Genomic DNA, 144,179 nt, shown 5'->3' with positions numbered 1-144,179 from the left:
AACACAAGTTTCGGAAAGAATCCTATGTGTAATATTTCATCATCTGATTTGAAGACTCACGCTAGCTGGGCGATGGCTCTGTCCAGGTGGCGCCTCATCCTTTCTTGACATGACTTGATGGCTTCCACTTCCTATTTGCGATGTAAATAAACAGAAATAGAAACGCCTTACTTCTTGTATCCAGCTGTACACACGACTCCACTCCCTCTGCTCCTTCAACGTTACCTTTATGAGGTCTTTCTCCACGTCGTCATGTACCAGATCGATGGACATCCGCTTCTCTCTGTGGTACAAACACTCTTGAGACACCTATTGACAAAGTGATTATGACTAAAAACACGTTGAGGTGGTTGTGTCACTCAATATGCGCCGTTCTCCTTCATTGTGACATTCAAAAAGCCGAGGAGGTAATTTGAGCAGAACGCTCTCCCACCCTTTGTGTAAAGTCGGCGTCCCTGCGTAGAGCAATACATCAGCGGCGTTCTCATGCTTCAGTTACCTGGAGACGTCTCCGGCCACATGATCTGAGCCGAGGAAGGTGCCTGTGTCACCAGATCTCGGGCCAGATTACTCACTCTGGGTGAAACAGATTACCAGAGGTCGATCTAATTAGGACACTGACCCCTCAAAGGTGTTGTGAGGGGCCGTCGGATCCCGTTGTCACAACCAAACTGGAAACCCTATCGTCCAAACTGCTTCACCACAGACACAGAGACTCACCCGGTGTTATGCATGATTGATAATGTGTGCGAGCGTGTTAAGACTACAATGCAAATGTGATTTTATGTAGATATTCCCTGCAAATCCTCAAAATTCAGACACACACACACACACACATACACTAAATTAGTGTGCATCCCTCCCAGCCTCACCTGAAGGGGCCCGGTGGTCTCGGCCAGGGCTCTCTCCAGCCTCCTCTTCACCTCATTGAGAGACGCTATCTCTGTCACCATGTTGTCGATCTCGTGGGTGAGCTCCGACCTCCAGAAGACGATATCGTTGAGTCTCTCGCCGATGTTCTTGCTGCTGGTCTCCTGGCTTCTCCTGGTCAGCTGCTCTTTGTCCTGCATCAGCCGGATGGTGTCTCTCCTCAGCCTCTCTGCGCTGTTCCGGGACGACTCGGACTCCCAGTAGTTGGTCTGGTTGGACTTGTGCCAGTCGTCCGGGGTGTAGCGGGTGCTCATCGCTGTCCGGTTGGACGGGTAGAACATGGTGTGGGCTCGGACCAGGTCCAGATTCTCTCTCTGCCTGGAGGCGGAGATCGGGGCCGCGCCGCTGCTCTTGTAGTAGCTGTTGGTTCTCCACAGGTTGGCCGACGGATTCACGGCAGGATGAGTGTTGCGGTAGCTGGACGCCATGGTGGAGATGGCCGGGAGGAAGTGGCTGGTTTTTGGCCGAGCATATGTGGCAGTGAGAGTTGATCCAATCAGCTCCATTTCTGAATCCTCAAGCAGTGCCACTGGGTTCAACACATAGAAAACAGTCTAATAATAATCATGTACAAGGTAAAAAACATTTAGTTATTTATCTATTAAAGCTCCATACGTAAAAATGAATCAAATATAATCAGAAAAACTAAATAAAGTGACTCATAAGGAATTGAAACAGAAGAAAATGGTCTTACCAAGATGATCAGAGCTTCTCCTGTTCCGCCGGCCGGCTCTCGGTTGTCTGTACCTGGAAATGAGCTCAAGAACGCACTAAAGGTAGACTGACATGCATAATAGATGGGCAAGTTTGCAAGTCATTCATTCAGCCGGCCAATGGCGATGCCCGGTCCTGGGCTGCAGGAGTCCGCCCGTCCAAGATTTCTGTTGACACAGAAGCAGTTGCCACAGGTTACTGCAACACTCGGCCTGGGATTTTCAAATTAATGGCGAGCAGGTGCTTTTATTTTGTTTCGAGTAGATACAGTGGGATTACAGAGGGACAGATGAGATGTTTTTCTGTTTGTAATTTTTTTTTTTTCCTATGTTCAAATATTCCCAAATATGCTTATTGGCTCTGCAACTCCAAATAGGCCAACTCTGATCTTTTTTCCTAAAATGGACAACAGAGAACAACGGAGAGAAATGCAGACAGCAAAAGGCAATGATCGGATTTCTGTGTTTCCATCCTCCCCCATAGATCCTTGGAGTTTTCAGTTCTGCACCGTGCTCCTGTCCTTCTATCTTTTCCTCTGAATAACCTTTACTCCTCGATTGAATCTCAAAGTGGGTTAAACAAACAAAGGTGAAACAAGGAAACACATTTTATTATGATATTATAATGAAAACATGTTGCGTAGTTCAGTTTTACAGTTTTAGCGCTCACCTACCTGCCGATGTCTTGTTAGAAGCAGAGCAATCTGAGCTTTGTCTTCGACCCGGCAGCATCAGATTGCTGTCATGCTGAGCACCACGCCGTCTGTATGGATTACAGTCGCCTGCTTAATGATTCATGCCACAGGAAGAGTCCACACAAACCCCTGTAGCACAGAATAATAATCTGTGTTGTGTTACCTACCATTGGAGCTGAGGATCGTTTACACTAATCTGTTCTGAAGGGCTGAGGCTGGACAGACGATAGCCTGGTTTCCACGACACAGACGAGCAGAGCTGTAGCCAGGAGTTACTCAGCTGCTCTATTCAATTCTCACCAGAACAAAATCTACATGTGTTATTGTTTATTTGGGTGTTGCTAACACAGGCTACTCATTATTTGACCTACGAGTTCATATTGGTTTGTGCATATATGTATTTAACAGTGTTATCACAATGTGTTTTGCACAACACTGAAATGTGAGATCAGCTCTAAGTGATACTTGTGACTCTGTTGAATGTTTTAGTTTAACTAGCATCATTAAAACCCTAAAATATGTGACCTTCCTACAGGTGCTACTAAGTATTCAGCTCGTTATCTTGTGCAATTTTTATCGAAGCCACATTTAAAGATTCCTCCACATTTCACATAAAAAGGTCCAGTTTGTTTTCTGGCCCAATACAATGGGAATCTGAGATGAGAATTGGAAAAAATATAAAGTAAAATTGCAAGGATAAAGCCGTAATTATAGGTGTAATTTTAGATGGGGGGTATTAAAATGAGGAATGCAGTGAAATGAAATACTTCATCTTTTGGCTCATCAGCGCAACATTATCATAAGTATCAGCACTTAATTGTTTCAGAGGAATGAACCACATGGACCACCTGCCTCTTCTGTTGTTTGCTGGTTATTTCTTGAATTTTCTTTTTCTTCTTCTTCTTCTCAAATTCTTCACCTTATATGATATTACTTTTCACAAAAACCTTGGTCTTTCAAATATGATTGTAAAGAGGATTCTGACCACTTGCCACAGCGTGCAGTGTAATTTCCAACTCTCTAATAACGGCTGTGGGATTGACCTGCAGGTTAGCGCTCGGCGGCGGCTTCAAAGCGGCTCCGTGCACTATTTAGCAGCTCGCGGCGATGCCACTATTGTCCTGAACGTGGAGGTTTAGATTTAGAATGGAATGAGATGCCGTTGCTCCACCCCTGCGGCCCTGGCATCACTTAACATGGCTAAGTTGAAAAAGACCCCCCCTCCCTACATGCCAGCCTGACCTCAGCCACTATAAATACGGCGGAAGAAGCATGAAAAGCCAACCCCTCGTATGAAGTTCCTCCCGTGCAGAGAGCTGCCAGTGTCCCCTGGAAAAGAGCTTCCTAAAGATGTTACAGGGGCCTATATGTGCTCCTGCCTTGTGGCCCATGAGAGCATGTTGTGAACTACTGCATTAGTGGAGAAGTCTGAGAGAGCACGGTGACATAGAAGTGAAGGGTGCAACGCTCAGAGGAATGAAAACAAAGAACTTTCTTATCGTTGGCCTTAAATGTACATTTTCTAAGGAACGGTGTTGCCGTGGTGATCTCTGACGGCCGCACAGGGACTCTCTGTTCTCCCCGAGACTTTGTGGGTTTTTCTCTGGGTACTCCTACTTCCTCTCGCGCCAGCCTGAGTTTTCGTAGTGGAGTTTGTCCCGCCTCCTGAAGTCTGATCCGGAAAATCTCCTGCTGCGATCTGTGAATCTTTCTCACCCAATTTTTTAAGACATTTTCCAGAGTTCATGTCTGAAAGCGCTCCATCCACCCCTGCACCATGGAGACCATATCTGTACAGCCGTTAGTTTGAGAGTGAAAAGTGAACCGAGCAGGAAAGGACACGTATCATTACTTCTAGACGTTTATGTCACATGATGTCTGGGACCTTTGATTTTTCTCTTTTTTGGCTCAGATGAGACAAAACAATGAATCTGCAGTTAGTGATTTCATGTGACCGCTCACAGAGGCTCGGTTTTTAAGGATTGTTCGATGAGTGAGGACTTGAGACGTCTCTCCGGCTCGGATACATGTTCACAAACTGTGTTTGACGTTGAAATATGTCATGTCCTCTTCAAATATGACAATAAGTACGTTCTTCAGCCTCCTTCCCTGACACTGAGTAACCCCTCAGTATTAGGACTGCCAAATATAAACATGAGAACTCTGCACTCGTAATGAAGCTGCCAGACGCCATCAAGCAGAGATTGATGCTTTGCAGCGTTCGCTCTCAACTCTTCTACTAAATTATGTTCAGAAATAAAAAACCTGCTTCCAAAACAAACACTTCCCTGCTGCTCTCGTTCAGCTGCAACACTCAGGGAACACGTAGCTGCCCAGGAATGACTCCACTTTCTCACTGATTAAAAAAGCAGAGAATCTCACGGCCTTAAAAAAAAAACACATCAACAGCTCTGTCATAACTTTCCATATGAGGACACACACACACACACACATAGACACACACACAGACACACACACAGACGTTCCCTAAGGCCTTGACACATCCCTCACTTTTCACCAATGACCTTCAGCTTATCAGGTAAGAACAGACAAGTGTAGAGGGGTCACACGTGTTTTCTCAACATTCCCAACCAATGGGAGTCCTTGTCTATCCCCCCCCCTTTTCACTTGGACCTGACTCACTTCCTGCCACTCTGGTCACCATGCCACAGTTTCCTCGCCACGCTCGCTCGCTCCTCTGACTCTGAAGGTTTAAACGTTGTTGAACGGACCTGCAGCATTCTCCTGTGCTCCTGTCCAATTACACAGGGCATCGGTTTCCCTTCATGAATTCTGGATGGGCCCATTGCCGAGGAGGGCGGCCACACCTGGAGAGGAAGTGACCCATCAAATCTGATGACAGCATTAGAGATCTCCCACCGAGATAATGGGGGCGTCCAGATGGGTGAATCCCAGGAGCCTCCTCTCATCTCAGGGTCATTTGAGATGGGCGGCTGCGTTGTGTGACTGGTTCACTGTTGTCGCCATGATACATTGTGCGTCTGTCCTTTGCCCATTGTGACACAGAGGCCTTCTTTTCTCCGAGTCCTGAATCAACTTGACCATGGGAGCCAATAAAAAATGTTCTGAGCAATTCCCTCACAGAGGTGGAGCAGAAACGCAGCAGAAACCGTGGAGACAAACGAACCTCTTTGTTATTGATGCTGCAATTTAATCATTTTCTTATCTAATTCAATTTGATCTCAGAAAAAACAAATGAAGATTGTGTTCTCACATTAATTTCGGGCGGATGTTAATGGAATAATCAGAGCTGCTCAGATTTAAAAAGGCTTCAAGTGGTTTTCTAGGAGACGTAATGATTCCTGGAGTGTTTTGTTTTTGAGGTTGTTGTTTCTTTTCATTCGGAGCTCACATCTTACATTTCGTGGTAAAACCATAAGTGTGTTTTGTCTATTTTGTTCATCGGCAAAGGAGGTGATACATTTTCTTTGTTTTTTGTTTTTTAGTTGAGCAGAATTACGCATAAACCACTCCACCAAATTCGGTGGAGGGGCGGGGCATGTCCCACGGAATATTCCATTTATATTTAGAGTGAATACAGATAAAGAAGCAGATGCAGAGTTTTTATCTCTTTGAAATGGATCATAAATAAAAATAAAGATGTTTTCTTTAAACAATTAGGCACTGTGGTTAATACCTTTGCTGTGACAGTGAGTATTTATCAAACACGTGTAAGTTGGTCTTTGTCGTTAGAGTAGTACACAATAAGAAGAATACACACTATCCTCAGGTGTATCCTTTCAGAGGATCCGGATTCATATACACACAGAAGTTGCGTAGCAATAAGAAGCCAACAGTGTGCGTGTTTGTGTGAGGTTGCATGGTAACTCTACTGTGTCTGTAGCCTCTGAGCCAGCAGCTACTCTCTGAGCTTTATTATATTACCTACACAAAGGAGGCAAATGGATTGTGTATCGGATACTCAGACGGAGGAAGCAGCCTCCAGACAGACAGTGAGGCAGCAGAGGATGAATGTGCCTGTGAACCGTCGCTGAGGACAACATCACTGCTCCTTCACACACAGGAGAGAGATGACTCAGCCGTTCTACATTTTAAATTCCACGTCATTAGCATTCGACCCTCAGTGCCTGTGGGATGGGGGTTAAGAAATGTCGCCATTCTACCTCAGTATTTGTATGGACTGTATATGAAGATGGAAGAAGCATCATCCATAAAATGATGCCAAAATTGACGTCATTTGAAGCCAGGGGAGCTGCGGTATCGCCAATGCACGCACTTGACAAATTGTGAGTCAGTCAATCATGATGTTTCACACTGTTTTTATAGCATCAAATATCTAATTAAAACCAAACTTATCGGAAATCCTCATTTGACGTGTAGCTTGACCCTTTAGATTGGTCCATGTCCCATCTGTGGACACGGAGGAGTTGATCTCAGCCACCAGGAAGTGATTGAGAATCTTTGGCTTCACTTTCAGGAAGCTGCCATGTCGTTTCATCTTTGTGTTTTTTAACTGCAGCATAAACTGAACTGCAGCAGACGGAGGTGCGTGGCTCTTGTGGCGGCCTGGCTGTCATGTGATGGTGCCCCGGTGGGTGGTGCTGGGATGGACTCTGGCCACCCCGCCCCCACCCCCCAAATCTGTGATCAAGGCTCCCAGTCCCAAACTTCCAGAGTGGGACGAGCGGGCCATGAATGCGCGGCTTTGTCCGGTCCGTGGTCATCACATTCCACTGGAGCCACTGTGTGGCGTGCAGCAGAGCGTAGGAGAGGGCAGGACAGGGCAGGAGGACAGGGCAGGAGACAAGAGGACAGGGCAGGAGAGAGGACAGGGCAGGAGAGAGGACAGGGCAGGAGACAGGAGGACAGGGCAGGAGAGAGGAGGACAGGACAGGAGAGAGGAGGACAGGGCAGGAGAGAGGAGGACAGGGCAGGAGAGAGGAGGACAGGGCAGGAGAGAGGAGGACAGGGCAGGAGAGAGGAGGCCTGGAGATGAAACGCTGACTAGAATCTGACTACGAATACGATACGACTGAAATAAGTTGGAGAGAACAAGACAGACGAAACAATCCTCTCAATAGAATCATAAAAAAGTTTTTTCTTCTTCTTCTTTGTTACAGTAAATTCTACAAAATCAAAACCAGAGCTTCAAGATGGTTTCAGAAATATCTGATTCATAATCATCATTTCAGCGGACCACAGCCTTAGTTTCTTACAACTATTCACGGATGCATCATAGATATAGTGTATAGATGCAGCTTCATCAGTATTTTTCACAGTTATATGAACTAATTGCAACATGGCGATCATTTCAAAGATGTGGTTTACCGCCATTTACGTAGAGAGGAAGCAATCATTTCTTTGAACTCATGGTGAATCTCACTGAGACGATGACTTTAGCACAAACAATTCCCAACAGTGCATCTCAGCAGAAGTTCGTAGAATCAGTTTCCTGACGTAAAATCAAGTTTTTCTGGCATTTCACATTTGTTTTGTCACTGGTGTTTGCCTCTGATCCAGTGTTGTATTGTGTTGTTTGTGTTGTGCTATATTGTTGAAGAGTTGCTCGATGTAGCTTCATCGTTGTTCTATAGTCTTCTGCATTACTGCCCCCTGGTGGACTGGAGTGGAGCAGAATGTTGTTCACATGTCAGCGTGCTAATTTGCTTCATCCTCCCTGGTCCAGTCTGCAGGAACTTTTTTGTTTCTTCAAAAATGTCCTGTTACTTGTGGCCTGTTACTTGCAGCTTAAGACGATCTCCATTCTCTAAACCCTCATTGTTGTAAAAGACAGCACCTCTACTGGTCATTCACTGGAAACGTTCCTGCAAGAGGGACGTTTTATTTGCACTAACGCCTCATTCTTTGCCTGCATGGGTTGGAAGGTATGAGTCAGCAGCATTGGCAGAATACTTGCTCCCGATACAGAGAAATCCCACAGAACTGCTGAATGATGACTTTCCATTAACACCTCCACTGCTGTGTGTTCCCTTCCACCGCTGCTTCTGTCTGCAGATCTTTCTCCTTGGAAAAAAATCCAAGCTGTTATAAGTTTAACACATGTATGAGGGTTTGTTTAAAGCCCTCAGAGTGTCTGTAAAATCCAGTTTAACAATGTGCATTGAGTTCACACAACTGGTTTGTTGCTTGTAATTCAGGCTATTTTGGGCCAAACGTTTATAAAGGGGAGAGAGAGGTCCAATGTTTCCATGCTGAGTCAGGAGTTGAATTATTCACCCTGGGCGTGGGGATCGCTCTCACTCACATACCTCCGACCCAAATTTGGGGAAATGCAGCTCGCGCTCGTCATCTCGGCGAAGCAGCGAGGGAGCACGGCTGAGAGAAACCTCAGCTCGTTACACGGTGACTCACCCGCATGCAAGTGATGGTCAGATGAATATCTGGAGCCTTAATCATGAGGAAAGAACCCGACGTTCCTCTTATGAGCGGAGGCGGGGGTGAGAGGAGTCATGTTCAACATGTGGCCGGCTGATGTGAGAGACAAGGAGAGAAGAGGAAGGAAAGAAAGGATGCAAGGGTCAAGTCCTGATGCCTCCACTTGCTTTGACTTGTCCCCTCCCCCCCATCACTCCCTTTAAACGCTCATTAAATGTCCCATCTGCTCCAGCAGGTCGTCGTCCACGTCCTCTCACACAGAGACGTGTTTGGTCAGCGGCAATGGGAGACGGTGCACAGCTGGATCTCGGCAGCATGGGAAAGAGGAACTGGGTCCAGCTGGACTCTGTGACCATCTCCACTAACCGTCATTCACGGGCGTCCAAACTAGGGTTGCAAAATTCAGGGAATATTCAAAGTTGGAAACTTTCCATGGGAAATAACGGGAATTAACGGGAATAAACTGGAAATGTTGTGGGTAACTTATACTAACTGTATTTACCTTGTCATATACAGACATAAATATAAACATTTTGTTTTGTCATAGGCTGATTTGAGCCCTGAGGAAACTTTGGGCACTTGACTATATGCTTCTGCATCGTTGTGTCATTCTTAACATAGGTCTTTGCACAGTATTTGCAAATGTACACAGCCTTTCCTTCTACATTGGATGGGGTGAAATGTCTCCACACATGAGATAGTGCACGTGGCATTGTTCTGTAGAATAAGATGAGAAAAAAGTTTGTAAAAAAACACTAATTCAATGCCAGAGATATAAATAGTTAGCCAAACAATTGGAATCGTCTGTAAACATATTTTACAATTGATGGATAAATGAATGGAAATAGTCTAGATGAACAGATGAACAATCCTCAATCAGCATGCTAATATATTTTCCCAAGTAATATCATGGAAACATACCTGACTAGTCCTGCACACTACAGCAGGCCTCAATAGCCCTGCTGTAGAGTGAAGGATGCTGGGAGTTATCTGTGCATGTGATGGAAGAATGCACAGTGGAGGGTTGAAACTCAACGTGCAGCGTGTGCTGCATTCCATACATCTTTAAAATAGAGTTTTGAATGACGTTTTTATTGCTCTGCGTTTAATTTGCATAGTTTTGTTTTTTTCAAAATTCCCAAAATTCCCGAGCTTAATATTCCCGTGGAAACTTTCCGCCGCTTTGCAACCCTAGTCCAAACACACCAGCGTCTCTGAGCGGAGACGTTTGCTCACTGGAGGCAGAGCAGCTCCACTGTTCTTCTCTGGCAGGAAAGTCATCAGGTTTCTGCTGATGTCTTTATTTGGAAGCATTGGGAGTTTTTATTTTATCACTAGTTGTTTCAACATTGACTCGCGGAGTCGCTGCCAGCAGAGTGTGGGAGCGGAGGCAGGTGCAACTGCAGAGTTTGTGGAAGCGTTTGTTAGAACCACAGAGTTTTAGAGCCACGTTGAAAAAGAAGTTCTGATGTCACAGGGAAAGAATCCTAATTTTATTAAAATAATACGCATTTATTGTCGAGAAAATCGAGTTTCCGACTTTCTACTGTACTACTCTACTACTTTATACTTGTTATACTACTTCTTTATACTTATACGATAATTTAGTTACGTAGAATTCAAACTTTTTTGGTAATATTGCAATCGTAGGTTTGAGATAACAAGCCCTATAGAATTTGATCTATTGATTATGCTTTAGGAAACACTCTGCTCTGTGTGTGTAGTTACTACTGTACAAACTAGGAAACACACAGTGAAATGAATTCTCCCCCCCATGAAGAAGAGGCTCCACAAGCAGAAAGTTTGACTTGATCTTGCGATCACGTGTACTTTAGCTATACACACATTCAACATATACACAGCTGCGGCCACTGCATTCCCCAGGCGTGCGTTCTCTTTGCGTCCCACCAAAGGTCAGAGTTCATCAAGTGAGATATCAGATGGATTCGATGGTATGTCCTCGTGCCTTTGGAGAGAGACACACCCTGCTGCAGCTATGTTATGACGTCTAGTTAGACTTAGAGGATTCATACTTAACATTATAATGATTCTGTTTTGGGTTTAGAGCAGTTTACCCTCCAGGTGACCTCTGGGTAACTAGTTTAATAATCGTGTGTTGTATCACTTTTGTCCATCACAGCTGCCTTTCTCCTGAGTAAATGTAACAGTGTGACCATGAAACTACTTGTTTTTCAGAAAATATGATTGAATGGGCTCTAATTTGTGCGACACACACACACACAGACACACACAGACACACACACACACCCTGTCTGAATTCCTCCTCAGTAGTTCCGTCCCAACAAAAGGCCAAGGAAGATTCTGTTTTGCTGCTACAAGGCGGATAATGGCGTTTAAAACCATGGCGTTTTTGTTCAGAGGCATTTAGAGCCCCCCCGCCCCTCCCTCTCCCTCTGAAATGCCGAAGGCATCTGGTTGACAGCTCCTCACAAGCTTCCAAATTGTTCTCCTTCTCCCAAATTTGGACCGAAGCAGAATGGAACTATTGTTAGTGTAAGTAGCCGACATGAGAGAAATTAATTTATCTCTGCTGGCAACTCCATCGTCTCATAGATGGATGCAAATGGAACTTTTCCACCTTATTTTCTGGGCCCTGGGAAGTTGGACGTAGTGTTTATCAGGATCAAACCGGGGGTAACTGGTTTGGCGTCCGTGTTGCCAGGGTATCATAATAAATGGAGCAGGCATGTGACAATTATGGGCGTCATGGTTCCCAATTCTGGCACCACACGGCGAGCTGAGCTGTGAAAATGTCTCGGTGGAATTCCAAGTGGCAGCTTCTTCAGCCACTTCTCTCCTCTGTCAAATCCCCGAACCCCCCCGAGCGCCATCATGTCCCTCGTTACCCGCCGTTCTGACCGTGGTTGTGATGATTTGTGATGTGTGTCCATGTCAGGTGTACACGCCACGTGAAGGGGGGGGGGGTCCCGCGAGCTGCGAGTCGGCCCCTCGCGTGGATCTGGTGAACGAGGGTCTCGTGTGCGGAGTGGATGGGCCGCGGCAGCTGGGAATGCACATTGACCTCAATGGGAGGAGCCAAGGTCAGCAAAAGTGAGGTCAGAGGAAAGGTCAGACCTGTCGCTCTGTGCCTAGAAGTCAGAGCTTCACCCACTGTAGAGACATGTCACACATTCTGTCACATGGGAAGGAGATTTTAAGGAAATCTGTAGATCTTTATTTTCAAATCAAAATCTGTTTATTGAAGGATTTTCAATATATATAAGTGCAATGCTGAATGGACATTACAGAGACAGGAGGTAAACATGAGTACAACCATCAACACCAATGTGTCCACACAGACATGAAGTGGGCAATATAACTTCAGGAAAAAAGAAAACAAAAAAAAAAAAAAAAAAACAACACAAGGTAACAACAGAAAAAGAAAAACAGAAAAAAAACAAATGCAACGTTATGCAGAAAAGAAAGAGAATATATCAAATAAAATCCCTTCCCAGTCACTGCCGATACACTACAATAATATGAGCACATTGTCACGTCTAGAGCCTGCGCTAAAAATAAGCATAAGCAAAGAGTACATAGTGTTATTAAGCTGCACCTAATGGCCAGGTTTTCACAACTTTATCAACTGGATTGCAATAAGAAAAGGACCCCACGCCTTCTGAAATCTCCCACTTGAGAGCTTAAGCGAGTATCTAACCTTCTCCAATTTTAAGCAGGACATGATTTCTTCTAGCCATTGTGCGTGAGTGGGGGAGGAGGCATCGTAGATCTTTATTTTAATGGCCACGAAAGAAATAACCTGTGGAAGGATCTGATTCTCAATAGATCACCAACAAACATGCACAAGGCTTCCTCCAGAGCTGAACTGTTAAACATTTGTAAAAATCCAGATATAACTCATAAGATCTTGTCGTTGTTTCAGTATCTCCTCTCCTTGTCCTCTCCACGGCTGCTGCCCCGGCTCCGACTCTGCTTCTGTGGTGAACTCTGTTGTTCTACACAGTTTATTTCCATGCAGCGTCTGCGGCGACCACCCAGCTCCTCAGACCTCCGCACGCTGCTGCACGCCGGAGCGGGAAGCCGAGCCCGGGGCCTTCCATGTGTTACTACCTCTACTCCTCTTACCCTGCAGCCCGGCCATCACGTGACCACATAGCTGACGGTGCCTGGTGAGGACACAGGGGCACAGCTGCACCCGGGGACTGGATTTCACCCCCTCTCCCTCCCTACTCCCCCTCTGCAGACACCACCATCAGTGGGGAGCCTGTGCTCGGTCGCCTGCAGTCGTTCTGCGGCTGTGACGACTCATTATGGTGGAGTGATATGAGGGGAGGGGTCTCTCCGCTCAGCCAGTTCCATGCATTCATGCGTCTGCTCGGCTGGATGCACGGCCACCGACGCAACAAGCGTTTCCAGATGTGGTGTGCAGAGGCGTGCAGGAGTGTTCAGCAGCAGACAAATGTCACACAGCTTTCCCAGCATGTTGAAATACTGCATCTATGGTTTGGGCTCGTTTCATTGTCCAGAGATTAGACAACAGGAGGTCAGCACTGTCACTTTAGAGAAAGAAGGTTCTTGGTTTGGCCTCTGGAGTTTGAATGTTCTCCCTGTGTCTGCATTAGAGTATGTCGACCCTGTGATGGACTGGGAACCTGTCCAGCGTGAACGGCCTCTTGCTTGTATCAGTGCACAGTCGACACATACATGGACCCCCAAGAAAGTGCATCAAAACGTTCATATATTTAATTTCCAGAGATATAGATTTAGAGAGATATATTTCGTGCAATGTTTCACAAACTAACAAGATAATAACTAGATTTATGTAGAGTTGCAGACCTCCACCGTGGCCCAGCAATGTCCTTACATTTTAGTCAAAATTCATGAATTGTTCCCTGTGAAAAAGTAAATAAAACACCCTCAGAATGTTAAAGTAAATTATATTTCAGCACTGCATGACCCCATACCCTATAAATATCATGCAATGCGTCATAAACTTACTAGATAATAACTAGAACTACATAGAGTTGCAAACCTCCACCATGGCCCAACAGTGTCCTTAAATTAAGCCGCACCAAATTCCACACACTCATAGTTATCAGTCCTCTTTTCATCAAAGTTCATGAATTGTTCCCTGTGAAAATGTAAATAAAACACCCTCAGAATGTTAAAGTAAATTAAACATAAAAACGTTCATATTTCAGCACTGCATGACCCCATACCCTATAAATATCATGCAATGCGTCATAAACTTACTAGAAAATGACTAGAACTACATAGAGTTGCATACCTCCACCATGGCCCAACAGTGTCCTTAAATTAAGCTGCACCAAATTCCACACACTCATAGTTATTAGTCGTCTTTTCAACAAAGTTCATGAATTATTCTGTGTGAAAATGTAAATAAATCATCTTCAGAATGTTAAAGTAAATTAAACATTAAATCCTAGCTCCACTCCCAGATTTAAAGTGATCTTCTCTGACACACATCACATCCGTCCACCAAGTTTCTTGCTTTAGCTTCTTCAGAATCTTGCTAACAAACAAAACCACAAAAACAAAGAGACGGGGGTGAAAAATCTTTATTTGACTGACGTTCATATATTTTATTTCCAGAGATATAGATTTAGAGAGATATATATCGTGCAATGTTTCACAAACTAACAAGATAACTAGAACTATGTAGAGTTTCAGACCTCCACCGTGGCCCAACAATGTCCTTAAAACACCCTCAGAATGTTAAAGTAAATTAAATCATTAAATCTTAGATCCACACCCGAATTTATAGGGATCTTCTCTGACGCATATCACAAGTTTCATGCTTTAGCTTCTGCAGAATCTTGCCTACAAACAAACCGACCACAAAAACAAAGAGACAGGGTTGAAAAATCTTTATTTGACTGATTCAACAAATGAATGAATGACTGATTGATAATCTTCAGAACACATACATGTGCTGTTGCTTTGATAATCAGCAGACCCCTGTTGCTGTTACTATCCTGTAACAACAGACACACACACACTCGTCCGTGACACTTTCCCAGTGAGTGATGAACGTGTGACAGCCCGACGCCGCACGCCGCAGCCGATTGGCCTGAGAGCCCAGTGGTCCCAGCCTGAACTGTATCTGTGTACGAGAGTGTAATCGTGATCACTGCAGCGGCGCAGGAAACAAATCACACAGTCCTCTCCTGTCCTTAGAAGGTCTGCAGGCGGGGGTGCTGCTGCTGCTCCAGTGTTTGCCTCTATGAGAGATTTGCTGCTGCTCTGTTTATTAGCTGGAGGTTTTTTTATTTGAGCCGTGTACAGCAGCCCAGTGCCCCCTGTCTGCTGCAGGCACACAAAGAGCTGCTGTGTCACAGTTTAAACCGAACCATCCTCCCAATCTGCTTCCATCTGCCAGGGAATGATGAGCCGGACCCGCCCGGGCGACTCCCTCCCACCTGGCAAATTGATATCATACCACGATCCCACTGTGGCTGCTCTGGTCTCAGTCTGCAGACGCTGCTACCTTCAAAAATGATTTAGCAAACTGGTGCACGCTCATTTCTCTGTGCACATCAGGATTCAGCGAAAGCAGCTATGATGTAATGCAGATATATGTCCTTTGGGCGTGGCTCCTGTCGCCATTAGGGGGTGGGGACAGGCCTGCAGGAGCCTTAATGGACAATCCGGAGGAGACGTGGGACAAGGACGGGACGTAGAGGACATATGTCTGTCTGTCTGGATGGTGGAAGGGAGATAAGAAGGAGGAAGAATGAGGGAGATAGAGAACTCAGAAATGAGGAACCAGAAATTATCTGATAATAATAGATACTGTGATAGGAGACATGAGAGAAAATCACTGTGCACATCAGGATTCAGCGAAAGCAGCAATGATGTAATGCAGATATATTAAAGTGCTCTTTTTTCCCCCTCACCCCTCCGTCCTTTGGGCGTGGCTCCTGTGGGCTTTATGGACAATCCGGAGGAGAGGTGGGACGAAGGAGGGGACGTAGAGGACATATGTCTGTCTGGATGGTGGAAGGAAGATAAGAAGGAGGAAGAATGAGGGAGATAGAAAAAAGTGACAAAAAGAACCAGAAATATCTGATAATAATAGATACTGTGATAGGAGACATGAGAGAAAATCAAAAGGGCTGCAAAGTGCGTCCTGTCCCATGTGAGGTGTCCCTGCTGCTGCATGTTGTCCCTCTGCAGGGACGAGTGGGACACTGCTCCCTTTGTCCGCTGCCTCCTCGTTGCTTTGTGGACTATTTCAGCCACGTCCTGCAGATCATGCAGAGGCTTTTACTGTCTGACAATGTTTGGCTCTCGAACGCCGTGCGAGGAGTCGAAGGAGGACAATTAGAGAGAGAGAGGGAGAGAGGGAGAGAGAGGAGGGGAGAGGATGCCAAGGAAGGGACGTTCTTTACAGGAGGAGAGAGGGAGCCCAGGGAGAGAAGAGGGGTAGACATAATGGGGAGAGGGAGGTTTGGACTCGGAGAGGAGACGGCAAGAGAAGTGAAAACAGAACCCAGAGGTTGGATTCGGGAGCAAAGTGTCCCGGAGCTACCTGCTCTGTCATTAGAGGAGTAATGAGGAGCAGCCAGGGCCGAGGCGTCCTCCTCCTCCCTGGGACAACACGCTCGCTCACAAAGGAGGACAGTGTTTACAGGTTGAATACACAACAAGGAGCTTTGATGAATGCAATTAAAAAAAACGACTCTGTTCCATAATTAGAACGAGGTGACTCATCTGCACCTGTAGGGAATCTGCACGCACGCACAGAAAGTTCTCATCCTGCAGTGAACTTTCATTTATGATGTTCAGTCAAAGTTAAAAGTGAAGAGAACTGTAAAAGTTTACTCTCACAGATGCATTACATCAGGTTTGTGGCCTTTTTATTCCTGACTTGCTGTTGTTGTTGTTCGAACTGAATATAAAGGACAAAGAGCATTCGCCCTTTAAGATCTAATTTCCTCAGTCTAAATCCTTCTCTTGCTTTTCCCCTCGACTCATAAAACAGAGGAGAGAGAGAGTGAATCCTCTCATACTGCACGTCACATGACACAGTTTTATATAAAAGTTCTGTTTCCTGAGGTGCAGTTGATGCCAAACTTCGGTTTTAGCCAAAGCGTAATTGGATCACTCAACTGTTTCCAAGCCGCATTATTTCTTTTGGCCTTCAGGTTGTTGCAAATACAAATTTTTTAAATTTAAAAGTCTAATTCTTGCTCGGTAAAGTTCATCCCATTCCCAAAAGTGAAGCCGTAGCATCTCAATCACTTGCTGCAGGATCTGGTATCAACCCCGTCTCCTCCATGTCAGTGGACGGGATAAAACTAAAACTAAAATAGTCCAAGTCAAGGGTCAGGTAAGTTTAGTTTGAATTACTTATGTGATGCAGTAAAAATTATGTGAAACGTCATGATTGACAGCTGAGACTGGAAAAACTTTTATTTCCCAATGTCAAACTAATCCCTTAAAAGTAGAAAATAATCATTATATATCAAACACATGTTCTGATTGGTCCGGCTCTGTGGATATTTTCCCGTAACGAGGTGAGTACCTTACGAAGCCAGACAGAACAATTTGATTTCTTTAGTAAATTGAGAATAGTCCCAGGACGGTGCGACGGCTGCTCAGACGACAGCTCCTGGAACATTCCTCTTAAAGTCTTTAAAACTGGTTTCACATCAACCAGCTGCAGAGAGAGTGTTTCTGATGAAGTGTCACGCCACTTAAAATAAGTGCAGTGGATGTTTTTATTTGAAACCGCGGCCGGAGAAATGGAAAGTCTGCATCTTCCCCATGTGTGTGCTTGTGTTTGAAATAAGAGCTGTTTGCTAAAGAGGAAGGTTGTGACCTCACATGTACTCCCATCAGTCCACACTGCAGAGACACCCGGGCCAATTGAAATGTCAATAACACAAACCTCCACATCCCAACTGCTGATTTGAATACAATAGAAATATGTTTCTAACAATAACCGAGGCCTAAACAAGATGTTTCAAGATGTTTTCATCACTCGCTCTCGGGCTGATGCCTCCAGGAATGCTGCTGGACTTTACTGGTGCCAGTTCTGGTAACACCCAAAGCATCCGAGGCATTCCAGGCTGGGTGGGCTCGCAATTTATAAATACACCCCCCAAACATGTCCGAAATTCACTGTGGGGTTTTTATTGCAAGCCACGAGGTTTGCCGCCTAAATAATACGAAGAGGACGCTGGTGTTTTGTTTTGTTGGCGTTGATCATGTTGTTCAGCGGCCAGCAGGCGACAGGAAATCAGACAGGTAGACCCAACAGTCAGAGTCATCGTGATTTATGCTGCCTGAACATTTACAGCCGCTGGAATGTGATCCTGGATTTATGCAAATATGCGTCCCATGCAGACGCATTATTCAGCTCAAGTATAGGAGCTGTTTATGTTGTGAAAGGTCACATCTCCGACCTCGCTGCAACGACTCAATCAGTTTAAAGGAGAGGTTCACATTTCTTTTTGAGAAACTCTATTCTGATCCGGCGCTCAAATGCCATTTGTATATAGAAATAGTGAGTGAGGCCACGTTCGTTTGAGTTCCTGTTTGTGCCGTGAGGTTTCCACTGCTGCAATGAAAGGCTAAATGTAGCTTAGCATAGCTTGCATACAACTTTTTTAAGTAGTATTAAGTAAGAGCAGTGTACATGTTATTATTATTATTATATTTACTATTATTGTTATATATACTGTTGCTGCCATTATTACTATATACTGCTATTATATTGGTATAATTACTATCATATATAAATATATATTATGTTATATTATATACTATATATACTGTGCTATTTTTATATACTGTCTAACAATAACATTACCATCATATCATCAGTACTATTACCATCATCTTGCCACTGCACCTTATCTACCTATTTATCTTGTGTTTTTGTTTTTAATCTTTCTACCTCCATATTTTTTATTTTATTCTATTGTATTGTATTTTATTGTATTCGAATATACCGGCTGCTATGACGACTTAATTTCCCTTTGGGGATGAATGAAGTAATCTATCCAGCTATCTATCTATCTATCTATCTATCTATCTATCTATCTATCTATCTATCTATCTATCTATCTATCTATCTATCTATCTATCTATCTATCTATCTATCTATCTATCTATCTATCTATCTATCTATCTATCTATCTATCTATCTATCTATCTATCTATCTATCTATCTATCTATCTATCTATCTATCTATCTATCTATCTATCTATCTATCTATCTATCTATCTATCTATCTATCTATCTATCTATCTATCTATCTATATATCTATCTATCTATCTATCTATCTATCTATCTATCTATCTATCTATCTATCTATCTATCTATCTATCTATCTATCTATCTATCTATCTATCTATCTATCTATCTATCTATCTATCTATCCAGAGAATAAAGTTGATATATATATCTATCTATCTATCTATCTATCTATCTATCTATCTATCTATCTATCTATCTATCTATCTATCTATCTATCTATCTATCTATCTATCTATCTATCTATCTATCTATCTATCTATCTATCTATCTATCTATCTATCTATCTATCTATCCATCCATCCATCCATCCATCCATCCATCCATCCATCCATCCATCCATCCATCCATCCATCCATCCATCCATCCATCCATCTATCTATCTATCTATCTATCTATCTATCTATCTATCTATCTATCTATCTATCTATCTATCTATCTATCTATCTATCTATCTATCTATCTATCTATCTATCTATCTATCTATCTATCTATCTATCAGTCTTGAAGAACAAATCTTTGCATGTGAACCGTCTCCGATTATTTATCTGTTGCTAAATATATGTCCTGCGGTTGAATATTAACTTCCACAATCAAATGTCTGTGTTATTTTCTTCTCAATTTGATTATATAATTCAATTCTGAGTATTTGCCGACTGCTTATTCAAACCAACAAAGCATAAACATCCTGAGCAGAATGTGAATCCCTCTGAGGCCGGATCGAAGTCCGTGCTCATTACCTGGCGGCCGGCCTCTGCAGTGAAAACCTCTCTCTTCCACACTCCAACTTTCCAGTGTCTAAATGTCTTTTACTGCCACTTTGCACTTAGCGACCGCACTTTTTCCATCGCTATGGCAAACCACGCGCGGAGCCTGCAGTCCTCTGGTGATGCACGGCCGGGATTTGCCAGCCAGGAGTTCGCTGGCTGTGGCTTAATGGCTCTTTAATCCGCCAGGGCCTGTCAGTCAACCTGGGGCCGGCTCGGTTTGCTGAGCAAATGTCAGGGATTATGAATCAAGCCTATAAACGGTCATTAATGCTCCATTTTCAAGGTCCTGATGCAGAAACACAATAGACGGCAAAGTCAGAACGAATTCTCCGTCTCACACACACTAGAACTACACCTTTGGATTTGAATTGCCGTGGATGAATGTTAAGCCCCTGAACCCCTGTGGAGGAGGATGGAAAAGAAATCCCATTAAGTTCCGGCCTCGTCATCCACATACACTCAGCTAGTCCTTCAGATGGAACGACTTCTCGGGGCAAACCCAGTGATTCAGCACCGCATCCTACAGGAAATCCCTGAGAGCAGCACCGGGGAGCGACTCCAGAATCCAGAGGCAGGTCACAGACGTGTGGGATTAACCCGTGAGACTCTGGGATTTCAGCGTCTCTCTCTCTCTCACCGGCTCTCGTCCACAGTGTCACGATGGCGAAATGGAGATATCGGCCTTTTTAGGCTTTTATCTCAGCAATTTGATTTAGCGTCTTCAGTACTTGACCTTTCCTCTGAATCTGTGTCCCGGCGACAGTCTGTCTCGTGTGTCACTTTCACGACTTGTGAAGCAGACGACCGTTTTACCTTCACGTCTCCTTTTGTCCTCTTTTCAGAAAATGCCTCTTTTACAGTTATACAACATGCTTTGTATTTCATTACCAGAGCAACGGCTGAACCTGCTCCTCGGCATTTGCAAATACTGAAAGACCGTAAAGTTATGCAGCATCTCAGCAGTCGTAAGCTGACATTAATTAAAAATTTGGGAAGGTGGAGCGATGCCAGAGCCGAGGATTTCGGATTCAGCCGCACACACATGCACGTGAAAAAACAAACGCCAGAGGGAAAAGGGAGGTGCAGATGATGGAGAGTCCATTTCCTTACGTTTTTAAAAAATCCCCAGCCCAGCTTCTTTCAGTCAGAGGGAGAGAATGTTCGAGGGCACGCCCGTGTTTTCTGTAAATATATCAGGTCTCCTCCGGGCGACCACCTCCTCCCAGAGGGCAGAAGATGGAGCCCCGGCCACGAGCCCCCCCTCCCCATCCGAGCTTCCTCCCGGGGCAGGAAGCTGACCCTCTCCACCCTGCGAGGGAGGAAGAGGAGGGTGTCGGCCTGCTCCCCTTCGACTGACAGCAGGAAACGGTTGGAGGAAACTGAGAGGAATTGTGTATTTGGGTAGCGGCCGGGCGGATGTGTTGTGTCAGTGAAGCTGGAGCACGTCAGGACTCTGCGACCTCACATTCCAAAGACACTCACTGTCTAATCATTCCATATCTACAACTCAACAAGTGGTTTAACAGCTTTTTCTTTTAAATGGGAGGTCTCTCCTGGCTACAACTTTTTTATTTCATACACGTTTTGGTCCGGAAATTTAAATTCCCTGCCAAACAAAACCCTTCAAGCCGAGAACAATCCGTCCAGTCACGGGCCGGAGAAGCAGGTTTTTCAGAAACACCAACACTGCTTGAAAGTGGTTAAAAAAAAAATCAAAAGGCTTTACACTCCAGTGTTGACTTAAACAGGAGCGACAGGCAGCTCTTTATATCCAACATACCAGCGCCCACCACATTACCAAGTGCCATTATTATAATCACATCCAGCTCTGCTCCGTGGATTCCTCGGCACGCCAGCATCCAAGGCCTCACTGCACCGGGTGTCAGGTCTGAACCCGGCTTCGCTCTGGACTCGGTCCAACCAAAGAGAAGGTCAAACTTGTCTCACTCTCTTTGTCAGTGACTTTTAAATTGAAGATGCATCGTCCATATCGGGTTGGAATCCTTAGATTACCAACAAACAGAATTCTATCTTGATATTTGTAATATCAAGTTTATGGTGAAGGTTGTGTTCATCCTGCCTGGTTTATATGCACTGAGGATTTTAATCGGTGATGTTTTCATACAGTGAAACTGAATTTGCTTTATAACTGTTCATGTGTGTGTGTGAGTGTGTGTGTGTGTGTGTGTTTTTTCATTCATTACATGTCAGCTATTTCAAAACTTTCGACACAATCTACCCACCCAAGTTTGTGACTTTTCAAAATAAAAGCTCTGTGATTGAGTTCGATATGACGAATTACAGCTCACAAGACGATTGTTGTGCTTATAGTTTGTTATAGCTTACAGATATATAGATATATAGATAGATAGATAGATAGATAGATAGATAGATAGATAGATAGATAGATAGATAGATAGATAGATAGATAGATAGATAGATAGATAGATAGATAGATAGATAGATAGATAGATAGATAGATAGATAGATAGATAGATAGATAGATAGATAGATAGATAGATAGATAGATAGATAGATAGATAGATAGATATGTAGATAGATGGATGGATGGATGGATGGATGGATGGATGGATGGATGGATAGGTAGATAGATAGATAGATAGATAGATAGATAGATAGATAGATAGATAGATAGATAGATAGATAGATAGATAGATAGATAGATAGATAGATAGATAGATAGATAGATAGATAGATAGATAGATAGATAGATAGATAGATAGATAGATAGATAGATAGATAGATAGATAGATAGATAGATAGATAGATAGATAGATAGATAGATAGTTGGATAAACTTTATTCGCTGCTTGAGAACAGACTTCGTCCAACCACTCAACATGAGAGGTGGGGGGGGGGGCCCTGAAGGCCCCTAATGTGCCCCTGGTATCCCCTCACTGAAATGTGCTTTGCTCAGCTGAAAAATGACTGAGACGACTGTAGGAAAAATACAAAACTGTCAGACTCATTAATTGTAATTTATGACTGACTTGATGGATAATTTCAAACACCTGCCTATATTTTGACCGAGGTTATAAACACAGCAGATTTTTTCATATTCTCACCCCTGAAATATTTAGAAGAAACACATCTAGCTGTATTCCACTCGGTGGAGTAGAAGTTCCTGTTTGGACGACCTTTGCAGAAAAGCTCCATCACAACTCGACGCACACTTCCACACACGTCGGGGGGCCGGCTCCGTTATGTTTCCATCCCGGTTTGTTTGACCACGCTCTCATTTGAGAAGATTAATCGACTGAGTCAGACGACTAAACTAAATATTTAGGTTGTGGAGGTGCGTGTGGTCGGCTCCAGGCCCCTCAGTCTCGGTCTGTACTTGAAGCTCGTTTGTTTTACTCACTCCCACGCAGCAATCACACCTCGGTCACACGGCAAACCCCCATCAGGTTCACATGTAGAATAATAAAAGAAAAGACTGAATTCCTGTATCGCATCTAGACGAACTCTCCACTGATTTCTCTTTCTACAGATTTTCTTTACTGCTTCATGAATGAAAACATGTTTCTGTCTCACTACAGATCACAAGGAACACGCCCCTGTTCAGACTAAACAGAGGCAGAGATGAATGTCCACGAGTCTGGCAAAGATTTTCACTGTTTGTTTCCAATGTGCATTTAAGTGACGGTATATTTAAGAGGTTCTTCTCAAGAAGCAGACGCACACTGCAATTCTGGCCCCAGAAATTACACGGCACCAAATTCAGGTTTTTGATTCAGCCTCTGCCAAGTATGTACATTTATTTGTCAGCAAAAATGATTAAATGAAATTAAATAACCTGGATCAACCCCATTAATCCACATTCACACCATAATTCAAAAGATTTGACATAATCCTGTTTACAAACATACAAATAAACCAATAAACACACAATTTGGCAGAAACAATAATAACAACACATTACAATTCTTATCCCTACGTCACTTCCGTGTGTCCAGCTGTGACGTGCAGCTGTGAAACTTGTGTTGACCTTTACACAACATAAAAAGTGCACAGTGGTTCAAAGGAGGAAGTGTCAACACAGGACAACACAATAACTAGCACCATCTAGTGGTCAGATGTAGATACTTACATACAATTAAATTTAATAAATCTCACCTACAGATATTTTAAAAGCAATTTATTTGTTTCTTTTCTCATTTTTACAAAATCAAATCATTTAAAAGTGACAGACTAAAATCTGGAAAACAGATTTTAATAGATACAGGAATTAAAATGTGAAATATATGTCACCATAACAACATCCTTCTCTGAAATGGAATGTTTAGTTAAGTTTGTTAACTTAGTTTAGTTTAAATATGAAATTAACTTTGGAAGTCCTGAACATGATTCAAACATCACGTCTTATGCAAAGAAGATAAATGGCTTCATGATTATATTATAAAATATAAATAAGTGAAATAATCACCAAACCTTTATCAATTTTATTAAACCTTCATTAAAAATAACTCATTGAAAGCTACAGATTCTTGTTTTGACTTTAAAAAGTTTGTCCTTACAACAGCAGCTTTCCAACGAAGTTTTAGAAAAGATACAAACAACAAAAGAAAGAAAACAGCTTCTGATAAACAGATGTTCAGCAGATATAAGACAACAACATGTGTCGTTGATGCAGAACCACAAACACAAGGAAACCTTTGAAACATCGCTCACAGATATTAATTTTTCAGGATGCATATTTCATCTCATTGGCAGGAACAGCATCTTGCTCCTTGCGGTGAATCACCGGTCTGATCCAGCACTTTGTCCTCCTCCAGACTCAAATAAAGGAGATACATTACAGGAAGTACAATTTAGAAATCCTCTCATCGGCCCATGGGGACATTTGGTTCACTTTTTAGTGTGTTGTGGAAATGACAAGGCAGAACATTGGGCTGTTCGTCTAATTGGCCATTAGGAGACTTTGTGGCAGGACAAGGAGAGAAATTCTGGATTATTATTCTTGATTCCGGCAATTTCATGAAACAAAATACATTGGTGAGTATTTCTGGAAAGATAATGAAAAGGAAGAAGAATGACTGCAGCATGTGCACTGGCTCCAGATACATGCAATTCTGTGTGTATTTATTTTACACTCATGAAAACAGTTGTATCTTTTTATACTTGTTGTATTTTGAATCTAAAGCAGATAAGGAGAACCACCAAAAGCTCTTTGTTTGAGATGATTCAGTGTAAATCTTCAATCACAGATAAAAGTGCTGCATCATGACGCAGCCAATTCTCGATCCTTTCACTTTGCAGAGGCTGTGTTTTGGGTTTTTGTTGGTTTCTTCTATTCATTTGGTGAGAATGAGGATTGAAATCACAGAATTCGTTTGTCCCACAGACGAGCCGGAGGAATCGGCTTAAGCTCTGTGTGCTGGCAGGAAAATCCTCTGTGTCCCAACAGTGAACCAGCAAGAACAACAGCTACACACAGGATGAGGCAACCTGACAAAAAATGATGTTTATTCAGATGGAAAAGGTGCAGAGATGGAATTCTAACAAAAACGATGATTTCACTGCAGCAACTGTAGAATAATCATCGTCTATCTCACTTACCTCTATAGTTTGAAAGGTTATACACATCTATATATATCTATATGTATATCTATATGTAATATATCCTTTGAGTGTCTTCTACAGAAGACTACTCCAGGAGCTTCCCCTGCAGTGACCTAAAACCGACAGAAGAGGGCAGTAGTATCCCACCTTTAAACGCTCGTTAACCAAACCAGAGTTTCCATTTGGATCAAACTAGTTGAATCTACTTGAGATTTAAGGGAAACTGGGGCAGCGGAGCTTTAATCTCAGTTCTGGAAAGTGACTAAGTACAATTACTCAAGTCATGTACTGGATTAGAACTCTGGCTTTCCATTTTGTGGTACTTCTACACCCGTGTATTCACTTATCTCACATCTTGAATTAAGAGTTACTGTATTTCATAGAAAAAGCCACTGAGAACAATATTAATACATTAGTCACAGTCCAGTCCTTTTACAGGCTATTTATTCAGAAACTTGTCATTAAGCACAATGGGTAGTTTTAATTTCAAGTATAATTTGGTGCTCATTCGTATGTAGTTCAACTGAGGTGAAGTTTTTCTTTCAGGACTTTTACATGCAACTTTGCAGTTTTACTACATAAACTTAATTAGAATGTTTGAGTTTCATCCACCTCGAGTCCTGAGTTTGAAATCTCACCCAAGCTGGAACTATCGCTCTTAGTGTTCTTATATTACTTTATTATTACTGATGAATGTAAGCTGCATTTTATATTATGCACACTTACTATTGGATGACAGATAAAATAATAAAGACTGAGCATAAGATGTGTTGTATGTAAAGTGGATGAACTACTGAACAGATTTCTATGACCTTGTGTGGATGAGTGGAACATGACCCAGAGAAGATGGTTTCTTTTCTTCTTTCTTTACTAGGATGAGAGAGTTCACCTGCCCCATTGAACAAGTGGAGTCTGGTATAAAATGGAAATTACAGTCTAGCTGTATTGAGGTGCCGTACTTGAGTAAATGTGCTTCAATATTGGAATAATGGAGCTGACACTGGATGTTATTACAGATCCTTACGGCCTTCACACTGCAGATCTCTTGATTCATCTCCGATCCATTATTTAAGAAATGTATCCACCTCTTCCTTCTTCGCAGACACAAAATGAACTCAATCTTTATTTTAAAGTTTGGACAGTTTCTCTAATCGTACAGAACTCTCGCAGGGTTCACGGCACGTCATTGTTTTAAGTGTTTTCATATTTTATCAACCGAGCCGCGCGGCGTATTAAAAATCAGTGTCAGACCGGAGGGCTCCACTTACAGCAGCTCACACAAGCCTCATCTTGTCCGTGATGGGAAATCTGTTCCACAAGGTTTTATCTTTCACTTCAGGGTTATTTATGTAGAATCCTCCACTTTGAGTGGGTGACTGTTAAACTGTCGATGTGGCTGCAACTCTCTCGGCAGCTCCCTCACTAAAAAACTCTCGGGGTCGAATCCAAGGTCAGGTTGAAGTGAGCACTCTACCTGTTTTTAGAGGCAGAATCCGAACGGAAATCGTGTGGAGTTTGAAAAGGAGGCGGCCTCCTCGGGACTGCACCTATAGAAACCAAGCAAAAAAACCAGCCGAGCCTTAGTTAAAGATTACCAGCTTTCTCTTTTTATTGAAAAATATAGCTGTTATTTCAGAGAACAGGAGAGTGAGAAAAGTAAATATATTAATATACTGTAGAACCAGAGTGAGGAGTAGAAAGAGAAAACAGTACATACTTGGCATAACACTACAGCCACTGAATAGAAAAAAAAGAAAAACATTCTACAGCTGAACTTTGAGCCAGTTGTTTCTTACACTCCTTATCTCTTTTATAGTTTTTTTTTGCCGCAAACCAAACCCGCAGCTGTCTGGGTTCTGGGAAACTGTAAAGCCGACCTGGGGCCGAACGTATTTGCAAATTGCTTTATATGGTTTCTTCTGTTTTACTGAGAAGTTTCCCCACAGACACACACGGACAACGCCAGGAAGTTTAGACAATCGCAAGACAGTATTTCATAGTAAGACTTTTCTTTAATTCCCCATCGAGCTCTTTCAAATTCGAGCTCTTTAAAATGTGCAAATACGATTTGGCCACAGATGCAGTTTAGTGTCAAACCCTCCAACATTCGTCCGGTTCTCACAAAGTCTGCTGATGGCAAAGATTGTTTACTGTAATAATCAATGGCACAACTTGTATTTACATGATTTGATTACAACGACGGCGGACAGGGAGTGATTTTGTTGGTTCTATTTTGTTGTGTGTGAAGGATTGCAGCTGCTCCACGAACCACATATTACACAATGGATCCAAAGGAAGTAGAAAGACAGCTGTGATTTGGCCCCTGAAGCGACCTGACTCAAATCATACTGCAGGAGATCTACACAGAAACTAAAAATCCTCCTAACGTTCTCCTAACGTTACCCGACAACATGGCTACAACATACTTGGCAAATTTCCTCCAGATTGCTTTTCATCTCACAACTTCTCACAACCTGGAAAAAAGAGAGAAAGGAACCCAGAGGCGGAGAAGCTTGGCATCCTGATTTTGTGGACACGCCCCCAGTGTCAACTCCACAACAGGAAATCCAACGCTCCCATTTTTCAAACGTGGCAATTAGCTTTCTAACACAAAATAAAAAAGGTCAGACATTAATCACGGACACGGGGAGAAAAAAGGACACGTACGCCTCGTTTGGTCTAATTTATAACTGAGGGGGGGGGGGGACCGGGATCAGACTACTGGACAAAAACAACTAAACACCACAGAGAACCGGCTGCCCACCTGTCTGCTCATGACCCCGCTGTTCCTGGGCCGAGTCCAGCTGGTGGGGGGGGGGGGGGGGCGATAATCTCACACATCCAACGAGTAAGGCCGGGAGAGGCCAGATGATTGGTTGATTTAATCATCTCGTCCCCACTGTGTGATTTGGGTTGTTTCAGAGGAGTGTGGGTGTTATCAGGTGTGGGACCAGGTTGGGAAATATCCCCCCCGCCTCGAGGTCACAACTGATGCCCGAACCGTTAAGTAGCAGCTCTCTGATAAGTGTCTGCTCGTGCTGATTCGTCCTCCGTCTGTCCTCAGAGACAAACGTGGACACGTGGTGAATAAGACAGGAAGTGGAGCTGGACAATTTGACCCTGGTTCTTCTGCATCGACTCTTTTACAAACATCTCCTCCGACTCTCTGCTGACCTGCTGATCCGACCACCTTCCATGTGACGACACACACACACACACACAAACACACACACAGTTTCCCCACAATCTCCACCTCCGTCCTGTTTTTAGCACAGGACACACAACACGTACAAAACTCTTCTGACGATTCTTATTGGGTGTCTTTCGCAAATTAAAAAAGCAGACACTCCCATGGAGTGATTTCCTGAATCTGTTATTAACTAATGCAGATTTAGCATGAGAGCGATTGAAGAAGTGATGAGTTTAGTCCTCGTAGTTAAGTCCCCCTGGTGGCCGTGTGGAGGCAAACACGCCGACTCTCCCTGTGTGGCACCGTCACGCTTCTGAAAGAAATTAATCTCATCGGAAAAAAAGCCGTAATCAAAAGTTTTAAGACCTAGCAGTGCACGTTAAGACTCATCCGTCCCTTATGAGAGTCGATGAATAAATACCAAGAAGTTGCCAAAGACAAAAACAGCCGCAAAATTATAAACTACCTCAAACACAACAAGCTACTGTGAAGACCGACCTCCAGATACTATATGTACATAAAATATAGTAAAAAACAAAAAAAAGGCAGAAATCATCCCATTAATTTGTGAACAAAAGTAAAATCACAACTTTCTCTATTTTAGTGTCTGTGCCAAAATATTGTTTCTTGGCAAATGAGGCTTCGTGATCCCTCCCACGCGCAGCGATTACAAAGACATCGGGAGTTTCACTTCTCGCCTTTTCCCTCAGAATGTGTAGAGCAGTTCCCACAGTGAGAGTGTGACCCCGCCCCCCCCCCCCCGCACGTCCGTCAGCTCACCTCACACATCACGCTCCCAATGTGATATCCATGTGATTGACAGCTGGGTTAACACTTCCCTAACCTCGTGGTCGCCGTTCACTTCTTTAAAAAACGAGCTCGCCGGTTTCTTTCCTCTCCTGCAGATGCACAGTTAAGAGTTTACACGACAGAAGCCGGTTTGTTTTTTTAGAAAACCGAATTTTGCAATTATAATAACAATAACAATAATAAGAGTCCAGAGTTTGATGGTGCAAACAAAAACTGCAGCAATCAACAAACCCAAAAGTTTGGAGAGAGCAGCTTGGTGACCCAGTCTCAGCGTGCACTCCGCTCACGTCTCCTCGCTACAGCACAGTGAATAAGGCTTAATTGGTTTTTATTTATGACGTTGACAAAGTGTGCAGAGTTTCTACCAGAAGCTTAAATCAGATGCTTCCAGCTCGTCACTGCCCGACACCTCGTCCTCTCAATTAGTGTCATTGGAAAAAACTCTGCGTGGCCCGAGCAGGTCGGTCTACACCCGGATCTCATCGTCGTCTTCGTCGTCCATGAAGGTGAAGTCTCTGTCCTCCTCCCCCCGTGGCGAGCTGTACTTGGCACTGTCCGTGTCGCCGTCGTGGATCTGGTACCGAGCCTTCTCCTCCGTGGCCGAGCCGGCGCTGGACACCGAGCAGCTGTCCATGTTGTGGTGGTTGCTCCTGGTTTGCAGCTCCGGGGTGTAAGGGTCCACGGGGGCCTTCTGCTGGTACATGCTGCGGGGGGGCCTGGCCGGGGCATGCTCTTCCACGTCATCATCATCATCGTCGATGTGGGGTATGAGGGAGGGCGACGCGTGGCCTTCGCTGCTCTTCCCTTCCTCGTAGCCGAGGTCGTCCTCCTCCCAGCCTTTCTTCTCCATCACGCTCAGGATGTCCCCGAGCATGGAGGGCCCCAGGTCGATGTTGAAGGACATCATGGACTCGGCGTGCTTCATGCCGCCCCCCCGTTGCATGGACGGAGGCAAATCCGTGAGCTCGCCGAAGTTACGCTCGTCGAAGTCGGCGTCGAGCGTCGCCATCGCCGCGGCTCCGTTGCTCGGCTTGGCGTCGATCTCCGTGAGCTTCTTCATGGGGCTGGAGGAGACGCTCTTCGTCAGGTGGTTGCTTCTGTGGGCGTCCTCGTCGTTGAGGTACGGTAAGGAGATGGCGTTCTTCACATAGTTGGACGAGCCACCGGAGGGCGCCGTCGAGTTGTATTCGTACTTGTCCCCTCGGTTCACCGACTGCGAGCGCTTGCTGCTCCTGAAGGTTCGGGACAGCAGCCCCGGCTTGGGTCCCGGGGGGGGGCTCTGCTTGGTCTCCGGCTCCCGAGGAGGCTCCCCCGATCGGGTGCTCAGAAACGAAGTGTCACCGAAGGCGTCGCCCCCCCGGCCCACGTGCATGGTGTGGCGGAAGTCCCCCAGGGGGGCGCTGATCATCTCGGCGGTCAGGTCGGCCCGAGACCTCCGCTTGGATTGGCTGTTGCTGTGCACCAGCTGCTTGAGAATCGGCATGATGGCAGAAGTCAAAACCAGGTGGAGAAGCTGCACGGTGGAGTTCAGAGAGTTTGTTCTGGCGGCTGTGTGCGATGTTGTCAAAGAAAGTGTAATTCCAGGTGTTTAATGTGGGCAGCCATTCTGGTCCTGGAGCTCGGGTTTCGTTCCACAGTCGGATCGACCTGCGAAGAAGAAGAAAGGAGAACATCAGCACCGATGTAAATCAGCTGCACCTTGGCAGACAATGTGGAAACATGCACATCACTTTAAATACTTCTCTACAGAGAGAAGTTCTATTCACTGTCACGGACACTTCCTCCGTCCTGATCTGCATCTGTATGGAAGCTCTTTCCTTCGCAAGGTTCTTCAAAGTGAAGCCTCGCTCGAGTGGTTTTAAAGCTTTACAACCCCAACTCTGAGGGTCTTATGTAACGGTAAAGAAAATCTCTCTCTCTGGTGTAAAGTTCACAGCACCTTCACCTCCCTGTGAGCCGGTTATAAAACCTCCAGCAAAGTTTACCAAGAGGAAAAAACTAGGCTCCCATTCAGATCCCCTGGTACAATCCTTCCTCTATGGGCTGCTGTGCTGTCACATTTCAGTTTTCCAAGTGGTGTCTGCGATCGCTGCTGTGCTCCGGTTCCCATTCACGGCCCCTCGCTGTTACATAACCACCAAGACACAGGATACTGGGAGCTGGAGCTGGGTTCGAGCTGGCAGGCCGAACAGAATGAAGAGCTCCAGCATTCCTCCAGCGAGGATCGACTTCCACTCCGACGGATCTGTTTCTGGACCGTTCACTGTAAAACCCTTCAGGGCGACATTCGATCACCACCGAGAGAATCTTTTTGTTTTGTCTACTTCTGCCTCAGTTCATCAGCGTGTCTCTATTTGTTGTAACACGAGGACGACGGGATTGCTCTCGATTAAACTCTGGTCACTTTGTTCTTTTCGCTTCAGATAATGCGGAGACGTTTTTTCAGCGCTCGAGACCAAACTGTCCTCGAGTCACCGCTGACGCAAAACCTCGGAACGTGATCTCGACACAGAGACGAATGGAGAAGCGATTTTTAAAACACCCACTGACATGCGTGCTGCGGTCTGCCGCCCCCCCCACGTGCTACCGACATTAACAAGGGCTTCGATTGTTCCAGCCAGACTGTAGTCCCATCATTCCCAGTAGGTTCAAACCCACGCTGCTAGGCCTGTATGCGTAACCCCCCCCCCCCCCCCTTGTGAATGAATGGGAGCTTCACTCAAACAATATTCTGAAGCAACGTCACCCATGAAAACATGTGCATCACTGACAAGAAGCCATTCAATTGGAAAGGCAAATGTAGCACTAGTGGGAACAGAGGGGAAGGGGGGGGGGGGGTTGATAGATGGAAGAAAAACTTTACTGCTGCTTTTTGTTTCGCTCCTCAGATCATACGTGAAGAGAAATGAACTCTGTCCACAGCCAAGATTCTTTCAATCCATCTGTACTCAACAACATGTCTTCAGCGGTTCTGGTGGTGCTAATTGGTGGTAGAAATTAGTACATAAAGCATTAAGTACTCAAAAGGCACTTCTGGCAAGAATGAGTGTTATAATATGGGAAATATATTTACCTGTGTATTTACAGACGTCAGTATTTATGATTGAAAATCAACAATTACTGTATATTATCTCACCTCAATATTAACAGCTATGTACCACTTCAGATTGTCCAAAACATTTCCTTGTTCTCTCATTCTCATATTCATACAGACGACATTGGTCTTCAAATATATAACAGGCTATCTACATTTAAAATACAATATTATAAAGTTAGAGGAGAAAGCAGCATTGAAGTCAGGTTCTGGCCGGGCTATCTACGTGAACGCCGTGTTGGGGTCGGACTCATCAGTGTTTTCTCGTTGAATTTCAACCCTTCACTATGCATTCTTCCATCACATGCACAGATAATTACTAGTCAGGTAAGTTTCAATGATATTACTGGGGAAAATATATTAGCATGCTGATTGAGGATAGTTCATCTGTTCATCTAGCCTATTTCCATTCATTTATCCATCAATTGTAAAATATGTTCACAGACGATTCCAATTGTTTGGCTAACTATTTATATCTCTGGCATTGCATTAGTGTTTTTTTACAAACTTTTTTCTCATCTTATTCTACAGAACAATGCCACGTGCACTATCTCATGTGTGGAGACATTTCACCCCATCCAATGTAGAAGGAAAGGCTGTGTACATTTGCAAATACTGTGCAAAGACCTATGTTAAGAATGACACAACGATGCAGAAGCGTATAGTCAAGTGCCCAAAGTTTCCTCAGGGCTCAAATCAGCCTATGACACAACAAAATGTTTAAATTTATGTCTGTATATGACAAGGTAAATACAGTTAGTATAAATTACCCACAACATTTCCAGTTTATTTCCGTATATTCCTGTTAATTCACGTATATTCCTGGTTATTCCCGTTAATTCCCATGGAAAGTTTCCAACTTTGAATATTCCCGGAATTGTGCAACCCTAGTCCTCGTCAGTGTTCTCTCGGGCTTGTACATTAAATTGCGAGCCGCTCTCTGCTCCTTACATCGAGATTACAGCTCAGAAGAGACAAACGCCACTGACGTCCCTGTGACTGCACTCAGAGCTGCTGGAGAGAACGCTCTACCCATTAGCTGCCCCCACATCTTCTTCTTTTTGATGCAGCAGAGTGGTTGCCAATTAGAACTGCTGCACAAAAGGGCGTCTGAGTGTGTGACTGACCACTCAAGACGACTCACCGGCTGATACGTCACTCCCCACTGCTCCCAGTTTTGTTTTTCTCTATGGCAACGCCAGAGCCGAGCCCCGGGCTACCGAGCTGGCTTCCTGTTTTTTAAGCCTGACGGAGACACGGAGAGAGAGAGAGATTTCCCCCCCCCCCCCTACATGGAGAGATCCGCTCATTCAGATGGATTAACCCTTCCTGGTGGTCACATGCCGGGCCAGGAGACAATTGAGACAGTGCCCTACGGCTGGGGGGGGGGAATGCTTTTGATGTAACGTGTCACTCCAAGACATTCAACCTCGGTATAAAAGATGTCAGTGGGTGCTCGGATATCAAAAGGTGCAAACCTCACACCTTAAGTCATTTTCTAGGAAATGGCCCATTTTATGTCTGCAGGGGCCCCTCGGTGTTTGATGAGGAATAGTTTCAAACCCCTCCAACCCCCCAAGGATCATCAGGACCCCATTATTGTGGGCATGACAAAAGATGAAGTATGACCTGCAGGCAGTCCTGTCATACTCAGCTCTAGCCTTTCAGTACTTTTAAAAGAGATAAATCATGGAGAATGGAAGTGTCACTTGAATTGTGCTGTTTCAGAAAAATACAGTTTTAGGGATTATTTAGAAAAAAGCCTTAGAGTTAATGTTAATATTGATAAAAGCTCTTTCACATAAGGAAGAAAGAAGGAAAATCGAACCATGTTCCACACAAATAAATAAGAAGCGCTAACATCTACTCAAGCATCTGCTGTTTTTATCTTTTCAATTCAACACTTGACCAGATTTTGAAGGATAATGTACAGGAAAATATGTTAATAAAGAAAAAAACTCTTTCACATAAGGAAGAAACAAGGAGAATCGAACCATGTTCTACCAAATCAATAAGAAGCACTAACATCTACTCAAGCTTTTTGTAATTGTAAGAAGGATAATGTACAGGATGAGTTATTATGAATAAATGCAAGTTCTTTCACTTAAGTGCTTTAAAGTTGTTAAATGTTCAGGATTAAAAATATGTTAATAAAGATAAAAAACTCTTTCACATAAGGAAGAAACAAGGAGAATCGAACCATGTTCTACCAAATCAATGAGAAGCACTAACATCTACTCAAGCTTTTTGTAATTGTAAGAAGGATAATGTACAGGATGAGTTATAATGAATAAATGCAAGTTCTTTCACTTAAGTGCTTTAAAGTTGTTAAATGTTCAGGATTAAAAATATGTTAATAAAGATAAAAAACTCTTTCACATAAGGAAGAAACAAGGAGAATCGAACCATGTTCCACCAAATCAATAAGAAGCACTAACATCTACTCAAGCTTCTGCTGTTTTTATCTTTTCAATTCAACACTTGACCAGATTTTGAAGGATAATGTACAGGATGACTTATTATGAATAAATGCAAGTTCTTTCACTTAAGTGTGTTTACAAATAGAGATCTCCTCTCTGTCCCTGGGTTGTAAACTCTGCCCAAGTCCTCATGATGACCAGTGTTTCCAGTCTGGCCTGTTGCACCCACACAGTTCTCATCCTCCCAGTTCAGCTCGCTGCAAAAATGCCTCCTCAGCAACATTGTTTACAGGGTCGCTGGGCTGCACAGACAAACAGGTCACACAACCGTGACCACAGCGAGCAACACAACATGTAACCTGTTTGTGTTGGAGCAGTAAGCACACCCGGCGAGGTGAAGCATCGTCTCCCTTGTTTCGCCTCGGTCACCGTGCCAGCCGGTGACGAAGCCTTTATGTAACCGGGCGCTCGGCGTGCCACATGACTCCGGCTCAAACTGAGACGAGCGGTGACAGGGCCGTGAATGATTAAGAGCATCTCATGTTCGCCGGAAGACCCGATGCGGGCGGGGTGACATAACAACCGGGCGCGCTCATCAGCGTTCAGGCTCGCTCGTGTAATCCCGCGGATCACCGGCGCCTCACAGTCCTCGGCGATCCCATTCCACTTTGTCTCCTTCTACTCAATGAACAGAGCAAAGAGGCTTTGGTACGTCCCGTCCAATCACAGCTCGCCTGCTGCCAAGTCGAACCATCAGACTGCAAGAGGTTCTGGCTTTTTTATTTTTGGCTGCATTTAAATTTTTTAAAACAGAGACAGAAAAAGAGTCTATAATTTATTAACAAGGTGGATTGCTGCTATGCAAATTACACAGAGCCGGGTAAACTTAGAATGAGAGAGTGTAATTACTGCCTGGCAGGTTCATTTGATATCTACAGAATAAAATGTAAATTTGGTAAAAAGGGTGCGTGTGAACAATAGTTTGACAGGAAAGTCGAGTTTGCATATTTCACGACATAAAACTCTTGGCTTGTCACGGTGAAAGTCCCCAGTCGTCCATTTTAAAGTCCTCACGTTGAACACAGAGACTCTGCTGTGTGAGCAGGAAGAAAAGTCCTGCTTTGTTTAACCTTGAACCAGCCTGAAGCTCCTCCATTGTTCACTCCCATTGTCAGCAACATTGATATGCAAATGAATATATACGAGTTACCCAGCGGGGATCTATGACACTGCTAATCAATTAATCAATGGGCCTGCATAAGAATGGAAAGTTCTAAACTCTGACAAAAAAGGTCGGCAAACTTAATTTGCGAGGGCCCGCGAGCTGAAGGCGGAAAAAGATCTGATTCCCACGGGGGGGTGAGGGGGCGGGTGGTTTAAAAAACACTGAAATAATATGATACTCTTCCCCTGAGTATCGTCATGAGATCTCTTTGCCCCAGTCCACCGCAGAAGCACAGAGGGAAAACAGCTTCAAGGTGTATTTATGCTGCCTTTACGTATGAAAATAGATCCATTATAAGTGTTTAAACGTTCATACCCACGTGTCCTTTATCATCTAGAGGGCAGCACTGAGTCGAGTGTTTCTGACAACAACACATATGGCATTCGTAATAATAAACCACTTGAGGAGTCGAGTAAAGTCTCTCGTCAAACTGTTACACCAACTGTTAAAATGTCTTCCTTGTGTCCTATGCTTGTCTCTCTCTTTAACTATTGGCTACCCAGCACCACCATGATTTATTGTGGTAGTTGTCCCTTCAACATGCACTGAACTACAGAGATCTTGTGTATTTTCTCAGAAGGGGTCGCATGTGTGAACGCAAAATGTCATAGGGAGAGCTTCTGCAGTTTCTGGGAATCCCCTGCTGATGACGCTTCCAACAGACGACAAGAGAGAGACAAAGTTTTCTACGAATGTTATACTAGGTCAGGGCATCGTCATGAGATCTCTTTGCCCCAGTCCATCGCAGCAACACAGAGGGAAAACAGCTTCAAGGTGTATTTCTGCTGCCTTTACGTATGAAAATAGATCCATTATAAGTGTTAAATGTTCATGACCACGTGTCCTTTATCATCTAGAGGGCAGCACTGAGTCGAGTGTTTCTGACTACAAATATGGCGACGTTGCAGGAGATCGTGATAATAAACCTCTTAAGGAGTCAAGTAAAGTCTCTCGTCAATCCCTTCCACCAACTGTTAAAGTGTCTTCCTTGTGTCCTATGCTCGTCTCTCTCTTTTAACTATCGGCTACCAAACCCCACAATGATTTATTGTGGTAGTTGTCCATGTGACGTGCACTGAACTACAGAGATCTTATGTATTTTCTCAGAAGGGGTCGCATGTGTGAACGCAAAATGTCATAGTGAGAGCTTCTGCAGTTTCTGGGAATCCCCTGCTGATGACGCTTCCAACAGACGACAAGAGAGAGACAAAGTTTTCTACGAATGTTATACTAGGTCAGGGCATCGTCATGAGATCTCTTTGCCCCAGTCCATCGCAGAAGCACAGAGGGAAAACAGCTTCAAGGTGTATTTATGCTGCCTTTACGAATGAAAATAGATCCATTATAAGTGTTTAAACGTTCATACCCACGTGTCCTTCATCATCTAGAGGGCAGCACTGAGTCGAGTGTTTCTGACTACAACAAATATGGCGACGTTGCAAAACATTTTGATAATAAACCTCTTAAGGAGTCGAGTAAAGTCTCTCGTCAAACTGTTACACCAACTGTTAAAATGTCTTCCTTGTGTCCTATGCTTGTCTCTCTCTTTAACTATTGGCTACCCAGCACCACCATGATTTATTGTGGTAGTTGTCCATTTGACATGCACTGAACTACACAGATCCTCTGTATTTTCAAAGAAGGGGTCGAAATGTGTGAACGCAAAATGTCATACTGAGAGAATCTCTGCAGTTTCTGGGAATCCCCTGCAGGATTCACAGGGAGGGAGTCAGCGCCGGGGGGGGAGATGACGCTTCCAACAGACGACAACAAATAACTCCTGGTGAAAAACATGTAGGAGAGAGAGACGAAGATTTCTACGAACGTTATACTAGGTCAGGGGGATAGAGTCGGTAGAAACTGCGGAGGTCTCACTCGGACCCCTTCTGAGAAAACACAGAGGATCCTCAGAGTCCAGTGCGTGTGTGAAAGCAGCTCAAGTGTCTGAAAGTTCCCTCCAGTCCAACACACTGTCCTTAACTCACCGAGTCGTTCATACACAATAACTCAGCCTTGCTTCACTCTCACCTGAAACACTCCTGTCTGAAGGTCTGGGAATGTGTGGCTCTTACAGTAACATTACACTTTCATAACAGCGCACAGATCCGTTCCCAAGCAACAATAACGCGGAGCAGTTAATCTTCTACCTTATTTCCGTCTGCGACAGCAGGAACCGGTTCGTCCCGTTCAACTTCATATCTGCTCGCATAGCTCCGAGGCTCAACCTCCATGACAAACCGCAGAAGTATCCTCAGCAGAAACTGACGCAGGGATGTGGATGTTAGGAGAGATACGGCGCTCGGCCTCGCCGCCCATGTGTCAAGGAACACACCTGAGGAATTTCACACAAGTGAAACGCTCGAGTGTTTCCAGTCATGCAAACCAAAGGCCGGACATTTTTCTGATATTTTCCAGCGAACTCAAATGTCTCAATCGCTTCAGACATTTTCCGGAGACGTTTCCTTGCCGGAGCCTTCTAGTGAAGTGGTGCCGTCATCACCAGCGAGACCAGGTCAGCTTTGCTAATGAATGAATCAGCTAAGCTCATTAAACAGGTCTCTTGTGGAGCTTTTGACAGGTAGTGACCATGTGGAGCTTATTTAGTCTTTGTTCGTGCAACAATCAAAGATAAAGAAAGACAGAGACACAGGACTAAAACAAGAATCAAGAACATCAGCATGAAATTCAACCATGACGTCCTTCTAAAACTCACAATCATTCCTCAAGGAACTATATCAAGTTTAGAAAATGCATGTTTTTTAGTTTTTAAAAAGGATTATGTTGTTTTTTTGGTGAGAGCCATTATTCGTTTCAGATTAAATCTCCTCCGGGCCTGTATTAAAACCATAATTAGCAGGAGGTGCTGTCACTGGGCTTGTCCTCACATGCCACACGGGCACTATTCAATTAATCTCTGCTCCCTACAGCATTTAGGAATTACAGAAGCTGCCAAGCTTGTGTCCTGAAAAGTACGCTTTTCAAACAGGTTCTAATGAGGCAGCACAGACAGACGCTGGTATCAAGACGCCATGCAAAAGTGTATTTTAAGAGAATTTCAGCGGCCGTGCAAATATTCAAATATGGGAAGGTTTAGCATATTTAGATTTTAAGATGTTAGAGATAAAACAGTTTCAACAAACCAGAAACATGCACAAGATTCAGGTTGTGCACCGTACTTTCAAACTGAAAACTCATGTTCATAAAAAACGGCTTTGGACAAGTTCAAACAGCTGAGTAGGGGAAATAAACCCACATCAGCAGGACCCAAGTACTACAGTCCCTCTGTGTGTATGTGTGTTTGTAAAGTTTAGTGTATCAACCTCCAGGGCCCCAGGGCCACACACACAGAAACAAACCCACTGGAGGATTAAGGGCAGCGTGTTCAGCGTTAGCAAATAAAACCAGCAGGCCTGGACCAGCCCTCTCGATGTGTGGCAGGAGCTCAGGGCAGCAAACACCCTGGATCTGAAATCACAAAATCCAGCCGACACCCACCAGCCATCACCTCCCCTTTCTCCCCGGTGTGACTCAGAGTATCCACCTTCTATTCCCGTCGATGTGTTGCAGAAGCTGCTGTTACGACCCCGGTTCAGGATCCTCACGTGACCCGGTCGAGCGTTTTGGTTTTAATCTGTCCAAATCCTGACGTGCAGAAACAGAACACAAGCTTCCAAAACGCGTTCTGTTTCCAGTCAAAGTGGCCTCGTCTAAAGCTGCTGCTCCTGCATGGCTGGACAAAGTGTTTTGTCAGATACTAGCCAGAGAGGGATGAGAGGGAAGCCCGGCCAAAAACACCAAACACACAGATAATGAACATGTCTCTTGATTATGAAATAAGCCCAAAAACAAGTCGCCTGAGAGTTTGTTTTGGAAAAAGCTCCTCCTCACCATTGCATGAGTAATACCCTGGGTAAAGACATGTGAGGAGGGGGGGGGGGGCACGGCCTTTCACGAGTAACATCACCGCGGGGACTTCTGCAAAAAAGGAGAGGCACAGATGGAGGCACTAAAGAGAAACACGCCCTCGGAGGGGCAGCGGAGGGGGTTGGATCACAAGTTGGTCATGCCAGCACAGTGACAGACGTTCTTTCACCGTGTCCTGCATGAAATGAAATGTACCCCGACCCCTATCACGCCTACAGTGGAGGGATTGTACTGTCCTGTGTGTGTGTGTGTGTGTGTGTGTGGGCGTGTACATGAGAGTGCACGTCTAATTAATCACTGAAATCCCCCCGACCCATCAGTCTCTCACAAGCAGGCAGCCGTCACGCCTGGTACCAGAGGGCCGGATGGGAGCCAAGTGGTTTAATCAACCGTCCAAGAGCTGCTGGACGACGGAACAAGGCAGAAAAATTCTACCGAGGATTGAACCAAAATAAAAACAATAAGGGGGAAAACAGAAGGTCCTGTTACAGGAGCCGCCGGGACAGTTAGCCTGCACTGACCTTGGAGAGAGGAAATATGCCAAATTACCAAAGTTGTGAGCCGATGCCAGTGTGACAAAGTCTAAACACACTCCAACCCACACACACACAGTCACACAAACGTTGGTAAAATCAGCAGGAGGCTTCTCAGTGTGACAGAAGGATAAGTGACCGGTTTCTGCAACATCTCAACTGCTCCTGGACTTAGAAAAATATGTTTTATCAGCAAACTCCCGGCTGAAGTCGTCACACCGAACAGCTTCATCCCCCCGGTGTTCAGTTTCGGTGACACACAACAAAACAGTAGCTGACTGAAGGGAACACAGAGCGATGATCAAACATGGCCGCTCCAGCCCGACAGTAGAACTTGAAGTTGACGAGCTGATGCATGTACCCGGCTCCTGAAGAACCTCGTTAACGTGATTGTGTCTTCGGTTGTTTCACCGACATCCACTGTGATCTGGTTAGAGCTTCCTTCAGTGACTCTCCAGGGACATCAGAGTAATCACACAACGACTTCTTATACTGGCTAGATGCAGACAGCGGATAAGTTCACGCTCAACTAAAAGAGACATTAGTTCCTCAAGTTGGTTATATAGAAGTTCTGCAAAGCTAAAAGGCCACAAATCTGTGGTAGCGTGAACTTCTCTAACCAAAAGAAAACCCTTCAGTGGTTCAGCCGATACATCCGGAGCAACTGGGAAGTCAAATGACATCACAGAAGTGCCTTTTCCTAATGCATGACTAGTGGTCATTCATATTTTCCTACATAAGCTTGAAGCAGTTGACCAATCACACCAAAGTGGGTCAGCTGGCCAATCAGAGCAGGCTGGGCTTTAAAGAGACGGGATCTAAAACCAAGTGTTTCAGACGGAGACTCAAAAAACCACTTGGAAAACAACCCCAAAAATATTAAACAATCTCTGTTTCCAGCTTGTCAACTGTAAAGAATGCTCTTCAGATGTTGGACTCAAAGACAAAATCATGGAAAACAGATCATCATAAAGCAGCAACAACGAAAAAAGCCACGTCTTTATGAATAGATAAATAATAAATTATGTAATACGTGGCTATTCTGAAACCCGAAGATTTGTTGGCCACATGATAATAGAGCCATATCCTGACACTTCTGAAGTATTGTCAGTATCATCTTTCTTAGATTTGTTTTTTATTAAAGACGGCCTATATGCTTCATGTGGTGCTTTGATTTGGCAGTGAAGCGACAACTTTGATTTCCTGGAAACAAGCAAGCGGAAAATAATTATTAGGGAGGCCGATAAGTCAGTGTTAACAAATATGTATATACACCTAAACCATGTGTGTGTCTGTGTGTGTGTGTGTGTGTGTGTGTACAATAAGTGTAAAGTCTATCAACGGCTCCCGGTTCAAGTGCCTTACATAGGTTCAAGGGTCATCAGGAAAAGTTGTCCTCTGCTCGCAATCCACTAACATGCAGTTTAAAAAACAAACACACAAACACACACACTTACAAACACACCCTGTTGGCTCCCTAATGGCAGCCAAAGTTGCTCACATGTCTCACAAAGGACAATGGACGAGAAAGAACAAAAAAAACAAAGCGATACAGAGGCCGACGAGAACCAAACCCTTCTGGCACACCCAAACATCAACACAACACGCATGTGGGTAGATAGGACGATAGGGAAAATGCACGCAAGGACACACTCACAGAGGAGATGGATCTCAAAGGTGACCCACATGAATGACAGCCACCATTTACAGTGATTCGTTTAATACAAAAAAACACAAAAGGCCTGAGATCCTTATCTATCCAGGTTCTATATCCCATCACAGCCCTGGATATCTGACCTGGAAACGTCCTCTGGTGGCTTGCACAGAAAAGACTCTTTATTCATGAGGGAACCTGCAGGGTCATCACCAGACAGCGACAGTGCATGTGACCGTTCCCGTCTCCTGAACCAGTTTCCCCCGGCATGAATTTGTCATCTTGTGAGCACAGAGGTGACCACCGGTTATGCCGACAGCCCTCCTTTGTCTTTTCAGTGCGCTCCAGAGAGGAACCACCTGTTTCTCTGTCCCACAGAATAATGAGGACTCGCTGGACTGTAAACATGGCCGAGCTGGGACCGGGACGGCCAGCTGCACGCCACCCGACCATATGTGCTGTCAACACACGGAGACGTCAAGTCAACGTATAGTGCAACCAGAGTTCTGCTGGTTAAAGTGATATTGACTCAGTGAGAGGCTGAGACTTAATATTCATAAAAAAATTACTGTATTCCACAGCATTCTGATTCAGGCAATGGAGGAATGACTGCACTCTATTGTTAGATGTTAATAGAAAAGTACAACAAAGAAAAGTTCTATTTACACAATTAAACATATTATATGCAACTCCATAGGGTTTTTTTACTGTTCCTTTTACTGTGTAAAGCACTTTGGTGAACCAAGTTGTTTTAAATGTGCTAAATAAATAAAGTTGACATTCATATTGAATAATTGCTACATATTTTATCTTAATATTGTTGATTTTTTTTAGATATACAACAATTTCTAGATTATTATCGGCTATTATAAAACATTTTATCACAAAGGGAGATAAGAATAAAATTTGCTAGAGGAAGGTTTCTAGGAAAGCAGAATTTCAGGTTCATCACTTGGCTCATATTTTATTGTTTTAAGATTATTGATGATTTACTGTAGGATCAGCATGAAGTTCTCCTAAGATAAGAACAACTCTGATCAGTTCAAGCTTCCTACAGCTTTCCAAAAACACTTATCTCAAACATTTGTCCTTAAGCCCGAAAAAAGAAACCAAATTTCCCATTGGTCTTGAGTAATAAGTCTAAACCACAAAGCTGTGACACTTCTTTCAAAACATGTCTGTGTGATCAAGGACTGTGTCATCTTTCTGTAAGTAGGCCAGGTGTGTCTCCCTATGATAGATCACGATGTCCTTGTATAGAGATGAAATCAGAGAGAATGTCATGTGATTCAACTTCACAGGAACCGCCTTCACCTTCCGACGTGATAATTATCAAAACTGGTTTACCGGCTTTTAACAAAGCAGCTCAGGAAGCAAACAGTGACAGGTGCCGGAAGAGCGATGTCCTGCAAAACCAAGCCGTATTAAGTGTTACTTCAAGGCACATGTTTAAGGAATCGATGAGTCAAACCGTCTAAGGTGTTGGCAGCAGGCGAGTGAAGTGACTTCAGCTGGGAGTGCTACTACTAGGGAGAACCAGTCCTGTTGAACTGGCCATGCTACACCAGTAACCAAAACAGCTACACAACTGGGTGACGGAGTTTCAAGTGCATGCGGGTCGTTGCACAAAAGAAAAGAAAAGAGAGAGTGGCCCCTTCTTCTTGGAATAGCCATGATAGGTTTGTTGTGAAATGGGATTGTAAAGGGCCTGGGGTTTCCGTTTGAGTAACAGAGAAGTGAACCCTGACCGTTGAAAGATTTGCAGCGAGGGTTTGGCTGAAGGACAATGGAGAGTCTTGACCTTTCTGACACAAGAGAAAGTTTCTACAGAGCAGGAGTGAACATACGGCTCATGTCACATTCTGGGTTGCAAGTGGAAATACCTTTAAAAGGAACCACAGGACTGAATTGGATATATTTATATAGAAATCCTGTTGTATAGATAGTGACTCAAGGACTTCTGGTGAATTTGTCTCTCTTGTTTTAGCTTCAAATATATATTTTTCCCATAAAAGGTCTGTTTAAAGATCAGCTCAAACATCCTCTGCAGGGTTTCTCTGTTTTCTTTGCAAGCGGAGTGAGTCTTGTAAAATCGTCTGAGGAAAAACAGCTCCAGTTCAACATGAGCCTTAAAGTTAGTCCAGAATCAACAGCAGAAGAAAAAACCACAACCCCTTCACTTTTGAAGTTATTAATACTTCGACAGATATCCGGAAGCACTGAAATGCTGCAAGTGATGTAATCATATCCTCAAAATGTATTTATTCTGAAGTGACAACCAAAAAAACGAACTTTCTACCTCAACAATTATCACCAACCCTCTTAAACACAATAACCATTATTCATAAAAACTGATTCCTCCCTGAGCCAAACCCCTGACGACTGTGGGACCTTTTGCACATATCCATATAATTGGAGCCAAACCAATGCAGTCGACCCAAATGTCAAGACATCCTCCCATCATCCCTCCTGGTCTCCTGTGGAGCTCGGGACGAAGGTGGGTGGATTACTGAAGTAGCCACAAAGCATTTACTAAGGCATTTCCTGAGGCATGGGAAGCATTAACAACCTGGAATGCAAATGTACGTTATCACATCTTGACTGCCGTTGACAGGTCTGTTCGCTCGCTCTCATAATAAAAACACAAGTGGCGCATTTACACTCCATTAAACTTCCACACAATCTGGCACCGAGACACACGCTAATGAAATAACCGACGAGGAAAAAACGTTATCCACTTATAACGGACTGCGTGTGAAACGGCCTGAAGTCAGTGCAAACGAGTGTAACTGCCTACTCCCCCCTCCACTGCAGCACACAGGCTTTCCAGAATAAAAAACTGTAATGACCTCAGTGCGTTCAGAGTTGGGCAGGTGGCCAGCTTCCTCACTGCGCAGCGGCAGGATCCTCCAGAGCCAACTGAAATAGCAATATATTTTAAAAAACAGCACAGTCAGAGATGACACAAACGTACTCCCCACCCCACCCCCCCCTCGGAGTGTACAGTGCACACAATAGATCCTCATGGAGAGATATCTGCCTTGGAGTAATGGAGAAAGAGCTGAAAGGCCCAGAAAGTGTCTCTGCTGATGTGAGTTGCAACCAGGCCGGAGTCTGACCTCGGTGTAAATCTGTCCAGTCGACTCCGAGCTGCTTAGTCAGTCGAGCAACTGCCGGATTTCCCTTTATCACAGAGCGACCAACACAACGTAGGGTAAATGACTCATCAAGCAAAAGAAAACTGGCTGACCTTAGGGCTGTTGTCAGGGTGTGGTTGTGTGTTTGTGTGTGTGTGTATAGGGGGAGGTCAAGGGGCAACAGTCGTACAAAAACAACACCACAGCCCAGCCGTTACATCCTCCTATACCTCCTCCTACTTCTGCCCAGGCTGACAGTTTAACTAGAACCCAGCTTTGATTGCTGATGCCCAGTGAAGCAGGGGGGGAAAGAAATATAAAAAATGAAACCCACTGTTATAAAACGGACCTGCACACTTTATGGTGAGCGCAGTTAAAGTCAAGTACACACTCCACGGCCTTCAGTTACAGCATGATGAATGAGGCCCGGGGCAGGTATACAGCCACGGTGGCAATTCTGGAGTAAATTACCCAGTTCATCAGGCATGATGACCACGAGAGGCAAAGTGCCAGGTCGGTAAACACCAACAGCAGCCGCCCACCGAGGAAGACCAGTAGTGGGACGGGTGTGTGAGCAAGGCATGAGGTGAAAGGAGTCCTGTAGTTTCCTTCAGCTCTCAGTAGCTCCCTAATTGTGATGAGTATTCATGTTAATAACTTTCAGCAGAGAACAGTTATGCTTCCAAGTCCAACTGCCTGCTCTGATTCAACCATCTCCTGTCCTGTAGCTGAACATAGATATTTAGGACACTTATATCAGAACCTGTAAACTAGTTCTCACCCCTAGGTATCCCTTATCTAAATCAAGTTACAAGTGATTGAAGTCTAGAGGCCTTGTTACTCTTGGGGACTCCTAATGAGGATCTAAAACTTGGAATAGTTTACTTTTGCTGCCATTTAAGCCAGTTAATGACTCCTTTCATGTGCACATTGTTGGTTTTTTGGCATTGGCCTTGACAACTATTATATAATTTCATTATTTATTGAACAAAGCAGGGTTTGTTGCACATTACAATCAGGTCATTGATTTAACACTTACATGCTTAGAGATCCCCTGACACAACAATGGAGAAAAAGTTTGAGGAGCTCAGCAATGATCCAGAGTGTCCACGTAAAAACAATTTACAATGATGACTCACCTTCGAAAAGTACGACTTTCAGAGTACGATCAGACACAAAGAATCGATTGTTACTCACAGTTGGGGATTATTGACATTGTATCCAAATGAAATTGTATCTATTTACTTCTTGCCTTTGATGACTTTGATTCTTGATGTTACTTAAGTCCTTTGATGTGGAAGGTAAATACAGTTATTGTCGTTATATGGTTCTTTAAAGTGAATCTCTGAGACTGTGATGCAGGGACGGAACGTAAAAACAACTTACAATGTGGACTCACAATCTAAAAGAAGTGAACCAGAGACTTACAGAGTACAATCAGACACAAAGAATCAGTTGTTACGCACAGTTGGGGATTATTGACATTGTATCCAAATGAAATTGTATCTATTTACTTCTTGCCTTTGATGACTTTGTATTCGTGCTGTTACTTAAGTCCTTTGATGTGGAAGGTAACAGTTATTGACGTTATATGGTTCTTTAAAGTGAATCTGTGAGACTCTGATGCACGGACGGAACGCCAGGGGGCTCATTGTTGTTGAGAGGAGCTGAAGGAGCAGATCAGCCTCTCAAGCGGATTTGACATTCAAATGAGATGCAGATTCCTGACCACACACACACACACACACACACACACTGACCCATCACAACTATACACACAACGGAATATCACAGCACTGAGTCTACGAACAAGTCGGAGAGAGACGTTACCTTAACGCGCCAAGCGGAGGGAAAGTTTCACTTTATATTCCCGGGAACTTTCCGTGGCGGCGGGAGATCGTCTCAGTGCAACTTCCGGTGAAGCGTCCTCTGCGTCGGAAAGCGAAAAGTAATGGAGATTATTTTCCTCGGCAGAGTTGGACCAGGACAGCCCGGCGTGTTTCAGCTCCGGAGTCTGGATAATGTGGCGCACGAAGCGGCCCTCCTGCTCCTCCTCCTCCTCGTCCTGCTCCTCCTCCTCTACTCCTGCTCCTCCTCCTCCCCGACTCACCCTCCTCCCAGCCTCCTGCTCCTCCTCCTCCTCCTCCTGCTCATGGGCCTGAGAGCACCACCTCCTGCTGCGGTTTAAAGGGCCAGACTCCTGTTTATCCACAACACTGCACCACAGGCAGGAGGTCAAGTGTGTGGATGAAGCCAACCAGGCCGGACATAATGGAGGTGGAAGAAGAAACCCAATAAATGTGAGAATTAAACCGACCGGTGGACAATATGAGAAGTTCGATGAGGGGATTGATGACACCACTGGCTGCAGTAAAGGTCCATGGTCCCATCTCTCTTCCCTGTTACTAAATGGGACACGGACCAAAGTTTGATGCTATAAAAACAGAAGTTAAACGTCATGATTGACAGCTGAGACCATAGATTTGTATATAAAGAAGACTAGATGTCTAGTTCGATGGAGCCGGACGTCACCACATGGCGGCCATCTTGCCAGAGGTTGCTCGCTCACCCATAACATTGTTTTGGTAGTGGTAAATAACCATAAATTGCTAAATTTTCAACCGATTTTGAAACGGTCTGGTTTGTTATAAACGTCAGAGATGTAGTTATGACACTGTATAATTATAAAAAAAAATTGAAGATAACATAATTATTCATAAGTTTGCATTGTCATATCTACATCTCTGACATCTAGTCTTTATATATATCTATGTCTCCATCGGCCTCGATCAATTTGAACCTCACAAGCGTCCCCTAGAGTAGACAACCTGGAAGCTGTGAGAAGGGCAGTTCTCCCTTTATTAAAAGTTTTGTGATACTATGCACTTAAATCTGGATTGTAATTGTGACAACTATAATGCATCCAGCTCACTGTTAGCAGAGCTTAGCTTAGCTTAGCATAAAGACTGGAAGCGGGAGGACACAATAGCCCCGGCTCTGAAACTCCATCATTCACGTTATAGCTAATAAAAAGTTGCTGTTTTCAGAAAGTCATGCACTTGATTGTTTTTTGTCCAAATGCAGTGAAAACAAGGTTTAGTATCAATCTTCTCATTTAACTCTCGGCAAGTGATGAAAAATAATAATTTCTAAAAATGTCAAACGCTTCCCCCGACCTTTAGACTTGATCTCTAAACTGTATTTTTTGTATTTCTGACGTGAAGTTACAAGCACTGAATCAGCAGAAGTTCATCAGAATCATTATGTCACAACACCATCTGTGGGGGCTATTACATTATCACGTCTTTGGAAATGATCGGTGGACCTGCAATGGTAATTTGGTGCACAACACAATTTGATAAGAGACAGATTTTAAATGGGTCACTATAAGTTTTAACCGAACCATTATGACAACCCCAATTCTTCCTCATGTACACACAACACTCACAAGTACACAAAAACAGTGTGAATGTGCAGCACAGATCCTGGTGCTCTCTGCTTGAGGTCGGTCATTTTCCAAACGGCGTCTTTGATATCAGAAATGTGCTGAAGTTTAATTAGAGGAGACTTTGTTCCCTTTGCTCCAATTATCTGAGACAATTTCCACATTGCATTAAAAGTGGCCTTTGATTTCACACACAAAAGCACATTTATTACCCAATTTTCAGGTCACGCATTAAACGAGCCGGTGCCGGTGTGCGGTTACAACCTTCCATCTGGTCCTCAGGTGCGAACCCCCCCCGCTGACGCCCACCTGTCTGTTTCCCCCCACCAGTAAATATTAGATCTTATATCGGATTCCTTGCATTATTACACAATGAACCAATTAGTGGTGCGTTCATGAGTTTTAACAGGGAACCTCTTTTTTCAGATTCCTCAGAACTTTGAGCAGGAACACAAATCTTTGATGGCACATTACCCCGGAGTGGGGCCCCTTATTCAATCATTGCTTCCTGGTGTGGCTTTGTGTTCTTGGTTATGTAACGCATGCGGCCTGGAGAGGCTACAGTGAGAGATTAGGACACGGGGGACTCTCCTCTCTCGTTAGCTGCAAGGATGAGACACCACAGTAATAAAAACAACCAGATATGACTTCATCCAACAACAATTTAGGACACGCTCTGTGATTGCCTTGGAGAGAGAGAGACTTTACTTACCGAAACGGCCATTGCCACTTTTGTGCCGTTTTCCCACAATGCACATCAAGTCAGAAACCAATTTAAACACCCACCAAACAGAGCAGTGCATTAGGACACCGCTCAGGGAACATGGCCCCTCCTCATATTAGTGTCCTTTCTCCCACCGCCTGTGTTTCCTCTTCAAACCCCCAAACCTCCCTCAGTGAAGCCCACAAATGAGGCAATTAAATTCAGGGTTTCAGATTCCTCTGAACTACACCTTCTGTCGGAATCCTTTAATATTCCTACTGAGGGTCCTCAAAAGCTCAGGGCTGTTTAGCGCCTCGGCCTCCCCTTTGAACCGGGACCACCAGCTCGCTCTTTTCTCTGTCATTCAATCGGGACAGAAAGGAGGACGTAGGGAAATGAACATTTCAGCAAATGAAACACCTCCTGTCAGGGAGTCTTCTGTCGAAGGGAGATTTCCCGGGTGTTTTCACGAAAAAAAGGGGATTAGCGCTCTGGACACGCTCGTTCCAATTCCCTGTTTCCATCCTCTCCCATCTAATCTCTTCTTCTATGTTTTTAGTGCGTTAGCCCTGGATCGAGATGACTGGGATCCAATTAGCATCTAACACCATCTGACATTGTGCATGTGCTCCTGTCGAGCAATTATGTGTCTGTTAGAGCAGCTAAGTTTTTTACAAATATATCTCAAACATATTACCTATGCCCCACATACACACGGGCATCACCTAATGTGCAGTCCGCCGGGCTTAAAGAGCCGACTCAGGCCGTTCAGCCAAATGAAGAGCGACTGATGATTTAATGAGTCGTGGTTATCTGAGAGCGAAGAGGAAGAGGAAGAAGTCAGGAGGGGGCATTCGCAGCCCGATAACAGGATTGCCACAGCATCTGATCCAATTTATCGCAGCCCTGAGAATCACTTGGTTAGGTGGAATTTCATCAAGTAATTAGGCGTCAGTAGATCCTCGCTGTATGCTCACACGAAATGTTTTATACAGAGGACGCTGCTGGTTGTGAAGTGCATGTTTTCATTTTATATTTGTGTCACCATGTTAGAGATTAAGTGCTTTTTTTCTGCCTTTTGATTGATTCATTTCGGGTTCAGCCTTCGTGGAGCCAGCTCTCAAGATCTGAACCTCACAAGCGCCCCCTAGACAACCTGGAAGTTTTTTGATATTGTGCACTTAAATCTGGATTGTAATTGTGACAGCTATTATACTTGCAGCTCAAAGTTAGCAGAGCTTAGCTTAGCTTAGCATAAAGACTGGAAGCGGGAGGACACAATAGCCCCGGCTCTAAAACTCCATCATTCACGTAATGTCTAATAAAAAGTTGCTGTTTTCAGAAAGTCATGCACTTGATTGTTTTTTGTCCAAAGGTGTGGTATCAATCTTCTCATTTAACTACCGGCTAGTAAGAGATAAAGTGCTTTTTTGCTGCCTTTTGATTGATTCACTTCGGGTTCGGCCTTCGTGGAGCCAGCTCTCAAGATCGGGATTGAAAATGAGAATGGGTTGTGGAATCAAAGCAGCAATAGGATCTTCTGTATTTCTGAATGAATCTCGGTAGCAGTGAAATAAAAACACAGACTGTATTTGCCGACTTGCCGTCCACTGCACGATGATATGAATTCCCAAAGAGCTAACATTGAAAAATAATTTATTTCAGAAATGTACTGTGATCATATATTCATTCAGATTCTGCATGACAAGCGTTTGTTGCGTACAATGAAATCACCCCACAGAGAGAAAAATAAAAAATATAAGCAGATGAATTTTTACTTCCTTTTTTTTTTTTAAAACAATGGAAACTAGGAACACACCACTGAGTCTTCACTATAGCGTCACGAGCGGCTGGACGGTGCCGACCCTCTGGTTTACAGCTGCTGCAGGACAAAGTCTTTACAACCAGACACGGTGAATGATCTGTCATCACACACACACACACTCACACACACACACACACAGACACACACGTACTCATTAGCATTTGGGACGGCACAGCCACACCTGAATAGTACAGAGCAGTTGATTACACGAAAAAAAGGGAAAGGAGGTGACATCATCTCTCGGTATAGTGATCCGTGACAGGCGAGAGTTCGACCAGCCGGGGGGGGATTTGGGGGGGGGGGACAGGAAACATCCTCTTTGTTTCTCGTTAGAATCCCTTTGCTCACAGTTGAGCAGGACCACAGCGCCCACATGTAACAGTCCCATACTGCTGCACATAGTTTTGGGACATTTCAAAGCGTTCTCAGTAGACATGTGCAGAATGAGACATTGTGTGTGTTTATACGAGAGCCAGCAAAGGGTGCAGGAAAAACAAACCTATGGGTTGTGTATGCAAACGAATTCACGGCCCACATCTGTCCGGATTGAAAGATTGGCTCTGGTGGCGCGAGGCCACATCATCACGATGCCACAGTCCGGGGGCACCGGGAGCATAATCAGGTGCCAGATATCATAAATAAGTATTTCTCTATCAAGGCATCTTTGATTCACTGTAATACACTCACAAAAAAAAAGACTTAAAAAGACTAAATCACTTCAACAGATATACACTCATCTCATATATCCGCAGGACCTTCCAGGCACAGCAGTCACATTCGACCCGCCGCGGCCGAGTGGTGTCCTACTTTTTCTACGTATGTGTGCTAAAGGCCGGAGAGCCGTTTCCATGGAGATTGCATCTCCACTGTCCACTTTGAACTCTTCCAGCCAACACGTTAAAATATGTTTGATTTGGCATTAATCCCACATCCACGTCCGCCCTTTCTTTCCTCTGTTTTATTTTTTGTTTTTACATCCAGGCGTTCCAAACAAGCGTTTGTCCTTTCGCTTCACGAACACGGCTCCTCCTTCATCGTCAGTCTCCATCAATGCATACTCAGCATCGGCATGATTTTGTCTTCTAGGTACATCTACTATATATATGTATATTTATATGCGTGTGTGTTCAGAGATTCTTGTGGCTTTGTACATAATCAGACACATGACCATTTGAATGTGCTCCAACAAAAGTAACAAAAGAGTAGGAAATAAATGTAAGAAAAAGTCATGCAAATAGTTCAACTAGCCAAATAAAAGTGAATAAGTTGTTCGCAGAGAGTATTTTTATCAACCGGTGAAAGAAATCGAAGTCTACATTAGCACACGTACACTCATCAGACAGAAGAAGTGCTAAAGGTCAAGGTCTCATAGTGTGGATCCAGGCTGAGTAAGAAAAAGTAACATATGAAAAAGAGAAGCAATGAAAACAAGGAGAGACAGAAGACTTGATCGGGTTGACTGCGCGTCAGGCAATGCAAAGTTCTCCTTCAACACAAGTTGGGTGAGATATTTCCAGACATTTTCTTGTCCCTTTCAGCCATTTTTTTTTTACACAAAGGAGGAGAAGCCGGCGATCGGGGCCCGCGATCCTGGTGCTAGACTGCTGGGTGGCCTGTAGAGGGTGCTGTGTGCGCTGGGGGGGTTGGAGCTCTGCTGGGAGGGGGTGGGAGTCCGGCTACCTTTGGGCCTAAACAGGCTGCCTTGGCCCTGGGGCTGACCCTGGGGCTGACCCCCGGGCTGACCCTGCGGTTGACCCTGGGGTTGACCCTGGGGCTGGCCCTGGGCCTGCTGGGGCAGGGGGCTGGGTGAACTGATCTGGGGCGGCAGCGGAGGTAGAGGAGGCAGGGGGGGCGGGGCGCAGTGGTCCGGGTCGCCCGACTCGGACTCGGTGTAGCTGTAGGCCTGTGCCCGGGAGATGCCTTTCTGCTGGCGGCGCCACGAGTTGTAGTAGGTGGGGTCGCTGATGTAGTGGTTGACGAAGGAGTGGGTCTTCTGTCGGTTGGGGTCCACCTCGTACTCGCTGTCGCTGCCCTGTGGGAAACAGCAGAAGAAGAAGCATTGGTTTGTGGACTCGGAGCAAGGGGGAGATGCTGCAGTGTTTCCATGGAGAGCAGTTAGAAATGCTGAGGCTCTAAATGTAAATGAACATGAAGTTATTGAATTATTGTGAGCAGATTCATTAAGACAACAGTCGTCCCTGTCTGAGCAACACACACATGCACACGCACATTTACAACACGGCACAAAACATCACATGAGAACATGACATGGACGTCAGGAATGGTCAAAGCATGATTACGGGAGGAATGGCGTGTTACTGAAGCGTGCACTGGAAACCATCGACACAGGATGACACAGGTCAGTTTTTATCTTTCAGTCGCCGGACTTAACACACGTTCACGTTCTGAGTCTCACCACGTGTCGTACAGCACAGTGCACCACAAAAAAGTAAAACCTATCATGGGAATCTGAGGGAGAGGGTTGAACAGGGACCAGCGGTAGGAGCCGGTCGCCCGTCAGGCTACAGACATTCAAAGCAGGCAGCCACAGGAACCTCACCAAATGCAGTGGAAGTGTATGTAGGCCAACTGTCCCATATGAAAACACCAGCGCCTCCTATGGGTGAACAAAACAATGGGTTTTACAGTACATCACCATAACAGAGTGGTTAAAATGGCCCAGTCATGATGATGATGATAAAAAAAACATAAATATGTATACAGATATGTGTTTAAGATCCTTTTTTTGGCATTCCACGTGGATACTGCGATTTCTGAGATTTAGGAAAACACAGAATTAATTTGGATGAATTCACTCTGAGTAGGAAGAACATTTATTTCCTATAGGTTTTAAGTCACGTGCAAAGATGATGATAATAATTCTCGGCACATTCCCGTCACTGACCCTGCACCTCGCTGCCGGCCGGGTTGGAAACACTATTGTATTCACGTCAAGTAACATTCCATCTGCCAGACAGGACGCAACGTGATCACCCGACGCTCCGAGGGCATTGTTCACGGTCAACTAATTGCAATAAAAGCAAGCTGCCGATTGGGCGATGAGTCACCTGGGCCACGAAGAAGAAGAAGTGCACGGTCGACGGTGGCAGAGGCAGCTCAGAGATACGAGTGAGACAGTTGCTGAGATGAACCTGGTGATTGGGTTCTTTGTTCCTCATACGTTCCATCTTCTCATAAAGCAACTTGGCTTCTCCTGGCGTGAAGACTACGCTCCAGTTCTCAGAGCGTTTGCTTCATGGCACATATGTGACACATATGGCGGTGGTCTCCGATTTCCCTCTGACTCAACATGCTTCTCGTCTCCCGAAGCCGAACCCCCCCCCCCCCCCCCCCCCCACAAAGGCTTTTCTTTATTTCTTTAACATGTCAGCCGGGTTTATAAATGTCCAAACTGAAAAAATGCTTGGGTTGAATTAGAAAGGGGGAACAGTCGTGCTTTTTGATCCTCTCCTGATTCTAAACAAAGGAGAGTGACCCCCCCCACCACACACACACACATACACGTACACACACACACACAAGCACATCCCACCCCCTTCTCTCCCTCAAATTATCAAAGGCAGACATCCTGCACAACAACATTTACCCTCAACATCCTGAAATCAATTACGAAGAACCTACTTTCTTTTGAGATTTGTTTATACGCTGTTGTTCGACTCAATAAGGAAATCGGAGTTTGAGAAGCATCACCGGTTGTGTGTGTGTGTGTGTGTGCTTGTGTCTGTTTGTAATATTGTTTCCCGGTTGTAAACACTTGAGGCCAACTAGTGTTGAAAAGCATTCCAATCATGCCGGTGTGTTTAGCAACACAACAACACCACAACACGATCCATTCACATCGGACCGACAGGACACACTGAGCCACTTCAAGCGGTGTTACCTCACTCAGGAAGAATTAACACTGAACCGAGAGATGAAACACCGCTCTAATTGTGAGTATGTGAGTGTGTGTGTGTGTGTGAGGCAGTGACACAAATGAAGTGTTGACACAATGGATTGCGTCCTACTCCTGTGCTGTCGCTGCTTGGCCGTGAAATGTGAGCAACAGATGTTCCGAGGCTTCAAATGTTCCAGATACACCCCACGCTGCAATCTGCCCTCCTCTTGCTTTGGTTTCATCACCAGACTTAAACCGAAATATCTCAAGGATCCAACCGAGGAACCCCGAGTGGAGGGAGACACGGCAGGTGAAGTGGCTCCTTACTTAAAGTCATTACAAGCTAATTACTGGAGCAGCATTCTGTGAGAGAACCAGGCTTCGGGCTTGAAATGCACATCGCACCTCGGCCTCCAGGGAGCCAGCATGTTGTTTATGTGCGACAGACATATGCCAGCCTGCCAGTGTCAATTATTAAACATTTTTTCCGTCATTATGATGTTAAATTAAGCAGAGAAATCCATCTAATTAACTGGTGAAGCCTCTTGACAGTCGTTTATTTTGTCATTAGCATAACGCCGCCGCCCCGTGTTCCTGTTTACAGTCGCACACATCACAAGATAAAGAAACAATGCGAGCGACAATGAAAACAGGAGGGAAAATGGAGGCGCATCAAAATGACTGTTTAGAGATGAATTGGTCGTTATGAGGCAAATCGGCAGATGTTCTGTCTCAAGGAACTTTGACCTTTGACCTCGACATCTGCTGTCATCTTAGATGGCGTTTAAGATAAAAAAAATAAAATCTTTTCCACTTATGGTTAAATCAGTTTGATTAAGCTCCTTTAAAATGCACAGACTGTTCAAACGCCTTGTGAATAAATTTGAATTTCACTTTCCCGTGGTTTATATAACAGCACAAGACTGAGAGAGAAATCTTCTCGCTTGCAGCGCTACCCTCCCCCTCCCCCCCCCCAAAACACTGATGCATAACCCAATACCACAGAGTGGGTCAGTCCTTTGTCCTATGGTTATGGATTATTTAAAAAAGGAGGGGGTAGAAGGGTACAGGGGTGGGGGGGTTGTCTATGTCACTCTCATTGATGAAGTGAACACAGCAGGGGTTCCCGGGGGAGAGAGAGAGAGAATAACAGTGTATGTTGGATTGGATTGGAGGGGGGGTGGGAGTGGGATTAAAAAGTCCAGACATTCTCAGTAAACACACATTTGTTTGTTTTTAGATTCATTCCCCTGCGGATGATAAATAGGAGTGGGGGGGCGGTGTGTGTCTGGCTGCGTAGGGGGGGGTGCAGACCCCCTTAGCAACTCCACTCCCCCGCTGCAACCATAATGTACACATGTTGATCCATCAGAGCAGTGGTAATCAAAGGGATTCGGGCTTTTTGATCGTCTCGGGCCGGATGAATCACTTTTAAAAGAGACGGAAGCATATGTATATTTTCTGGGTTTTCTCCTTCAATGTCTCATCTGTCTGTAGTTTGAGTTTGAGTCGAGTTTTTTTCATCTTCCTTTTTTTTTTTTGCCGCCACCCTGAGTTCTACACAAGTCGTCAAACTAGGAGGTATAATATCTAATTTATTTGGCTGCATAATGCTCCTTTATTTTGGGATTATGACATCAGTCTGTCACGAGAGACAATCCAAACATCACAGACAATCCTCCGAGTTGAACCGCGGCCAAAAGAAGCAACAGCAGCCCAGACAGAGAGAGAGAGAGAGAGAGAGAGAGAGAGAGAGAGAGAGAGAGAGAGAGAGAGAGCGACAGAGAGACAGAGAGAGAGAGAGAGAGATGAACAAGGTGTTTATATGCACAGTAGTGTGAGAGAGAGAGAGACAGAGAGAGAGAGAGAGAGAGAGAGAGAGACAGAGAGAGAGAGGGAGAGAGAGAGAGAGAGCGATGAACAAGGTGTTTATATGCACAGTAGTGAGATAGAGAGAGACAGAGAGAGACAGAGAGAGAGAGAGAGAGAGAGATGAACAAGGTGTTTATATGCACAGTAGTGAGAGAGAGAGAGAGAGACAGAGAGAGAGAGCGAGAGAGAGATAGAGAGATGAACAAGGTGTTTATATGCACAGTAGTGAGTGAGTGAGTGAGAGAGAGAGAGAGGGAGAGAGAGAGAGAGAGAGAGAGAGAGAGAGAGAGAGAGAGAGATGAACAAGGTGTTTATTTGCACAGTAGTGAGAGAGAGAGAGAGAGAGAGAGAGAGAGAGAGAGAGAGAGAGAGAGAGAGAGAGAGAGAGAGAGAGATGGTTGAAGAAAGAAAAAAAGCATTTTTCATTTCTCTCCCACGGAATCAGAGCAGAGAAAAACCAGAATCTACAATCCACCTCTGACACAGATGTGATCCTCTGTCTTCGGCCCTAAATGAAACAAACACATCGTCACGGAGACAACCTTCGGACATTAAAAAAGCCTTCACACTAAAGGGGGGAAAAACACACGTCAATACCAGCCTCCACCTGCAGGGGAGTGGAGCAGTGACGGTGTTGCCAAAGTCAATGTTAGTTTCCTCCAAATCCTCTCTTGAGGAGCACAATAGTCGACTTCTACCTGCTGGCGGAGGCCCCGGGGATTAAAGAGGAGCGACGGCACAATGTCAGACTGATAGCTCCGAGTTATCCGCTCAATAAAAACTTCAAAGAACATTCCAGGATTTCTCCAAAGCACCGTTGGGCGCTGATACGGTGGCCTGTCAGGGGCATAACAGGCGGCACTTTGTGTTTTCTCATCCCATCAAAGCTCACGTCAGGCCCTTGGATGTGCAGCGTGGAAGGGCGACATCATGGGGGGGGGGGGGGGTGCACTGCATTAGGGCCGTGTTCGACAATGCACAAGTGCGAAAGGTAGATACGCCCGACAGCCGGTGACATGTCGAAATGCTTCATTTGAGGCGGTTGTTATCACGCCGCGAAAGGTCCTGTCCGTAGCGATTCATTGCAGAGAGATTTTCATTTGATCTGGAAATAGGATTTGGGTCTCGGATCAGTTCAGGTGGGGAGAGACGTCTGGCGGCGTGCGGCGTTCACACCAGGGACCACGGGTTTGATGTTCCCCCGAGAAAACATGGGGGGGGGGACTTCCCAGAGGTAAAGATTCCTACATGAAAGGAAAACACTGAAGGAAGAGAATTCAGGAGAACTTCCCGCCCCCGATGCTTCTTCATGTGACACGGGGGTCCCGCGAGATGGTTTCACCCAACCCAGCACAGAGCCGGAGGGGGGGGGCGGGAGGCGACGTAAACACAAAACAGAAACAACATCGAGGGAAGAAACACAGGAAAAAAGACATAAAACTTAAAATCAGACATCGTGGTGGGTGGCACGCAGACTGATCGATGGAGGGAAACAAGAGAGACACACAATTCATCAGTTACACTCACAGGGCAGAAGGAGTTTGACTCAGCACATAACAAACACAAGTGAGGGTTTTCTAGGAAAGGCTGTTATTTATCTGTCAGGCCTGATCATAAATTTACTTAATTATATAAAGATGGAAACGACATGACAGCTCACCAAAATAGTGAAGCCAAATCATCTCAACCGCCCCCTGGTGGCTGGCAGCAGTATGGGTCAACCTGATGTATGTTCAAGCATAGATTTATATATAAAGACTAGATGTCTCGTCCGCGTTGCCGGCCAACGGAGCCGGACGTCACCACATGGCGGCCATCTTGCTAGAGGCAGCTCGCTCACCCATAACATTGTGTTGTAGTGGTACTTACTTTTTAAATAACCATAACTTGCTCAATTTTCAACCGATTTTTAAACGATCTGGTTTGTTATAAACGTCAGAGATGTAGTTATGACACTGCATAAATTATAAATTTTTTTTAGAAAATAACATAATTATTCATAAGTATGCAGTGTCATATCTACATCTCTGACGTTAATAACAAACCAGACCGTTTCAAAATCGGTTGAAAATTGAGCAAGTTATGGTTATTTATCACTACCAACACAATGTTATGGGTGAGCGAGCAACCTCTGGCAAGATGGCCGCCATGTGGTGACGTCCGGCTCCGTCGAACGAGACATCTAGTCTTTATATATATCTATGTGTTCAAGTGCTAAGTTTTCTTGTACGTTTTGTTTTAATTAGTTATTCAGAATTGATGACCGTCCATCTTTATAGAGTCTATGACAGTGTCCTCTCATAACAACAGTATAAATTCTTTGCCAGTCACGATGCTAATGAGGGTAAAAAAAGCCGATACAGTGTCCTAGTAGAACTGAGTCTGACCTTACTTACAGACGATCCAGGAGGAAAGCTGGATAAGCTGCCTGGCGACTTCCCTGAGCTCAAAAGTAAATTCTGCACGGCTCTTCTGCCCTCGGCCTCTTACACGACAAGTGCTGTGGCTGAGCGCAGCGGCCGGGAGCTCAGGTGGATGTTTGCAGAGCAACATGGTCTAGAAGCTGCTTTGCCACCAGCGAGCAGAGTCATTTATCTCTCCTCTCTCCACTGTGGCCGTACCGCGCGACCTCCGCGGGTCGGATGCATTCAGGTGGATGACAAAGGGAAACCACGTGGACGGTATGGACGCACACAAAACACCGCACAGCTGACGATGCAAAGCTGAATTCCTGAGGAATTCAAGGTGATGGCTGTGTGCACACAGAGACGGTACAAACATTTACAGCAGACACACACAACGCAGACACACACACACCGTGGACAGTTTTACACACAGAGAGCGTACAGGGGAGTGTTGTCGCTGCTGCACCTGTGAGTCAGAGATTTCAGAAGGCTTCTCCGTCAGGCTGCTGCTCTCTGCAGGGATCAGGTCGTTGTACTTTGTGCTGACGTCTTCGTCCGAGTAGTTCAGACTGCCTGGACTGGGCCTGGGAGGAGACCTGGGGAGAGGACACAGGAGGTGAGAATAATTCACTTGGTTGTTCCATAGAAGCAATATTTGCATTTGCACTATTGCACACAATTGAACTATTGTTGTTCTATTTTTCTCTTGAGCTGTATATATATATATATTTAGATATATACATTTTATTTTCTATTTTAAATTTTTCATATTCTATTTTATTCTATTTTATACTATTTCTATTTTATTTTTTTGGTTGTAATTATTGAGCATTGCTAGAAGAGAGCCTGTGACTCAAGCTTTTCATTGCCAGCGACTGCTTAATGTTATTGTTGTGCATTTGATAATAAAAATCTGGAATCTTGAATCTTGAGAAGATGAGCTAATTTAACGGAAAATTCCAGTTTATTAGAACTTGTTTTCATAGTTTTTGCCATAGTTCCTATTGGTGATAATAACCAGGAGCTCTTCAGACGTGTGTCATGGCAACACCCGAGTATTTAAGCTTCAAATATCCTGGATGTCCCCCGAGAAACATGTGACGCCGAAACACATCATTTCAATCTTCAAATGATTCTTTCATATCACTCTGATAAACAAAGCGCATACTGTGCAGACACATAAGTAAAACTACTGTAGTGCAAACCTCCAACACCCAATCAGACTGTACACATCCAAGTCTTCAACCAAATCTGTAAAATTATGAAGCCTGTGGCAGAATCTTGTGGCCTGATCATACAATTTGAGACAGTTCCCACCAACATGTTGGTTCTGTGGACAAACGCTATCAGACGTGTTCCTGCCACATCAGACTGAGCTGAATCGATGTTGTCTCTTTCTCCTAAATCTCAGTAATCACCTCGCTGAGTACAATTTCTATCACAACAAACAGGATCGACGGCCAAATTTACCTCAATTGTCATGATTCTCTTTTTAAAAAACCCTCGGGCCGTGTTTCATCGAATTCAGATAAACGACAGTGAAGCAGATTGTGATTAAAGATAAACAGGTAACTGTGCAACAGCTCAGCTTCTATACCGCGGGAGACTGAGCAGCGGGCGCTTCCTCTCAGGTTCACACGTATCTCTGTCTGTGCGTGTGGGAGTGAGGCTTGATGAGAATCATGGGACACTCATGAGACGGCTGCCTGCTCTCAGTCTCCGCTGGAACGAATAATATCCCCGATTCACTCCTCACTGCGGGCTGTGGAATGCCAAACCACTGGGCCCTTGTGACTAAATTATAAATTGAACTGTTGCCGTGCTCAAGGGGTCATTACACAAATGTGCAGCCTGCAGGATTTTCCCTCCGCGGCAAATGTTATCCGAGCCAACGTGAGCGATGGCGAGGATTTAAACTGACAGTGGCGTGCTGCTGTGTCATTGAGGTGTAGGTTTTGAAGAGTGCAAGCGGTGGGACTGGGCGGCGAGGACGGGGTCGAGGAGACGTGTGGAGTGAGAAGTGAAAGCTGAGAGGAGGAAGGAATGAGGAAAACACGAGGGGAGACTATAACAGGAATTACCAGGGAGAGAAAAAAACAATTCCTAAAATGGCGCGTTCTTTCGAGGGGTTTTCTCTGAGTAAATATGAGAGTGGGAAAAAAAAAAACGAAATTTCTCTCTCAGCCTTTAAGCTCCTTCGTTCTTTCCAGTGTCCGCGCTCCCGCTAAACAAACACCCATGTGTTTCTGCTGATTGGTGCTGGTTTGGCCGAGACTACCGGGACATGCTGACTCCTGTTGACTCTCCAGGCCGCGGTGTCGGAGCACACGCAGCCCGGAGCACATCCAAACCACATTCGCATAAGTATTTTTTCCGAATAAACATATTGTGAAGGCATCTCAGAAATGTTGCGGGTAAAATTCGAGCAATGTTCATGAGGGACAAAATGGACAAAACTCCACAGGGAAATCACAAAACCAAGCTGTAATTCAATTACCCACCGATGAGTTATATTAAAGCAGATTAGAGCTAATTAATTTGAGTGGTACGTGCACAACAGAGAGACACTTAAATGCAAGCGACACATGTTCTTATTCCAGCTCATTTGAGTGATATCTCTCGAGTCTTTGCAAGCTCTGTGCAATGATCCGAGTTCTGTTGTCAAGTTTCGACGACTAAAGAAGACTCAAAAATCCTTAGAGTGCAGAAATTCCCAGGAGTTCTTTCCACCGCAGCCTTTAAACGACATGAATTCGTCAGCGGTTCTCCGAGCGAGTCGCTCTCACGACACCGGCAAACAGAGAGCACACGAGAGGAGACGCCGCCGTGAATTGTTATAACCACGGAGGAAGCTCGGCCCACTTTCAGACGTTCTCCTTGACCCTCTCGTGCGCCGTCAATATCGAGTGAGGTGTAAATTATTTATCAGCTCTCGCACTCGCAGCGAGAAGAGTCCACTTAATCCTCTCACAGCAAAACCCAGTCAGCGGCGTGTCGGGTAAGAAACGAGCCACGGGGTGAAATCAGATCTGCCCCCGTTCTTTACTCATTATCAAGCTCTCCTCCCGCTGCCGCTGCCTGTAGGGACTCATTAACATGTCTGAAGTGTTCAAGAGCTTTGTCACTCAAGAGTGTTTAAAACCATGTTAATCTACGCCGAGTTACCTCACCGAGACCCTTTTAAAATGCAAACTAGTGTGTCAGAGTAGGTTTGGAAAACATCTGAAAGAGGAAGATACAAAGCCACACACAGGAGCGATGCTGTTAATCCTTCCCTCTGTATCGCACCAGCGTTTTAAACATTGATCTCCAGCAGGAGCCTCGGGCCCCAAACACATTTGCGCCCATGTGATTGATTCCAAGAAGAAGTGTATGTGTTCTCAGAGGCCAAGTTCAGACCTGGTTTTAGAAATATATCCCGAGGACAGTTCTAAATTCGTAATTTCACACTATTAGAATGCATCCAGCATGCATCTGCAGTAACTGCCCGGGACGGGATCTCACTTCCTCGCTCGATATGCAAAAAGATGAGAGAATTCCCCAGGATCCTGCAAAGTTTTGACTCATTTGGATTCAAAAGTTAATCAACATGTGGCAGTTTATATTGTGTATGGATAATATAATGTCTAAAAACCCGGTAGTAGGTCTTTCAGTGTGGCCCAGGACCCAGCAGTTACCTTCACACTAATGGAACCTGAAGCGTCCCAGACCACCTCCCAATGTGGTCTGAGTGACGGGAGGGATGCAGGTGCAGTATCCTCCAGTTCTCAATCAGGCTCCACCCCCCCTGCTTCTCCAAATATGGTTACTTCTGGTTTCCAAAAACCAAGATGGCGGTGGACAAAACACAAGGCAGCATCATCTACTCCAGCAGCACAAGAACACTTTCATACTGACACTGAGACCATCACTGTATTCTGTATCATAGGGTCAGACCCATTCATGTATCTGTAATATGTTGTCCCTATGTTTCTGTGATTTATGTATGTATGTCAGTGAGGTGTATAAGTGTATATATGTATAAGCTACTGGATGACCTACATTTCCCACGGGATTAATAAAGTATCCATCTATCTATCAAAACAACAGCTCACAAACCAGGGGTTGACATCACAGCGAGCTGCAGCATGTGTTAGTATCATGATCTGTGCTTCATGTGAAGCGTTACCATTGTACTTCTTTAAGCCATTTGCTTTACTGGGCTAAAAAAGGCATATTGACAGTTTAAATAGTGACTGATTAAGTTTTCGCTCACAGAAAGTGAACTCCAGCGATCCGATTCCCTCCCGTGCACGTCGGCTCTCGTGTTAAACTCTGAGCAAACGATCTCCACATGGAGTAAATCTCCATCCCAAATCAACCCGTACACTGCATTAGCTGTCTGACACAGCTCTGAATTACAATGACCACAGTGGGATTACGAGTGTGTTTGATTTGGGATCCCGGTACCAGGCCGAGGACTCCATCCTGTCCGTGGTGTTCTGAGACCAGGAGATCAAGATGCAGCGTTAATCTATGATCGGTGGCTCAGGTGTTGGGAATCTGAGCTCCAGCGCTGCAGGCTGAGTTGAAAGAGCGGATTCCGAAAGTACATCTGGACATTCTTTCACTCCCAGCACCTTCTCCTCCTCCATACACCCCTTCAAGCTGGAGACATAATGGGAAGCTGCCCTGGAAGCTCCTCAAAGACCCAGACCTGCTTTGATCCGTCCTCAAGGTCACACTCACATGCACAGATGCAGACACACAAACAAACGGATCATATCCTGGCACACAAATCCCGACTGAACTCAGTAGAGCACACGCCTCAACAACAGTCCCTTCGTGAAACCACAATTAAAATCGAGATTTAGTCCCGTGAACATCTCTGACTTGTTTCATCAAGATCCAGGAATTCTTCCCTGAGAAATAAACAAGCAAAAAACGCCTAATCTCCTAATGTTAAACACAGTGATGAAAGATTCCTGGATCCCTAACAAAATGTAATGGCTTCTTCCTTAACCCGCATCTCATCTTTCCACCAAGTGTCATGGTGATCCGTCAAGCAGCTTTTGCGTAATCCTGCAAAACAGACAAGCAAACACAAGAAAACACAACCTGCTCGGTGGAGGTAACACTGCTCTCTTCATAACACGCACACCCACACAGAGAGAGGAGGATCATTCCTTTCAGGGAGACATCAGAGTGCACCTGTCACACATCCACCGCAGAAGGATACGATATCCATATGAAATACAGTCGCTGCTGACAAACCTTTCAACTGTCTTCAACAACACGACCGCAGCTGTCCCCGAAATCCACAGCTCAGCCACAGAAACAGCTTCTAATAAAGCAAAGCGAGTCGAGTCTGATCTGAAATTGGACGTGTCCCTGCAGCGCCCCCGAGCACAGGTGCCGGTAAACAAGGCCGCGGTCTCAGCGTCTCCTACGGCTACGGATTCACCGAAATGCAGACGCTCATTAAAAGAAAATCTGCCGTGAGTCTGTTTATCCGCTGCTTTTTTTTAAAATAGCAGGAAGAGTGGACTCGATTCCTTTTTGTCTGCAGGAGGAGGATGTTTTTCTTTTCTTTCCGAGATAGCTGAGAATATTTTTAGGGGCAAGAGGACGAGTTTCCATGGATAATTCAACTCTTTCACCACACGGACATTTAATTTAGACTTTTTAAAAAATCCGTCTGCACTTTCTGCACAGTCAGTGGGCGGAGCTCTGACCTGGTGTAGACGCCGTTCTTCCGGCAGAAGGAGTTCTTCACGGAGAGCCGGCGGTTGTTGAGCTCCAGAGCTGGGAAGCGTCCCTCGTCCAGGCTGACCATGTCTCCGTGGGTCAGCGCGTTGCAGTTGGAGTTGTTTCCTGGACAAACGTAGAGAGACACTGTGTGACCACAGGCCGGAGGGACACACGGGTTAGTGCGTGGATGAGTGGAAGTGAGCGCTGACACAGGCAGTGAGCGAGTTAGTCAACACAAACGGATGGAGAATAGACAAATGAATAAATTGTAATGTAATCCTTTAAATAATAATAATCATTAGACTTTTAAAAGGTCAAACTAGTCCGAATATCCTGCAAGAACTTTATGGTTTAAAGCAGTTGTTTATCATTTGGAGAAATATGTTTCTTTGCTCACAAAATATGTAGCTTGATGCTGCCGCTGGTTAGCTTAGCTTAGCATAATCACTGTAAACAGGGGGTCCAGCTAGCCTGGGGTGTTTATTATTGAGTCTTAAGCTATGAACTCTATTCCTTATCTTCGTTAGCATCTTAGCACCTCTTCTTCCTCTCATGAGATATCGTATTATTTTGTTATGAGTCATCAAAACGCCCACTTGCTCACTGTGCTTTATTCCAGACATCTTCCTTCTGTTTTCTCACATGAGCTCACTGGGAGATTTTACTTTACTGGAAAATGTCAGGAGCACCTGTTATTCACACACGCCCCCCCCCTCCTTACCAGTCTTTGAGTAAACCAGGTGCTGCCCGTAGCTTTATTTCAACAGACAGATGAGATAATGGTATCGACATTTCTCAAAATGTTGCATTTAATTCTGACTCAAGTCTCAACCCTAACAGCTTTGTTTAGATTATTGGTAAAAATGATCTCACTTTATGAAAAATCATAGAAATGCACGTACAAAAACACAATGATAAACAAGTGTAAACACTGTTGGTGGATCACATGTGTAAATGGTGCAGAGCTTTCCATGCAGCAGGTTAAGGTTTGCAGAGAACAGTGTGCGTGCCATGTTACAGGTTATAAGATCTCTCGGTGATCCTGAGAGTTTCTGGGGTCCCGGACCTCCGTGGCTGCTGCCGGGCTACTCGAGGTCAATGGGTGGTTATGCAAATACCCAGAAAAAATAAAAACCACTGCTGGGTAGGTTCAGTGGCCCGGGCCAGGATTCCTGGAGGGGGGGGGGATATGGAGGCTTTGAGAGCGTCTTTGTGTTGGAGTGAGAAGGAACCTCTTGTTTTTTTCTGTCAGTCAGAAAGATGGGCAGTGACCCGCAGGGACCCCTCCCCCCCTCCCTCCCTTCCCTTCCCCTGCCTGGCAGCTGAACAGCTATTACAGAAGTGCTGAGCAAAGGGAAATACCCGCTGATGTCAGAGCTGCACTGAATGGACAAGTATGCCCCCCCCGCTCCCGCTTCCCGCTCGGACTCTTTCTTCTCCTGCCACTCGCTCAATAATTAGTTTTATTCAGAATCAGAATAAACCCCTACTCAAAAAAACAGCTCAAGTTCACTTCTCCTGTATTTAATAACTGCAAATAACCAAAGTGTCTTTTTTAAAGTGTTTCTCTTTTATAAGAAAAAATAAACTCTTCAGATTCTTGGCCCTGTCTGGTATTAGTTTAAATCATGAGGTAGAATCCTTCTGTGATTGTTAATAGCTCCATTTAATTGTGAAATTGTGTGCAACTCACCGGATTCAGACTTCTTGGCGTACTTCTTGCTCTGGCCCCTGATGATGAGGATGAAGACCAGCAGCAGGATGAAGATGAGCCCCACCAGCGCCACCACCACCAGGAACCACCACTCCTCGTAGAACGGCGCCACTTTCTGGGCTGGGACAACAAAACAAACAAGGAGAGGATTTTTCAATTTGCTGTTTGTCGAAAAACATCTGCTCGTGTTTCTGTGATGTCTGAATCGAGAGAATATTCCCAAAGCTCACCGGATATAGATGGGGAGGGCAGACTTGGAGCGCCGTAGCCGTAGTCGTTCACTCCGATCACCCGGAAGTCGTAACTGACCCCTTGCTTCAGGACGTCCATGTTGAATGTGTGCAGCGTCGCCTCCTTGGGGATGTCCTTGATTAAGATATCCCACAATCCCTCATCTGGGAATCGTAATTCAGGGTCAGAGGAATATACGGAAGTCGCAAAAACATTTAAACAATGCCATTACATCTTTATTAACAGGTTGTTTGTTGGATGCAAGGCGCCGGTCTGCTTGGCAGCTCCCAGGGGTAATTCATAATTCCCACAAATATAACACAATCCATCAATTTCACTGCTCCCGTAAAATTTACAGGCACCAAATCTACATCATAAATAGTGGCGTGGCCATATTTCAAACTAAGCAATGTTAGATGGCTTCCTGCTCGCTTTGGAACTCCTGTCTGAGGCCATTTATTACACATCGCAGCTTGTAAAACATCAACGCGAGTTTGACTCTTTTAATGGGGCGAGGCAAACATAAACAAGCGGCACAGTTCATCAGTCATGTTGTTGAACTCTGGCAAAAGTTAGAAAAGCTGATGTAATTTGATCCGAGGACAAAAACAAGTCATCAATTTAAACGAGACTGCCGAGAGTTACGACGCTTGGCATATGCATCGGAGGAGATGAGGGGGAATGGATGTGTGGAGCCGGTTTAACCATATTCAATGTCCCCTGGAGTTATTAAATATCACCAAACAATCCTGACTAATGCTCCTTAAATATAGAACTAAGTACCTCCCTTTCAGTTTTCACCCAAAAGTCCTGGAACACATCCTCCCCTGTGAGCCGCCTGCCCATCCATCTCCCTCTTAACCCTGCCAGAGGGCGTCAATCACAACTGAAACCGGCTGAAACCGGATGCCAATATGCTCGACTGCAACACCTCGATCAATAACCCGTTAAAAAGCCAGGGACGCAGACACTGAGGCAGCAGATGTGGACACCAAAGCATCTAAAGGCCTATTTATGATCGTGGATATTCGGAAAACGGAGAGAAGCCTTCTGTCACTGCTCTTTGTTAATTTTCTCGGCATATGTGCGGAAAATGGGCATTATCATAGAAAGTCATGGGGGGGCAGGTTAGCCAATAGTTCAAGCGATACCATCATAAGAAATGAGGAAGATTGTATTTAATAGCTTCACAGACCACACTGGTTAAGGAAATGGCGAGTTTCGCTTTTCCTTCAGGAGGTACGTGATCACAAACTTCTCCACGCAACTCTAGACTCTGTGCTGCCCTCTAGTGGATGTATTGCTTAACAACTTTCCAACCATGCCAACAACCATGACGGACGGTAGCATTGTTTGAAACGGACGTATCTACAAATGTATGATTGTGATCGCCTTGACGAGGCACGCACCTGAAGGTCTGGCCTCGATGACGTAGCGTGAGATGGGAGAGCGTCCCGGGTCGCCGCTGGTCCAGTGGATGGTCAGAGCTGAACCATAGCGTGTGATGAAGGGCTCTCCAGGCGGCCCAGGGGCTCCTGAGGGAAGAATAATCAATGCCTTAATAACCCCTTGTTGACGATTGTTGCAAATTCGCCTTAAACCCCATCCCGGTATTTATCCCACTAATGCCTGATGGTGCAAATACTACACATACCATGAAGGTATTGGAAGTACTCTGCAGCCATCTAGTGGTCGGAGTGGAAAATACATACTAGCCCCTTGGTACTGTGCAGCAAAGTTATTTTGAGATATTAAGCTGTATTTGAAATACTGTGTTGATGTAACAGCAATGATTGTACAGAAACATATGTTGTTATTCAATTTCAAGCAAAAGCAGCATCAATATAATAATCTACATACCAGAGACTGGAAAATTTGTTAAATTACGGTTATACCCTATTATGCCTAATGTCGCTAATTTGCCTCACACCTAAATTGTATATCGATGGTATATGCTATATTGAAATGAACAATCTCCACCTAATTTAGCATCTGTATGACAGCCAAAAACACAAATAATATTTTTTTTATATAATTGGAAATTAATTCAGGCAATAAGGGGTTACGTAAAGCATTTAAAACAAGTAATTAAAGATATTTCTAGTGCCGCTACCTTCTCCGGGGCCCGTGGTGATGTTGGCCTCCACCTCCGGCCCGTAGATGAAGGTCTTGGCCCGGATGCGGAAGTTGTACGTGATGCCATCGGCCAGATCCCTGAGCTTCAACCAGAGGGGTCCGCTGCCCTTCACATCCACCGTCACTGTCTTACTGACGCCTGGGGGGGAGGGGGAGTGAAGACAGTCGGCACAGGCCACTGAAGACTCTGGACAAACACAGCACATTTAGAGCAGGTGTGACACGGGCCGGGGCAATGTGGGAACACACACACAGACACACACACACACACACACACACAAACACAGACACACAGTAATGGGATTAGTAGAGGGAAACATGTTTGCATTTTGTAGACACGTACTATTTGCGATGACAGTAGAAGACGTGTAAGTTTGCGATGACATATGAGCCGTTTAGGTCAAGGTGATAAATGCACACCACAAGATTTCAAATTGATCTAAACAAGTCAAATCCTGCACTAACATTCATTTATCATCTTTATAGATCTTGTAGTGTGCATGGAGCTTTTTTTAATAGAAGCAAGCAGCCGATTTAAGCAGAGTTGTTATTGTTGAGGAGGAGCTCACCATCCACAGGTGTGCAGGGCTCGTAGATCAGCCGGTAGCCCTCGATGATGCCGTTAGGGAAGGTCGGGTCGCCCCAGGACACGTTGACCGAGGTGGTGGTCAGCTCACTGAAGTGAATGAAGCTGGGAGCACTGGGAGCTGGAGGACACAGAGGTCAAAGGTCAGTAAAGTAGGTTAAGGGGAGCTGGAGGTTATCCAGGATTTGACAAAGAAGTCGACCGAACCCAACACCCATGTATAATTTAAACTTTCTTTTCCTGAACCCGGCCTGTTATCGGTCATTGAGGAAATAAGTCCAAACATCTGTACCACACATCTGTGCTGCTGATTTTATTTCTTATTTTTACAGCAGATGTATATTTCTCTGTTTAGCAAACTTGAAAGGAGTATTACTTTCCTCCTCAGCAGAGTCTGTAGCGTTCTCACTCAGTGATATTGTCTGAGATCGGTTGAGAGCAGATTGAACTGCCTTGATTAGTAGTCCAGGCAAAGTAGCCCATTTTGGAGCCAAAAATAGAAGTAATTGTAAAAGAATTTTTTTCAGCATAGATTATTTCTATGAGGTGTCCAGAACAACATACTAAAAGTCCTAAGAAATCCTAGTTGAGGAAATATGTTTGATTCTCATCAATGTGTGCCAATAAGGCCCGGCAACAATACACCCCAAAAAGACTATTTTTTTCCTTTACTCCTATCAAAATGAAACTTTACACAATGAAAGTAGCCATGAAACGTAACATTTTTTGTATTACAAGTTTCTTTGAAAATGAATTTATGTATGTATTTGTAATACATATGAATGGTGTTTGCCTATGCAAATTAGGACATATTCAATAAGTGTGGAGCTCATGTGCTTGTCAAATTCATTTCAAAAGAAACTTAAGTCATACAAAAAATGTTACGTTTCATGGTTACTTTCATTGTGAAAAGTTTTATTTTGATTGGAGTAAAGGAAAAAAATAGTCTTTTTGGGGTGTATTGTTGCCGGGCCTTATTGGCACACATTGATGAGAATTAAACATATTTCCTCAACTAGGATTTCTTAGGACTTTTAGTATGTTGTTCTGGACACCTCATAGAAATGATCTATGCTGAAAAAAATTCTTTTACAATTAGTCGGTCGTAAAACGCTACTTTGCCTGGACTATAGGTCAACGCCACAGTTTCTCTACGCTGCATATACAGGTTCAAAGGCTAAGCGGCACATAAAAAATACTATCTGACCCAGGTCATTCTATAATTCACGATCACAATGGGCCGCTCTCAGCCTCCGGGGCCGATTCCACTTGACTGAGCTGGTGACTCCGCTGGGCTCAGAACACTGTTTGCCCTGTTGTGTTTAAACTTGTCGAGCAGGAGTTGAGACGCTCGCACAAGACAATGTCTCTTTGTTTCCTCAAAAAGATGGGACGGCTGTTTCCATAGTGTCCCCACTCCCCTCCTCCCCCTTTCTGCTTGTCATCTGCCTCCTCCTCCTCCTCCTCCTCCTCCTCCTCTCACGTCTCTCTGACCCGCGAGGGAAACCGAGACTCTGCAAACACTTTCCTTGTCTTGCTTCTTACTCGTCTGAGGTGAAGAGCAAACTTGCACCAGAAAGAAAGAAAGAAAGAAAGAAAGAAAGAAAGATCAATGCATAATGCAAGCGTTGGATTGGAGGTGTGTCCAGACGGAGCACGACTCGAGACAGAGCGCTTGCTCACTGAATTTTGATGCCGTCTACTTTTCAGGCAAAGCAGGAGATTCAGCGAGCGGGTTCAGAGTGGGTTTGCTGATTAGGAACTTATGCTCAGTGTGTGGTTGCGCTAACAGCGTTTGGCACGCCGACAGCAACGATTAGCATCATCCCCAAAGTCTCTCTTCATGGTCGACTCATCCACTTTGAGAGAAAACTCTCCAAACTAACATCAGCACAGAAATATGACAAATGAACGAACACGGCTGATGTGCTCTGATTGATCTGCTTCAGTCGCCTAATTTGTTCTTTAGCTTGTCGTGTTCTTCTCAGTGCCTCTGTCGTGTATTCGAGTAAATTATTTTAGCGTTTGTTTAAATAGAATGACAGGCTGATATTTATGATGCTTATTTTTGTGACTCTCAGACATTCTCAGAGAGTCCTTCAGTTGTTTATTCAAGTAGGTATTTCCTTCTTTGGAAGGACCTTTGACCTAGGGAATAACCTCTGACCAGCAAATGGATGGAGGTGAAGGGAAGATCCTTGACCATTGTATTTTCATCTTCATGTACAAAACACGTCCTTATTAGGAGGCCTTAGGTGAGATGACATGTTACCCGAAACTTCACCATTTGGCCTGGGTGATTTCTCCGAGTTCTAGAGCTCGTCTTGACCTGTACTACTTTGTACTACCCTTTCCTTCACCATCAACTTCTACAACAACACAGCGACCTCCCGGCTACCCAGAATACACTTCACCTCTCCATCATCTGTACATTCACAACTATCTACCTGCTTGCTGAGTGCGTCCCCTGGTCGGCGCGCTGCGGGGTCCGTCCCCGGCTGCATTGAAGGGGGCTACGCTGATCATGTAGGTGGTGTAGCCCGTCAGGTTCTTCAGCTTCACTCCTCCCTCGGGCATGAACAGCGTCCGCAGCCGCTCCGTCTCATTCTTGCGCTGGAACTCCCAGAAGTAAACCTGCGTGGGATCACAGACGCATAACTAAACATCAACGTGTGTCCACAGACGCTGCTGCTGCTGCTTTTATGAAAACCCCAGTCCCGTTTCAAACTCCCTCAAGGGGGAGCGCAATTTCTTTTCATTCCCCATAAATGTTTTTCCTGAGCAACAGAGGAACCATTTCATTGAGAGCCCCTGTGGAAAACAGCGTTAGCTCAAGCAGCAGAAATGTGCATTTAATGGTGATTACCATCAAATGCACGCGCTCTCCTGTGAACCACAAACACATTCAAATATTCATACAGCGATAAAAGCAGAGCACAATATTCTTGCTTATTAAGAAGTGAGTGTATAAAACGTGTTTCTCCTGGGCCCAATTAGACATTTGGAAATGTTTGTTGGAGATTTAAATGAAAGCTGTTGCTGGGACCTTGTAGCCTTGGATGTCTCCGTTCTGTGCGTCCACAGGGGGGGGGTCCCACGTCACGTCCAGCTGGGTGGCGGTCGCCGATTGGATGGCCACATTCTGGGGGGGGGCTGTGGGTACTGTCAACACACACGCACACAGATAACGTCACGACTTGAAGTAAAATAAAACCTTCACAGAAAAAGCTCTGGGATCTAAGAAGGACAAATTGCTTCTAAGATCTTAGCCTGAGATAATATAAACCCTGCAGGTTGCCAATAGCAACAGCTGTATGGAAACGACTCATCCTCTTGACAGGAAGTGTACATACCTGCTTCTCCCACAAACACCTCCTGGGGGGGGCTGGTTGGCCCCTCGCCCACGGCGTTGTATACACTCATGCGTATCTCATAGCGCTTGTGTTTACTCAACTCTGCAGAGGGAAACAAAAAGGGACGCAAAGTTAGAAACTAAGTTTTTACAGCAAATAATGGATTGTACTTTTTAAACCTTTTTATTTTCACAACTTTCCTCCAGGAAGAACAAACACTCAGAGAAGCTGTTTTCAGAGTGAAACTGAAAGAAAGACGAGTCTGGACATTTTCTGGAGTTTGCTTATCACATCTAAAGAGGTTAGATGTGTTCACAGCAACAGGAACGTGTTTTTGTTTTGAGCACAATGTTGTCGACAGTTCAGTTCACGTCCTAAAGCAGAATAACACTTGACAAGCTAAGGAGCAGCTTCAGCCACAGACTCATTCAACCCCCCCCCGCTGCTCTAAGGAACGATACAGGAAATCGTTCCTCCCAACCGCAATAAGACTGTTCAACTCATCTACCTCTGTCAGAGCCACCATCAAAGAACTGCACTAAACCTGTCTCCTTGCACTGTGAACCTGTACAACACTCCGCTCCATATACACTTACTTCACATCATATGTGATATGTGTTAATATAAACCATATTGATATTATATATCATTTTATACAATAATATTGTCTTTTGCACACTCTGTCTACATATTCTTACACTCATAGTATATTATATTATCTATTATATAGTCAAATACTTATATTTATACCTCTACTATATATCATATCATACTCTCTGTATATTCTTTGTATATATAAGTCTATATACACATATTTATACATGTGTACTTGTTATTATTATTATTATTATTATTATTATATTTACTTATTATTATATATACTGTTGCTGCCATTATTACTATATACTGCTATTATATTGGTATAATTACTATCATATATAAATATATATTATGTTATATTATATACTATATATACTGTACTACTTTTATATACTGTCTAACAATAACTTTACCATCATAACATCAGTACTATTACCATCATCTTGCCACTGCACCTTATCTACCTATTTACCTTGTGTTTCTGTTTTTATTCTTTCTACCTCAATATTTTTTATTCTACTGTATTGTATTTTATTGTATTCAAATATACCGGCTGCTATGACGACTTAATTTCCCTTCGGGGATGAATAAAGTAATCTATCTATCTATCTATCTATCTATCTATCTATCTATCTATCTATCTATCTATCTATCTATCTATCTATCTATCTATCTATCTATCTATCTATCTATCTATCTATCTATCTATCTATCTATCTATCTATCTATCTATCTATCTATCTATCTATCTATATCTATCTATCTATCTATCTATCTATCTATCTATCTATCTATCTATCTATCTATCTATCTATCTATCTATCTATCTATCTATCTATCTATCTATCTATCTATCTATCTAAGAGTCGTAAACAAGGACGTGGACGCTGCTGCAGGAAAGTGAACACTGAGTTTCTACTGCAGGGGCAAAGCTTTGGGGGATTTCTACTCCAAATATGCAAGGACATCGCAATCATGTGGCCGTAGACTGAGTTCGGTATGTACAGCCATCTGCTTTTGTCGTGCTCATCCAAATAAGCAGATCTGTGCGAACCAAGGAGGGCGCAGGGTGAGGAAGGCTCGTTAAGTCAGTGTCCAAGAATGTGTGTGTACAAAGTGCCTCCCTCCATCGGCCTCGGGAGGAGTGTTTGTACCGAGTGGAAGTGAAGACATGCAGCCAAATGTCTCCGTGCTCCGTACGCTGCCTTTCCCCCCCCCCCGCATCATTATCCAAAGCTGCACAGTGCTCGAGACATATGGTGAAATACAAAGAAAGAAAGTTTTCTTAAAAGCTAATTAGTCTGTGTGTGTGTGTGTGTGTGAGAGAGAGAGAGAGATAACAACACTTACTGTCCAACTCGTACTGGATCAGGGTTGAATCACTCAGATTCCGGATGCTGTAGGGAGCTGCGGTGGAGAGGTAAAGATAGAAAGCAATAAAAACTAAGAAAAAGCAGTGGACACAGTGTTCTCATATGTTCATTGTCGAGAAGGGCATCGCTGCTGTCGACAAAACCCACATAATCCCAGTGACGGCAGCTCTGAGCGAGCCCCTGAATGACTCCACGATTGTTAAATTACAGGTTAAGTTGCTCAGCGCTGTTCAAACACAGAGACTCCTGAGTCAACGTAATAATCGCCGGCTGCTGATAGCTGCTGATCACACACCGGGAGGCTTCCGATCCAGCAGGGGAAGATTTCTGGATACAGAATAAAGGCCTTTTGTGAAGGTTTATTATCCTCTGACGGGAATAAACTCATATAGCGCACATTTCAAATGAAATCCAGATACTGACAGTGGTTCCTAGATGTAAATGTGAGCAGTGGAGATGTTCCTCACCGGTAAGCTCCGCCCAGCTGGACATGCTGCTGATGGCGTGGACTGAGTAACTCCTCAGCCGGTCGTAGAGCAGCTCACGATAGCGAATCCGGAAGCCGAGTAGGATCCCGTTGATCTTCTCCTCAGAGGGGCGCTGTGACGGGGGGGGGAAGAGTCACAGGAAGTAGTTAGAGGTCAAATAACCAATGTCGTGTTTCCACATCTCTCCGTTTGTTACAGAAGTTGAAACTACTGGATCGTTTACCACAAAACTTGTAAATAATATAATAATTCATGGGTCCCGATGATAGAAATCATTTAGGGAACTGATACGAGTGTTAAATTTGATATCCCCTCTTCTGAGTGATGATGGAGTTCAGTCTTGCTTCTATCAGATGAGATCTCTTATCTTTCCTCTGATTTGGAGAATGTCATCCTTCCTTTATCTCATCTCCTTTTTTCACCATTACAATTCCATGTATTCAGGCTTGAGCCAAAAAAGCCCTTTCACGTCTTCTGCTTGTACAGAAGTTCACAAAGAGACCAGATAACATCGGCCCGATCTCAGCCTCACTTCACTGGTCACCATTTATTTTTAAGAATTGATTTTACTGATTACTTTTAAAAGACTTCATGGCTTATTGCCCAGCTACGTTTCTGAATGGATCCTCTCCTTATGGAGGCGGTCTCATTCAGATCAGCGACCAGAGATCTGCTGGTTATGAACTCTGGAACCCACCGCCTAGAATCAGAGGCTTCCAGAATCAGTGACTTTTAAAATATTTGTATTAAAGGTTATTGCAATCGTGGCTTATTTGTTTTTCATTATTAAGTGTGTTTCTTTAGGATCAGGTTGTTATTCCTGATACAGATTTTATCGAGTTTATTGTTTTCATCCTGGTTCACACTTGTAAAGCACTTTGTTTAGAAAAGAGCTATACAAATAATGATAATAATATTATTATCATTATTTTTATGTAGATCCCTGTAGAGCTGATCTCCAGTAACAGCCTCTTAACACAGCATGTGACCCTTAACGAGGTCTTACGCTGTAAATGTTTCACCTTAACAGACTTTTTACTGTTGTGTGTCTTCGTTGTAAAGCTGCACTTCATTACCCCAGTGTGTCTCCTAATGTGTCATCACTGAAGAGACTTACTGTAAGTGAAACAAAAATAAACAGAGCTCCAGCGAGAGTGAGCTCATCCTCAGGTGAGTAACAAAGAGAAATCCCCCCCCAGGTGGAACATGAGAGAGGGGGAGGAGAGGCCCCGGGGGGGAGGAGGAGGACAGAGAGAGAAAGAGAGAGAGAGAGAGAGAGAGAGAACAAGCATCTCTCTATCCTTGTAAACTCTACAAGTGTTCTCCATAAAAGTGAAGCTGTGGTTTGGAGCCTCCTGTTTGCCTCTTTACGACCCGTTAATTCAGGTGAGCGTGTGGGAGAGCGTGTTGTTTATTAGAGAGAGTAGTCTGTAAGTACAACCCCCCCCCCTCCCCCCCTTTCTTCACACTCTCAGACAATGAAACATAGAGAACCCCCCCCCTCTCACCTGCCAGCGGATCAGCACTGACGTGGTGGTGTGCGGCGTCACGGAGAGGATGGCGGGCGGCTCGTCGGGCGCTGAAGAGACAGGAAGTTAGAGGAATGAGACGAGTCGACCCCGACAAAAAAACGTACACAACTCAAGATGCTTTGTCTGCGGGGGTGCAGTGGCCTTCACGGAGCGTCAACACACACAACGGCAACGCTGACGTGACCAGGCAGCGAACAGCAGCTGCAACGATCAGTGGAGCGAAAGTTTCCTTTAGTCGGAGAGAGCGACTCCGGGTAAAAAACGCTGCCAAGGTTTTCACCGCTGCCCTCTCGTCTCGTGGTGACTGCAGATGGTGCACGGCTCTGCCAGAAGTGTCTAGCTCAACAGGGGGGGGGGGGGAGTCATGCAGACACACACTTTCCCTCCAACAACACAGAGCAAAGCCAAACATTTGTCTCTTTGTTTTCTTACCAAGTGTTGATATTGAACCTGTTAATATAGATTTAATATAAACATAACTGTGTACAGTGTATTTAAGAGACATATTCAATAGAGAACCTTTTATTTTTAAAGTCATAGTTTGACATTTTGGATTCCACAGTGAAACAAATCCCTTCCTATGAAACCACAACCATTACTTTTACACTAAGCAGATGATAAGTGAGTTTTCAAGGCGCTGGTAGGTGGATGTTTTTCTTCAGCAAATCTTCTAAAATGTCAAAATATGATCAAACATCTCCCAATATGAATAAAGACGTGTCAAGTTTAAATATTTATCCTGAGCTATCCAGCCTCTGGTCATGACCTTTTAGAGACATTAAAGGAAAAACATTATGCTCATATGGTTTATAATGTTCCTTTGTGTTATTACTTGAGAAGGTTTTTACTTTGAAAAACATTAAAAAACGACATAACATGAAAAAGCATCGTATGTTTCCTTCCTTCAGATCTAATCCTGATCAATTAATCTAATAAGGAAATCTCATAAAATGTCAATATATGATCAGACATCTACATTATGAATAAAGACGTCCACTCTCACCGTCCTGCAGAGTCGTGATGGCTTCGCTCTCTTCGCTGTACTCGCTGTCTCCGATGTCGTTGGTGGCTTTCACTCTGAACTGGTAGGACGTGAAGGGCTTCAGCCTTCGGGGGGGGGGGGAGACACCGGACAAGGACATTAATGTTTCTACTAACTCATAGATATATAGATAGATAGATAGATAGATGGATGGATGGATGGATGGATGGATGGATGGATGGATGGATGGATGGATGGATGGATGGATGGATGGCTGGATGGATGGATGGATGGATGGATGGATGGATGGATGGATGGATGGATGGATGGATGGATGGATGGATGGATGGATGGATGGATGGGTGGGTAGGTAGGTAGGTAGGTAGGTAGGTAGGTAGGTAGGTAGATAGATAGATAGATAGATAGATAGATAGATAGATAGATAGATAGATAGATAGATAGATAGATAGATAGATAGATAGATAGATAGATAGATAGATAGATAGATAGATAGATAGATAGATAGATAGATAGATAGATAGATAGATAGATAGATAGATAGATAGATAGATAGATAGATAGATAGATAGATAGATAGATAGATAGATAGATAGATAGATAGATAGATAGATAGATAGATAGATGGATACTTTATTAATCCAGAGGGAAATTTAGATCATCCAGTAGCTTATACAGTTAACACTTAAAACACCTCACTGACATACATACATAAATCACATACTGAGAATATATATACAGATACAGGAATGGGATGCAATGATGTGATTGTGTCAGTGTCCAGTAGGGAAGTGTTGTTGTGCTGCTGGAGTGGAAAGTACAATAAAATATATATATATATATGAAACAACAAAAATATATTCATATATAAATATATAAGAATATGTAGTGGTAAAGTCCGTGCATGGGGTAAAGCCAGTAAAGGGATGGACAGTGGGTTGGTATATAATAATGAGATGAGAGGAGAAGAGTAGAGAGTAGAGAGTGGAGAACCATCATACCATTGTTTTTTTTTCTAAACTGAATCAAATACCCATGATTCTATATTTTTGAAGTAATGATTGTTGCCAACTATCCTACAGCTGAGTGATTACAGTGATAAAGTGAATGCAGGTGTCCTGTGAGAAGACTTTATCTCAAGAGAACAAATCCCTTCAGTGTAGTGAGTGGGATGGGAGTGAACCCGTGGCTGGTCCCGGTCTCTACCTGGACACGATGTAGGAGGACGCCTCGTGGTTGACGGACGCCGAGTGGACGCTCCAGTTGCTCTCGGGAAGCTCTCGGAGCTGAACCGTGTAGTAACGCACTGGGGACAGGCCGTCGCTGCCCGGTTCCCACGACAACAACACCTGACGGGCATGGACGTCCTTCTGGGGGACCATGGGAAGGCTGGTGGGCTGAGGTCGGGCTGGGGGGGGCGGACAGAGAGACAGAGACACGCAAAGAGACGTTGGATGAGAGACGTGGAAAACTCATGCTGTAAGGATGGAAAAGGAGGAGGGAAACAACTGTGGCTCCCGTGGACGGTTTCTGACAGATATGCACTTTTTGCCTATTGCTCTCCGCTAGGGTTGTAAAATTCAGGGAATATTCAAAGTTGGAAACTTTCCATGGAAATTAACGGGAATTAACGGGAATATACGGGAATATACAGGAATTAACGGGAATTAACGGGAATTAACGGGAATAAACTGGAAATGTTGTAGGTAATTTATACTAACTGTATTTACCTTGTCATAAACAGACATAAATGTAAACATTTTGTTTTGTCATAGGCTGATTTGAGCCCTGAGGAAACTTTGGGCACTTGACTATATGCTTCTGCATCGTTGTGTCATTCTTAACATAGATCTTTGCACAGTATTTGCAAATGTACACAGCCTTTCCTTCTACATTGGATGGGGTGAAATGTCTCCACACATGAGATAGTGCACGTGGCATTGTTCTGTAGAATAAGATGAGAAAAAAGTTTGTAAAAAAACACTAATGCAATGCCAGAGATATAAATAGTTAGCCAAACAATTGGAATCGTCTGTAAACATATTTAACAATTGATGGATAAATGAATGGAAATAGGCTAGATGAACAGATGAACAATCCTCAATCAGCATGCTAATATATTTTCCCCAGTAATATCATGGAAACTTACCTGACTAGTCCTTCACACTACAGCAGGCCTCAATAGCCCTGCTGTAGAGTGAAGGATGCTGGGAGTTATCTGTGCATGTGATGGAAGAATGCACAGTGGAGGGTTGAAACTCAACGTGCAGCGTGTGCTGCATTCCATACATCTTTAAAATAGAGTTTTGAATGATGTTTTTATTTCTCACATTTAATTTGCGTAGTTTTTTTTTTTTTTTCAAAATTCCCAAAATTCCCGAGCTGGAAGTTTCTGGAAATTTACCGGAAACTTTCCGCCCCTTTGAAACCCTACTCTCTGCTCGCATTTGCTGTGTCGCACAGACGAGGACGTTAATAAATTTGACGAATGCAAAGTAGTCGAGGAACGATAGCTGCAGAGTAAACAATCGGCCAGCGCCTGGAGGGAAGCAGATGGACTGATTTGCTTCCCACGAACACCCAAAAGGCAGAAAACACATCTGCTTACTGGACTGTGAACTGGAAATGAACTCAGCACAATGTAGATGTGATCACACACCTGGATCTGCTCTGAGAACCTCAGCTCACCTTCAACACATCATTAGAGATAACGGCTTATCTTGACGTTTAATCAATTCCGAGTCTTAAATCTTTTAGTCAAAAGTGGATTTAATTGGAGCTTGTGTTTACCTCTCTTCTCCGTGGTGACCACCAGCGCCTCGGCCGCCTCGCCCCAGCCCTTCCTGGTCTGCGCCGTGATGCGGAACACGTAGACGGACTCCGGCTTGAGGTTGGTCACCGTGTACTGGCGAGCGCTCGGGCTCAGCACGTCCACCGTGGCCGTGTTGCTGCTGGTGGAGTTGAGGTGGTACGTGATCTGGTACGCTGGAGAGAGAAGAATCAAACAGATCTCACTGGAGGAAGTCGCTCAGCGGGTAATTAAATCTCCGGCTGAAAATTGATTTCAGGAATTTGAAGCATTCTTTGTTTCTTTTGAACAATGCGATGAAGCGCAAACTGAGCAACAAGCAGCTTTGTCTTTCAGCATCTGTTCCTTTGTGCCTCTGTCATATTATGCAATTTAAAATACATGATCTGACGGATGAATAATTAATCAAACGCTCACCAGGAAATCCCCTATTAGCTAACAACAAGAATCCAACTCCCTTTACAGCAGCGGTGGAAAATAACAAGATTTGATTTCCCTCAACTACTAATGTCAAGTCCCATCAAGTTGGGAGAAAAAAAATACACATAACAAAAAGTATTTAGCAGTTGAGAGTCATCTGGAGTGACAGCTGTGGGCCTGATGAGACATTAAGTCTAAATAAAGTAAAACTACGTGTGCAGGGTTTCAAAGAAGATGCAGAATTTGAGACATGTGGAGGATTTTTTCTATTTGACGAACCCAGTATGATGCCGTTGGGCTGGGAGGGGGACTGCCAGATGAGCCGGACTGAGGTGGTCCGCACTTCAGGGAACAGGATCCCCACCGGAGGTCCGGGGACTGCAGGGAAACAGAAAAACGACATGTTCAATACAACTCAAGATTTCATGATTCCAATGTAGTGAGAAGAAGATTCACAAAGATCATCACGGAAACAAAGATGTACTTTTTCTAAGAGCCATATGTCTCGAGCACTCTGCAGCTTTGGAGACATTTGGCTGCACATATTCACTTTCACTCGGTACAAACACTTCACCCGAGGCCGATGGAGGGAAACATATTCTCCTCATGGTCAAGTTCTTAATTTTAATGTGTGTTATTACTTGAGATGATTTACAAGATTTTCTGTTCAGGAAACACATTTCCTCAAACTTTCCAATGCTGCAGCTCCTCAATATTAATAATTCACTGCAGACTTTGGGTTTTGTGACTTTGCAAACTCTTTATATACACAAAAGAGCTGTAAACAAAGAAAGGGAAGAACTGAAAAAGCCTCGTACGTCTCCTTTAATGTTTTCAGGCAAGAAAAACGTATCACATTTCATATCACAGGAGAAATGACTCCAACACCCCTGCTGTCAAGTGTATTCACGTTTCAAAAACAATCGTAACGATAACATTGCTTCACCCACCGTCGTCCAGAGTCCTCTCCAGGATGGGCGGCGCGCTGGGCCGTCCGTCTCCGATCCGCGTGAAGGCCTGGACCTGGATCTCGTAGAGCACGTACTTCCCCAGGCCGGTGAGCTGGACGCTGTGCGTGGCGTTCCCCTCCACGGTCCAGAAGTGTACGGCGCTGTCCGAGTCCTTCTCCTTGTACACCACCTGATCCGGGGGAGATACAGAGAATTAAAAAAACAGGAGAAACGTCCATGAAACGTGATCCTCCAGCTTTGTAAACGGCCTGAAATAGCTCAACTAATGAGATGTTTTTAACCGCTTTGTGAATAAATGATAAGTGTGGAGAAGAAGCAGGAACAGACCTTGTAGCCCAGGATGAGGCCGTTCCTGTCCGGCTCGGGGACTTCGAACCAGCGCACCAGGATGCTGCTGGAGGTGGTGGCGAAGGCCGACACGTTGGTGGGTCCACAGGACGGGACTGAGAGACAGAGACAGAGACAGAGACGGAGAGAGAGAGGGACATTACGCCTGAATGGTCCATTGTTTGCCATACATTCTGAGAAATGTATTTGCTACGCTCCCTCTGTGTGAGTGTGTGTGTTCACTGTGTGCACGTGGGTGTGCGACAGTAAAGGCTGATCTGCTACACTTGTATCTCTTGTGTGTGCACGTATATATAGCCTTTGATTTCCTGCTGTACCCCTCCAGGGCTGCAGAGGGAAAACAGAAAAGGGCCTTGGCACTCATCCCTGGACATAATGCGCTGATTCCTAAGAATTTGCCTGAGCGAGTGGAAAAAAAGAAGGAGAGAGAGAGCGCAGGAATTCCACATTCGAGTCCATGTGTTCTCAATTTCCTCCGACTGCTTCCATTCCTCGTCTGGTGCGGACGGAGGCGGAGACAGAAGCAGGCGGCGAGGAGGAAGACTTCAGGAGGAAGATGAGTGGGAAACCGTCTGCTCACAAACAAACTCAACATACGGCGAAGTGTGAACCGTGAATCTGCTGTGACTCATAATGTAAATACTCCACTCAGACTTGGCATAAACGTAGAGTTAGAAAAGTATTCAAGCTTTTCATTTTGATAAAAATCCAGTTTTAGAGCAGCACTGTGCCTCTTATAGCAGCTTCAGAATGAGTTTGTGTGAATATGGAGAACGTTTCCTCTTTCATTCCCACTCCTCCTCAGTCTGAACGTCTGTTCTATGTCATGAGTGGGTTGAAGAGTAAAGCTGAACTGTAGATCAGTTAAAAAGCCTTGAAAACCAGAGTTTATCTTCAATATTCAGCAGGAAACATTTAAAATATGAAGAATTCTAAATAGAGTTTGGTGGATCAGCCTTTTTCTGTGCATAAGAAACACTTAAGTGCTCAAACACGTGGGATCTATGTCTTATTCTTGAACTTCTAATGTTGGGATTTTTCATTTATCGATTATCTGACTCACCAGACTCTCTGGTTCTGCCTTTGACCGGCTGGCTCCAGGGTCCCGTCCCGATGCCGTTGACGACCTGGACCCGGACCTCGTACTCCGTCCACTCCTCCAGGTCCTCGATGGTGAACTCTCTCTCCAGGCGATCGCCGATGATGTGGATCAGCGCTCGGCCCAGTGAGCCGGCCCGCGAGTACTGGACTCTGTAGCCCACCTGCTCCGCGTTCCCGTTGTATTCCCATTCGGGTAGAGGCTGCGCAGACCAACAGGAACATTTATGATGCGTCGATTCAGAAATGCTGATGAACACGTGAGAAGAATCAGATCTGTATTCACCATCCATCTCAACCAGAGGCTGGTCTCGCTGGCGGTCCGCAGGGTGACGTTGGCCGGGGCCATGTCAGGAGGAGCCGGCAGCGTCTGGATCCTTCTGGAGGGCTGACTGGGAACACTGGTTCCCACTATGTTCACCTGACGCATCCGGAACCTGTTGTTTGGAGATTAACATTATTAAAATGCACCTTCCTGGAAAAAAGGATAGCTTACTGTGAACTGAAATCACGGCTCAGAATGACTCAGTGGAATCGAGTGTGCATCCTCGAGGCTTATTGCTTATGAAGCCAGATCACAGCGCTGAATATAAATATGAATATGCTGAGTAGAGAGCTTGTTTTTTCAGAAAAGGAAAATCATCCGGTGTGAATGTTTACCTCAGCTTTAATGTAAAGTGGCAGCGCCGGGGCTGGAATGATGAGAGCTACTACAGCGGCTGAGGGTCTTTGGGGATCGACGCTGTGAAATGTTAATTGGTTACGTTGATTGCGATCACGGAAAACTGGCAGACTGCACGGAGATAAAGATCCCGCGCACACTGGGAAATTAATATAAAATCACACTAACCCTGACAAGCTCGTATCCAAAGATCCAGAAAACGGAAAAATAGCATAAGCTCCTGGGATATACGCAGGAATTAGTGTGTTTACATCTTCTACCTGTTGTTTGTCACAATGTGCACTGGTTTCATTTTCAGGGTTTTCCAGCAGTGAAAAGGAATTATACTGAAAAATCATCTCTGACAAGATTATTCTTAACAATAATAATGTTCTGTGTTTTTGTGTTGTTGCTGTGGTACTTATTGACTTTCTAAAAACATTTATTTCACTTCATTTGGAAGGTGACTGCCATGGAAACTGATGAAATCTTGCTTCGCACTAATATAATATAATATTTCATCATATTAGGGTTTTAACTCGGCCCATTTATGTACAGACAGGAGGCAGATTGTCTACTCTGCAGCTGAGTTGGAGAAAATGCTCAGAAAGTAAAATACTAAGAGCAGGGAATTCTTCTTTTGGCGCAACACCGAGGTGGAACTGTTGAAATAAAGTGTTGTAATCTGTTATCCGTGTTGCGTTTACTGCTGGGAGTCCAGTGGTGATGGATCAGACCCAGTGAGGAAGGGAATGTGTCTCCCGTGAAGACTAAAGTGCAACCACAGAGTTTTAAAACTAAAACTACCAGCATTTTAAAAGCCAGACGGTTTAAAACCATTAGTCGTCTACCTGTAGAAGGTGTAGGGGTTGAGTCCCGGCACTTCTAAGGACCGGGCCTCGGGCTCGTTGGACACCTGGTGGACGGTCACCCAGTCCTCGTTCTCTCCGACCACACCGACCTGAGACCAACAGGAAACATGACGGACTGGATTCAAGATTCAAGATTTTTATTGTCAAATTCACCAGATAACATGAAGCATTCCCTGGCAATGAAATACTTGGGTCACAGGCTCTTTTTAAGCAATGCTCTGTAATTTCAACCAAAAAAATAAAAATAAAAAAAGAAATAGTATAAAATAGAATAAAATAGAATATCAAGAAAATAGAATAAAATAGAATATCAAAAATTTAAATAAAAAATAAAATATATGTATCTAAATATATATCTTACAGATGAAGAGAAAAATAAAACAACAATAGGTCAATTTGTGCAGTAGTGCAAATATTCAAATATGCCAGGGCGCTGGTTTGGTGGAGTTATTGCAGTTCAGATTCAGATTCAGCAGCGAGCAGAAGAAGCGCTCATCTAAAAAAGGAAATCAATCAAATCCATGAAATCATATTTGTCTCAATGTTTTGAAATCCTCACCTGAGCCTCCACCTGCCAACGGGAAATGGACGTCTTGCCGTCATACCCGGGTTTGAACTGCAGGGTGACGGAGCGCGGCCCGATGTTGGAGATCGCCATGTTGGTGGGGGGGCCGGGAAGCTCTGAGAGGAACAAGTTCAACAAAGAGAGAGAAGGAGAAATGACGCAGGGAACAAAACAAATTAGACTTCTCTAAGCCTCTTTTTGTTTTGCTGCCTCGGGGAAGGATTTGCTTTGCTTGATGGAAAAAAAAAATCCATCTACAGCAGCACCCCCTGGTGGCGGCACAGATACTGCAAACAGACTTAATTCCCTCCCTGGTGTGACACACAACTTCAGCCGAGACGGCACAAAGAAAAAAAAAAGAAGCAGATTAGATTTGGGGAAAATGTGCTTACACTCAGTACACAGGCGGAGACAATGTCATGAATGTCAATTACACTGCAGTTATCTGGAGATAGGATTCAATCTGATATCCTGATGTTTACACTTGAGCTGAGTAAACAATAAGAACTCACCCCCCCCTCCCATGCAAAACCCTGGAGGAGGAACAAATCTGAAAAATGGGGGATTCAAAGAACAGCAGGAGGGCGATTTTGTGTCGTTGTCTGTTTGTGTGTGTGTGTGTGTGTGTTTGTTGTGTTGTTTTGTTGTGCGTCACGGCAGGTAAGTGCCACTGCTATGAATAATTAATTCTTCATCTCTTCCCCCCCCTTGTGATGCTTCCCTTGAGATAAACAGTACACCAACCACAACACACACAACTACCCCCCCCTCTCCTTGTTCCAAAGCCCATAGAGTTCACATTAATCCTCGTTGAAGACATTAACGTCAGGGAAACCGTGACATATTGGACAGTGGACGGAGGCCCTAATGTCCAAAAGACACAATCGCTCCCGAGGGAGACGCTAAACAATATTTTTTCCCGAGACGGGTTAAATGCACACGTGGATTTTGACGCTAATGAAATGCAGATCGTCCACATTTGCGGTGAAATTACCGACTCTGAATCATTTGCGTGACCGATCGTTGAGATGGGACAGAGATCAGCGTTTAGCCAACACGTGCACATGCAGTGGGTTTAATCACTGTTGTGTGTGTGTGGGGGGGGGGGGCGACTGTAAGTGCCGCTCTCAGATTCACAGCCTGTCATTTCACAGCTTTTCACACAGATCCCGGCTCGGTCCGGTAATTGACGTTGGGCATTGTATTTCCTCGTTTTTGCAAATATGAAATCATTAAACACTGTAATTGTCCGTGATGCTCTCCTGGGAGCTCTCATTCTGTGGATGTACGTATGAGTATGGTGGTGGTGGTGGGGGGGGTCCTTTTATGTCCTCTCCCAGATGAAAGGCAGCGAGGTCTGATTTCATCGTGTCTCTGGCGCCAGACGACACAAACGTTCACCAGGTTCAGTGTGAAACTGTAAATATGCCGGAAGGGAGAGGTTCAGCAGACACCCCCCCTTCCCCCTCTGGCTATTAAACATTAAAAAAAAGAAAAGCTCACATAACAAATTAGAGCTGTGAAGTTTAAAAAGAGTGAATTTATGATGCAGAAGTTTTGGGAAACGGAGGATCCAGGACTTGTGGAGCTTCAAAGCTCTGCAGCTGTTTTGATTTGATGTTTAGAATTAAAATATTGATAAGTTCAACTCTATGGAGGTGCAACACTTTATCTGTGTATGAAAAATACGGACGGAAATCTAAAAGGTTGTTTTTCACATGCAAAGTGCAAAAGTTATTTTTATTTAGAAGGAGGACGCAGACGTCTCTTAATCTGGAGAAGGGACCGTGTGGCTTTACATCTCTCAGGGCTCCGGTAGAAAATGAGCAAGTATTATATGTTAAATATAGAGCTGGGCAAGTTAACTCGTTTTAATCGAGTTAACTCAAGTAATGAGTTAACGCGATTGTTTATCCGCCAATTATTTTCTTTTTTCCTGTTCTGCAGCATTATTTTCTTTTTTCCTGTTCTGCAGCTGTCAGCAACAGACTTTCACAAAATAAAAGCCTGATTTTCACAATAAAACAATAAATAATCAAACCTGAGTGAATGCGAGATAAAATAATTAATCGAGTTAACTCATCACTTGAGTTAACTCCATTGAAACGAGTTAACTTGCCCAGCCCTAGTTAAATATAATATATTTGGGGGGAATATGGTTATTAAGTTAATGGAAACATTTTGGATGATATAAATAAACAGGTCAACACAATATATAACATAGGTCTGGTCGTTTTTAAATTTTTTAGTGTAGAATTGTTTCTATTTGTATCGTTGCTTCTACAATGTTGCGATGCCTTTTCATATCTTTTCACTTCCTGTGTGTTGTGAGGTCACCGACCTGGTGGGACGCCGGAGGAGATGGTGGAGGACGACAGCTGACCCTGGCCCTTGGAGGTCATGCCGGCCACCTCGATGGTGTAGGTGGTGAGCGCGGTGAGCCCGGTGACCCGGTACTCCAGGGTCACGTTGGGCAGGTAGTGTGTGACCCTGGTGTTGGTCCGGTTGAACTCCTCCCACGAGATGCGATAACCTGCGGCGGAGAGAGAGAGAGGAAACACACAATTCAACCAGCTCACATGCTACAGGGCGAGCTAACAGAAATATTAAATAAACTTCATCAAAAATTGAATATAGCAAATTAAATCAGCGTGTGATTATACCTCCCTGCACACACATCCTCCCGCCCACTCCCTCCCCCCCCGTACACAAACACACACAGACACACACACACACATCCTCACCCTCTCAAAGTTAATGCATTTTGCTCGTTGGCCAGCAGCTCTTTTCGTGTGATTGCATAAAGCATTAGGCCGCACTCTTTGCCAAATCAATAATTTCACATGGCATGCCAGTGTTTGTCTCCTGGGAATTAGCGGCACATTAAAAATGTTTTTGGAGAAACACTTTTTCTTTTTTCACAATACGCTGCTAAATCCCAGCCTCGGTAAACACTTGAATATTAATGTCACTAGCGAGCGTTTTCTTTTCTCCCTTAACTCTTTAAGTTTGTGCCGAACTCAGGAGAAAAGATCCTTAATGAGGACGTTTTGCATTTACATCCCCGGACTGCTGAGAGAAAATATTTATGTGTGTGATTTTACAAATGTTCTTGCTTTAGTTTATTTCACCGAAGAGGAATCACAGATTTAATCTATGCAGCGATTTGATCCTTAAGTAAAAAGAAAGCTATTTATGGCACAAACTCAAAATTACGACCAAAAAACACCAAGCGAAGGGTTTTTATAAGAAGCAGAATCAAAACATCTCTTTGGTTATTCGTCTCCCTGAGGAGGTTTGGATGGGACCTGTTCCCCTTAGTATGGTTTAAGTGTGTCTCACTCTACTTACCTCAGCTAAGAGTTGTTATGCTTTAAGATAAGGAGTTTTTTTTGTGGGAAAAAAGGACAATGCCGCACAGCTGTGACTGTGTGTCTGCAGCTCCATGACCCAAATAGACAATAAATAATAAAGAGGAACTGTCCCACGTGAACCCACCTGTGGAGATAATGTGTGTGTGTGTGTGTGATTGGGTTTCTTTGTGAACCAGCATCAATGGGCACAAACTTCCTCTTTGCACTTTACTAACTCACACATGTAAAGTTTCAAAAGGATGAACAGTTTTCTCAAGTTGTTCCAGGAGAGATTTCCAGAATCAGAAGAGGGACTCACCTGTGAGGACGCCGTTCTTCTCCACGGGCACGCTCCAGCTGACCTTGAGCGACGTGTCCAGGATCTCAGTGAAACTCAGGTGACCCACGGCGCCGGGAGCTGAACGGGTGGAAGGGGGGGGGGAATGAGAATAATGAGAGAGGCCAACGGGCAAACTGATCCACTTAACATGGAGCTGGAGCTCGTTGCTGATCAGACGGGATATTGGACTTGGCTCCAAATTCCCGGCGACAGATTTTGCATTTCAAATGTGTTTACGGATGAAATCGGGCAAAACAAAGTAATTGCTAAAAAAAACTGCCTGATGACAAGTTGAGGAGAATTAAGAGTTTTTAAAGCCTAACTGGTAAAGTCTAAGGGACCTAACTCCCAATTACAACGATCCTGTCTGGATGCAGAAGAGACTCATTCATTAGCGCTTCCTCTATAATTTTGTTCTGCATGAATTATAAGGGGTCAGCCCTATTTTCCCACAGCCCTATGTTCCCACATTTATTTTGAAAAATTAGGCACTTTGTTCCCACATTTCTAAGGATTTTTTTTCACTGAAAATTTTGAAAATTAGGCCCTATGTTCCCACAGCCCTATGTTCCCACATTTATTTTGAAAAATTAGGCCCTATGTTCCCACAGACCTATGTTCCCTCAGCCCTATGTTCCCAGATTTATTTTGAAACATTAGGCCCTATGTTCCCACAGACCTATGTTCCCAGATTTATTTTGAAAAATTAGTCCCGATGTTCCCACAGCCCTATGTTCCCACATTTCTAGATTTTTCTTAAAATAAGGGATAGGGTGAGGATTAGGGTTAGGGTTCACCAGCTACGGAATGGTGAACCCTTAACTACCAGGCAGATGTAGAAATGTGGGAACGGCCTAATTTTGTTATGAATATAAGAAATGTGGGAACATAGGGCTGTGGGAACATAGGGCTGTGGGAACATAGGCACGCTCCCAATTATACATCTCGCCCTGGAGGACGTGTTACTGGGAGACGCTCGTGTCCCCTCGCCAAACCACGGGACGGACAACACGGCGGGAGGAGGAGGAGTCACTCACTGTCCTCGTGGGTCCTGGAGGCCTTGGGGGGGCTTCGGGGGCCGTCGCCCGGCGTGGTGAAGCACAGCGCCGAGGTGTGGTACTCCGTGAACTTCTTCAGGCCCGTCACGTAGCCCACGTGGACGCTGTCCTGGAAGTTCGGCCGCACTGTTACCATGGAAACGTGCCCGTCTCGGCCGGGCTCCCATGCCAGCAACTAAACCCAGAGACAAACAAAAGAGAGAAAAAAAAGAAAATTACCTCGAGACAAATAGAGAAATAGAGAAGCTAATCGTTTTGTTTTTTGTTTCTGTAATGATTCTCACACATTTGTTCTCGCAGTGCTAATAGTTGTGTCTCCCCCCCCGGGTCGCGGTGTTCTCAGATTTATCGAGGAGGCCCCCCCCCCCCGCCGGTGAGATTCTGACTCGGAGGAAACGGATGCGAGAGGAAGCGAGCGTCACGGCTCGGGAGAGGAATGATGGCGTCCGATTACGCGTGTTGATTGCGGCGCGTACAGCAGATACAAACGGGACCTGGATCGACCAATCAGGCGCTTCGGGTAATTAGTCCCCGTGGCTTTTTCGTTTTTCTATCGTGGTCGTTTCTAGGTTCCAGGGAAGCGAGAGAGCTGCTGAAAGGAAGTCAGGGAGAGATAGATGTTTGACTCTCTCTCGCTCTCCTTCACTCTTTCACTCTTTTTTTTCTCCATTAAATTCTTCCTTGTGCCGTAGTTTCCATCACCTTTCACTTTCTCCATTTCCCTCCTTTCTCCTTACAGCCGCTTAATTCTCTCTCCCTGGAAGAAAAGCTGGGATTTAAGATTCAGATTCCGTTTGCATAGTGACTCCCGCCCCCCCAGACCCCCCTCCCGGACCCCCCCCCCCGGCCCACCCTCTGCTGAATCAGGCCGTTGAACACACAGACAGAAAGAGAGAGAGGGTGAGAGAACCTCGATGATATGATTAAGTCTCAATAGAGGCGGAGGGGGGGAATAGAACCTCCCTATGGATCTAGGGGCGTGGCTTTACGATTCCCCGTGGGCTACATTTGTTTCGGGGGGGAGAGAAGGGGGGGTGTACACAAGAGACAGCGAGACGGACCCACGTTCAAGAGCCCGTGACAAAATAATGAAGACATTCATCATCACTCGCACACGACTTCACAGTAAAACATGTGAAAAATGGCTGCCGCGGTAAAGAGAATGACCTCCGACTGACAGATGGAAGAACGGAGTCCATCGTTCACAATGGCACCGAATGTCTCTCGCCCCCCCCCCCACGCCGTGTGACTCGACAAGTTCCGCCTCTTGACAGATCCGTCGATGGCGGGTGACGGCCACTGACCTTGTAGCCCTGGTTGATGCCGTTGATGAACTGCGGGTTGGGCGCCATCCACGTGAAGCGGATGGTCGTGGAGTTCACCGGCTCGGCCTGCACGTTGCCGGGGGCGATGGTCGGCACTGGGATGGAGAAGAGAATAACGAAGAAGAAAAAAAAACAACAACCCAGAGGTGTGAGAGGCTGGTGGAAGTCTGCAGGGCGTCTGTTGTGATGTCAGTATTGATCGCCGCTGCACGGGTCAGAGCGCCGGCTGCCATCGCTCTGATGACACCTGGTGACACCTGGTGACACCTGGTGACACCTGATGCCAGCGACGGCGTGCAGGACTGTGTGAGCGGCATGCGGATCTGAGGAGCGTGTCACACCTCGGGGTGACCCTTTACAAATACAGGTTAAAAGGTAAGTGGCTCTTGGCAGAAGGTTTCCGCTAAATACCATAGGACTCTGAATTACATTATGTACTGTGTCATTGCCGTATTTCTCTGTGATGTGTCATCCTATGCACCAACTTTTTTTTTTTTTTTCTCTTTTGGTGGGGGGAATTATTTACTTTATTTATTGAATTAGTTTTATTTCATCTATGTGTGTATTTTTTTAAATTTTGTTATGTAATTCTCTTTAATGTTTGATGTAGAGTGCTCTGCATGTTCTCTTGCAATGTGAAAATATTTGGAAAAATAAAATATTCCAAAAAAAAAAGATTTCAGCTAAAGACACATGAACCAGGAGGCTCACAAGCAGGTTTGTGTTGCTGCAGGATATCGTATTTCAGTCCTGGTTCGCTTCTATGTTTGATTACACCAAAAAAAATTCATAAAACATATAGCATTTTATTCGGTACGGGTCAGGAAAGATCCGACAGAATTCTGACTTTCTTTAAAACTGCGATCTTGACATTTTCACTGATTTCCCAGGGAATAATAAACTAATCTAGATGGAAAAAGTCAGGCACATTTAGGGAACTCGTATCTATAAGTGGGTGCAAGTTGGTGCAGCTTGATTGGATTTAAGTGGAATATAGGGCCTTGGGGGGGGGGGGGGGGGGTATGTGCTTTAGCAAGAGCCGTTCTAGCCGGGTGTTTTGCCCTTTGAAGACAAGGGTATGACTCTAACACATACAAACACAGAGTTATTGTGAAAACAGTCTGTAAATCAGCTGATATGTGTGTATTTTTTTTGAATTTTGTTATGTAATTGTCTGTAATGTTTGATTTAGAGTGCTCTGTATGCTCTGCATGTTCTCTTGCAATGTGAAAATATTTGGAAAAATAAAATATTCCAAAAAAAAAATTTCAGCTAAAGACACATGAACCAGGAGGCTCACGAGCAGGTTTGTGTTGCTGCAGGAAATCATATTTCAGTCCTGGTTCGCTTCTATGTTTGATTACACCAAAAAAAATTCATAAAACATATAGCATTTTATTCGGTACGGGTCAGGAAAGATCCGACAGAATTCTGACTTTCTTTAAAAACTGCGATCTTGACATTTTCACTGATTTCCCAGGGAATAATAAACTAATCTAGATGGAAAAAGTCAGGCACATTTAGGGAACTCGTATCTATAAGTGGGTGCAAGTTGGTGCAGCTTGATTGAATTTAAGTGGAATATAGAGCCTTTGGGGGGGTTATGTGCTTTAGCAAGAGCCGTTCTAGCCGGGTGTTTTTCCCTTTAAAGAGAGGGGTATAACTCTAACACATACAAACACAGAGTTATTGAGAAAACAGTGTGTAAATCAGCTGATATGTGTGTATTTTTTTTGAATTTTGTTATGTAATTGTCTGTAATGTTTGATGTAGAGTGCTCTGTATGCTCTGCATGTTCTCTTGCAATGTGAAAATATTTGGAAAAATAAAATATTCCAAAAAAAAAAGATTTCAGCTAAAGACACATGAACCAGGAGGCTCACGAGCAGGTTTGTGTTGCTGCAGGATATCGTGATTCAGTCCTGGTTCGCTTCTGTGTTTGATTCACCCAAAAATTACCATTAAAACATATCAGGTTTTATTTGGAACGGGTCAGGAAAGATCCCACAGAATTCTGACTTTCTTTAAAACTGCGATCTTGACATTTTCACTGATTTCCCAGGGAATAATAAACTAATCTAGATGGAAAAAGTCAGGCCCATTTAGGGAACTTGTATCTATAAGTGGGTGCAAGTTGGTGCAGCTTGATTGGATTTAAGTGGAATATCGGGCCTTGGGGGGGTTATGTGCTTTAGCAGGAGCCGTTCTAGCCGGGTGTTTTGCCCTTTAAAGAGAGGGGAATAACTTTAACACATATAAACACAGAGTTATTGAGAAAAACAGTGTGTAGATCAGCTGATGTCTGACTCACCTCCCTGCAGCGTCCACTCCGTGACCTTGTGGCTGAAGATGCCCAAACCGGCGCCGTTGTAGGCGGCCACCTCGATCTCGTAGTTGGTCCAGATGATGAGATCCTCCAGCAGCAGGTTGGTCACGTCCGGGCTGGTGATGTTTTTCATCTGGTAGTCCACGGGCAGCCCGGTGAGACGGTACCTGAAACACAAACCAACACACAAACCAGAGTTTCAGACACAGAGAGAGAGACCTGCAGTACCCTGCATCTCCTGCTGGGGGAGACAAAGCATCAGCAAAGGAGAAAAGCAATTAAAAGCCCCTGACGGCAGCGAGGGTTGTCTGGAGAACACCTGCTGTTTCATTTGGATGGAATAAATAAAGGACTCGCAGAAAAACCAAAGTAATTCCATGTTTACATGATTTACAGTCAGTCTGGCATATTGCTGACTCCCTCCGTCGGAGTCAATAAAGTTTTTTGAAGTCAAAACAGTCATTAAAAATGTTTAGTTTTCTGTCAAACTAAATGATTTTTAATTGCAGCGGTGTTAAGTGACACTGTCGGGGTTCTGCAGAGAAACATACTGTGTTTGATTTAAAGATAATTAAAGAGGACTTTGGTGTATTGTGTGTGTCTGTGTGTGTCTGTGTTGTGTAGATGCTAATGTTGTTTTTAAAGTCCGTTGATGTGTGAAGTGCAAATACAAGTTTTCAAGGTCGGAAATGAACGAAAACATCAACCCATCAATCAGGAACGTGGATGATTAACAGATTTTCTCTAATATATGTACATTTTTCTACTTGTAAAGACCAGAGCGCCTCCTTTAGATTCATGATGAGCAAAACTGAATGTGTGAATATGTGATTTGAACATAAACAGTAAGAAGTGGAGGTGTAACTCTGATCTCACCGGACGGTGTATCCCCTGAGGACGCCGTTCTGGTGGCTCTCTGGGGGGGGCTGCCACTGGATCATGATGGACTGGTTGGTCCGACCACTGGCGATGACATTCTGAGGGGGGGCACTGGGGGACTCCTCTGGCAGAGCAACACTGCAACACACACACATAGACACACAAGCGTGCACACACAGAACATTTACTTTCAGCTCAATTAGAGGTAAACATCTGGATCCTTTCAGCTGACGGACAAATCCTCTTGTTTTTCTATCTCGATTGTTTCTAACGCTGGTTTCAGACGAACCCTGAAGTCTGGACATTTTTCCGTGTAATTTTTCCGGATGTGAGAACGCAAACGTCTGAGTGAGCACACGTGAGAATTCACACAGCGAGCGAGCGGACGTGTTGATGACATTTCTAACACATGACGAACACAAAACTCTGAGAATACAAACATCTCGGGATGAAGAAGAGGAGCCACACACACCATCTTGGAAAGACGGATCCAACGACTGAATCTCCAGAAAAGGTCCCGACCCAATTATCCAGATGTTTTCCACAGTTCACATGTGAAAACAGCCTCAGTGTTTAATTTCCATTCATTAAAAAGCCTCTGACTGTTCCGTGTTCACCAGTTTGCTCGTTAGAATATGAGAAACGCTCCCATACACCAGTCAACCATTGCTGGTATTAACGTTACTGCTCATCAGTGTATATTTAACATCATGTAACACCCTGAGTGTCCTGGGAGTAGATGCGTCGTGATGGGAGTGACATCTCGATCCAGAATGAAGAAGCAGAGGCGGCTCAATGATATGTTTCTCTTTCTAACGGCAATATCACAGGATGGTGGTGTAAGAGGAGTGTGAGGCCAAACCTGATCTCACCTCCAACCTAAATCCACCCTGCAGCTCTCAGAATGTGTCGGGTGTGTGTGTGTGTGTCTGTGTGTGTGTGTTTACATGCGACTGCGCGTGTTTGTGTGTCTGTATCTGCTCTGGCAGGCTTACATGCACATCCCTCTTCACTGACTCTTCACTGAAGGGATCAGTCAAAGCGGATGTCTAGGAAACGGATTTCACCGACACAATGAACAACTGCGAGGTGGCTTTTCAGGTGAATCTATTTTTTCATCGTCTGCTTTCTCCCGGCAAACAACATGAATTAATTCTCTATGTGTCTATTCGCTCACCGCTCGGTCTCCTTGCTGAACTGCCCCTTCCCCACGTCGTTAACGGCGCAGAGGCGGAACTGATAGGAGCGTGCTGGGATCAAACCGTTGACCGTCACCACCATGGACTCTGGCTCGATGTTGGCCAGCAGGATGGCCCAGGGCGCATCTGGGAGGAGGAGAAAGAAAATAAAAAAAATTATATTTTAAACCTTGCTTTACATGCTTCATCGCTATGCCAACGATTAACCTCCACGCCACTTGGAATATTTTTGATAAAAGAGAAGAGTCAAATATTTTGAGTAATTTCACAAATATTCAGGAGTGATTTTCACTTTCATGGCTGCAATCGTTTTGTCACGGAAGGTCACATTTTTAAATTCAGCTTCATTTAAAAAAGACTCTTAAGAATAAATGGAAGTAAGAGAAACAAAGTGCTGCATTTATTCTGCAGAGCTTGTTGAACAAACCTGTTGCTTGAGGAGCCGTACGGGGATTTATGATGATGGACCTTATTAATTACTATAATTACCTCCAATTATGAGGTTCACTCTGTTTCTCAAAGTCTGTGTGGTTCTTTCCTTCTGACTAAACAGTTTCTTACACAATCTTTTCAACGTCATGATATTTATAAACCAAGCGAGTCTGGAAATATCACAACTTTCTTCTCTAAATAAAGTTTTACTTGTCCCTTAAACAGCCGAGCTCCATGTTTTATTCTAGATATCTTGAAGGTGTGTCAACAGGACGACCCGGCACGGATGCATGAGCAGAAGAAAGACTTACTGTTCTCAGAAACCTCCAGGATGTAGCGTATGAGCGGACTGTTGCCGTCGAAGGGTTTGGCCCAGGCCAGGTCGATGGCTCTCTTCTCCGACTTGCTCAGCAGCGCCGTGGGGTTCTCCGGGGCGTGAGGCAGCTGCCTGCGGAGGAACAGCACGACAACACACAATGAATAAAACAATCTCCTCTTCCTCCGGCAGAATCCTCCGCTGGGCCGCGGAGATCCAGGGCGTTTTGTTCCTTCTCCCTGAGCTTCTCATGCATGAATCTGAAGTTAAGCTCAATGTCTCATAACGTCAGAGAGATCGGTCGGATAGGTGACGAGAATGAGACGAGACAGGACGGACAAAACGAGCCGCGTGTCACCACAGGGAAGGAAAGAACCGAACAAACACAAGGAGACGGACGGGAGGAAAACGCACCGTGACGTGAACGGACGAGGCCGAAGCCGGGGACGGTTAATTCATTCGGCCGTAAATTCAGATAAGCACGGACAGATTGGTAGATAAACCTTAAAGCGACGAACGAGTACAGACAGTCACAAGGCAGGCGGCCAACAAGCAGCCGATATACAGAGAGAAAAACAATCAGTCAGTCCAACAGAAGTTAGTCTCATCCATATTAGATTCACCCTCCGCCGCAGTGAGTCACTGTGTGCACAAGAACAACAGGCGCAGCGAAAAAGAGGATTTGAGATGACAAAAAAAACAACACTGTGTTTGTTTGAGCACAAGAGTGTGTGTGTGTTTGTGTGTGTGTGTCTGTGTGTGTAGCATCACTGGAGGACCGAGGAGATGGTCCCTCGGGGGTTGGGAGTGTGTCGGGTGAGAATGAGGACAGCGGAGGTGACGAGGAGCAGGCATCATTTAAGTGGAAATGAGTCAGAGGTGTCAATAAGAGCAGCGAAAGGCTGGTGGTGGTGACTTCTCACTCGTGTGTGTGTGTGTGTGTGTGTGTGTGTGTGTGTGTGTGTGTGTGTGTGTGTGTGTGTGTGTGTGTGTGTACACGTGTCTGCGTACACACTGTCAAGCTCCAGGGAACATGCTGCTGCTTGTGTCTTTGCACTGGAGAATATTGGGGAAACAAGAGTGTGAGGAGCGAGCGACGAGGGCGAGCGAGTGGGCAGGGAGGGGTGGGGTGGGTGGCGGGGGGGTGGGGGGGTTACCTGACGCGGAGGTGGGCGCTCCGGGAGTCGTTGCCGCCGACGGAGGTGACCCTGCAGGTGTACGTGCCGATGTCCCCGGACCAGGTCTGTGAGATGTGCAGGGTCCCGTCGGCCTCCAGGCGCATGCGAGGGATCGACTGGACGCTGATGACCACGCCCTCTTTGTCCCAGATGTGCCTGGAACATAAAGTTATCAGTCAGCTGGGAGGATAGCATCATCTTCATCATCATCATCATCATCCTCATCCTCATCCTCATCCTCATCCTCATCATCATCATCATCATCATCAGACAGATTTTGAAATGGACAAACCAAAACACTTTTTTAAAATTATCTGAAACCTTTGTCCCTAGAAGAATCCTGATCAATATCACTTCTTGCCATATTTTCATTATCATCTTCATCCTCATCATCATCATCAACCACATCATCCTCATCATCATCATCATCATCATCATCATACTCATCATCATCATCATCATCATCCTCATCCTCATCCTCATCATCATCATCATCATCATAATCATCATCCTCATCCTCATCATCTTCATCCTCATCATCCTCATCATCATCATCATCGTCGTCGTCGTCGTCGTCGTCATCATCATCATCATCATCATCATCATCATCATCATCATCATCATCATCATCATCATCATCATCATCATCATCATCATCATCATCATCATCCTTATCCTACGTACACCTGTGACCTCATTTCCACCGGACAGATTTTAAAAAGGACAAACCAAAACACTTCCAGAAAAACTTTAAAGGAAATTGTCTGTAACCTTCGTCCCTAGAAGAATCCTTATCGATTTAATTTCTTGCCATAATTTCCACTTCTCCTCTTTTCTACACGAGAGCTGGTGAGAAGTGTCGTCACGGTCGATTGTTATAATGAAGAGAAAAGTGGAAATATAACCCAGGAGGATAAATAAGAGATTTCTTGTCAGAATAAAAAACAACAGAAGAGGCTTCCGATGCTGCCGGACCACAAAGTCAACTGAGCAACACAAAGTAACACAAACACACACAGATTCGCTCCAGGCAGCATGAAATGAGTGATTTGCACAAACGCTGCGAGATGAAACTGAGAGTAACTTTCACCTTTTTATTTAAACAGATAGGATAAGTACCCCGATCTTGTTTTGGGTCACATCTTTAGTAATTGATAATAACGTCACGGCTCAAAAACACCTTCTGAAATATGAATTCCGTCTCCTGCTGGAACCGTGACATCACACGTGCAGGCGAGGTTAACTCTTCTCGACGGCACAGACTCGAATACACCGAGGTTTGCGTCGTCCTTTTGTTCCGCCGCCGTCTGGGAGGAATGATATTAATGAGGTATTTCATCTCTCTCCTTCTCCGTCTCTTCAAACTCGCCACCAGAGCCGCCTCCCCCACGCGCGTATCATAGCGGCAGACGGCTGCATATCAAACGCCGGATTCACACTCATCAAAACTTCACAGCCCCCCGAACGTAGCTTCAGATGTAGCCTTTCTCTTTTGAGTCGAAAGGGACAGAATGGTCTATTGATCGCTAGTGATGTCGGAGACGAGCGCCGGAGCTCAGCGAGACGTCGGGTTGTGACGGTTGTGTGTCGCTCGGCTCTGAGGCGCCAGCTGGGAGGCGGAGCTTGAAGTAAACTATTAAGTTATCGGACAAACAGGTGTCTTATTCTGTCCATGTTTGTGTGCATTTGGTGGAAATCTTAACTTTCCCACTCGGGGAACTACAGCATAGAAACATGGAATATGACTCAAACACATAAATATAAAAAACTTAGTGGTGTAGTGAATGTGACTTACATAATTCACCCTTGTTCTTAGTGTGGTTCTACACACTGTTGTTTCATGCAGTTATTTAATTAATGTGTTAAGCATAAGTACGAATGTGTCCCGGGATCGTGGTCCCGTTAAATATCCTACGTGGGAGATGACGTTGAGCCCAATGCATGCTGGGTAACGTGATAACGTTGAGCCCAATGCTTGCTGGGTAACGTAGCGCCATTTTGTATTCATTGTTGAAAATAAACGGGACACACACTTGTGTTCCCAACTTGAGGAATTGCCTTTTGTGTTTAAATGCAATTTCCACAGTGGCATCAAATGAAGTCACAAACAAAGATGTATGTTCCTGAATGTCCTGATATCTGTGTTTGTCTGTATGTAACTCACGTGTCTCATTAAATGTTCGTCTTATCGGCTTCACACTTGGCATGTGGGTTATTAAGGGTCTAAAGAAGTGCCGGGGTGAATTTGGCGTTGAATGAACAGTCGACCAGCGAGTCTGCAGCAGAGACGGCCGGGACTCATCAATGCAAACGACCTCACGACAACTGATTCTCCAGCCGAGCTCCACTGAACTTTGAGCCAACAGGTGAACTTGCTCTTTGTGCAGCTTCAAGGTTGCGGACTCACAGCTGGGCCTGATTTGCCGCGGCTCAATTACCGCAGGTCACTTTTACAGTTTCAGAATGAAAAAGTGCCGGCAGCTTCACCACAGGCCAAACAAACAGCTCGTTACAAACAGGCAGGTTTACTGTCGACAACAACACCTTTAACACAATTAACAATGGATGGAGCCGCACGATGACGGATTCACGAGTCGAGTTAAGCCTCCGTTAAAGTTCATCTCATAGTTTCAGTCCTGTCCAAACTTTAACAAGACATTATATTTCACATTCATCACTTTATTTCTTAACATTGATGTCCAACCCGATCCAGACGTGTCAGGCTCCCAAACACGTTAGTGAACATCAGGTCTTTCTGATCAGGACTGAATCTACTACGTCTGCCTCCCTCGGACTTTTACATCTTTTTGATCTGTGGACATCGCGGTTATCTTTTAATGATTCTGGATTTTCTCTATCACCCACAAAAATCCTATGAATAGATCAAAACAGGGAATGAATGTATCCTAGTAACATGTTTTGTGTGCGTAGCCGAAGCCGGAGATAGTTTATTCCCCCGGTGCCGCGGAGCTTCATTGTTATTCAGAAGAACATAATTCACACACACTGTCCTGCTGCCCTAAATACTCAAAAGTTCCTAATAAGTGAACTATTTATACTATCCTGGGTAACATCTGCTAAGACTACGGCGGCCAGCTATTTTAGGGATGAATTTTAGAATAAAATATACAGAGAGATGGATCACATTCTGTCAGTTTGGGTCTTTTTACACTAGAATAACACTTTACTATAAAAGCAACTAAATTCTTCCTTAGACTTTCCTTTGTTTCCTCTTTTAACGACTAGACTCAACGAATTGTTTTCCAATTTGTCTCTCTACTGGACAGAGGAATAAGTGGGTGAGGAGAGAACTCATTAAACTTGGTGTGGATCTGAATAAATGGGCAAATCCCAGAATGCAGCGTGTTCCCGTAGAAGTCATTAAACGTACGGCGCTAGCGGGGGTGCACAGATTCCGAGTGACAGATAAACTCAGACTCGAGAGTGAAAGACAAGTTCTCTCCTGAAAGAGAGAGAAGTGCAAACGGAGCAAAACAACGAGTTACGAGATCTCTTACGTTTTATGGGAAGTGTTAAAAAAGTTATTTTCGGTTCATCGTGAAACTGTAGAAACAGTTTAGACTTCAGCACCCAGCCGCAACTCGTCTTTTACTGTGAAGCCCTTGAAATAAATGTTTTACAACTTATCTATTTGATTCTTGTGCGTTTCTTTACCTGACAGTGACACTGGGGTCGTGTGTCACTCCACACGTCATGACGGCTTTAGTTCCCTTGATGACACTCTGGTCCTGTGGGGGGGTGGCGATCCGGGTGCGAGCTGTGGAGAATACAAAAAAAAATAAAGAGAGTAAGAGACGAGCAAAATAGAACAATGCCAGGGAGGAGGAAAAAGAAAGTCTTTCAGAAAACTCATTTCAGTCGAAATGACAAGCTGCTGTTTTATATTTTGTTCCTTTAATGTCTCCTCGCACAGAACCCCCCCCCCCCCCTCCCTCCCGATGAAGAAGCTGCACAGACGAGTGAATCTGTATCTTAAGGAATCGAGTGCAGCTTTATCATTATACAGCAGAGCCTTGTTTCTCAACCCTCCGCTAAACAGATTCTCAATAACAAATAGGGTTGCAAAGGGGCGGAAAGTTTCCACGGGATTATTAAGCTCGGGAATTTTGGGAATTTTGAAAAAAACAACAACTATGCAAATTAAACGCTGAGCAATAAAAACATCATTCAAAACTCTATTTTAAAGATGTATGGAATGCAGCACACGCTGCACGTTGAGTTTCAACCCTCCACTGTGCATTCTTCCATCACATGCACAGATAACTCCCAGCATGCTTCACTCTACAGCAGGGCTACTGAGGCCTGCTGTAGAGTGCAGGACTAGTCAGGTAAGTTTCCATGATATTACTGGGAAAATATATTAGCATGCTGATTGAGGATTGTTCATCTGTTCATCTAGCCTATTTACATACATTTATCCATCAATTGTAAAATATGTTTACAGACGATTCCAATTGTTTGGCTAACTATTTATATCTCTGGCGTTGCATTAGTGTTTTTTTACAAACTTTTAACTCATCTTATTCTACAGAACAATGCCACGTGCACTATCTCATGTGTGGAGACATTTCACCCCATCCAATGTAGAAGGAAAGGCTGTGTACATTTGCAAATACTGTGCAAAGACCTATGTTAAGAATGACACAACGATGCAGAAGCATATAGTCAAGTGCCCAAAGTTTCCTCAGGGCTCAAATCAGCCTATGACACAACAAAATGTTTATATTTATGTCTGTATATGACAAGGTAAATACAGTTAGTATAAATTACCCACAACATTTCTCGTTAATTCCTGTTAATTCCCGTTAATTCCCGTATATCCCGTTAATTCCCGTTAATTCCCATGGAAAGTTTCCAACTTTGAATATTCCCCGGAATTTTGCAACCCTAATAACAAACACCCTCCACTGGTTAGCTCTCTGCGTTTGACAGGAAGTGAAGGCTGCTCGCTCTCTCACCCCAGACCACCAGGTCGGCCGACGCCTCATCGATGCCCCGGGAGTTGCTCGCCATGCAGGTGTAGGTCCCGGCGTCGGAGATGTGCGAGGGCGAGATGAGGAGGCTGCCGGACTCCAGCAGGGTGAACCTGGGCAGCTGCACCGAGCCGCTCGCCAACACACGCTCACCTGTAAGAAGACGTGAATAGGGAGAAGGGGAAGAAAGAGGCGGATGAGAAAAGGAGATTGAAGAAGTTAACAGAGGGAGACAGAAGGGAGGGAGGAGGAGGAGGAGGAGGAGGATAACATCAGGCATTCAGGGACAGAAGGAGAGCAGGAGGCGGATTGTGAGGAGAAACAAGGACACTGTTTCCTTGATCTGCTATTGGGATGCAAACATGAAAAGCCCGGCGCCGAGTAAATCCTGGTAAAGGAATCCAATCAGGCTTTATTTGTTAAGCCACGGCAAACTACAGCCCCGTGTGTAATAGATAACAGACTTCATATAATCCCCGGGCGTGTGTGTGTGTGTGCACGTGTGTGGAGCCGGGAACCTTTCTGCCAGGTGATCGCCGGCCTCGGGGCGCCGGAGGTCTCGCAGTGCAGGATGACTGACATGCCGTCGATCACCGTGCTGTCCGAGGGTCCGGCTGTGATGTTGGGGGCGATGCCTGAGGGGGAAACAAACACACGTGGGAGAGAAGGAGCTCAGCACAGGAACCGGGAAAAAGGTAAGAGGGTTTACCGAGATGAGAGAATATCTGTCTCTGGCAAAAAAACAGAAAAAACACCACTTCAAACGCTGGTGCTGGTAAGCTCCGCCTCCTGCACCCGGGCGTTTAGTCGATGCTTTGTCCCGCTAATTCTTCACGGATTGACACAGCCTTCACCTCGGAGCCGGTACCTGTCTGCTACAGTTCTTTTTTTTTCTATTTCTGCACCCACAGAGATAGTGGGGGGGTGGGGGTGTGTGGTGGGGGGGCGGTGGAGGGAAACCGACTGAGGGAGGAGCGCCGGCAGAGAGAGAGAGAGAGAAGGCAATATGTAGATAAGTAAAATCCCTATCTGTGATATGCAATAAATCAAAGCTTTTATAGGATGACAGGGAACTGCATCGCTGCCCCCCCCCCCCCCCTCCCACAGGAGGAGAAGAGCGAGGGATGAGGAGGGAGGGAGGGAGTTTGTCACCGGAGCAGTTGTTGATCTCAGGACAGACGGAGGAGGACAGAGGGAGAAAGTGGGGACGTTAATGTTTTGCAGGGAAAAGGGAGATGATAAGATTAGATGGGGGAGGAGGGGAGGAGGAGGGGAGCGGGGGGGCGGTGGTGTCAGGGAGAGACGGAGAGAGAGAGAGGTAGACGTGGAGTAAGCGAGAGAGAATATCATGAATTCTGATAACGTGGCGCGGTGCGGAGAGAGGAGGCAACGGAGACAAAGTGAAGAAAATGAGATGTCAGGACGAAGTCAAACAGACGGAGTGAAATCACCGGTGAGTTTAACACCGGGACACGAGATCAAAGGAATCCAGGCGTTCAGGTGAGAGGCGGCAAAACCTGGAATTTAATGCTTTGGTATTAAACGTCTTTTTTGGAGCTAATGTAAACTGGCTCTGTCCTAAATGTCAGTTTATAAATAAAGATTATTCTTCTAATGGCTCAAACATATTATGTATTTATTGGTATTTCTAAAGACGCAACAGGAAATATGTTCCACAAAAATCATGACATTACAATTCATTTGACCTTTGACCTTTCCTATTATACATTTGTGATAAATTCTGATTTGGTGGACAAAATGTGTTTTGTAGTGAGGTCACAGTGACCTTGACTCTTGACCTCTGACCACTACATTCATGTCAGGTCATCCTCGAGTCTACAAGAGAGGATACGAAAAACGTGACATCACATTTGACCTTGATTTGTGACATTTGAAGACGAAAATTTAAAGAAAATTCCTTATCTTAAGAAAATCTGTTTTTTATAACAATGACCTTGACCTTTGACGACTGAAATCGAATCAAATTTGAAGCGGTTCCTTTATGATTTTCCTAAAATATCATATTTTTTAGGTCGCAGAGACCTTGACCTTGAATCCAGCTGAACTTTTTACCACACATACATGGAACTTTCCTCACAGCGTTCCTGAGATATCACATAATCATCAGAATGAGACTAAATTAAAAACACTTTTCACACTTTTCTGTAAAAATAAAAGGTGTAAAAACCAAACAACACATTTCTCTTTGATATGATGATCTGCTGGGAACGGTTTAACCACGAGCTCCTGTTGGAAACTCACTGGTGACAGCCAGGTACGTGTTGGTCTGAACTTCTCCTGCCATGTTCCTGGCGAAGCACTGGAACATTCCGGTGTCGTCGGGCAGGAGGCCGTTGACCTGCAGGCTTCCTCCCACCAGCACCCGGTACCGGGGCGTCTTCACCGGGTCGATGGGCAGAGCGTCCTTGTACCACACGATGTCCGGCTGTGGAACTCCTGCAGAGAGACGGATTATCCAGGATTAAATCACTTAACATTCACTTTCACTTCTGACAGGGATTAATTAAAAGGCTCGGACGAGCTCACGCACCCCGGGCCTGGCAGGGGATGTCCACCACCTTCTCCATCTCGGCTGTGATGTGCTTCTCCGGCTCTTTGATAAACTGAGGTGGCTCTGAGGGACGAAAAGGGAAAAATAAGAGGAATAAAGTGATGGAATAAGAAATAAACATAACGAATATGCAGTTGAAATCAAGTTCATTAAAAATGGGACAGAGAGGCTCACAGTTTAGATATAAGAGCTGCAGATTTCTCATATATATAAGTATATATACGACAGAGAAACGCAACAGGAAATATGTTCCAGAAAAAACCTCATGACGTCACAGTTGATTTGACCTTTGACCCTTTCTATTAGACATTGTTATAAAATCAAATTGTGCTCTGTAGTGAGGTCACAGTGACCTTGAACCTTGACCTCTGACCACGAGATTCATGTCAGGTCATCCTCGAGTCTACAAGAGAGGTTATGCCAAACGTGACGTCATATGTGACCTTGCTTTGCGACCTTTGACCACAAATTCGTTCACCCTTGATTCCGAGTGAAAGTTTTCCGCGAAAATTTAAAGAAAATCCCTTATCTTAAGAAAATCAGGTTTTGTAACAATGACCTTGACCTTTGACGACTGAAAACGAAACCAATTTGCTTTTTTGATTTTCCTGAAATATCCTATTTTTCGCAGTGACCTTGAATCCAGCTGAACCTTTGCACCACATGAATGGAAATTTCCTCACAGCGTTCCTGAGATATCCCATAATAAGAGGAATAAAGTGATGGAATAAGAAATAAACATTACGAATATGCAGTTGAAATCAAGTTCATTCAAAATGTGACAGAGAGGCTCACAGTTTAGATATAAGAGCTGCAGATTTCTCATATATATAAGTATATATACGACAGAGAGAATGTGATTACACAGTCTGAGAGGTTACGCCAAACGTGACGTCACATGTGTTCTTGCTTTGCGACATTTGACCACAAATTCGTTCACCCTTGATTCCGAGTGAAAGTTTTCTTTTTAAGTAAGTAAAAAACAAATGTACATTTTTAAGTCCCCAGATGCAACTGCATCTGTATATTAGCTATCTATCCTAATCACTTTGTACCAAGCCGAAAGACAGCACCTTTGATTAACTTGTGTATGCTTCAAGCCAGGAGAGTGATCGCTTTGAGATGGAAGAGTGTGGACAGTCCTACAACTGCAATGTGGCTAAAGGAAATGGCTTCGTGACTTGCCTTGGAGAAATTAACATATGTGGTCAGAGGGAAAAACAGTAAATTCAAGGAAATATGGGACACCTTCATGCAATTTTTGGAAAGCGACCAAGTGGAAATTAATGAGTGAAACAGAATAAAATAGCAGCACCTAATGGGACATATATTATTTGTAACTAACTAATATTATGAATAAGAGAACGTTATTTTATCTAGGCTTTTGATTTGATTGATCGGAATTTTATTTTATATATTTGTATTTGTATAACTGTCTTTACTTACTTCAATTTATTATTATATTATATATATGTATTTTTTTTTATATATTTTTGTATTATTATTTGATTTAATCTTATTTTAAGTTATTTGATTTCTGCCTCTTTTTCTTTACCCTGAGTGTTTGATTGTGGGTTGTTCATAAACGTTTGTATGTTTATAAATGTTTGAATGTATGTTTCTTATATGTAAAACTTAATAAATACATTGTTAAAAAAAAATAAAGTTTTCTGCGAAAATTTAAAGAAAATCCCTTATCTTAAGAAAATCAGGTTTTGTAACAATGACCTTGACCTTTGACGACTGAAAACTAAACCAATTGGAAGGGGTTGCTTTTTTGATTTTCCTGAAATATCATATTTTTCGCAGTGACCTTGACCTTGAATCCAGCTGAACCTTTGCGCCACATGAATGGAAATGTCCTCACAGCGTTCCTGAGATACCACATAATAAGAGGAATAAAGTGATGGAATGAGAAATAAACATTACGAATATGCAGTTGAAATCAAGTTCATTTAAAAATGTGACAGAGAGGCTCACAGTTTAGATATAAAAGCTACAGATTTCTCATATATATAAGTATATATACGACGGAGAGAATGTGATTACACAGTCTGATTAAAGAAATGAGTCAGCGGTAATGTGTAATGGTTTTAACTCTGCTGGCGGTGAGAGGAGGGAGAAGTTCACCGCACCTCCTGCTTTCCAATCACATCACTACCTTGAAAACATCAAAGTGTTTGAGGGGGAAGGAATGAAAGTGACTGAAGCGAAGCTATTAAACAGTTTCTTGAGGCCGGCCGCGAGCTCGCTCCCTTTTTAAATCACTTACGCCCCCCCCACCCGCCCACCCGCCCACCCGCCCACCCGCCGCCCCATCCACGACCGCACACACACACTCACCTCTGCCAGATTCATACAGTGAAGTCGGGGTAATTTGTTTATGTCAATTTCACATCAGCTCTTTTGTTTGAACCTGGAAACGCTTAAATGTCACGTTTGCTCCGGCACGTGCGCTCGAAAGTTGAAGGTGTTTATTTTTTTCCTTGAGGTTTTTCACATTTCGCCGATATGAAAGCACGTGTTTCCTCTCTTTGCTCCGAGAGAAAACTAAACAAAACCATGTGAAGCTTTCACGGTGAAATGCGGAGAAGGAAAACAAACAATTTGAGGAATTGTGCTCCGAATTTCAAGAACTATCAAAAAGACTGTACAACACTTGCCAGAAAAGGCACAAAACACAGAGGGTGGAAACATCACAAACACAAACAAAACGTGTGTGAAAAGAATAACGACTCTTGGCTTCAAGCATCGAGGCTCAATTTGAATACAAAGCGCACTTATCACAGTTTTCAAAATAATAGAGAAACAACTTAAAGAGCACCTGCGACGCATTGTCTGAATAAATACGCGTTTAATCACGACGTGGACACGAGTGTCTGTGAACGCTGCTTTTGTCCTCCGAGAAAAGAAGAAGTGATTCGTACCCAAAGTGGCTGCAAGTGTAATCAAGTTGTCGTTTTACACAATGTGTGAGTCCTGCTGAGGAAGGAAAAAAGGCAGATTTAAGAGTTATGATTTCTCACCTTGTACATGCAGATACGCTCCGGCGCTGACCGACGGCACGCTGCTGCTGCGGAGGACGGCCTCGCACTCGTAGAAGCCGGAGTCGCTGACCACCGGGCTGAGGACGGTCAGCCGGCGGTTGAAGTCGCTCAGGCCGGAGCTCACCAGCACGCCGTTCTTACGCCAGGAGATGCTCATCTTGATAAGAGGCCTAGAGAGGGAGGGAGGGAGGGAATAAAGAGTAGAGCATCAGATCTGCTCTCATCACGCTGCACCCGTGAGAATCTGCTTTTCTCTGTTTCTTCTCTCGATTGCTTGATGATAAAAAAAAAAGATTCTGGTTCCGCAGCGCTGGTCCAAATTTGATTTCTCTCGCAACGTGAAACATTTCCATCAATTTGTTTCATCTGCTGAAGCGTCGGGCGCAGAAATACTTTGGAAAAAAGACAAATCTGTGTCTCTGGGCTGAGAAGCTGTTTCCGGCTCAAACTGACTTCTTCATGAATCAAGGGATGATTGTTGCTGCTTGTTCCGAGATAGAAATAAAACAACTTTGAATATAAGAGAAAGTTAATGGGAATGTTTTAGTTATCGTGCGACAGGAACAGATTTGAGTTTTGTGATGTCTTTTATTTCCCACACGTTTTGAACTGTTCTCGTTTTAAAGGGTCAAACACACAAACAACACAACCAGCACATGTTCTCTCACTCGCTGGTTTCGAGCCGTGACCCTTTAACAAACCGGATTCTGCAGCTCCTGGTTGTTTACCTGGCGTTGGCCACGCACTCCATGGTGACCTCCGAGGTGCCCGTGACCACACTGGTGTTCCTGGGTGGGATGATGATGGTGGGGGCGATGGGGTCGGCTGGACCTCCCACATCTAGACAAAGAGACACACATAGACACACACACACACACAGATTAAACAGAGAGCCATGATCCTGATGGACAGACGGAGCTCTTCACCTCCTTTTGGACAGAGGTGTCTTATATCTCTCTCTTCCACCCAGTGCACCGTGTGGGTGCTCATCCACGTGAGGTATTGAAACTGACCAGTGCACACCACGGCCCCCGAGTTCTGACAGAGAGAGACGAGTGGAGACGAGCCAGTGCACTGACTGTGTGTAATCAGATGTCCACTGGAGAACCACAGACGCACAAAGTAACACACAGTCTGACCAACACAGAGCTGAAGGGGGGGTGCGTGCACGGACACACACACACGTTAAAGAAACCTCTGAAAACTAGTTTATGTCTGTGTGTGTTTCCTTATGTGTGTGTGTTGTGAGCATCAGGGACGGATGTCACCCAATGTTAGTGTGAGCACAGTGTGTGTGTGTGTGTGTGTTTGTGTGTGTGTGTGTGTGCATGCTGCTCGAGATGTGTCATGTCTGCGATAAACTCACACTGATCCGTCAATCCCATCATGCCCTGGGAGTGCGCTCGTGGCTGCACATGTCAGATGTAGCTACAGGGGCTGTCATGGCTCAATCTTACCAATCTTGAGTCATTAGATTATGTGTACACAGCAGCTGCCACGTTTGCAGCCACACACACACACACAAACACACACAAACATACATAGACACACACACAGGATTCAAGGTTTGACGGTTCGTCATGGGGATAGAACTGACTGAGCCGATGTGCAGTTAAAGGAACAGTTCAGTGTGTTTGTGTGTCATGTCACGAGAATAACAATGTCACTCTCGTGGGCGTGTGTGTGTGTGTGTGTGTGTGTGTGTGTGTGTGTGTGTGTGTGTGCGTGTGTGTGTGTGTGTGTGTGTGTGTGCATATGGATGGGATGTAGGGAAAACCATAGAGCGTGTATAAAGATGGACGACATGACAGCTCCCAAAGAGTGAAGCCAAAGCGTCTTTATCACCCCCTGGTGGCCGGCTGCAGTCATAAACTCAGCCTCCTCCATGTTAGTGGATCTGACACTGACCAAAGTAGAAAGTCAAAGTCTACATTAATAACTTTTTTTACCAATGATGTTTCACTGGTAGCTCTTATCACACTGATATATATTCAAGTGTTAATTTCCCCTGTACTTTGATGATATTAGAATCGGATGAACTGGGCGGGACCTTGACTCCAGGGCTACACCCCCCCCCCGATCGCTTCTGTGCAGACTTCAGCATCATCGGCGCAAGATGGCTGATTATATATCTGGAATATTTGGCTTATTTTCTTGATAGTAAGAGCAAACTGTTCCTGATATTCCACCGTTAAATGCACCCAGCCAGTTCGAGGCTCAAACACTCAGTCACTCACAAAAAACAGACAAAATTCAATTCCTACTGAAGTTCATATATATCTGAGCTCCTAAACTTTTTCTTCCCCCCCCGAGTTTGGAAAGTGTAACAGGAAACAGCGCTCTCTCGTTAGACTTCTCCCTGTCCTTCGCTCTTCTTGCCAAGACTTGAGCAAGTGCTGCCGGAGCCAGGGGAGCTCATGGGAAATGCAGTGTCAGAGTCGCACTGAAGGAACAGCTGCTGTAGCAGATACTGACAGATACACACGCGCATGCAGTAAAGAAGCAGGCGCACACACACACACACACACACACACACACACACAACACACACACACACGCACACAGTGTATGTGGCTGTTTATGTGTGAATATGTGGACCATGTGTGGAATGTTCATGGAAATTCATGGCATGATTCCATGAGCCGAGAGACCTCCCACCGGGCTCTCTTTATAACCTGAACCTGTGAGTGTGTGTGTGTGTGAGTGTGTGTGTGTGTGTGTGTGTGTGTGTGTGTGTGTGTGTGTGTGTGTGTTCCCGCACCAGTATAATCAACTCTGCCACTCTTCTCCATATGTGCCACAGGCTATTTCTGCTCCCTTGTGTTGTCAACTGTAATATCTTACCCTCTCCCTCCTTATTCACTCCCGTACTGAACTCCAGTCTACCATGTCATAAGATGCTGTCTGTCAGGTCTCCTCTTATATTTCACTCCGCTGAGCCGGAGCCGACCGAATTGGTTTTGATTTGTGTATCTTGTGTTTTTTTTTTGTTGTTGTTGTTGTTGTTGTTGGTGGTGGGAGCCGCGGCTGCTGGTGAATATTAAGAACTACTTGGCAGGAGAACAGTCTGTCTGAGCCCTTGTCCCTGCAGCTTCCCCTTCCTCTGTTGTGTGTGTGTGTCTCTGTGTGTGTCTGTGTGTCTGTGTGCATGCAAACACAACAATGTGTGAATATGGCTGCAGACACAATTCAGTGGTGCAATGAAATTAAATTACTGATCATAAAGACTCGGCTGCTGAGACGTCCCACAGTAGGAGGAGAAGCTCTGAATTCAAAATGTTTCTTCTGTGAAGTACGAAAAGTAAAATGATCCCAAGTTGTATATTATGTTATGTATCTGTAACTACGGATCTACTGTAATAGATTACTTTAATACATTAGGTGGAATTTGATAGCAATATTTCTATACTTGGACTTAAGCAACATTTTCAGTGATGCTTTCACTACAACTAACCGGACTATGAACTTGGTACATTAATCTTTATGTGAATATGCCAAAATGTCACCTGGACGTAAAACACTTGTGTGGAGAAAAGTTTAATAGCCAAGATAATCCACTTGTAGACAATTTGAAGTTATAATTGTTTAGTTTAGGTAATTTTAACTATTGTAAAAACTGATTTTATAGCTGATCAATAAAAATGGTTGTAAAATTTAACGTAATAAGTCATGATTTCAGTGTATATATTAACACAGTACTTGGTGACTCACTCTCTACGGACAGGGTGATTGGCTGGCTGGTCTTGTTCTCTCCGTTCTTGTCGTTCACGGCTTGGACGTAGTAGCGCCCGGCGTCCGGGGCGACCGTGGACAGGATGACCAGTGTGTTGTCCAGAGTGATGGCGCTGAGGAGGACAAGGAGAGACAGTTAAAGAACGCTTATAACACATGGAGAGGAACAGGAACAGGGGGAGAAAAGAGGTGAAGTCATTTTCTTTCGCACTTTCCAAGGTGAAGATGAAGCTCGTCAGGTATTTTTCCAATCTGTGAACGTAGCGCTGTGTTACCTAATTAGAGCTAAATCCAGTCTGCGTCACACTTGATCCGACGGCTGAAAAGGGCATCAAACATTTTAATTACACTGTTCAAGCAGCATTAGCTTCATCGATTTACAATGTGTAAACAATTTGTTGCTGCTGACCGAGCAAGGCCGGAATATCGACAACCTCCGAGGTTCATACTTCGTCCTCGTGGTCCAGATCTGAAATATGAGCGAGCTCGCATTTATAACGCGGAGCTTTTAATTGGCTGCTGGTGGCGCCGTGCTTCCCGTGGCCGGCGCCGCTCGGGAGGCGTGGCTTCTGGCAGGAAACGATGGCGTCTTCCTCGTCGGCTGCTGCAGCGACGCCTGACTGAATCAACACTGATCAATGTTTCAGCAGGTGTCCTCATAGTATATTATATTACCTATTGTATAGTCAAATACTTATATTCATATTCATACTTCTACTATATATCATATCATACTCTCTGTATATTCTTGTTAACATAAGTCTATATACACATATTTATTTATGTGTACATGTTATAATTACTATTATTATATCACCATTACTATTATTATTATATATACTGTTGCTGCCATTATTACCATATACTGCTTTTATATTGGTATAATTACTATCATATATAAATATATATTATGTTATATTATATACTATATATACTGTACTATACTTATATACTGTCTAACAATACCATTACCATCATATCATCAGTACTTTTACCATCATCTTGCCAATGCACCTTATCTACCTTTTTTATTGTATTTTTATCTTGTGCTTCTGTTTTTTTATTCTTTCTACCTTTTATTTTTAATTTTATTGTATTTTATTGTATTCAAATATACCGGCTGCTATGACAACTTAATTTCCCTTCGGGGATGAATAAAGTACTCTATCTATCTATCTATCTATCTATCTACTTTCACCTCGGAGCAACCGCTGAGGGAGAAATCCTCCGCCCCCCCCCCCCCCCCCCTTCCCCTGTCACTGCCACCTGATGTTAAGACCCCCCCCCCCCGACTTTGTTGACAATCAATATTTCATTATTATCTCGTTCCTGACGTGGACAGTGCATTGGAACTGTGTGTCTCCCTCCACTCATCTTTTCCTCGGGCTCTATCCGTCCATCTCATCCCCCTCTTCCATCTCATCCCTCCGTCCCAGCAGCTGCTTCGACGTGCCGGAGTAAATATTTTTTTCATCCTCGTGAAAAAAGCATCATGCATTTTTTGTTTTTGGCTCATCCCATTTATGAAGACACTCGTAAAAACTAAAGATAGGGCAACAAAACGATATCAGTAACTATTGGAATACAGCGATAATGAGTCAAATCTGAAAAGTGTTTTGCTGTTTATCAAGTGAAGTGAAGCAGAACCTTCACTCTGGAGAAGTCTTTAAACCTAACAGAAATATTAATAATGGCATTTACTGGGATAAATATCTACATCCACTAATGTGACGACTTCTATCTTGATGTAATTATTGCTCCGTGTCATAACACTATGCATATTTCTGATATTTCTGATGTCACAGAACCACGGGGGGGGGGGGGGGGGGGCTTCATCTGTGTGCACCGTGACATTTCAGCCTGATTTTCTCTGACATTCTCTGTGAAAGTTCCCGGAGCTATCGGCGGCGCACAAACCTAAAATAACAGCAATTTTGACTAATCAATAGCAAACACAAAACCTCCATCTCCTGCACAGCGTATTCAGGCCTGGTGGAATTAATGGGCTCTTCCATAGCTGCACCGACTGTGACCCATCATACACATTTAAACCGTGTCCTTGTTACGCGGCGGATGATCTCATCTCTTTCTCCTCCTCCTCCTCCTCCTCCTCCTCCTCCTCCTCTGATCTGACCCACTCCACTGCTCCATCCTGACCTTCATCTCATCAGTGGGAGGTTTAATACCTGCTGTGCCTTATCAAGAGAGCAGGAGAGCCAACGAGGAAGTGAGAAGACGGGATCCAAATAGGGGAAGAAAGAAGGATTGCTCACCGGCTTATAAATAGAAAATAATAATGCACACGTCTAAAACGAACCTTCTCACCTCTTGTGGTGACGTGTGGAAAAATAATTCAACACCGAGTGATGTGCTGTGTACACTGCACGTAGCTACCTGGGCCGTTAGCACTTACAGTACGGTGACTTATGAGAATGCTTCTCGGGGAATGATTGATTTTCAGATTTCTGAAAGCGGCCCCAGTCACTCGGCTCATTTGGGATTCCCTTGTGGGAGCCGGGACTGAGACCAGTCTTCCTAAAGGGACTGGCAGGCCTCAATGGCTGCAGCTTATGATCTGCGGTAAATATTTAATGCTAGCTCGCTGGAGCGGTGACATCCGGGACGCACGGCGATGAATTATGGATTCCTTCAGGGATGTGGGCACAACGGAAGTGTCCAAACTGCGGAATGAATCCCAGGTGATGTCCCAGGACCTGAACCGGGACACGATCCAGAACTTAACTTCTTTTACCTGCTTTAGTCGGGTTCTGCGAAACTCTAGGTCAGGGGTTTTCAACGCGACGGCATTGCAGGGGTTCACATTTCCAGATTACTCTTGAATATCGTGAAAAATATATATAACAAGAAAAGTATAATATAAAGGTGCTGGTGATCGTGAATTTAAACTTAAGTAGGCCTCAATTGTTTGTGTGATATTGTATGATTATCATTTGTGACATATTCTGCATTACTTTGTCATCTTCCCTCTTCAGTTGTAGCCCCAGTTTATGTTGATTGTTATTGATCAACGTTACTTTAACGTTCTCTCAACATGTCGGCTACATGTCTGTACATTTAAGTCATGAACGTTTTATATATTGATGTACATATGGTTCTGAGATGCAGTGCAACTACAACAAACTGCATTTTAATTTTATTTCCAATTCTTAAGGACTAAAAATCAACCGTTTTTGTTGTTTTTACACAGATTTTTCTAGATTTGTTTGAGGTTTTTAAATAAAACCAACATGGAAAACCAAATGTTAAAACTTCCTTCTATCCACATGCACACAGGCACACACACGTAGGCACGTGCGCGAAGGCACATCAGTGGGCCGCTGATTACTTTCTAGTCAGAATGTTGGTCCCTGGGACAAAACCAGTTGAAAACCCCTGCTCTCGGTTATTAGAGGAAGAACTTGACACTGACCTTTTGGAGACGACCCACGCTCTGTGATTCAGCCAAGCACCGAATGAGGTAATTGAAAATGTTTCTGTATCCTCAGTAACCCCGACCAAACACATGCAGAACTAAGTTTTGCCGAATTTTTCACCATCATCCACAGAAAGTCCTGATTTCATCAATGTTTCGGAGAGTAAGACTCTTTTTTTTTCTCCGCTGCAAGTTGATTTTAATGCGGCGCCCCACCGAGCCGTCTCTCCTCCTCAGCTTGTAATCAGTGTTGCTACAGTGGGGGGGGGGTCACAGAAGAAAAAAACATTGTTACGCTGCGTGTTCGGCAGATCTAACACCTCCCCGCGCTCGCCAGGCCTCAGGGAGCAGAGACCACATGATGAAGGAAGAAATTAAAAAAGTAAGCCAATTATCCAGAATGGCTTTTTGCCTGTACGCCGAGGGAGCGGGAATCAGGAGAGGAGGAGAATTTGGTTCGGAGAGAAGAAATGGAATTGTTCAGTTCAGCTTCCTGGAGTAATTCCTTGTTTCGGCGTGTCGCTTGTCTCGTGTTCTTATCTTGTCTCATTCTGTCGGGGACGCACTTCGGTCATCCTCAATCAGCTCGCCGCTCTCCGAGGCTTCGCGAGCAGCTGTCGGCGGCGCCGGGCTCGTAACGACGGGATTTATCAAACCGCAGGAGTGAAGGAAATCCCCGGGAATCAGATATGTGTGAACATGCCTCATGTCTGGTGTTTTATGTTTATTCCCCGTGTCTTTGAACACATCCTCTTTTTTTATTCCAACTCAATTTCCTTTTTTCCATTATGATCGCCCCCCCCCCTTCCCGTCCCCTGAATAAGCCGCGGTCCACAGGAGAGCCCGACAGGCTGGACAGATGCTCAGAAACATCTCGGGCCGACTGTGCAGCTTTTTTACTCGCAAGCCCCCAGATTTTTCGCTCGCAGCAAATAATCAGCGCTCGGTCTCACACGGAATAACTTCATTCATGTTTAACAGCGCGAGCGTGTTCCCGGCAGCCTCATAACGATTCACTAGCACTTTAATCACTAATGAAGACCAGGATTTACGTGTGATTGAAACCGAGACATCGACGTTTGAATGTTTCATTTGCCTCGAGATGCTTCCTCTTCTCTGGTTTTCATTATTGCTAATAAACGACATGACAGTAGGAATTAGAAAACCAATAATCCAGGGGTTGCTCTCTTTAATTAGACTCACACATCGTCCCTGGACTCTAGGAAGCATATGTTTGTGTCTCTTATAACCGCAGTCTGTGTCTTATCGTGTTGATCCAGAACTGACTCAAGTGCACAGGCCTGTTCTAACTAACCCACTCGGGATTACTTTGGCGTCTGTAGTGGCGCCCCCCCCTCTGCCGGGCCGGGAGGGGCCTAACCTCGCTCCACAGCCTCAGACCTCCATCACCTGCAGATGAACGGCGCTGGTTCGGCTGATGGTCTCCCCCGGGAGAGAGAGAGAGAGAGAGAGAGAGAGGGGTCTTTGGGATCAAGCGGCTCACATGGCCGGCTGAGGTATGAGGCAAAGCGCCCGGCCGGCAGACAGATGATGGCGAAAAAGGAAAAAGCCGGTGAGAGAGAGAGAAGACGAGTGAGAAGAAGCGGCGAGCTGCATGGGCTTCTGCTCGATAGACCTGTGATAGAAAACGCCACAGCTCCTGGGGATGGAGAGACGGAGGAGTGAGAGAGATGAGGAGAGGTGAGGCGGTGTTGCTGGTGAAATCAGCCACTTGTTTTCTCACCGGGGGGATTGAACCTGAGGTGTGTGGCTCACTGTTCGTTTTCTGCCTCCCTCCCAATTGCTCTTGGTCAGATGGAGTGTTCAGAAAAAACAACCTCGGTTAAGAAAAACAAATAAAGGAAAGATCGTTCCGAGCAGGAGGTGAAACGCTGACTTCTAAATGAACTCGGGGTCGTTCTGGATCGGACGTGATCTACATTTATGTTTCTTTAAAACAAAATCCTCAAAAACAATTAAACATTATCACTCAATGACCTTTTAATCATGCACTTATGTCAGTGGCTGCTTCCGCCTGTGACTTAATCCTATAATCGCTTATGAAATCAAAGAAAAACAAGTTGTTTTATAGAGCCAGCAATCGGGGAAAAATAAACATTAAAAGCCATCAGTCATTAAAGACGTCAGAGCTGCTTCTCTTTTTCGCTTTTGACCCGCACATTGTCCGACGCCTGACTAACGGCGGCGGCAGTTGGACGCAGGGAAATGCAGACGAAGGGCTCGGGCTATTCGCTGGCTCTCGTGACTAATGGGGAATCCATAGCAGACTGACAAGAGCCCGCGAATCACAGGCAGGGGCCATTAATTGATCAGTCGCTACAGCAGATTACTCAGGGCAATTACAATGGCTGTGTGTCAGGCACTGTCCTCCCACCGGCTCCTGCAGGTCAGGCCCTTCTGTGTTCTGCCTTAAAAGACACCTCGACAAGGTTGTTTTCAGTGTGAAGCAGATAAATCCATTCCCCTACTTGTCAATGGTGAGTTTCCGGAGGAGAAAAGCAGGTATAGTGGGCGGCCGGTTGTGGTCGGAGGTGAAATAGTGAGAGGGAAGCTCTATGAATCCCTGTTTAATGTGTTTACTGCAGGATCTCTGATTACACACCACATTAAGTCACCGAAAATTACACAACAAATCACGTCGGCCGAGCCAAAAGCATTCCCGTTCAATAAAGGCAGAATAATGACTTTTGGAGTTAAATAAGTAGGTTTTCCTCCTCTGTATCCCGTGCTTCACCGACACCTCAGTGAGCGTTTAAGCCGCTCAGCCACAATCTGTTGAACCTCGACAGAGAACAGGAGGCGCACCATCACAGAGGAGACCGGCAACAAGTGAATCCGCAGGTTTACCGGTGAGAGAGAGAGCACCAGAGTGTTCGCCGGCGCCAAGAGCAGCAGCTGCAGAGGCCACATGGCAAAGAGAGAAGAACGTGAGACGCTGCCTTGCCAAGGGGCGGCAGGGAAGCAGAAACAATGTTACAGCTTTTCACCAGCATCCAGGGTCCTGGTGGTGTGTGGTGTTCACACTCGTCCACGAATGACTTCACACATTTCACTGACCCTGAGAGAAAAAGTTCCAAGGTAAAATAAATAAATTCCAAGTTGCATCCTGTCATGATTTACTGTTCTACTGCAAAAATATCAAATTTAGAGAAGTCACCCCCGTGATTTTGACAATCGAATGTAATCACGACTGCACCGAAAGCGATGCGGCTTGAAGTACAACATCCTGCAGAGCAAGTGTGAACTTTACAAGTGATTACCACAGTTATTCTGGTCCTCCTCTTCTCTGTTGCCAAGCTGCGAGAAAAAAAAAGCTGCTCGCGGAGAAGCAGCCAGACGAACCCCCGGAGAGCCGGAAAATTAAAGTTATGACACCTGAGACGGGATCGCGAGAGCAGATGACGAGTGGAGGCTGAGGGAGGAGGGAGGAAGTGAAGAGCCATGAGAGTACGAGAGATCATGGAAATGATCGAGAAAACGCCTTCTCCTCCTCATTCCACGTTGAGACTTGGTCATACACTCACCTTCCAGATGGGATTCACAGGCTTCCAGTGACTATAACCGTTATGGGCGCTGATGTTTAGAGAGACGACACAGCTGGAGCCGACTCTGGAGAGCACTAGTCCTTGGAAAGAGGCTTCATCAAGGTAAAAAAAAAACAACCACCCCCCCCCCAACCCCCCCACCCTACCCACCAGTGAGACTTTGATGCCCCAGCAGAGTCAACGCTAGTGGCACGAATCAAATTCAATTAAAATGATTTTTCAATGAAACGAAATAAAAGAGAAGAGAAGGAAAAAAAAAAGGAACGTCTGTTATCAACGGCGCTCATTTGCACAGAGTGACCTTGGTTTGTGAGAACAGAGAAATTAGCATGTTCGGAGCTGGAGGGTTGGGAAGCGAGGAGGGAAAGACACAGAGAGAGAGAGAGAGAGAGAGAGAGAGAGAGAGAGAGAGAGAGAGAGAGAGAGGAGGCTGAATGTGAGGTTGAAAGAGTTTTTGACGGGAAGAACCATCAACAAACTGGAACCATTCGTCTAATTTTCCCACCAGTAACCTCAGCTTGTGTGAGTTTCGAGTCGTCGCCTTTTGAATTAACGACTTCTCAAACTTAATCCACGTAAAAAAAAAAAAATAAATAAACAAAATCGAAGTGACCCCCGGCCGACTGGCGGCCATCAGCTCCTCAGCGTCTCGTCTCATTGTCATTCGAGGTCAGGGTATGATTACTGATGATGAGGAGCTGATAAAGAAGATTCACTCTGACCGAGGGCGAGGTCACCTCCCGATGCGAAGACATGCAGATGTGGTGAGATAGAGAGGGGGGGTGAAGCCTTTTTAACACACCTACAGGCAGAGACACACACATAAGAAGTGTTCCCAGCACAAAGACGGAAAAGAAATCGTGTGTTTAAAACCCCAAAAAACCCTGAGCACGTGCTCAGTTAAGGACATGACTGGAAGAAGCATTATCGCCCTGAATGCAGAAATACTGTCACATAATATTAGTTACAAAATTAAAAATTCATACTTTTTTTGGCTACATTAGCTGCTGCTAACAAACTTCCAAATGGGCCGTCACACCAGATTTGCATTGTGGGTAACAGGAGGTTTACTTATATCTGCTTTATTAAACCTTTCAAGACGAATAAGTCTGAAGACGACACTGACCTGAAAACAGCCTTTTCTGATTACCTGAGTAAAGTCTATCTCTAAATAAGTAATCAAATTAAGATACGTGGAATCCTTCGACCTTAGTCGCGTTATTCAATCTATCGGATCTAAGCTGCTGTTTTGGAATAAACCCCGGTAGTTCAGGGTAAGAATAAGTTAAAGGTTAAAAGGGGTATTTCATAATTCAATGCCAGTTGATGAATGAGCTAAGAAGATGGAATAATTAAGAAGATGTTAAAGTGGTTCTGAGAATAAATGTATTCATAGCTCAGGTACGATATGTATTCGTATGATTTGATAGCATTGCTTGGTGGTTTTCTCTCTCCATTCTTCTCCCTCTCCTCTCTATTCTTCTTCTTTCAAGGGCACCACACGTGTAAACAACCAATTACTCACAAGATAACGTCCTATAGGAGTTTTCACATCGTGCTGCGACATTGACATACGCCAGTTATCTCCTGCTGGATGATACACGGCCCCCTGTTGACTGGACTCCTTATCAGACTAGATGCTCTAACATTTTCTTCTCTTGGCCACTCGTGAAAACATCAAGTGAAATAATATCTCATTCAGAATAAGGTCAACGATGGCGTGCATGGAAACATGGTCCAGGTTAAAGGAGTGCGATTCTACATCGATGGGGTATTCGTTTAACGATAGACAAGCCTGAATATATCGATGAAATGTGTTTCCTTGTTTCAAATCAGAAGGAACAGCTCTCTGTTTACACCGATCCTGTTTCAGGATGTATGCAGCTCCAGTGGTCACCGGCCTTATCGGGCTCTGATGGCGTCGGGCAAACACCATCGCTGCCCGCTGGTGAATACTGATACCCGACCTCAGAAAACTCTGCCTTTGGCTTTTTTTTGTGGCCGTTTCTGTGTCTTTGTTTGAAAGAGAGAGTGATGACACAGTAGGAGATTGACATGTGTTAAATTGTTCAAACAGCCGGGAGTGGGACCGGGAGCCAGAAGCTGACCTGCTGCTCGGGACGTTTGTGTCCATGTGGTATTCGCCCGAAGCTACCGGCTAACGTTTGAGTCCGAGATGAAGACAGACAGAGAGAAGGGAACATGGAAGAAAGAGACAGAGACACAGATGAGCTGAGGTGAAATTGCTCGCTTTTGGTTTTTCTCTTGAAAAATGAAAATGAGGAACAGAGGTGGCGATTCCATTTCACACAATGTCAGATCTGCTTTGGTCTTGGAACCTTGATCTTCAGACGAAAAAAACCCCAAACTCCTTTACCTCAAAACGCGGCGAGATGAATGACGCACGCCAGGTAGGATCAGACGCTCTCCAACCAAAGCGTTCGATGTCCTCAGAGAGCAAAGCACCATCAAGTGTTTCCCAGAATCAAACGGGAGTAAATTCTCCAAAAAGGGCAAAACACACAAGTAAGGAATGTGGACTTACATGCGGCTGCTGGGTGGGATCTTCCTCCCGTCTCGGAACCAGGTGACCTGTGGCTGGGGGAAGCTGCGGATGCGTGGCGCCATGACGACGGCGCCCTCTCCCTGAGACACCGATTGGGCGCGTTCACCTTCCTCGAAGCTGCCCATGACTGCAGGAAGACACACAAACAGGACAAACACACAAACACACACAAACATGAACAGAAAACCAGAGAGTAAGACAAAAGGAAGAGCCACAGTCACAACGCTCCTGTCGTTCTGTCAGGAGTCGACTTCAGGTGGCCAGCCGAGCTTTCGCACATCTGCTTCTTCGTCTGCCATCTTACATTGAGCCGCTTTGATGGACAGCCCGGTGTTGTTGCCATGGTTTCCACAGTACATCAAGAAAGGCAAGAGGGAACTAAGACGTAATGATTCACAGGCGGGACACAGGATTGACTCATATTCATGTTCTGGATCCTCTGGTGTGCAATCGTTCTGGATCACGCTCTAGATGTGTGCGTCGCTCGCCACAGTGGACGACCAGTATATTGGCACTACTGCACAAATTGAACATTCATCTGTAAAGATATTTATTTAGATGTATATATTTTATTTTCTATTTTAAATTTTTTGATATTCTATTTCATTGTTATTCTATTTTATTCTTTTTTATTCTATTTTATTCTATTTCTATTTTATTTTTTTGGGGTTGAAATTACTGAGCATTGCTTAAAGAGAGTGTGTGACCCAAGCATTTCATTGACAGTGACTACTTCATGTTATCTCTGTTCATTTGACAATACAAATCTTGACTCTTGAATCCAGTGATGCTGCTGTTCCATCTTCTCCCAATACAATGTGTAACAGAGGGTTTTTATTCCTCGTCTGTTTCATTATATTGTGAAAGCTGAGAAAAAACGCTGCTCTTCTCTCTGCCTGTTTGTAAAAATAAATCTGAGTTCTTGCTTCCCTTCACGTCGATTCCAGCTTCAGATCTCAACCGTGCAGTTCTCAGATTCACTCGAACACGGCCGACGCTGACTGTGAATCTTTTTCAGACGGCGGTAACGAGCAGACGTTGGTATTTTTTGTTTCTTTATCGAAAACGCCGTCGCAATAAAAGGGGAAAGTGCAGCCGCGGCGGCTGAGACGCCTTCAGATTGTGTTTTGAGCTCCTTGAGAGAGCGATACTCTATTCAGTGGAAACAATGAAGCAAAGAGAAAAAATCGCTGAAATCATTTCACCATCACATCAAACACTCAATTAGGTTTCGAACGCAGTTAAGAAATAATATCTTTGTAACACGTAGAGATCAAGGTATGGGGCTTTGAGCGAGAGTTGGTGGAGTGCTTGTGCATCGATAGCAATCTTCTCTCTCTCTCCCTCATCCTCTCTCTCTCTCTCTCTCTCTCTCTTTCAAAGAGAATAAAAAAAAAAGGTAATCTGGCTTTGCGGGTGCGGCTGTGGTGCTTAGCTCAAATGAAAATCCGGGAGGTGTGCAAATCCCCCCCCCCCCCGACTTTGATCTGCAGTCTCGGGGGATGTGATGTCCTCCTCCCCTTCCCTAATCGCTAATGCCTCGGCATGTTTCCCTTTCTCCGAGGTGTGTCCTCCGCAAAACCTAATTGTGATGCCTCAATGGCGCCGGCTCTCCCGAAAGAGAACTCCCCATCTTTCCCTTTCTATCTTCCACCACACCCCCCCCCCAACTGTCTGTCTCGTCCTGTTCTTCTGCAGGTGTCCTTAGTTCTCCTTCCTCGGCGTCCGCCATCCCTTCGCGAGCGACCGATGACGAAGAGGAGTATGGAAATGGGAAGAGGCGGGAAAACAGAGAGACAGATTAACAGTGGGGAAGGAGCCACGGAATTAATGGAGAAACCAGTGGTGGCCAGACGGCAAACGGCACCAAAAACAGAACGTGTGATGGAAGCAACAGAGACACGGAGGAGATAGTCCAGGCCACGTAACCCATTTTGGAGCCAAAAATAGAAGTAATTGTAAAATAATTTTTTTCAGCATAGATCATTTCTATGAGGTGTCCAGAACAACATAAAAAAAGTCCTAAGAAATCCTAGTTGAGGAAATATGTTTAATTCTCATCAATGTGTGCCAATAAGGCCCGGCAACAATACACCCCAAAAGGACTATTTTTTTCGTTTACTCCTATCAAAATGAAACTTTACACAATGAAAGTAACCATGAAACGTAACATTTTTTGTATTACAAGTTTCTTTGAAAATTAATTTTAATATGCAAGTGAGCTATACACTAATCGACTATGCCCCAAATACACCCAGCTCATGTGCTCGTCAAATTCATTTCAAAAGAAACTTGTAATACAAAAAAAGTTACTTTTCATAAATACTTTTACTACGTAAAGTTTTATTGTGGTAGGAGTAAAGGAAAAAACTAAGCCTATTTGGGTGTATTTGGGGCATAGTCGATTAGTGTATAGCTCATTTGCATATTCAAATTAATTTTCAAAGAAACTTGTAATACAAAAAATGTTACGTTTCATGGCTACTTTCATTGTGTAAAGTTTTATTTTGATAGGAGTAAAGGAAAAAAATAGCCCTTTTGGGGTGTATTGTTGCCGGGCCTTATATGCACACATTGATGAGAATTAAACATATTTCCTCAACTAGGATTTCTTAGGACTTTTAGTATGTTGTTCTGGACACCTCATAGAAATAATCTATGCTGAAAAAAATTCTTTTACAATTACTTCTATTTTTGACTCCAAAATGGGCTACTTTGCCTGGACTAAAAGTGTGATGGAAGCAACTGAGAGACACGGAGGAGAGAGAACAAGAAGTTTGGCCTCCACGACAGTGTGTTTGCCCAAATACTAAAGAAGTGGAGCAGTGGGGGGGGGCTGACTGTGTGAATCCTCCCTGTCTCCCTCCCATCACTTCCTCCCTCACGCCTGGTTGGGCTGCATTGTTCACTCAGGTACAGCCCGCGTGTCACAACCACTCACATGTCGCTGGAACAAGGAGGGGTAACCGATGAACCTGGCACACCCGGGGAGAGCAGGATAATGGGCGTAGGATGGCTGGAGGGGGGGGGGGGGAATCGTCGTGACAACACTCCAGACACCTCTGCGGCGCATCTGTAATAGCTCGTTAACAAGACGGGGGGGGAGCTAAACGGCCTGAAACCGGCACTGGAAGATATTTCCGAACACGCGGCGCGACCGAGCTCCGGCCCGAACACGACAGATGTTGTTGACAAAAGAGAGAGAGAAAGAGAGAGAGAGGGAGAGAGAGAGAGAGAGAGAGAGAGGGCCCAGCAAAGTTTTAGAAACAACCGCGGCAACAATATCAATCTAATGAGAATGCTGAGTGGAACAGCTGTCCGCGGTGATAACACCTCCGATGAGATGCAGGTAGAACTCTCACCCCGGCACATCTGTCCCTCCCTCGTCAGTCCTTCATACAAAGGCAACCGAACAGAGTGTGAGCATACTGAGCACTCTGCACACACACACACACACACGTACACACACACACACACACACACACACACACACACGGATACTTACAGGCCACCTGTACTTCTGTGCGGCGCTGCAGCAGAGCTCCCACCCGGTTCCTGACGATGCAGCGGTAGAAGCCGGCGTGCGAGCGGTCCAGCGAGGGGATGAGGTACCTGTAACAAACACACACACACACACACAACACACACACAAGTAACACACAGATTAGAATCATGTTCAATCACAACAAACAGGCAAACTGATTGAGACAAAGGTAGAAATGAACAGGGGGCACTGATGCGAGCAGCACTTGCAGATGTGTGTGCGATTGTGTGTGTGTGTGTGTGTGTGTGTGTGTGTGTGTGTGTGTGTGTGTGTGTGTGTGTGTGCACTTTGACGTCTGAGCACACGCACAGACTTAAGAGCATCTAATCGAGGAACAAGGGCACAGAGGACGTCGGAGCTTAGCTGTTGTTTATTCCACTGATAATGATGCTCGAGAGGCTAACTCAGCTACTCCAGCGAAGCTCTCCCCCAAGACACACACTCTCACACACAAACACACACACACACACACACTTATGTAGACACAGACAACAAACATGTTTAAAATGTCCTCTATGCAAACACACACACAAACACACACACAGTCCCCTGGGAACAAAGGTCGAAGCCGTCCGTCTCCAGCAGTTCACCCTCTCCCCGTGACCTTGATTCCAGTGGCCAGCTGTGGACGGCAGTACCGCCTCCCCGCCATTTGGAGGCAGCGTTACATATAGTTTGTGAGGCCGCTGTGCGTCAGGACCCACTTGATGTATTGAGCGTCTTCAGCCACATCTGGTGACAACAGCTGATGCCAAGCGGGGATAAGTGGAAAGAGAGAATGGTACAAATGTTGCCTCTCATTTATTTAGCTGATGCTCCACTAACCCCTATAATTAAAACTTGTCTTGCAACTGAGGAAATTCCATTAAAAAATAATACTTGTTTTAAAGAGATTTGAATATATAATTAAACATGTATTTAGGCAGAGTTTGAAGGAATCCCAGACTCACTAACACTAAGAGCCTAATAGATGAATAACCATCAAACGCAGGGTTATCATTGGTCTCGTTAACATTGAGAAACAACTGCATCACACATAGACTTGACAAACTATGTTGTGACCCAGCTGAAACCTACTCTGTCGTTTAAATGTGCACACATGTACTTTTATTACACTCATATTCTTGAATCTTAAAACTTTGACATTGAAATTCTTTTAGATGTGGGTATAATCTCCTTTTTCTCAAAGTGTAAAACTGGGAACATCTTCGAGGAGGATCCTTCAAAAGGTGTTTTTTCTGCCGTATGTGTCGTTTGTTGCGTTGACATCACACAGACACACAAAGATACAGTCGGCTGCTACAGGAGGAGGATTTTAAGAGGACATTGAAAACGACACATCACACAAACTGGTTTCCCTCGAAGGAACCGAACAGCTTGTGGATTCCACTGATCGACGGCTATTACCAACCAGTCTGTTCAACCCAAAGCAGACTCCTATAGATGCTGTGATTAGGCCTCAGTGTCTGTTAGAGTGTGTGCTTCAGTGTCTCCTATACACCAGGGCTCCACTGTAAAACACAACCTCATTTCACCAGGACACCAGGTTGATTCTGTGTCATTCAATCCAGTGAGTCCCAGTTATTACAGCGGCTGCACACGTGGCCTCTAACGACACGTTAGACGGGAACACGCACAAGTTGTGAATCAGCCCACGCCGAGAGTTGTTTAATTCAAGCCACTAGCACGACTCGTTTCCTTGTCACAATACATACTTGTTGTGGGAGGTGAAACAGTTTGTGCCTTCGCCATCGTCGCTGTCACGCCACGAGCACGCCATGTGCCGAGGAGCGTTTAGCGCTCTGCCAGGCGGCCATGACTGAGTGCAACCTTCAGCGCCGGGATGAACTGGTTCCTACAGTAACCGCAGCTTGTTTGAAAAAGTTTTTTTTGTGACACGACCTTTGGTTTAAAGAGGTTTTGTGTGTGTGTGTGTGTGTGTGTGTGTGTGTGTGTGTGTGCAGAGGAATGAAAGGGAGAGCAATTGGAGGATTCAGAGGAGCTGCGAGATCAGGCACAAAATGAAGAACAAATTGAGAACTCGGCAGCCACATAACGGGAGCCATCATAACAAATGTTCCCTCTGAAATACGCAGTGATAGTAGTGTATGTGATGCTGTGTAAAACACTGCTCCCCTTGACAGCTCGGCAGTTCACTACAAATGCATGAAAACAGGTTTAAAAACACACACACACACACACTCCCGCACAACGCCAAAGGCTAAAGAGAGAAGAAGCAAAAGGGGAAATTACATTTTCTACGACTGAGTAAAAATTAGCTAACCAAACACATATTTTACAGAGTGAAACCCTAATATACGAAAAGCTAAATATTTTAACAAACCTGTCCACAGAGAAGCAGGAGTCCCTTTGAAGTGCTCGTGATTTTGATGAAGTTAACAGAAATCCTGCTTTTAAGTGGGAGGCAGTCATCTGCATGCCCTCAGGGAAGTGCCGAGTAATGCTACACCATGTTATCTGATATTTAATACGCATACAAATACAAGGATATTCTGTGATTTGGTGTTTTTGAAGGTGGTATAATACAGCGTCTAGGGTTGCAAAATTCCGGGAATATTCAAAGTTGGACACTTTCCATGGGAATTAACGGGAATTAACGGGAATATACGGGAATATACGGGAATATACGGGAATTAACGGGAATTAACGGGAATAAACTGGAAATTTTGTGGATAATTTATACTAACTGTTTTTACCTTTTCATATACAGACATAAATATAAACATTTTGTTTTGTCATAGGCTGATTTGAGCCCTGAGGAAACTTTGGGCACTTGACTATATGCTTCTGCATCGTTGTGTCATTCTTAACATAGGTCTTTGCACAGTATTTGCAAATGTACACAGCCTTTCCTTCTACATTGGATGGGGTGAAATGTCTCCACACATGAGATAATGCACGTGGCATTGTTCTGTAGAATAAGATGAGAAAAAAGTTTGTAAAAAAACACTAATGCAATGCCAGAGATATAAATAGTTAGCCAAACAATTGGAATTGTCTGTGAAAATATTTTACAATTGATGGCTAAATGAATGGAAATAGTCTAGATGAACAGATGAACAATCCTCAATCAGCATGCTAATATGTTTTCCCCAGTAATATCATTGAAACTTACCTGACTAGTCCTGCACACTACAGCAGGCCTCAATAGCCCTGCTGTAGAGTGAAGGATGCTGGGAGTTATCTGTGCATGTGATGGAAGAATGCACAGTGGAGGGTTGGAATTCAACGTGCAGCGTGTGCTGCATTCCATACATCTTTAAAATAGAGTTTTGAATTATGTTTTTATTGCTCAGCGTTTAATTTGCGTAGATTTTTTTTCTTTCTTCAAAAAACTACTTTTTTTTTGCTTAACTTCCCATGGAAAGTTTCCGGAAAGTTTCCGGAAATTTACCGGAAACTTTCCACCCCTTTTGCAACCCTAACAGCGTCACCACTCAATTCCCATTAATAATCATTAAACCATTCACTTACCCCACGTGCTCTGCAGGAAAACATTCCCATTTGTTGTTTGACTCAGTTTAGGTTTTTTCTTGCCACATTTCAACAAGTGAGATTATTCCCCCCCCCCCCCTGGTTTGCTTTGCCACTCACATCAGTAGGAGACATCAATCTGGACCTTGCTGCTTGTCTGGCTCCAGACCTCTGAGGCACCAGATAAATCCTGAACCCTAACGACCAAAGAGATTTCTGGTCCCTACAGGAGTGTGACAGCAGCTCGTGTGCTAAGGTCTCCTCATTATTACAACAAGACATGGTTTAAAAACCTCCTGGTGTGGACTTTGTCTCTCTCTCTACACACAACATCACGTAACTTCCTCCTTCTTTTACATGAAAATGCTAATAAACGGTTTGTAATATCCCACATGCACGTAACGCACAGATCGTTTATGTTGGGCAAAAACATTTTCACATCATTATGAAGCTTTGATGGGAAAAACAATTACACCGCCGCGCCCGGCACCGGTCAGTGTTATGGGAAAAGCCTGAAGATGTGAAATGAAGAGGTGATTTTTAAATTGGCATTTACAGAATAAATAAGGAAGCACTGCCTCGTATGAAGTGCCCCTCCGATGCTTTTGATTGATGTTTGCTTCCTCCGTCTGCATCCTCCCGCTCTCCAATCAGAGATATATATATAAATATACATATATATATGTGTGAGGTTAGGAATACGGATTTGAATCATCTACTATCAATAATCAAATTGGTATGAGTCCAGTCTTGGGCAGTTGATTAACAGAGATGGAAGCTCTTGAGCGACTGTATTTCTGATACTCAATGAGAAAAGGAAATTGCTTCTGATTACCGGGCAGGATATGTTGATTGTAACTGACTGTTTGAGGCAAAACAGAGCAAAATAAACCTCTATCCCACTCAGAAGATGGGTTTGAATATAACATCAGGCTCCAGGATTAAAGTAAAACGAAACAGGGACTCAGTCTGATAACAACATCAGGGTTAAAGACCTGTATTTTGTCTTTAAAGTTTCTTCTTCGAAAGCAGATAACTAACGCTGCCACAATAACAAACGGCCGGGTGCGTTGGATGAATGCTAATATCTATAACACCAAAAACCGAGGCGTATCAAACCTCATTAGCAGCAAATCGGACCCCAAAGGACTTAATGAGTTTTAGCCCAAAGTCTGTTTAAGACTTAATCAACTAATCAGGAGGCTCCATCAACGATGTGTGACTCCTTTCATATGTTCCCATCAAGTGAATTAATACAATTACGTATGTGTGTCATGCAGAGATGGAAAAGGAGACTGGGTGAGGACGTGATGAAGCGAGGGAAGGGGCGTGGCCGCGGCGTGGGACTGCTGGTCACATGGGAGCCCGGGTGGCGAAGGACTCGGACTCTAAGCGAGACGGAGGCGCCGGGTGGAGGCGGTGCTTAAAGTTGAACCCGTCTGAGGCCCGGGGAGAATTCACCCCAAGCCGGAGTCTTCAGGGTGACTTTGGACACTCTCCTCTCTCTCTCGCCGTCTCCCTTTTTTGCTCTGTCCCTTATATAATGAATACAATTAACCTTTGCCGAGCTGCACGTTGTCAGCGGGTCCGGGGGGGGGGGGAGTCGGCGGGGGGCTCGCCCGTGTTTGGACAGAGATTGATTGATGTTCCTGTGGTCAGCGCACTCCGTCAGATCCCCTTTAATTAGCCCCACTCAGGAGAAATGATTAGATGGAGGAGTGGCAGGGAGATGGATCGGGGGGACGTGAAAGGAAGACGGACCGGGTATGAAGTGGGTTCGGAGAGAGGGATCAAAGCACAGGGAGTGGAAATGATGGAAGGGACGGAGAAGAGAGGGAGGGAACGGTGATAGGGGCGGACGGGCATGATCGGCAAAACTATAATCCTTGATTGAAGACGGCAGCGGTGCACTTTATCGTGAGTGTCTCTGTAATAACATCACATACCTGCACGTGGCCAAGGTTGGCTCCAATAACATCTTACTCAAATTGCTTGTTATACAGCGGGAATCACGTCGTAATTCTGCATGGTCGTAGATCAGGAAGCATTATAAAGCGTCATAAACCGGAAACACGAGATGGGTTTACTTTCATTTTAAGGTTTTTCCATATTCCACATTTCCAAAATAGTTTTAAACCTGATCTCAAAGCTCACCTCCCCACGCCACAGTAGTTTTCATTTATTTTTTATTTTTTATTCCTTTTTTTGCTGAACATACATTTCATGATAAAGTCAATTAGAAGAGCAGCGTAGCAGGCATAACCACAGTTAATGTGTTAACATGATTTTTCCAATTTATAAAATTGCAAATTTTGTGGATATTGGAATTGTCACATTATACAGCCAATTGTAAATTGTCTCTTGTCTCAAACACACTTTCCAGTCCGTGACAGGTTTCAAGACTAAGAGCTCACCTTTGAGCTTTAACACTGCAATGAACACTGACTTGATATCAAAGTAATTCTTATCTGATCAGTACATGTTACTAACTTGACCCCTTTCCCGGAGTTTCTGTGCCTTAGCGCCCGCAGATGCAGGGCCACGGCTGTGGCCGCACCATGGATTAGGATTGTGGATCGCGCGTCGGAGGTCGCAATGGTGGATCCAGTTCGGTGGATTCTGTATCGTGCCGGCTGATCGCAGTGATAATGGAGGATCCTTTGTCGCGTTGGCATCGGATGGTGGTGGACCAGGACCGAGGCGGCGGCTGATGACGGATCCTAACTGGCGGCAGTGGACAATGACTGTGGACTATAGTGGATCCCATCCTGATGCTGGATCGTGATCTTGCTGGCTGCTGACCAGAGACTATGATTGCAGCAGGACTGCTTGATATATAGTATTGAAAAATGTTTACCCACATCGATGCTGCTAAAAAACTTTAATCCCGATGATGTTTTCCTACACTTGACATCTACTGCACTTCTGTCCGTCCTGGGAGACGGATCCTCACATGTGTCTCTCTGAGGTTTCTACATATTTTTACCTGTTAAAAGGGTTTTTAGTAGTTTTTCCTGACTCTTGCTGAGGGTTAAGGACATCATGTTAAAGCCCTATGAGACGAATTGTTATTTGTGAATGTGGGCTATACAAATAAAATTTGATTGATGATGATGATGATGATGATATCTATAAGACAGTAGTTTGAAGGTTCCTTAGCGATGGCGTGTCACGGCTCACTTGTACTGACGCTGCTGTTCCCCGTGTTGTTGTTTGTGAAAAGGTCATCGCCCTCTTTTAACGGTTTGATGTCCCTTTACTTTTGTTAACGAGTACACACCCGTGGCGTCGGGCTACACTTGTAATACATCCGGCGCCGGATAAACAAAAGCAACAGCGGCGGCAAATGATTACGTCCGACAGCTCAATTACTTCTTTCTTTTTTTATTTTATGCATGGTGATGGATTGATGTGTGTAATTACTGTAATAGGACGACGTGTATTATCGCGACTTGGAATTATCCATCACGCAAAGCAACGAGCCAAGTGAAACGCCACAGAGTGACAAACACATCGCCCGGGGGGGGGTGGAAAGGAATAAATCCAACGTACACGTTTCCAGTTCTTCCACCGGACTAAAGGCCACGTCTGTGAAAGCCTCTCTTCATTTTTCAAGCAAGAATCAATAATGCGCTATTTAATTTGACAGGGCCGTCATTTGAAAGAGTATTGAATCCCACGTTGTGATGTCCTCAGAGTTCTGCAGGACGGGCGTCTTCACTCCCATCCTGTTTCGGTCTCGCTCTTAATACCCAACACGTGCAACACATGACAGGTAATGGGGACTTCGGGCTTTAGCTACTGGAAATCAATAGTGGGAAATTCGTCCGCGGGCCAACAGGGACGGCCCCCACATTGGTTTTGTGAGGATGAAAACAGACGGAAGGACAATTTACACGAACCGCTGCCGACTGTGTGTTGTCAATCTGTTTCATATGTATTGATTCGTCTGCTTTGTTATGATGTTCTCTCTGCACTTTGTCAGCTACGACTCCTGCAGGAAGACATCGGCCCCCGGAGCTGCACGGACTTTGCAGAAGTGACGAGTCTCCGATGGCTTTATACAAGTTGACCGAAGACACAGTCACAGATGTGTGTTGTATCGATACGTGCAAAACAAAAGTCTGTGCATCTGCATTGGTTAACAAAGCCCTGAGTAGTTGATACAGCATTTTCGCACTTACTGCACAGCTGGGTATCGAACATCTACTCGCTGCCTGCTCACGCATTCTAAGTTAAAGCTAAAGTAAGTTTGTTTTTAGATTTTTTTTACCCAACAGCCATCGTTGTGCAGAAATCTATAAACTGTCTCTATAGACACTCCCCTCTCATTCCTTTTAACTTCGCAGTTCATGGTGGCATTATTTTTTGACGCATGACAAAATGTGATTTCTGTTGGACTTTATGAAAACAAGCACTTTGTTTCTCTAACTTCACGTTAAAAATTTGTCAAGGTTTAACGAAGAACATCTTTCCCAAACCTCTGAAAGCTTGAAACTTTTAGACCCAGTTTGTGTTGTTTGGATTTGTCCTTCTTCTTTAGTTTGAATTCCTAAAAGACAGGAAGGACACTGTGTTGTGTTGTTGTCACCGATTAACACATTTGGTTTATCACTAATAGAAATGATGTTAGTGTTGTGCTTTATTTGCTTTGCACGACTATGTTTAAAGAATCAGAAAGGTAAGAATACATCTTTTACTGATTCAATATCAATCTTAATGTTAATTAACAAAGTTTTCTCGTTTGCTGGAGTAAATAATAAATCTCTGGGCGACGCAGATATTGTTTTGGCTTCTGAACTGAATCTTTTTTAAAGAACGAGAGGCAGCAAAAGCAGTTTGATGTTGGAAACCCGGCCCCGACTGTGTGGTGTGAGCGTTTTCTTAATTGAATCGGCCGATGATCAGCCAGATTGGGGAGAGAATGACTTCATTGAACTCTATTCCGTGCTCTAATTCTACCTCCCAGATGATCACTAATCAGATGCCTTGCGAAGACTTAAGAATTCACTACAGCGCTTCTCCCTCCATCCTGCAACCCAGGTGATGCATTGAATTCACTGCATGACGCAACCCCAGCAGCTCTGTGCCGGGTCTGTGTGAATCTGGGAGAGAATCCTGCCGACGCTAACACTCCTGCAAAGAACCCTGCAGAATGTAGGTCAGCGCTAAACGTTTGGGAACCCGAGCAGCAACGGTGCTATCGTGTCGCGACTGGAGACAAATCGGTAAAACAAAAAGTCACGAGCATCATAGTGCAAGGAAAACGTAATGTGCCCTTTTAAATGTGACATCTTCAAGGATTAATGGTGTTGGAGGGAAAGTGTTTGAATGCAGTCGAACGACCTTGTGCCTCAACAGAAGTTTCTCACGTTTGTGGATCGGCCGTCGGAAAAAGCAGTCGCACAAAGAGACTCATCCGTGCAAACACGTGAACACACACATGTGCATAATAAACCGTCTCTTCCTCTCTCGCTTGCGCTTTCTGACTCACTCACTCACTCACTCCACTCCACCGTAGAAAACAAGAAGTGAACGATGGCAGAGTGTAGGGGGGAGGGAGGGAGGGGAGTTGAGAGAAGGTTAAAAAAAATCTATTGTATCTGGGGGCTGCGGCGGAGGAGAATGCCAGAAAGATAGAGAATGGACATTTTTAGTTACAGATAGGAATCCATTAAGGTCATCCGGAGAAAGAGACGGTGAGAGCTAGCGAGAGAGCGAGAGCGAGAGAGGGAGGGAGAGAGAGAGGGAGAGAGAGCGAGAGAGAGAGATCCGATAGACACGAGTGCAAGAGAGTTGTCCGCCTGTAATCGTATGTCAGCGCTACTCCTTCGAATATTGCTAATCTCTTTAGAGCTAATGCGGTGACCACATGGCGAGCAACTAATAATCAGCTCATCCTCTGATTCCTGCAGATCATAAACTCTGTTATCTCATGGTTTTAAATCGTACAAATCTCTTCTTTTTTTCCTAGCACGTTATGGAGCATGAATATATAACCTGGTGGGTTTATCAAGGACACACTCATTTCATCCAGTAAAAGGACTCTAGGTGGTTTATGTTTTTAATTGAATACTTTTATTCACAGCCTCATCTCGGGGCCTTGAACAGTAGAAATTAGATGCGGTATAGATTAATTAGACGAGCGGTGTCACAAACAGAATATAATGTCTGGGTTTAACTCAAGGTGGTGAAAGAATGTGTGAGAGGAAGTGAGCAGCAGCAGCGGCAGGAAGAGCAATGTGTGGATCTGTGAGGTTGAACAGGATGAAGCCAACGGGAATCTACAGGGAGGATTGAACATGGGAAATCTGGATTAAAGTAGGTGAACAGAATTTGAATTTAAAGTTCTTATGCAATTCTTAATTCCTCTTCCCATTTATCTTCCATGCATTCAACTTGACCTTGTTGATATCCCAACACACACACACTCAGGACAACTTCCTTATACCTCTACTATATATCATATCATATTATATCATACTCTTTGTATATTCTTTGTATATATAAGTCTATATACACATATTTATACATGTGTACATGTTATTATTATTATTATTATTATTATTATTATATTTACTATTATTATTATATATACTGTTGCTGCCATTATTACTATATACTGCTATTATATTGGTATAATTACTATCATATATAAATATATATTATGTTATATTATATACTATATATACTGTACTGTTTTTATATACTGTCTAAAAATAACATTACCATCATATCATCAGTACTATTACCATCATCTTGCCACTGCACCTTATCTACCTATTTATCTTGTGTTTCTGTTTTTTTATTCTTTCTACCTCAATATCTTTTATTTTATTCTATTGTATTGTATTGTATTGTATTCAAATATACCGGCTGCTATGACGACTTAATTTCCCTTCGGGGATGAATAAAGTAATCTATCTATCTATCTATCTATCTATCTATCTATCTATCTATCTATCTATCTATCTATCTATCTATCTATCTATCTATCTATCTATCTATCTATCTATCTATCTATCTATCTATCTATCTATCTATCTATCTATCTATCTATCTATCTATCTATCTATCTATCTATCTATCTATCTATCTATCTATCTATCTATCTATCTATCTATCTATCTATCTATCTATCTATCTATCTATCTATCTATCTATCTATCTATCTATCTATCTATCTATCTATCTATCTATCTATCTATCTATCTATCTATCTATCTATCTATCTATCTATCTATCTGTCTGTCTGTCTGTCTGTCTATCTATCTATCTATCTATCTATCTATCTATCTATCTTACTTCATTGAGGTAACGCACATCACTGCAGCTGAAATTATGAGATCTGTGGACGGTAAAAACTTTACTGATTATAAGCAATAATGCCCGGAGGAACGTATGAGAGATTACAGCCGTCACAGTATTTAATGGGAAACACGTGGCTCCTCCTAGTTTTATCGTTTAGGATTGTTCATGACAGATTAGTGTTCATTACGGCTGACTGACAATAAAGTTTTTGTTTTTGACGTCATGTTGTTTCTATTCTTGCCGAGATTAAGTGGCAATAGTTGGAAGCAATTAACAGAGCACCAGAATAGTTCAGACACACACACACACACACACACACACACACACACACACACACACAGAGACACACATCTACCAGCTACTCTCCCGTGTTCCTCCTTCGTCTCCATCTCGTTAGAACGCCTCCCTTCCCTTCTCCTCCCTCCGGACTCGCAGTAATATCGTACTGAACTCGTGTTAATTTGTTCGGAGCCACCATGAAATTATATCTGTTGGAAAAAAAAGAAGCTACACGGCTGCTCAGCGGCACTTCACGTACGACCGAATTAAACCCGACAAGATGAACAAAGAGCAGAGTGTGAAGAAGAAACACGCACCTGTCGATTGCATGTTTTTCTGCTCGACTGTCACACCTCACGGAGAGAGCAGTCGTCACTGGAGTGGAGCCCTGTGACACTCTATTATGCCACCTGTCAAAATGTATATCTCATTTTCTCTTTTTTCTTTTTCCCGTCCTGATTGTCAGACGCAGAGACGACCTACGAGAAGCTCTTCTTTTCGTTCTGATTGCACCGTAGAGGGAAAACTAATTTTCACTTCTCAAAATAATTTGACAACAACCAGGGACGGAGATGATAAGTCAATCAGAATGAACGCGTGACGCCGGCGCTGTCACGTGGAGTGCATGACGCCGTTTCATTCTGTCCGTTGAGTGACTGCTGATTAGGTCGGGTCCACTTTGGCGTGTTTTTAATTTTTATTGGACTTTTGGGGAAAAAGTTTATCCCCCACAGGAAAGAAGAAAAGAAACACGGCTGCACTCCAGCTTCCCCCGGCCGAGAAGTTGACAAACAAAAATAACTCTCGAGGTTTGATTAATAATTAACTCGGCTAATGTGCGGCAGCGTAAAGTCTGGGAGCGTGCCATGTGATTGCCCCTGAGTTTCTCTTTCTTGTCATGTGATTGGACGCTGCGGTGCTGCGTTGTGTATTTATAGCTCCGCCCATCTCCACATTGTCGGCAGGATAATGCCGCGGCCGAGGGGCTCAACAATCCTCAATTGTGTCAGATGCAATCTTCCATCTTAATGAAGTTGACTTTTAATTTGCAGATATTTGTCAACAAAGAGAGAGCAGGAGGCCGGGGTCGAACGGTGTGAAGGCGTGCGTGTGTGTGTGTGTGTGTGTGTGTGTGTGTGTGTGTGTGTGTGTGTGTGTGTGTGTGTGTGTGTGTGAGGCCGCTCGGCACCCGGATGGTACCGAGGTGATGTTGCTTTAATCTGACAGCAGTCAATGCTGAGCCGGTTCTCTCCCTAGAGTGGCAGAACCCACAGCCCGTCACCGAGAGAGAGAGAGAGAGAGAGAGAGAGAGAGAGAGAGAGAGAGAGAGAGAGAGAGAGAGAGAGAGAGAGAGAGAGAGAGAGAGAGAGAGAGATGCCTGCTCACGCTCGTACCTTGAAGTATTGATCGGTTGCCAGAGGACACGAGGTCAAGTCGCACGGTGTCAATATTTAAAACAGCGCTCAGCACTGGGGACCTCTACCGTAACCTCATTAATATGAGGGTCCGCTCTGCGCAAATCTCTGCTGGCACCGAGAAAGGCCGAGTGCAAGAGTGAGGGAGACCGTGCACTCACACAAACAACACACACAGACACACACAGACACACACAGACACACACAGGAAAGTCTGATCTGATGTAAATTGGGATTTTAGGGGAACTGTTATCGTCCTTGTTGGTGTTTGTGTCTCTGTTTGCAGGAGGAGTTTCACGACTGAGGATTCCCTGACTTCACTTCATTCCATCAGCTACTCTACATCCATAAACTTTATTTTAAAAGCGACATAGTTAACGTATACAGTAAGAAAAGCCAATGTGAAAATAGTTCTATAAGAAAACTACCGTCTCAATCTGGCTGAGGTCACGCTGGGTTGACACTCGGTTATTGACGGAGCACTGACTCAGGATTATAAAATCCATATGTTGCACCATGCATGGGTTGAGACAAGCTAATCTGTCAACACCCAAAGCCAAACACATGCGCTGCACTGACTTTATACAACAAGAATCAAAATAGTGGAACAATAGTCAAATTTCAGTGTTTTTCAGGTAAAGTTGCTCATAAAAGACAGTTGTTGAATAAATCTGCTGCAGGATCAATACTGTCTTAATAAATGTGTTGTATTATACACAGAGTGTGTGTTGTGCACCGTGGGAATCCTTGTCACTTTAATAATTTGAAGGAAACTATCCTGCACAGACACACACAGAGACACGGAGAGAACACTAGGTAGCCTGGTGCCTGACTACTTGTTTAATCACCCGTTCTATCACTCACCCTGTAATAAAGTCAAAGGAGCCCCGGGGCTACAACACACACACACACTGTGTTATTCTCAAGTACAGTCCGTTCTGATCAATTGTTCCAGCATCTGTGTGTCACTCCTGCCCTTCCTCACTCGGCTCTGATCTTATCTGCCTCCAGAGATTGTCAGAAGAAAGGCTGCGCTCCATCAGCGAGGCCGATATTACTCGTACGATGATCCTCTGTTGTTTTCAGACACACACACACACACAGACACACACTCTTCCTCACACATGAACACAACAGTTCAGCAAAGTCTGCGTCGAGGAACTTTCTCTCGATCCTGCAGAGCTTCATTTACACCTCTGTCTACACACGCACACGCACAGAAACACTCGCTGCAGACTCCGCTGCTCCCCGAGATAACGGCAATGTTTGCCACTTGATTAGAATCTCCCAGTTACCATTAAAGACGGTTTATCTCCTGCTCGAACCCGCATTCACGCCTTTCGCCTGTTCGCTGCCTCCCAGGAGAGAAAGATGGAGGTCACAGAGCCACCGGGGGAAAGGTGGAAGCAGAGGGAGAGCAAAACAGCTGGAGCCTTTTCTTTATTTCATAAGCTGCTGTGGTGTTAAATAAAATACACGGATAAAATACTACTGAGAGCAGGAGCTACATAACTGGTAAAGGTTCAAAACACATCATCATCCAATATGATGCAAGGAAATATGTTTGAAAATGCTCGTCCTGTCCCTGAATCACGGTGAAACTGACCTTTGAGCTTTTACATTTAAAATATTATCACTTTATCTAATTACACATTGGTTGGAAAATCAGTTTTTGGTGCTTTTGCAGATTTGGTGCCGATTTAATCTTTGTTGACGCTTCAACAAATAGCATTTCTCCAGATATTCCTTAATTTATTTTTTTTAAAAAAGCACAGATGTGGTTTTTCAATATTTTTCAATATTTTATGACAAATCAATCCTCTTGGATATCCCACCACCATATTTTCTCTTTCATAAGAACCCGTCACTCATGTGTTGGACTGTTCGGCCTCTGCAAACACACTCTGTACTTAAGGTTGAGTTATCGATCCGTCTTTCATTCAGAAACACATCACATCCCTGGAGTTATTCAGCCTGAATTCACCTGTACTCCAGCGAGAAGCGAGTTAACTCGGTGCTGTTGTGGATCCATTTGAACTCCAGTGGCCAGCTGCCCTCGGCCATGCAGGTCAGCACCAGCCTGTTGCGTTCCAGATGCAGCTGACTCCGCACCGGCTCCGTCTTGAAGTAGGGAGGCACGTCATCTGTGGAGAGCAAACAACAGGGTTTCAAATTGAGGATTTGTGCAGTTTTTTTCAAATACCTCAAAAGCACACCTACTCCTAAAGCCCACACACATCCGTGAACCCGCAGGCAAGAAGAAGAGCAAATGAAATAACAGACAAAAAGAATGACGGAGGGGAAATCAAGTGTGAGCTTTAGGGATAAAAGAGGAAAAAGGGAAATTGACTTCAAACTTTAATGAGCAAACGTTGAACTTTGTGACGGGAGGCGACCCCGGTTAATGGTTTCATCTATCTGGTACCAGCGGAGCAGATTGGTCAGATGCAGCCGATCGTATCTGAGACAAAGAAAACGCCGGTGTGTTTGTTTACCGCCGGCGTGTAAACCAAGCAGCCACACTCCAGATGGAGAACCCCCATCTGAACGGGTCCGGGTAGGAGCTACAGAACCTCACGAGTGCCGGGTGATCTCGTCTGGGAGAGTCAGGGAGTGTCTGGCTGACGGAGGAAGAGGAAGAGGAAGAGGAAGAGGAAGAGGAAGAGGAAGCTCTGTGTGTTTATGTGTCAGCAACTCACAGGCTCAGCGTGGCACTCGTCTCCCAGACAGACAGAGGAGACAGGGGAGCCGTGAAGAAGAGGAGGAGGAGGAAGAGGAGGAAGGCATGAAATCCTTTCATCATTCGTTCTCCTCCACGTCTCTCGCTCCCTTAGTGTTTCTGGAACACGCTCCGCAGAGTGTGAAGTAACGGATTGAGAAGCAGGGACATGGTCTCCACACGGCGAACGTGCCACCGGACCCGATCTGAGCTTTACGTCTCAATCAAGGCGCCGGGAACGCCAAACTGTCAAGGTCCCTCACGCTTCCAATATCTCAGCCTTGATGAATGATGCAAAGAGGGAGAGCTTACTTGATGATCATTGTAAATATAGAACACATTAATTGGATGGTTGGACAATATAATTATCAAATTGACTGATAATCAGGCATTGAAATTAAACTGTCAAAATGATCTATAGTGCTGATATTTAGTTCTTCCCTTTCGGCTCAACCAATCCACCGGAGGTAGACAGAGAGGATGAGGGTGAGAGGGGAAAGGGGGATGAGAGTAGATCGGAGAGAAAGAGAGCAAATATGATATTTAAGGATAGAAGGTATAATGTATTAAGTATAATGGAATATAAAGGAATTAAGTATAATGGAGAATTGGAGTCCAGGTCTACAAAGTACTGATTCTTCCACATTACTTTCTTAAACTCAAAGTTCTACCCAGGAACTAATTTAAAAAAATTGTAAGAAAAAGTATTTTTGCTTTCATAAAAAATAATTCCAAGGTGACAAATACGATGAAAGTTTTTTGAGAGACAAAGACATTCACAGTTTGCAAACACAGTTGCTCACAGTTCAAAAGTGAATGACACATCTCAACAAGTCGAGAATAAATATTCATAAGTTCCAGCACCTCCGTCATGCATATTTATGAACTTGGCTGACTTCTGACTTTTGTTAACCTGAGCCCGGCGCCAGCCTGAAGGCCGGTCGGGGCGCACGGATACATATTCATAACCAAATATAAAAAGACAGAGGAGACTCAGCGAAGCGCCACAGCACCAACGAAGTATTGATCCGTCAGATTCTACTCACATAACGAACTCGTGTCTTCAAGTTCAAACTCGTGCTCCTTGTGACTCCTCACTGTTCTGTGTGAACTCAGCCGGTCTGACATGAAAGCTGCGTTCAGACACACACAAGAGGCCGGACATTTGACCAAATCTTTCCAGAGGGACTGTTTTTGAGAATGCAAATGTCCGAGTCAGTTGCTCCGGACATTTTCTGGACCTTTTCCCTGCCAGCCCCCGAGTGGAATGTCCGGGAAATGTCAGAGTGAGAATACAGCAGGAAAATGCACGTGTGAATTCACAAGTGGGCGTATTGATGCGATTTCCAACACGTGACAGATGCAAAAATAGAAAAATACAAATATCTTAGGGTGAAAACAAGGAGCAGTACGACTGAGAAGATGCTGGCAAAGATGTTTTCTTGCAAAGATAATGAGATTTATAAGATTTTGGTGAAAAGGACCGATACCAAAACTCTCAAAACAAGTAACAAAGTCCAGAAGAGAAACAGTCTTAATTCATATATCATATCCTGCCTTCTTCATCTTCTACCCAGACATCAACACTTGGCTGGAAAATTTGGTAAATGACTCTGTGGTCATGAATGTGTCTGACCCAGAAAATCTCCGGCTGTTTTCTTCATAAAAGGCAAAATGTCTGAACACAATTTTTCAGGCCATTTTCTAGAATTTATTCCAAAGCATAAAAAGCAAAAAGAAACAGACACGGCTGAACAGAAATTCACACTGAAGTGAAGAGTGAAACAAGAGGAGAACGGGAGGAAGTGATATATGAGAGAGAGCGGCGTGGCGGATACGCAGCTTAACAGATGCAAACGGGAGATAAAATGTAAAATAGATACTGAGCTGCCTTAAAGAGTTGGAGTTCCTGGACGCCTCCCAAAGCAATGTGGGTTAATGCGTCGCCTGGAAATAGATAGGCTGCAAAATGGAGTGAGATTGAGATGTTCAATAGTGATTGGAGATGGCCGAGACTAATTGTTCCCTGGCGATGGGCGCTCGGCTTTTATCTGCGATGGGGAGATAAAAGAGAATGAGGTGGGAAGGAGAAGAGGAACGAGACAGGCGGCGATGGGAGGGGAAGAGGGGATGTGCCAAATTTAAAAAAATGCAAGCGTGCATATGGTCTCCCCCCCACACAGGCGCTGGTTCACCCGCAGGAAGGTGTGAGGCCAAAGCCAACATTGATCACTGATGAGTATCTGCAGCAGTGCCGCTCATTAGGAACTCCATGAGAGCTCATCAGTGGAATCTGGCCGTGGAATCAGCGAACGCTCCGGGAAACAAACACCGTCGGCACATGTGCTGACTCCAGGGCTGAGGCTTCTAATTAATTTCACCGACGACCCGTGTGTCAGTTAAACCATCGTTAATCAATTAATCATACAGTCAGAAAACAAGGGGGCTGCTGAAATGATAAAACTGATAAAAAAAGTTCAGATGGAGTATGGAGCTACGTGCTGAGGAGTTATTCAGACATTTGCATTTTCCTTTGACAGATTTCTTTAGAGTTGGTTGAAAATAAATGTATTCTTTGCACGTACATGACACATAACACAACGGGTTTATTGTAAAATGAGATTCTGAAACTTTATTTCATTCACAGAGGAAGGAGGTTATGTTTTCACACCTGATTGTTTGTTTGTTGGGAGGATTTCACCAAATATACGGAAGTTTCCCCTCGAAAAAAACCTCAGAACCATTCCACTTGGTGAGGATCCCAATAAAAAACCTGATCTAGTTAATATAATTGTAGGGGTTGGGCTTTTATTCAACTGCTTAATCATACAGTCAGAATGTAAGGGTCCTGCGGAAATAATAAAACTGATAAAAAAAGTTCAGATGGAGTATGGAGCTACGTGCTGAAGAGTTATTCCTTCATTTGCATTTTCCTTTGACAGATTTCTATAAAGTTGGTTGAAATATGTTTAGTCTTTGCACATATATGACACATGACACAACGGGTTTATTGTAAAATGAGATTCTGAAACTTTATTTTATTCACAGAGGAAGGAGGTTATGTTTTCACACCTGTTATTTTGTTTGTTGGGAGGATTTCACCAAATATAAGGAATCTGAACAAAGTTTCCCTGGAAAAATT

At 44.4% G+C, this 144,179-nt stretch overlaps 3 protein-coding genes across 5 annotated transcripts in view; all 3 read right to left on the bottom strand.

Moving 5' to 3' along the window:
• The window catches only part of tekt3 (tektin 3), a 4,280-nt gene extending 2,844 nt beyond the window's left edge, over positions 1-1,436 (bottom strand). Inside the window, exons 1-3 of the mRNA XM_061095571.1 lie at positions 873-1,436; positions 226-309; positions 61-131 (exon numbers count right to left, since the gene is read on the bottom strand). Of these exons, the coding sequence (XP_060951554.1) occupies positions 61-131; positions 226-309; positions 873-1,436 (719 nt within the window). The remainder of the gene's footprint in view (positions 1-60; positions 132-225; positions 310-872) is intronic.
• A 27,856-nt stretch (positions 1,437-29,292) lies between these two features.
• On the bottom strand, positions 29,293-47,372 carry cdc42ep4b (CDC42 effector protein (Rho GTPase binding) 4b). 3 transcript variants are annotated; one of them, XM_061094590.1, is made up of 2 exons: positions 47,154-47,372; positions 29,293-30,983 (listed from the first exon to the last, which is right to left on the bottom strand). In XM_061094590.1, exon 2 carries the CDS (start codon positions 30,817-30,819, stop codon positions 29,803-29,805), a length of 1,017 nt encoding a protein of 338 aa, XP_060950573.1. In that variant the 5' UTR covers positions 30,820-30,983; positions 47,154-47,372; the 3' UTR covers positions 29,293-29,802. The 3 variants fall into 3 exon arrangements, with proteins under 3 accessions (XP_060950573.1, XP_060950575.1, XP_060950574.1); XM_061094592.1 differs by lacking the exon at positions 47,154-47,372 and adding an exon at positions 39,617-39,675; XM_061094591.1 differs by lacking the exon at positions 47,154-47,372 and adding an exon at positions 39,571-39,636.
• Positions 47,373-52,845: 5,473 nt separating this feature from the next.
• sdk2b (sidekick cell adhesion molecule 2b) lies at positions 52,846-140,382 on the bottom strand. The gene is made up of 45 exons (XM_061094568.1): positions 140,303-140,382; positions 125,780-125,886; positions 122,254-122,401; positions 112,689-112,822; positions 109,706-109,817; positions 108,957-109,147; positions 105,910-105,993; positions 105,621-105,815; positions 103,877-103,993; positions 103,344-103,511; positions 102,040-102,142; positions 98,344-98,520; positions 97,182-97,318; positions 96,417-96,564; positions 95,237-95,377; positions 94,346-94,527; positions 92,014-92,129; positions 90,689-90,884; positions 89,631-89,729; positions 88,300-88,491; positions 85,953-86,074; positions 85,373-85,482; positions 84,147-84,297; positions 83,826-84,063; positions 82,742-82,857; positions 82,394-82,583; positions 81,723-81,821; positions 81,005-81,199; positions 79,421-79,622; positions 78,218-78,321; positions 77,191-77,261; positions 75,662-75,794; positions 75,172-75,228; positions 73,222-73,323; positions 72,915-73,030; positions 72,316-72,502; positions 69,852-69,989; positions 69,260-69,421; positions 68,556-68,681; positions 67,146-67,310; positions 66,895-67,035; positions 65,186-65,324; positions 59,938-60,067; positions 53,083-53,328; positions 52,846-53,022 (listed from the first exon to the last, which is right to left on the bottom strand). Exons 1-45 carry the CDS (start codon positions 140,380-140,382, stop codon positions 52,846-52,848), a joined length of 6,444 nt encoding a protein of 2,147 aa, XP_060950551.1.
• Positions 140,383-144,179: the final 3,797 nt, after the last annotated feature.

The sequence above is a fragment of the Limanda limanda genome, chromosome 21 (genome assembly GCF_963576545.1).
Source record: "Limanda limanda chromosome 21, fLimLim1.1, whole genome shotgun sequence".
Classification (NCBI taxonomy): Eukaryota; Metazoa; Chordata; class Actinopteri; order Pleuronectiformes; family Pleuronectidae; genus Limanda; species Limanda limanda.
Note: the sequence above shows the minus strand (reverse complement) of the source record. Positions and strands in the feature narration are given on the sequence as shown.

Excerpts from the sequence above, each read along its gene's own strand:
- cdc42ep4b (XM_061094590.1), bottom strand. The coding sequence starts at position 30,819 with ATGCCGATTCTCAAGCAGCTGGTGCACAGCAACAGCCAATCCAAGCGG.
- sdk2b (XM_061094568.1), bottom strand. The coding sequence starts at position 140,382 with ATGGCCGAGGGCAGCTGGCCACTGGAGTTCAAATGGATCCACAACAGC. Across the intron at positions 82,584-82,741 it reads GCCTCATCCTGGGCTACAAG|GTGGTGTACAAGGAGAAGGA; the intron begins GTCTGTTCCTGC and ends CCCCCGGATCAG. Across the intron at positions 81,200-81,722 it reads GCCCAACGGCATCATACTGG|CGTACCAGATCACGTACCAC; the intron begins GTTCGTCAAATA and ends TTCTCTCTCCAG.